Consider the following 139,600-nt stretch of genomic DNA (forward strand, 5'->3'; position numbering starts at 1 on the left):
GTTGACCTCGTCAGTGTGCTAGAGATTATGCACTTTACAGATAGGGAAACTGAGGCTCAGAGATGTAAGTGAACTTGCCCAAGATCACACAGCGAGGAAGTTGCTCCAAACTCCTATGTTCCATTTCCCCTCACTGAGAATTTGTCCAAGGAATGTTGACTGAGCACTGAAAAGTTGCTGGGGGGAGCATGAGGTGGTGGGGATATGGTGACAAAACAGGATCAAGGGTGAAACAGGAAATCAGGAGGGAAAGTAGAGGAGGAGGCAGAGGGGATGGGGGAGAAGTCAGAGCTGAAGAGGCCTGCAGGATGCCCTATCCTCTCCACCACCCCGCCCTTCGCCCTCCCAGTTCCTTTTTCTCTGCTGACTCGAGGAACAGGTCAACCCAGATAAAGCTGGGCTTCTTCCTCTTGGCACGGGGGCAGGAGCCAGTGCTCAACATGACTGCCCGTGCACAAGCCCCTCGATGGTTGCTGCTGCTGCTGCTGCTGCCGCTGCTCACCCTGCCAGCCACAGGTGAGCAGGTGAGGGCCCCAGCTGGACCCCAGGGGTGCTCAGGCCCACCCCATTCCTGACCATGCCTCACCCACCCACCTATCCCTGCCCGCATTACAGGTTCAGACCCCGTGCTCTGCTTCACCCAGTATGAGGAATCCTCTGGCAAGTGCAAGGGCCTCCTGGGAAGTGTCAAGGTGGAAGACTGCTGTCTCAACGCTGCCTTTGCCTTCCAGAAAGATGGCAGCAAGATCTGTCACACATGCAGGTTAGGGGAAACTTGGGGTGGGGGGGGAGGCAAAAATGACTGACCGTGGGATGACCCAGAACTGGCCGTTTTCCTTCTCTGGGATTTCCAAGGGCGGCCCTGAGGCCCTGATCATGACCATAGCTCAGGGTTTCTCAACCTTGGCCCTATTAACATTTGGGGCTGGAAAATTCTTTTTTGAGTTAGGGGCATGCTGACCTATGTATTGTGGGACATTTTATAACATTCCTGGCCTTCCACTAGCTGCCAGTAACGACTCCACTCATCAACTGTGACAACCAAAAATGTCTCCAGACATTGCCAAATGTCCCCTGGGGGATGAAATCACCCCTGGTTGAGAACCACTGCCGTAGCTCACATATGTTGACCACTTCCTGCACTCTGGAAGTGTCGCGGGCAGGCTGCAGCTCAGGTACTTCTGAAGGTAACTCTAGTGTCCTAATTGTGACGACAGCTCATATTTATTGAGTGCTTACTATATACGGACACACTGCTGGAGTGGAAGAGTTTAGGGAATTCTGAGGGCAGCTCCAAGCCCCTAATTATGATGATACTCCACATCCATTGAGCACTTCCTCCATACCAGATGCATTGCAGAGGGGAGGGCTCAGCTTGAGAATTTCTGAGGGTAGCTCTAGTCTCCTAATTGTGATTTCCAGCTTGCATGTATCGAGCCCTTACTGTATTCCAGATCTATTTTCTAATTGCTTATGGTACATTCTGGATATGCTGTGGGGATGGGGAGCTTGGAGATTTTTGAGGGCAGCTCTGGACTCCTAGTCATGTCACCAGTTCGCGTCTATTAACAGCATACCTGGTGCTAGGCAGGGGGTAAGGGTAGATCTGGGGGATTTCTCAGGAGGCCTCTGAGCTTGTTGGGATGATGGCTCCTGTTTGTTAAGCACTTCCTGTTTGCCTGCTACTGTGCAGGGTGGTGACCTGGTGAGTTTGTCACAGCAGCTCCAGGCCCCTAGTCCTTACATTTGCTTACTGTGTCCCTGCTTGTCCTTGGGGGCCTTCTAACTCCAGGTCCCTGGTCATGAAGGTAAATGACATTTGTCAAGCCCTTACTGTATGCCCACCTCTTCCCATTCAATCCCCCAACATCCCTAAGAGGTTGGTACTCATCAGTCCATCCCACACACATTTAGCCAGCACCCCCTTGTATGCCTACTTATACTCCAGAGTCCTGAAATGCCATCCTTGACAGCTCGCAGCAGGATGGGACACATGTGCTCTTCTCTACAGGTTCCCACGGTGGTCACCATGGTCCACATGGGCCCCCTGCTCAGTGAAGTGCTCTGAGGGATCCCAGCTGCGGCATCGGCGCTGCGTGGGCCGGGATGGGAGCTGCTCTGAGAAGGCAGTGCCTGGGACCCTCGAGTGGCAGCTACAGGCCTGTGAGGAGCAGTCGTGCTGTCCTGGTGAGGAGGACAGGAAGGCGGGCAAATAATCCCTGCTAACCAGCACTGGGATAATCAATGCAGGGGCACTGAGGGCAGGCCTATGCCTGATGTTTGTGAAGACAGAAGGGACAGAGTGGTGAGAGGCGAGGTTAGAAAGGTGAGGGGAGCCTGATTCTTAGGGGCCATGATGAGGACATTGCCTTTTAGTCTGAGTGATCTGGATTGTGGGCAGGGGAGAAATGTGATCTGACTTGGGTTGGGAGGAGGACAGACTGTATGTGGTGAGGGACCAATGTGAAGGCTGCTGTGGTCATCCAGGGGAGCAGTGATGGTGGGTCAAGTGTGGTGGCAGAGAATACGAGGACAGGATTAGCTGATGTGGGGCACACAAGGAAGCAAGGAGCCCTGAATGACACCCTACCTCCATCCCGTCCCCCTCTCTTCTCTCCCACAGTGATGGGTGGCTGGTCTGACTGGGGACCCTGGAAGCCTTGCTCTGTCACCTGTTCCAAAGGGATCCAGATCCGTGAGCGAGCTTGTAATCGCCCTGCCCCCAAGTGTGGAGGCCACTGCCCAGGAGAGGCACAGGAATCACAAGACTGTGACACCAAGCAAGTCTGCCCCAGTGAGTGAGGGCAGCCACAGGACACCAATGGGGACACCCAGGGTGGGTCTGTGGGGTTACAGCAGGGAACTGCCAGGGTGAGAAGACTTCAGCACATATAACCACACTTGCATCCCCCTACCCCCACCCCACCACAGCACATGGGGCCTGGGCCGCCTGGGGCTCCTGGAGCTCCTGCTCAGGCTCCTGCCACGGGGGACCCCACGCACCTATGGAAAGGCGAAGCCGCACGTGTTCTGCACCTGAGCCCTCCCAGCAACCTCCTGGGAAGCCCTGCCCAGGGCCAGCCTATGAGCAGCGGGGCTGCACTGGCCTGCCGCCCTGCCCAGGTATGCAGATATGAGGCCTCTGACACTCTGCCGGTGGGGCTCTTGATTCAGGGTACAGATGCTCTGCCATTTCAGCGGGTAGAGTTCCTATACGATGTGACGATGGAGCCCTTCGTCTGGGGACAGTCTGCCTCAAGGGTCTAGGGGCAGAGGGGAGGGATTAAGGTGGCCTTTGTGCTCACTCCCTTTCCTCCTCCAACAGTGGCTGGGGGCTGGGGGCCATGGGGCCCTATGATCCCCTGCCCTGTGACCTGTGGCCTGGGCCAGACCATGGAACAACGGACATGTGATCACCCTGTGCCCCAGCACGGGGGCCCCTTCTGTGCTGGTGATGCCACCCGGACCCACATCTGCAACACGGCCGTGCCCTGCCCTGGTCAGCACCTCAGGATGCACCATTTCCATGCCTAAGCCCCCTGCCCATCTCTGTTGCCCAGTTCCTGCTGCTTAGGCCTTGTTCCTGTCTCTAATTCCTCCTTTCCTGGCCCTAATGCCTTAGTTCCACCTCTGATCCCCCATCCCCGCATCTGATTGCCCCCACTCCCTCCCACAGTCCTCATTTCTTCCTCTGAGCCCCCTTGCTGGTTCCCAGCTTTGGTCTGCTCCCCTGTTGCCCTGTCTCTGCAGTGGATGGAGAGTGGGAAGCCTGGGGGCAGTGGAACACCTGCACCCGCCTGAACATAAAGTCCATCAGCTGTAATGAAATCCCAGGCCAGCAGACACGCTTACGGACCTGCAAGGGCCGCAAGTTTAACGGACAGCGATGTGCCGGCCCATACCAGGATATCCGGCACTGCTACAACATCCAGGGCTGCGTCTGTGAGTGCCCCACAGATTACGCTGTGAGGGTGGGGCAGCCCATGCAAGGACAAGGGTTTTCCAACTCTGCTATGGACCCCATGTCCCTGCAGTCTGTCTCTCACCTTCCCACTGAGACCTCCAATTCTGACTCTGTGATCTCCACCCCTATTGCAGTGAAAGGCTCATGGTCAGAGTGGAGTACCTGGGGGCTGTGCATGCCTCCGTGTGGACCCAAGCCCACCCGTGCCCGCCGTCGCCTCTGCACAGCCTTGCTCCCCAAGTACCCGTGAGTGAGGGGGCAGAGTGCCTGGGAGGGGTTCAGGATATCAAAGGTGTGAGAATCGGCTACCCCAGGCAACCAGGGCTTCCACCACCGGGTCTAAGGTGTCTGCCTTGCCAGGTGCCATCTCCCAGCTGCAGGAAGTGGGGCAAAACTAAAGGAGATGAGGAAGAAGCTATTGGGGGAGATTTCTTAGCCTCTGTGCCCCTCAGTCACTTGCTCAGTCACTCAGCCATTCTCCCATTCCCTCAGTCCTTCAAGTGTCATTGACTCTGACCTCTCAGTTGCCCATGCTTTGAGTTGCTCAGTCACTCAGGCCTCCATTCACTTACTCACCCCTGCAGTTGCCTACACCTCCATTCACTCACTTGCCATCTCATTGTCCCAAGGCACTCCAAGGTCTTTTCAGCAACAGTTGTAGACATAAAGAACCCAGATCCCATGAATCCCCCAAGGGACCTAGCAAGGACCTGACACAAGACATGTGAAGAGCAACTGGTGCATGGAAAAGAGACTGCCACCTCAGCCTAGGTCCAGGAAGCTGATCAGGACTCCCAGGGCATGTAGGGGTCAGGAAAGGAATCCCTGGCATCAAGACTTTGATCAGAATCCTGGACACAAGTTATTGGCCACCAAAAGTGTTTCCCAGTGACAGAGTGGCCTAGGTTTAGAGGGGGTTCAAATACTCACCCCTTATTTCATTCCACATACATCAAGCTACCAGATTAAGTGCACTGTCCCCAGATCGTGGAAGGCCTGCCATCTGGGAAGGGATCTCTCAGCTATAGGGTTTAGAGTAGGTCCTGAAGATGAGTTAGAGGTGTTGAATGGAGGCGCAAAGGACTTGAATGAGTGAGAGAGTGAATGGGGAAGGACTAATTGAGAGAATTGGGGTGAGAGTGAATGGAGGGCTTGCCTAGTGGGAGAAAGAACCCAGGCAAAGACCTTTCTGGACATGAGACTGAGTTTGGATAAAGTAAAGGAGAGAGAGAGAGCTTGGCATGGGGCAGGGATTGGGCCCAACAATAAGGCCTTGAATGTCAGGACAAGGCACTTGAGTTTTTTGCTGGGGGCAGTGGGGAGAGATATAAAGGGTTTAGGAGGTAAGAAAAGGTAGCTCGTGTCAACAAGAAACAATCACCAGCATTTATTGAGCACTTACTATATGTCAGGCACTGCTCTGAGCACTTTACCTGAATTAACTTATTTATCCTCACTCATCCCCATGAGGTGGGTATTAATAGTATTGCTATTATTCTCATTTTGCAGACAAGGGGAACAGGCTTGGGGAAGATAAATTGCCCAATATCTCACAGCTAAAAAGAGCACAAGTAGGCACCCAAGAGTCTGTCGAATGCATTCTTGCCTTCCCTAAGTTTCTCCCCTTCATTTCCCCAATGCCCCAGGCCCACCGTTTCCGTGGTAGAAGGTCAGGGTGAGAAGAACGTGACCTTCTGGGGGACACCACGGACACTGTGCGACGCGCTGCAGGGGCAGAGACTGGTGGTGGAGGAGAATCGGCCATGCCTACACGTGCCTGCCTGCAAAGACCCTGAGGATGAGAAGCTCTAACACCTCTCCCTTCCACTCTGACCCTCTGAACTCCCAAACCTCAATAAACCAGCCTCTTCGGGCTCTTCTAAGATTCCTTAAAGGGGGAAAAGCAACCTATCCCCTTCCCAAGAAGTGGGGGCAATAGCATCCTCTCGGGCAAAGGGCACAGCACAGGCAAAGTCGCAGCGGCCTGTGTGGAAAAACAGTATTTCCGCTGTGGCCGCAGTTTGGCAGGAGGGGAGGTAAGTGTCCAGCCTCAGCCTCCCTTCGCCGCCGCTTCTGTGACCCCAATGTCTGGGCCCCCGACCCCGCTAGTGCCCTGGGGCCGCCCAGCACATCCCTCTGCAGAGCTCCGCGGTACGGGTTTCCTGATTGGCTGCTCGTCCCGGCAGGCACTTCTTGATTGGCTAGCGTGCTTGTTGCCATCTCCCCGCCTCCTGAAGCTCCCTAGGTTCCCACCCGCCCGAGCCTCTCTGCTGGCGGATTCCGCGTCAGTTGCCCGTGAAAGGCAGCAGAGGCGTGGCCGGGCTTGGCGCCCTGCCGCGCGAGCACCTGCACCCACCCACTCCCCAGCAGCCTGGCTCCAACGCCGCAATTACCGGCGACAAATAGCTCGGCGAGGCGGGGGGCGGGTAGAGGAAGTGCCTATGATGTGCTCTGAGCTGGGGCTGGGGCTGGGGCAAAAAGAAGCATCTGCCCGGAGGAGCCCCCAAGACAAACCCAGACATATATTCCTCTAGCACTTGTTCATTCATTCAACACTTATTAGCGTTTACTGGATACTAAAGCTAAGTCTGGGCATCTGGGGTGGAGGAGGGCTGGTAGAAGGAGAGGACATCTGACCGAGGGAACAGACTCAGAATAGTTATTCCTTTCGTTTGAACATCTATTCGACACTTAACGCCTACTGTATACTAACAATAGTGTTGGACATCATGGGGGATAGGGAAGAAGAGGAATCAGAATGGTATGTGTCTCCACAGTGAAGGGGACAAACCCAGATACCAGTGCTCTTAGCATTTGCTCATTCATTTACCACTTACTGAATGCCAGGCCCCTTGTAAGGAGACACATTATACGAATCATCATCATAATTGTGGTAATAGCTAATACTTAGAAAAAACTGCGTGCCTAGAAGTGTCTTAAGGCTTTCCATAGCATGAACTCCTTTAATCCGCAACCAACCTATTTGGGTCAGTATTATTATCCCGATTTTACAAAGGAGGAAACAGGCACAGAAAGGTAGGAGGCTGGACATTTTTGAAGCACCATGGATTATGGGTGAGGCAGAAGCAGAGTTCAGGACTTCGCGCTTTGATGTAGGGGACCCCTCTGTGTGGGAAGGTTTGGGTGGGAGGTTTGTGACACCTGAAGTCGGCTGACACACTCACTTGACTTCTCTGGGTCGCTTTCCCTTTATGTAAAATGGGCCAGTTGATGGGTGGATAAGTACTTGGTCATCTTGGGAGGACTGAGTAGCACGGGGTTCTAGTTGCTACTACAGGGTATAAGAGGTATGTGTTTACAAGAAAGTACAGCTATGTGTGTGCATTATGAAGTGCATACATACCCTTGTGTGTGTGATATGCAGACCTGTGGGGCTGTGCAAGAATTAAGGATGTATTAAATGTATGTGGAGTGTGTGTGAGGTTACGACTGTGTGTGTGCCACAACAGTGTGTGAGTCATATGTGTGTCTGTGTACATGCACATTAAGGTGGCATGGATATGTATGTATGTGTTATAGGCATGGGTACAATACTGAATGTGAGTGTGTATGTGTGGGTGAGAGTTGTTGCTCACCAGTGCACAACAAAATCATTCTTGGAGGCTCTTTTGTACACCCATTCCTGGTGAAGAAGATGGAGACAGTGTGGAGGAGTCTTACCTCTGCCTAGGCGAGTTGAGACACTCCTAGAAGAAATCTTCATTCCCCTATAAAACAATCCACAAAAAATTTAATTTCTGCAAATTGAGCCACCTGGAAAAGGGGAATGGTGCTGGAAACCACAAGTACTAGGAGCCTGGGAAAAGAAAGAGGCACAGTCTGGATCAGATTCCTGAGGAACATGAATTCAGGCCCAGAGTAGCCAGAAAAACCTGCAGCTGCTCCTGTCCCCCAGAGAGGGTACCACGCTCTGCACAGCTTGTTTACTTCTGTTAATGAGCAAAAAACTAAAGAGCACATACTTCAAAATGTTGGAAAATATCTCATTTGTGGGGAGTCCCCATTTGGAACGCCAGAGAAGGCATCCTGGAGGGAGGGGAAGGAATAGCCAAGACAAAAGCCTGGAGGTAGGACAGAAGCTGGCTGGGTTGGAGGAGGGAGAGAGGATGGTTGGGGAAGTTTTTAACTTGGGGATTATGGGAGCCTAGGGGAAGAGGAGATGGAATATGAGACCTGGAGATGGGGGGCTTCCTAGATACAGTGGCCAAAGAGAGGGAGGGAGAGGCCATCCCTGGCAGAAGTTACAGCATATGCAAAGATACAGAGGTTGCCCCTCCACAAGCTCTCTCCTTAGAGGTGAGTCAGAGGTATATACCCTTTTTACATATGAGGAAACCAAATCTCAGAGGGATTAAGTCACTTTCCCAAGGGTATGGTGGAGGCCTGATTTGAACCTAGTCACTGTGACTCCAGACCCCACACTATTACTGCCTCCTTTAAACTAGCCAATGATCTCATGAATTAAGAATGAATAAGTGGATGATTCACCTGAAAATCCTGCAGGCAAAAGAGACCCTCTACTTCTTGCTAATCTTCTGCCACTTCACCTGGTCCACCAACATCACTCACTATGGCCAGTGTCTTACCCAATCTGGCTCCTGCTAACCTCTGACCCCATCTCCTACACAAGCCCCTCACTTTGTTCCAGCCACACTGGCATTGGCTGTTCTCTCTTCCTGGCACATTCTTAAAAGAAAAAAAGTATGTATGGATCACAAAGTGAACATAACCCTTTGGGAATGAATTGGAGTTCTCAGATTCCCTCATCTGTAAAATGGAAATTATATTATCCACCCTATAGGATTGTTGTGAAGGTTGGATGCAATGATGCATGTAAACAGCTTAGCTAAATGTTGGTTACAATCAGTCAACAAATGATTTTATGAGTTTGTGCTTTTATTGTTGTCAGGATCTTATAGGTTTAACAGGATGGCTTCCTCATCCCACCTTTGCCTGGACTACCTCATTTGCTCATGTGTAAACACTATTTGACACCTACTGTATATGCACCCTGCGATGAGCCTGCCTCTGTCTGTGGAAAGTTCTAAGGTGCAGGGGGAGAAATCTATGGGCATTGATGACACCAGGTGGTTGTTGTGGGTTTTGGCTATGTCCAGAGCAAAGGAATGGGGGCATATACACGAAGCGTGTTGTGCTTAGTAGGGGGGATAGACATGCATCAGGGTTAGAGCTGCAGGGAATGTGTATTGCAGATCTGTGTTTTTCCATGATCATCTGTCAGTACGTGTTTTGTCTGGGTGTGCATGTTCATGTGAGTTTCCCTGGATCTGTGTGTGTCAGTGTGTTGTCTCTGTGTGTGTCTGTATAAGTGTATGCATGCCCGTATGTGTTACCCTGGACTTGCATGTCTGTATATACACCTAGACTGTTGTCTGTTTTCTGTCTGTACATGTCCCTATGTGTTTCCTTACTTTTGTGTGCGTGTGTGTATATGTATCTCCGTGTGTGTCATTCCCTGTGTGCCTCCAGGCGCCCCCCCGCCCGACACCCTGGGCAAGAGTGTGTACACTGCTCAAGTGTCCACCTCCGCTCGTCTGATGCTGTCTATGCCGCCCCCACTCTCTGCCTAGCTGAGCCTGTGTGGACGTAGGAGACTGATTTCCCCGCGGGGCACTGCGTGTGACCCCACCCCTCGCTGCGAGGAGGTTACTTCTCTAGTTTTGTGTCTCTGAGTGTGCTTCCACCCCCAACCCCACCTCCAAACGCCTTCTGCAGTGAATATCAACACTGGAGAGCGAGCGTCTGCGGAGGGCCCTGTGTATGGGTGCGAGTGGGTATGACGACCTGGATGAGGCGGGCTGGTAGCCTGCCTGACTACCGACCCTGACCCTCCAGAAAAGCACCCCACCCCCACTCCCCAAATTGCGCATCCCCTATCGGAGGGGGGGAGGGGAACCAGGATGCGGCGTGGCGCGTGCGCACTTCCAGCTTCAGCACCGCGGACAGCGCCTTCGCCCCCGCCTGCCGGCGCGCGCCACCGCCGCCCCAGCACTGAAGGCGCGCTGACGTCACTGACCGTTCCTCCGCAAACTCCCCTTCCTGGCCGCCTTGGTCGCGTCCGCGCTGCCGCCGGCCCAGCCGGACTGCACCACGCGAGGCGCGAGATAGGGGGGTACGGGCGCGACCATCCGCGCTGCGGCGGCGGCGACCAAGCGCTGCCTCAGTCTGCGGCGGGCAGCGGAGGAGTCGCGTCGTGCCTGAGAGCGCGGCTGTGCTCCTGGGCCCCGCGCGGTCCGCCCCCGCGGCTCTGGCCAGACTGCCCCTAGGACCCCCTGCCCCAAGCCGCAGCCATGAACTACCTGCGGCGCCGCCTGTCAGACAGCAACTTTATGGCCAATCTGCCGAATGGGTACATGACAGACCTGCAGCGCCCGCAGCCGCCCCCGCCGCCGCCCGCTGCCCCCAGTCCCGGAGCCACGCCCGGTCCCGCGACCGCCACTGCCGACAGGTCCTCTGCGGCCGCCCCCGTGGCCTCTCCAGCTGCCCCTAGCCCCGGATCCTCAGGGGGCGGTGGCTTCTTCTCGTCTCTGTCCAACGCGGTCAAGCAGACGACGGCGGCCGCGGCCGCCACCTTCAGCGAGCAGGTGGGCGGCGGCTCTGGGGGCGCAGGCCGCGGGGGCGCCGCCGCCAGGGTGCTGCTGGTCATCGACGAACCGCACACCGACTGGTAAGCCACTGCCGCGGACGTCTCCCCGCGGGCCTGGGCCCCCAGATCGTTTGGCGGCGAATGAGCAATTATCGAGCGCCGTTTGTGTGCCTGGCACCTGGCCCTCTCACCCAAATCCTTTTCCTTTAAATTATTATGCTGGGCACTTCCTGTGTGCCCCACCCTTGTCCCCCCAACAAACCTTTTCGATGGATACAGGGAACGGTTATTGGGCATCTGCTGGGTGCCTCTTCCCCAGACCCCCTCTCCAAAAGCTTTTGGCTTCAATATATCCTGTGATCCGAATGTGCCCTGCCTACCCCCTCAACCCTCACCCCAAAGACCTGGTCCTCTGATGGATCTTGTGAGCACTTATTGAATACCTGCTGTATGCCACATCCAAGAGCCCTTCCCCAAGACCTTTGGCTTCAATGAGTTTTGTGCGCATTTTTTGACAGCCTGATGTGTGTCCTGTTCTCCTCAACCCTTGCCCTAAGGCCTTCTCTCTAATGGATCTCGTGAGCATGTATCCAGTCAGTGCTATGCGTCCCACTCCAGCCCCCTCCTCAAAGACCTTTTAAACTATTCAGTAAACATTGATTGAGTGCCGGCTGTGTATCCCACCCCAGCTTCTCGCCAAAAGCTTTGCCTTTAATGGATCTCGTGATTGAATGGATCCTTGATTGAATGCCTTCTGTGTGCCTCAACTCCAGGCCCTCTCTCCGAGGACCTTTTTCTCCAAAGGATCTAGGAAGCATTTATTAAGTGCCTGATATGTACCCCATCCCCAAGCCCCTTCTCAAGCAAATCATTTTCCGCCAGTGAGTTCCGTGAGCATTTTTGAGCCTTCTGTGTGTGACTCATCATCAGCAGCCTCTCCTCAAAGACCTTTTCCTACAATGGATCTAGAAAGCATTTATTAAATTCCTCCTGTATCCCCTGTTCTCAAGCTACTTCTTAAAAGACATTTCCTTTGGTGAATCTATCTAGCATTTATCAACTGCCTACAGTGTGAGCCTTCTCTAAAGGTTCTTTCCTCCAATATTTTCAGCAAGCATGTATTGAGTGCCTGCTGTATACCTCACCCCCAAACCCTTTTCTCAATGCCTTTTCCTCCAGTGGCTTCAGTCTGCATGTATTGAGCACTTTCTGCATGACCCAACCTTAGACCTCTCCACAAAGTCCTGTGCCTCCAGTTAGTCCAGTGCTCAAATATCTTAACACTTGCTGTGTGCACCATTTCACTCTTTCCAAAGAACTTTTCTTTTAAATACTCCTTGGAGTATTTATGGAGCCCCTACTGTGTGCCTGATTCTGTGCCTTCTCCACAAAAGCTTTTCCTCCCATGGATGAAGAATCAAGCTTACATAGATCAAGTATCTGCATCCTCATTTCCCCTGCCTGAAGGACTTTTCCTGCAAGCATCCAGTAAGCATTTATCAAGTGATTGTATGCCCATCCCTAGCCCCCCTCCCCAAAGGCCTTTTATTTTAACGAATCCAGTGAGCATTGTTCCTTGTCTGCCGAGTTGCTCCATTCTAATCACCTTCCCCTAAAGACCTTTCTCTCCAGTGGCTCCCATGAGCATTTATGGCATGCCTTCTGTGTGTTCCATGTATGCACACCTCCTCCCCGGAGTCCCTTTCTTCCAGCGGATGCAGTGAGCACATGTGCAGTGCCTGTTATATGCGAGGAGTACATTCCCCTTCATTGCTCCTAAGAGAACCTTCCCCAATCGCAATGCCACACCCCAAGATCCTTTCCTTTAATAAATCCAGAGCCCAATTTATAAGGGTTACCCTTTTCTCACACCCTTCAGTCCCCCTAGGATTCCTTCTCCCAACCTTAAGTCTATAATCCCAAAGGGCCTTTAGTCTATTTAAACTGGTAAACAACTTCCTCTTTCCATGTCTCTGGAAGTTCCTGCCCCTGCCTCAGGAGCTTTCTCTCCAGAGGTCTGCTTCAGCCTAAATTTGTCAGTACCAGCTGTTTCCTGCTTAGATTACCCGTTCCCCCCCACCCCGCCCCGCGCAGGGGCCCTTACCCAGCAGCCTTTTCTCTATTCGGAACCATTTATTCATTCTATAGATATTTATTGCATACTTTGTATGCGTCGGAGTGTGGGAGGCATTAATTAAACACCACTGTATACTAGGAAGAACCCTCCTTCAGCTTCCCTTCCTGCTAATCCCAACCACCAGCTGGCCTCACTATACCTTTTCCTCCATTCAACCCGACAATCATTTAATGAGCACTTATTGTATACTACTAAGAACCCTACATCCAATGCCTCTTCTCCCCATCGGTAGTCCTAATTCCCCCTTCACAGTCTCCATCCTGCCTTTCACACTACATAATCCCGAAAGCTCATAACGTGCACTGTTTTCCATTTATTCTGGGTAGGCCCCTTCCCCCACTTAGTAGCCTTCTTCCCAGCTGCCCTTTCCTCTCCCAATTAATCCAGAAAGCACTTATTAATCTCTTACTGTATTCTGTTCTCATCCCTGCAGCAGGCTTCTCTGCTCTTTTCTCCATCAATCCATAAAGCACTTATTGAGTACGTGCTATAATTCCTTCACCAACGTCCACTCACCAAGGTGCTATATCTTCCTGGCTAAATTTGCTCCATTGAAGTCAACAAACGTGAATGAGGCCCCTGCTGGATATTGGTAACCACCCTCCTTTACACTTCCCTTCTCCACTCTGACCCTCCAGGCAGATTCTTTGCTGCTTTTTCCTTCGTTCCATCAAGAATTTATTATCTACTCAATACTGACAAGTCCCTTCCCCTCCCCATAACTGCAACTCCAGTGTTTTCCATTTTTCTTCTCATCTGTACAGCAAGCATTTATTGAGCACCTGCTGAATTCAGTGAAAGATCCATCCCTTCTGCACCCCAGAAACTCCCCTTTATCCCAGCAGCCAGTCCAGTCTTTTCCTCCAGTCAATCTAGCAAGTATTTATTTAGTGTCTACTACATGTGGGGTGGGGTGGACAAAAGGAGAGAGCCTGTGTACACCACGCGCAGCATGAGGAGCAGAGACCTGCTTCACCAACTTGCAGACCTTCAGAACCACGCAGGCTTTAGGGATTTCAGCCTGGAATGGAGGAGGAGTTGTGCAAAGTCTGTAATGCAACCTACACCTAAGTACGGCCTGACACCTTGCCAAGCAAACCTCACCACTCTCATTCCTTCTTAGATCTCAATCCCTCCATGGTTTAAAGTTGTAAACTCTGAGTTGAGACTCATCTCCCCTTTTAGAGCTAATTTAGTCTGGTGTTTTTCAAACTGTGGGTCACGTATTGGCTTGTGACCGGCATTTCACTTTCTTCATGAAGTTGGATAAATAAAAATATAAAATAGCAATATTTGCACATAGTAAGTGGAGTCATTGTTTAACAACTGTTATTCCAATAAAATATACGATCTGTAATGTATATTATACATGGCATATACTATATAATACATGTGTTCTGTTATGGCTTTATAGTATATAATATATCTATATGTATATGTTTTTCTTCATGAAATGGAATAAAATAGAATAGGAAATATCAGACTACATTGCACATAGTAAAGGTAATTATTTACTGAAATTTTCTTTCCAATATGTATGTATACATTCTAGATATATACACACATAATATGTAATATACAACATTTTATATGTTACATATTATATAAGACATTCTATATTCTCTTATATTTGTTGTATAACGTCTTATATAATACATATTACATACATAGGATGGGTTATATACATATGTATATAGTGGGTTATATAAACTATATTTCTTATTGTGGCTTCTTTTTTTAGATAGATTTCCCTGGAAGCAGACCCTGAGACTGAGATTTGCGTGCAGGAGATTTATTGGGGAGAGTTCTTGGAAACAACACCTGTTGGGGAGGTGGTGTGGAAAGGAGGATTGGGCAGAGGGAAAAGTTGAGCTGTGATGCAACCACAGCAGAGGCCTCATCCAGTCCTTTTGGAAGTTCTGGTGCTGGGATGCCCCTTTAGGGTTGTCCCAGTTGAGGAGGCCGCCAGGCTTTGGTATTTCTGCATCAGTCATTGGCTGTCGGCTGGTCCCTGGGAGGAGGCATAGCCGGCTGAGAGGCTGTGAGGCAAATCCAGGCTGCAGAGGCCAATGCCCAGGGAGGGACATGCCTGTGAGGTGTGAGCGGCAGATATCCTAGAAGCTGGGGGCTAGATGTAAAGGCCTGAAGTGGCGAGGTAAGGATCTGGGGGGAGCATACAGTCCACCCTTCGTACTGCTCAGATCCACTTGCTTCTCATAGCAAGTTCACCCCTTCAAAGAACAGCATTTCCAGAAGTCTAACATCTTGTTTTCTGGGGGCAACTTGAAAGGGCAGAGTAGTGGAATGAAGCAGAGCCTGTTGCTGCAGTTGATTTCAAGGCCATAAATGACGTTCATTGTCTCCTTCCCCTGTCATACATTCCAGATTCCCCTCACCCCCAGCTAGCACCTCTGTTGGTCTCAGTGGCTCACCTCATCCTTGAGGGATCCTTGAGCCTTTAGTCCCCGTGCCCTTTTCAGGCTGTGGCTGCTGTGCAGACCCCCACACTGGCCACTTACTGTCAAAGGTGAGCAAGGAATACCAGCAGATGCCCAGGTGAATCACCCGGGTGCCAAACATGCTCCTCCCTGCCCTCACTGTGCGCCAGCAGCTCTACCTCCTCCTGATGACCCGGGTCAGCCATGTCCCCTGCCAAGACAGTGACTTCTCTTCATGTCCCTCAACATGAGAAACCTGAAGTGCCCAGGTGGCAATCATAGCTTAGTGTTTAATGGGATTCTTGCTGTGTCCCCTGGTAGCAGTGTTCCCCCTTGGAGAACCAGGACCTCTAACCTTGCAAAGCCCTGAGGGAACAGGAAGCACAAATTCCAAAAATGGATCACTGGGATTGCTGGTAAGCTGGGCCACTCCTACTTTAACCTCTGTGTCTCCAGACCCATGTATTCTACCTGTTAGAAACACGGCACCTGCAATGGTCATTGATTTAGGATTTGCACTGTGTTTTGAAGGATGGTGCCCATTCTTGCATGTTATCACCTCCAAGCTGTGGTCTTAGCTATGGCTGCAACAAATTCCCCCATCAGGCCAGCAGCTTCTGGGTGGTATGGTATGTAATGCCATCAGTCAATTCTATGGTCATGAGCCCACTTTCGCACCTCCTTTACTTTGCTGTGAAGTGCGTCTTCTGGTTTGAGGCAGTGTTATGCAGGGTTCCATGCTGGTGGATCAAACATTGCGTAAGCCCTTCGACAGCGATGATGGCTAAGGTCCTGCATTTAGAAAAGGCAAACACATATGTGGAATATTCTAGTCAAAATAGACCACTACTCTTTGCAGGGTGAAAGGGACCCAATGTAGTCAGCGTGCTACCAGGGGGTTGGTTGGTCTTCTTGAGGGATGGTGTCATATCAGGGATTCAGTGCTGATCTCTGTTGCTGACAGGTTGGACATTCAGTAATGTCCAGCTTCTCTCTCTGCTGCAATTGCCACTTCATTCATGTGCCCATCTGCTAGCACTGTAGCACTGTGGTGGCTGGTCAGAGAGTCTGGCTGACATCATCCGGCTGACTCATCCTGTCTACCTGGTTGCCTGTGCCATTTCCATGGTGAATAATGTCTGGTCGGTGTTAACACACAATACAGAGACCTTCACTCCTCACTTTTTGCCCACTCCTGTATGTCCACCTCCATTTCTGTATCCCAGCCTTTCCCATCCTCCTCTTCCAATCTTCTAGGCCCCTGACCACCCAGCCAAGCCATTCACCACTGCCCATAAGTGAAAAATATATATATACATATATATTTTAATCTTAAACCACTCCTTTCGACACAAAGTAGATGACCAGGTACACAGTCCGAAGCTCTGCCCACCAGGAGCTCTGCCACAGTCTTTCAGGGTCATCCCGAGTGGGGCTATAGTGCAGCCAGTGGCCACCTTTTGGCTTCCATCCACATAGCACCACCTATTTGTTAACCAAGCTTAGGCTTTTTCCTCTTTCACCAGCTCGTTGTAACGAGCCCCCTTAGCTGAGTGACAGGCACTAAGTAGCACGACAGTGGTGGATGACATGGGGATCTGCGTTAGCTGCTCGTGCACCTTGCTCAGTTCTACTTGGGCTCAATCCTGTCTGCTGGGCCTGTCTGACTTTATTGCTTGGTGGGTCTGGCAGGACCCAGCTCATAATGAGAGGTTCTGGATGTGTGGTCACTTGGTGCCCCATGGTCAAACATTCTGTCTCTGTCAGGCCCCAGTACTTCAGTGGAATTTGTTTCTCAAAAGGCGTATGACTCTCTGCTGCAAATGGCATGGCCTTGCTCCAGAACCCTGAGGGCCTCCCACTCAGGCTTCCCATAAGCTCCACATGGCATCTTTCCCCACTGCTGACACCTCTAGTATCATAGGATCTGCCGGATCATATGGCCTAAGTGGCAGGACTGCTTGTACCACACAGAATGGACCTGCTACTGAGCCCTTTTCTGCTCTGGCCCCCACTCAAAGCTGGTAGCTTTACATGTCACCTAGAATTTGGGTTAGAGCAGCATCTCCAGGTGTGGAATATGCTGCCGCCAGAATGTGAAAAGGCCTACCGGGTGGTGTGCTTTCTCTTCACGGCGGAAGGTGTGAGATGCAGCACTGTGCCCTATTCTTTGGAGGGGCTGTCGTGGCATATCCTGGACCACTGGATTCCTAAAAATGTTGCTAATGTGGCAGGCCCCTGAGTCTTTGTAGGGTTTATCTCCCACCCTCTGGAATGCGTGTGTCTTCTCAAGGCAATGTGTTAATCATCTCTGGCTCGTCTTGCACAATCAGTCTGATGTAATCAATACAGTCGTCCAGCGTGATATTCCGTGGGATGTCCAGATGGCCCAGGTTCCTTTAGATTATATGATGACGCAGACTGAGAGAGTTAACGTAACCCTATGGCAAGACCATCGACAAATATTATTGTCAGTCCCATGTGAGTGTGAACTGTTTCTAATTCCCTTTTCTAATCAGAATAGAAAAGAATGCATTCGCCAAATCAGTGGCCGCCTGCCATACCTGAGGTCGTAGTAATCTGCTCTGGCAATGATGATAGCATGTCTAGCATGGCAGGAGCAGTCAAGGGTACTACTTGGATGTGCTTGCAGGGGTTTATGAGCATTCTCTAGGATCCGCCCAGCCTCTGCAGGGCCCAAACTGCTTAATTCAGTGGAGATAAGGTGGGACCTATATCCTTGCATCCTTTAGATCTTGCCACCATTCCTCCTAGGATGCACACGATATTGGTTTTGATTTACTGTTTGGATTGGGGCACAGGGGTGTATGCCGTTTCAGACACTTCCATTTGGACTTCCCTACTACAATGGCTCTTATTCCACAGGCTAAGGAAGCCATGCAGGGGTTCTGACAACTACCAAGTATGTCCCTCCAATTATGCATTTGCAAACTGGGGAAGTGACAACTGGATGGGTCTCTGAACCCAGTGGACATACTGTGAGCGGGACCTGGGCCAGGATTTCATTTATTACCTTTCTGCTACTGTGCTTCTCAACATGGCTGGTGTCACCGTCACCTGCAGATTTCTTGTTGATTTCATAAGTTGGGTGTATCCTGTGCACTCTCTCATGGAACATAGGCAGCTGGTGAGTTTTTCAGACTTAAGTAGTGTATCTATTTTAACATGTCTGCTTTGAGCCCTTTGATCTTTCCTTCCACTGTCTGTCGTGGAAGTTCTGGCATTTCTGCTTCGCTTAGTGTGGGCTGTTGTTTTCTCCAAGCTTCCAAGAGTCATGCTAGCAGTGTGTTAGTAACATCTCCTACGATCCCTGCCAGGCTTTTAATTTCTGCATCCTGAAAGAGTGCTCCAGCCTCCTGTTCCACTCCCTTGAACCGTTGTCCTCAGGATCCAGCCCCATGAGTACTTCCCCAGCTCCTGCAGATACAGATTAGCCAGATTCTTCAGCTTCTACCTACCATTTCTCTCCTTCCTTTGCAAGCCTAGACTCTCTCCAGTAAGGTTGCTCTGGGATTTGGCCCGAATTTCTGGTCTGGTTTCCAGGAGGGGAGGTGGGGGTAGATTCTGAGAGGGTCAGGCATCGTCTTATAAGGCACCTGCTTCATTCGAGGCCTCTGCTGTATCTTCAAGGAGAGAGAAAGTCGATATTCTTCTAACAAGGGAGAGTGGTCTACTTCTGCAGCCCCAGTGGGTTCAGGTGAGTCTGTAAGTTCAAGGTGTTTAACTGCATCTGTCCAGATATCCCCATCCCAAGCCTCAGGGTCCCACTCCTGTCCTATTAGGGCCCTGAGCATGGCACAGGAAACGTGCTGGGCCTGGAAATTCAACTTTCTCTGAAGCTCCACCGCACTTACAATTCATCCTGAGCCTGGTCCTCCTCGCTGTCTGCCCTCTGGCTGCAGATCAGGGTTTTCTTAAATGCAGCCGGGGAGCTCCTCTGCCTTTCACAGTTTGCCTTGAATTGATAATCATTCACCCTGAGTGTGTCACATCTTTCTTCAGCTACTCAATGGCATTTAGGGACTAGTCATCCAAGTCTGGTTACCATTTCCCTCACACCTGTCAAGTGCCAGGGACATTTCATCAGCCAGTACTTTCCCTTCGACCAGAAACCCATCACAGCCACCATCAGGAAAAGACACTGCTGCTCCCAAACCTCAGGGGCCTGCGCTATACTCTCCCATGGGAGAGGAGAAGCTGCACACGGCATCTTTTCCCACTGCTGACACCTCTAATGTCGTAGGATCTGCCAGCTCATACATATGGCCCAAGTGGCATCCTGCTTGCACCACAGCCTGGGCCTGCCGCAGAGCCCTTTGCGTTGCTCCCGAACGTCAGGGGCTGGCTGTGCCCCGCCTCTCACCACCGGAGGATCCTCACTGCCGTCTGGCTACTGGGTGACCCAGCTCCAGAGTTGCATTAGCATCTTTGTAGGCTGACTTCTGGGGCCCACTGTTTCAGGTTGGGTTCCCTGGAAACAGACTTTGAGGCAGAGATTTGCATGCAGGAGGCGTACTGGGGATGCCTTTGGGCTCAACACCTGTGAGCAGGGTATGGGCGAGCAGAGGGAGAGGCTGGTCCACCGTGTGATTGCATCAGAGGCCTCAGCTGATTCTCGGGGGAGCTCTGGAACTGAGACGGTCCTTCAGAGCTGGCCAGGATTGAGGCAAGCAGGCCTTTCTGCCCCCTCAGAGACCAGGTATAAGCCATGGGCTGCCCTCATAAAGTGGGTGTGACCTTGGCCAAGGCAGTTCCCTGTGACAGAAGACAGTTCTCAGTGGGGGGACAACCATGAGCTGTCAGCAGCTGATATTTAAGGTACCTTGGCCCTGAAGAGGAGGCCTGAGCAGAACACCACAGTATCCACCACACTTATGGCCAGAAAAAATTTAAAAACAGTGATATGCACTTATCATCCTCACTCATCAGTTTATAGATGAAAAATGTACGGGTCAGTGAGAGATTCTCTTCCGACACTTGTGAGGGGACAGTGTCAGTGACGGGGTATGCGTGTGTGTGTGTGTGTGTGTGTTTGTATGTGTGTGTGTGTGTGTGTGTGTGTGAGAGAGAGAGAGAGACAGACAGACAGACAGACAGAGACAGAGAGGAAAAGGAAATAGCTGAACTTGGGGTCTCTTGCATATGTCAGTCAAGTCACCATTTGCATGGTGTGGATGTGTCAGAGCCCCCCAGTTGTGTGCATATCAGTGACCAGTGGTGCTGGGAGTGTCTCATCCCCTCATCCCCCTTCCATGAGAAACGTGACTGGGGATGAGATTCCATCTGTGGAGAAGCCTGTCTGGTAGAAATCCCGGGCCTGGAGGAGGAGGCCACCGGAAACCAAGCCCAGTTGGGGATGAGCCTGGGGACAATGACATAGCAGTTCGTGAGCAGTTCGTGATGTGCCTACTGCTGCTCCTACTCCTCTTCCCTCTGTGGCTTCCCCTCATCCTCAGCTGCACACCTTCCCACCCCCCATCATTGCCAGCGACTCTGGCTTCTTTAGAACCTCCCCAGCCTGCACCCCTCAATCCGCTCCTCCTTTTAGGATGCAGCCGCCCACCCTCGGCTATGTCCCTCACAGCTCTCAACCACGCGTGGTGATGAATGTGCTCCTCCTTGGGGAAGGGCCAAAGAGCGGAGAGATGCTTCAGGCCACACAAACAGACACAAGCACTGAGACAGACACGGGAACACCTCGTAGACACGTATTTTCCAAAGTTCTTTGCCACTTACGGACCTCCTTGCAATTTCAAAGTATGTTCTAATTTGCATAGCACTACTCATTTTGCAAAGCTTTTCAAAAACATTTACAACAGCAGTGTGAGAAGCAAACTATACTTTGGGAAATGCCTGCTCTCTGTGGTTCAAGGACATTTTATGGTTTGCAATGTCCTGTAACATTTATGCACCTCCATGAGGATTACAACAGACTTTATTGTTCACAAAACACTGCTGATTTTTTCAAAGTATTGCAACACCTCTAAAGCACTTTATGGTTTCTCTAGTAGCACTAAAAGGGCAAAGAGGTCAAGGGACTGGCCTGGGTTTTGTCTTCTGTTCTGAGATTTGAGCATTAACATATGTGCTGTTTTTCCTCTCCAGGGCAAAATACTTCAAAGGGAAAAAGATCCATGGAGAAATTGACATTAAAGTAGAACAAGTAAGTTGGGGCAGGTGGACCTGGAAGCCAACTGTCCAGACTGCAAACTGAGTGATCCTTTTTGTTGATGTGGGTGAATCACCAATTTTCTTTCCTTCCCAGGCTGAATTCTCTGATCTCAACCTCGTGGCTCACGCCAATGGTGGATTCTCTGTGGACATGGAAGTTCTTCGGAATGGGGTGAAGGTCGTGCGGTGAGTGTGAAAAGAGTACCTGGGTGTTGTGGGAGAGGCATGAGGACTCCCTGAGAGCTGGGGGAGAGTCCCCACCTCCCCACCCATCCTTCTGTGAGCAAGAACTTAAATGCAGAATATGGAGAGGTAGCTTTTCTGAAGAAGAGCCAAGGACTCCAGCAGACCACAAGCCAAACTTTTCAATTATTAATTAAACAAACATTTTTTTAAGCATCTTACTGCATGCCAGGTGCTGCTTTCAGCACTTTCCATCCAACAAATATTTATTGAGCACCTACTCTGTGCCGGGAGCTATTCTACATGCTGAAAGACAAGAAAACCTTGGCTTTATGAAGCTTACATTCTCCATGGGATACACACATAAACAAATAAATTTAAAAAATGCAAAAGAGCTAAGAAAAATATAGTGGTAAAGCCGATGTAGCAATTGTTGGATGGTGGTGGGGTCTTCAGTTTGGATAGGGTGGCCCAGTAGCATGAGCGACATTTGAGGAAAGACCTGAAGGAGGTGAAGGAGTGATCCATGCAGACATATAGCAGGGGGTGGGATGTGTTAGGCTGAAAGAACAGCCCTTGTAGAGGCCCTGAGGTTAGAATTTATTCTGAGCAGCACACTTTGAAGACAGCTGGTAGTCTGAGAGATTGTGACCAGGGAGCTGTCAGAGCTGAGTGGGTAAGCTGCAGGCTGACCGTGGTGAGGAGGGGAGCAGGTAGGAAAGGCTTAAAGGGGGTGACCTGGTGGAGAAAGGGTAGAAGGGGTGCATGAGGCAGAGGGAACAGCTTGAGCATGTGCACAGAGGTTAAGAAGCCATTTTGCAATTTCTAAGAGCTGTGGATATTTAGAAACTTGCTCTTTGCTCCAAGGGTGGTGGGGAGCTTCTTGCCGGGGGCGGAGAGGGGACCTTCAACACTCCTACCCCTGCCACCCCAGGTCTCTGAAGCCAGACTTCGTGCTGATCCGCCAGCATGCCTTCAGCATGGCACGCAACGGAGACTACCGCAGTTTGGTCATCGGGCTGCAATATGCTGGAATCCCCAGTGTTAACTCCTTACATTCTGTCTACAACTTCTGTGACAAGCCCTGGGTGGTAAGTGACAGAAAGGGTGCCACTGGCAGAGGGAATAGCTTGTGCATGCATGTGGGAGCCTGAAAGCGCTCTGATTTGGGGGAAGTGAGGACATCCAGATGCTTAGAGTCCTTCCAGGTGAAGGACTCACTGGCCTGTCTCTCCTGGTTCTCATAGTTTGCCCAGATGGTTCGACTGCACAAGAAGCTGGGGACAGAGGAATTCCCTCTAATCGATCAGACCTTCTACCCCAATCACAAAGAAATGGTGAGTTTGGAGGAAATAGAGTGGGAAGGAGGGAAAGGAGTTGTAAGTACTGCAATAACATTACCAATGTGTGTGTTACCAATGGTACGATATTGGGGAGCGCAGCCGCTGTGCGAATGTGGAGACATAAAGTTGTTTTGTGATAGGGTCTATTAATACCATGAATTTCCCTACAGTGACAAGTGTGAATTAAATCATCAATCCCAATATTTATCAGATCCTGTTGCTTATATTATATATTTTTGCCAGTATTAAAAATCAATTTCTAAATTAACAGAATTAATGTAATGAATCAGCTTATATAACCTATAGAAGAAATCAAATCATTGTTACTAAGAGTATCAAATATTCCTCCTGATAGAAATTTTACCCATATTTCTAGGCAGGCATGGTGGCATACACCTGTAGTCCCAGCTACTCAGAGGCTGAGGCAGGAGGATCGCTTGAGCCCAGGAGTTTGAGGCTGCAGTGAGCTATGATCACACCACTGCACTCTAGCCTGGGCAACAGATTGAGACCCTGTCTCAAAAAAAAAAGAAAATAAAAAAATTTATTCAAAAAAGAAATCTTACCTGTATTTCAAATTAGGATTACCAATAAAAATTATCAGTAGAAGTGTTATAAATTAAGTTGTTCACAAATGGAAATTAAATTGTTAGTTACTATATCATAAAATATAACCACTAATATTACAAATTGTTACCAATACTGCAATCATTATTACTGATGTAAATTATGAATACCTGTTATGAATTAATTATAGTTCCTAATAGAAATCAAATAATCATTACTAGTATCATGAAAGATTATAGATATTATTACAAATGATTATTGACATTACAAATTATGCTCTAATATAAATTGTAAGTGCCTGTTTTGAATTATAGTATACTTAATAATAGAAATTGAACTATTACTAATATCATCAAATGTAACAACTAATATTACAATTAACAGTGTTACAAATTAAGTTTATCAGTATAATTAGTACCTATGTTGTGAATTGTTATAATTACTAAAAGAAATTAAACTATTAGTACAAACAGTGTAAAATATTGTTACAGATATAAATTATTACCAATTATACAAATTAAGATTACTAATATAAATTATGAATAGTACAGTTATTAATCAGATTTTAGTTACAAATAGAAATTGAATCATTGTTGTTGATGCCATCAAATCTTACAACTAATTTTGCAAATTTTTACTAACGTGACAAATTATGTTTATTTATGCAAATAAGCACCAATTTTATAACTAAAATTATAATTAAATATCAATACTGACCCAACATTACCAACTTCATTAAATAAACATTGATATTAATATTAGAAACTTTTACCAGTATTACAAATTTTGGTCACTGATATGTTAACAGTATTATGAATTAGGTTTACTTACAGATAAAAATTGCATCATTAGTTCTAAGGGAACCCAATTTGTTTTTTTTGTTTTTTGTTTTTTGGGTTTTTTTCTTGAGACAGAGTCTCACTCTGTTGCCCAGGCTAAAGTGCCGTGGCATCAGCCTAGCTCACAGCAACCTCAGACTCTTGGGCTTAAGTGATCCTCCTGCCTCAGCCTCCCAAGTAGCTGGGACTACAGGCATGCGCCACCATGCCCGGCTAATGTTTTTTCTATATATTTTTAGTTGTCTGGTTAATTTCTTTCTATTTTTTAGTAGAGACGGGGTCTTGCTCTTGCTCAGGCTGGTCTGGAACTCCTGACCTCGAGCTATCCTCCTGCCTCGGCCTCCCAGAGTGCTAGGATTACAGGCGAGAGCCGCCTTGTCCAGCCAAACCCAATTTGTTTATCATTATTATTATTCCACATTCTTTGAGAGACAGTAGAGCAGAATGTGAATAAGAGCGTGGACTCCGTAGCCAGAATTTCTGTATAGGAATCCTAGCCCCACAACTTATTAGCTGCCTAACATAAGAAAAGTTACTAAACACTGTACATACTTCCATAGAGCTGGTGTAACAATGAGATTACTTAATAAATGTAAAGTGGTTAGAACACTGCATCTCACATACATTAACTGCTACCTAAGTGTTGGTGAAGTTCTCCTTCTATTCCTAGTTGGTTGAGTGTTTTTGTCATGAAAGGATGTTAGATGTTGTCAAATGCTGCTTTTGTGTTTATTGACATGATCATGTGGGTTTTGTGCTTTATACTATGAATATGGTGTATTACATTAATTGAGTTTTATGCAAGTTGATAAGTTCATAAGTTTGTTTATGATACATCTAGGTGTCGACACTTGCATTCTTTTTTTTTGAGACAGGGTTTTGCTCGGTCACCTAGGCTACAGTGCAGTGGCATCATCATAGCTCACTGCAACCTCAAACTCCTAGGTTCAAGCAATCCTCCTGCCTCAGCCTCCCAAGTAGCTGGGGCTACAGGCATGTGCCACCATGCCCGGCTAACTTTTTTATTTTTTCGTAGAGACAGGCTCTTGATTTTGCTCAGGCTGGTCTCGAACTCCTGACCTCAAGCAATCCTCCTGCTTCAGCCTCCCAAAGTGCTAGGAGTACAGGCATGAGCAACTGCACCCAGTGCCACTTGCATTCTTGGGCTAAATTTCACTTGGTCATGGTGTAAATCCTTTTTATATGTTGTGGGATTTGGTTTGTTAGTATTTTTTTGAGGATTCTTGTATCTGTATTCATAAGGGACATTGGTACATAGTTTTCTTTTCTTATGATTTTGTTTGGTTTGGGTATCAGGGTAACACTGGCCTCATAGAATGAGTTGGACAATGTTTCCTCCTCATCTATTTTTGGGAAAATTTTGTGAAGATTGATGTTAAATCTTTTTAAACATTGGTGTTAAATCTCTTGAACATGAATTCACCAGTGAGGACATCTGGTCCTGGGAATTTCTTTGTAAGGGTTTATATTTTTATTCCTAATTCAATCTCTTCACTTGTTACAGGTCTATGCAGATATTCCATTTCTTCTTTTTATTTATTTATTTATTTATTTTTATTTATTTATTTTGAGACAGAGTCTCACTCTGTTGTCCAGGCTAGAGTGCCGTGGCGTCAGCCTAGCTCACAGCAACCTCAAACTCCTGGGCTCCGGCAATCCTGCTGCCTCAGTCTCCCGAGTAGCTGGGACTATAGGCGTTCACCACAATGTCCGCCTAACTTTTTGTTTCTATTTTTAGTTGCCCGGCTAATTTTTTCTATTTTTAGTAGAGATGGGGGATCTCGCTCTTGCTCAGGCTGGTCTCGAACTCCTGACCTCAAGCGATCCACCCGCCTCAGCCTCCCAGAGTGCTAGGATTACAAGCTTGAGCTGCCATGCCCGGCCAAAATTTACTGATTCTTTATTCTGTCAGCTCAAAGCTACTATTGCAACCCCTGTAGTGAATTTTTTATTTCAGTTATGATGCTTTTATCTCCAGAATTTCTTTTCTACATAATTTCTCTTTATTGATAGTCTCTATTTATTAGGACAACATTTTCATGCTTTCCTTTAGTTCTTTAGACATGATTTCCTTTAGTTCTTTGAAAATATTAAAAATCACTGATTTATAATCTTTGTCTATTAAGTGTAAAATCTGGGCTCCCTTGGGGACAGTGTTTGCTTTTTTCCTTGTTTTTGGGCCACACTTTTTGTTTCTTTGCATCTCTCATAAATTTTTGTTGAAAACTGAACATTTTGATAATATAATGTGGCAACTCTAGAAATCAGATCCTTCCCCCTCTCCGGGGTTTGTTTTTGTTGCTTTTTGTTTGTTTTTTAGGGACTTTCTTGAACTAATTCTGTAAAGTCTGTACTCTTTGTCATGTGTGGCCACTGAAATCTCTGCTCCATTTAGCTTAGTGGTCAGCTAATGATTGGACAGATATTTCTTTAAACACCTGGAGCCAGTAGGTCTTCCAGCCTTTGCTGATGGGCTGTGTGTACATGTTGGAGTGCACCTTTAACTCTCAGGCAGACTGTTTACAACTTGGCCTTAGCCTTCACTTCCTGCTTGTGCAGAGCTTCGAGGTCAGCCAGAGATCTTAGCCGTGCACACAGCCCATGCATATTTGTGGCTTTCTAGATTCCTAGAATATGTCAGAGCTTTTCAAGGCTCCTATTGACATCTCATTACCTAGATTTTCATTTTAAGTTTTTTGGTCAGCTTGTTATTTGTCCTAAATGTTATTTGTTTTATGAAAGGGCCGTGTATGCAAAGTGACCCCCAGACATAGAAGGAGCTGAGAAACCAAAGAACGAGGCAGACAAATCCAGTTTGTCAGTGGAGGGTGATTTATTGGGGAACTTGTGGACAGATGCATTGTCTTGGGCTGCAGCAAGACAGCTAGATCTTTGCTCTGTTAACCCAGAGACCCAGGGCTTAGATATTATAGGAAAAGGGCATACACGCTCTATAGGGAAGGTACAGGACAATTAAAGTCAACCTTCCAGGAAAAGACAAGAATGAAAACAAACAAAGAGCAACAAAACAAACCCTGGGGAGGGGGAAGAGTCTGATTTCTAGAGTTGCCACTTTATATTATCAAAATGTTCAGTTTTCAACAAAAATGTATGAGAGATGCAAAGAAACAAAAAGTGTGGCCCAAACACAGGGAAAAAAGCAAACACTGTCCCTGAGGAAGCCCAGATTTATGTATGTCATAGCCTGTAATTTGTGCGATAACATCAAGGTTGTTTTGACCTACAGGCAGGAGTTACGATAAACATGTACCCTTACACAAGGAAAAGCAGATAAAGTGGCAATCTTAGGGGAATTCCTGGATCCGGGAGTTATCCAGAAGTCAACATAGCAGATTAGCGTCTAAGATGGAGTTACTTTAGCCTCCACGTTATCACTGCCTCAGGCAACTGCTATGTTAAATAATTGTTGCTGGTTGTTTCTGAAAGTCACCCCCAGAGAAAGCTGTTTGTTCGAGATGAGCCCTGTGGGGATTTTCCAGAAAAGTGCCACACAGGTCAGATAAAGATAGTTCTTTGGGAATGGGGTTTTGGAGGAACTCCAACGCCGTTCTGCCTCCTCCAGTGGTAGCAAGGCTGCTGGTTTTCACTGGGATTGCAGAGCTGTTGGTTTTCAAGGCTCTTGCAGAGGTGGGGAGAAGGGGGTGGGTACAGGGAAAACTCAAATGCCACAAAGCTTACTATTCTTCCCAAGATTCAGCCATTTTTCTTGAGTAAATGCTTCCTGAATCGTAAACTTTGGTCAATTTCCAGAGTTCTGACAAAGTTGGTTTAGACATTTTTTGCCAGTGTTCTCACTGTTTTTACGGAGGAAAGGATGTTCCTAGGCTCTTACTCTGACATTTCCGCTGATGTTACCTCCAGACATAGCTTGCTCTTTCCCAGCTCCAGCCCTAAGTAATAGTATTTTAAGCCAACATCTGGCAGCTAGATGTACTCATAGCTACTGGAATAACCTTGTTTCTAGGCCCTCTCATTGTACAGAGCTAGGAAATTTCACTTCTCTCTTTCTCTCTCTATGTGTATATATGTACACACACACACACACACACACACACACACACACACACACACATATAGGTTGTCCTCTAATTCAGTTCAATTCTGACATAATCTACCTGGAGGTAGTGTCAGATCACACAGGTTAAGGATGCAGACCCACAAGACTAAGCCATCCTTCCAATGCCAGTTGCAAGCTGCAGGTTGTTTTACTTGTGCTTTTGACCAGCTGGCTATAAATCAGTGTCCACAACCCCCTCCTGGGGCGTCACAATGTGTATATATATGTAATGTCATATATGTATGTGTGTATATATATAATTTCATGTATATACTTTTATATCTATATAATGTGTTCATATCAATACCTTCAGTTCTAATAGAACACATTGCAGAGTTCATTCTAGCATTCCCCATTCAATATTTATATTTCCCTTTGCTAACAGCGAGAACCCTAACCTCCACCACCATCAACGTATTCAGTCATTTGGTCAATCCTACAATACACAGAAAAATTTTTAGAATGGCAACACCTATATCACTGGGGAAAACAAACCCACTAAGCTAAAGCTTGAGATTTGTTTGTCCTTTTTATGTCTTTAGACTGAGGGCATGCAGTCAAAATGCTGGATTCACAAGTAACTTGTAACTTGGTTTAGTTCACTTTATTTCTCATTCAGCATGGTTATGTTATTCATTTTATTTCAGATACAGTTTGTTTCTCTTAGTATTAGATTTGAGTTTTTTCCCTATCCATGCTGATTTATATCTTTTAATGTAAGACATTAGCATGGTTCTAAACGTCAAAATATAAAAAGGCACAAACAGATAAAATTGAAAACCTCGATGAAAATGCATAATTTCCTAGAGAAACACAATTTACCAAAATTTACCCCATTAGAACTTCACAGCCCAGTTTCCATGAAAGAAAGAGAATGTTATTAAGGAACTATCCCCTAAAAAAGGATCAAGCCCAGATGATTTCACAGGGGAATTCTACTGAACTGTTAGAGACCAGTTAATCTCAATACCACATGAATTATTCCAGAGAATAGAAAATGAAGAGAAACTTCCCCATTATTTTTTCTTAAGCAATTATAACATTAATAGCACAAAAACAGGCTGGACACAGTGGCTAACATCTATAATCTCAGCACTTTGGGAGACCGAGGCAAGAGGATCACTTGAGGCCAGGAGTCCGAGACCGGCAACATTAGTGAGACCCTGTCTCTACAAAAAAAAAAAAAAATTTTTTAACCCAGGCATGATGATGCTCACCTGTAGTCCCAGCTACTCAGGAGGCTGAGGCAGGAGGATCGCTTGATCCCACGAGTTTGACGTTGCAGTGAGCTATGATGATGCCATTGCACTCTAGCCTGGGTAACGGAGCAAGACTTTGCCTCCAAAAAAAAAAAAAAATTGGGGAAAATAAATATGTCTGTACCAAACATGCACAGAACATTGGATTAGGTATTATAACTAATCTAGAGGTGATTTAAAGTATACAGGAGGATGTGTGTAGGTTATATGCAAATACTACACTGTTTCTTATCAGGGACTTGAGCGTCTGGGGAGTTTGGTATCCATAGGAGGTCCTGGAACCAAGCCCCCCAGAGATACTGAGGGACAACTGTATAGCATGACCAAATGAATTTCCTTCTGAGAATGTAAGACTGTCTCATTCTAAGTAATGTATTAATATAATATAATGTATTAATAGCCTAAGGAGAAAATGATATGATTATTTCCAGATATTTAGAAAGCCTTTGACAAAACTCAACACCCATTCTGATAAAGGCATCCAAAAATAGAAATCAGTTGATACCTCCTTACCATGATAAAAATGTGTATACCTCAATCCTTAAGTTATCATCTTAATGGGACAACGCTGAAGGCATGGCCGCTAAGATCAGGAACAAGGCAAAGTGTGCACCATCTGCACTTCTTTTCAACATTGTACTGGAGGTATTGAACCAATGCAATTAGACTAACAAAAATAGTTGTAGGCCGGGCATGGTGGCTCATGCCTGTAATCCTAGCACTTTGGGAGGCCAAGGCAGGAGGATCACTCGAGGTCAGGAGTTCGAGACCAGCCTGAGCAATAGCGAGACCTTGTCTCTACTAAAAATAGAAAGAAATGATGTGGACAGCTAAAAATATATATAGAAAAAATTAGCCGGGGATAGTGGCTCATGCCTGTAGTCCCAGCTACTTGGGAGGCTGAGGCAGAAGGATTGCTGGAGCCTGGGAGTTTGAGGTTGCTGTGAGCTGGGCTGACGCCACGGCACTCTAGCCTGGGCAACAGAGCGAGACTCTGTCTCAAAAAAATAAAAATAAAAATAAAAATAATTGTAGGTGTAAGAATGGGTAAAGAAGATGTAAAAACATCTCTATTTATAGATGATATGACAGTATACCTGGAAATTCCCCCAGAGAACCAATAATAAATCTAATTCAAACAATAAAAGAATTCAGTAACAGGAAAATATAAAATCAACATACAGAAATCAGTAGTTTTCATATATACAAATAACCAGATAGAAGATATAATGGAAGAGAAAACATCATTTACAAAAACAACAAAAGAAGATAAAATACTGTGGGATAAAGTCAACCAGGGATGTGTAAACTTGTATGAAGAAAAGTTTAGAATACTCCTGAAAGACACAAAGGTAGACTTAGGCAAATGGAAAGACAGTCCTTGTTCTTGGATAGAATGAATCAACAGCTTAAAGATGTCAGTTCACCTCAGGTCTTTAATTTATAAATTTAGGGCTGGGCAAGGTGGCTCATGCCTGTAATCCTAGCATTCTGGGAGGCCAAGGTAGGAGGATTGCTTGAGGTCAGGAGTTCGAGATCAGCCTAAGTAAGAGCGAGACCCCATCTCTACTAAAAATAGAAAAAAGTTAGCCAGGTGTGGTGGCACATGCCTGTAGTCCCAGGCTGAGGCAAGAGGATCACTTGAGCCCAGGAGTTTGAGGTTTCTGTGAGCTAGGCTGATGCCATGTCACTCTAGCCCAGGTGACAAGCGAGACTCTGTCTCAAAAAAAAATTATAAATTTAATGCAATCACCCAAAATATACCTACAAACTCATATCTGGAAATGGACAAGTTGATAAGTAAAGTTCATATGGAAAAGCAAACATGCAAGAAAAACCAGGAAAACCCTGAAAAATAAGAGCAAAGAGAGGGGACTGACCCTCCCAGACCGCAGGGAGTCTGACACCTCTGCCACCAAGCATATTATGAAGCTTTTATCATTTAAACAGTCTGATGCTGACTCATGAACAGACACACTGACAGATTAAAGGAAGAAAAATTAAAAGTCCAGATATAAATCCATGTACATATGGAATTTTCGTATATGATAAAAATAGTGACTCAAGTCACTAGGGCTAAAAGGGACATTTTATTAATATTAAATCTTTGTTTTTGACACTTAAATTCTTCATTCATCTGAAATTGATTTTCATATACAATGTGAGGTAGGTAGGGATCTAGGTCATCTTTTTCCTTATAGGTCACCCTTTCTCCCCACTGAGCTGGTAGGCCACCTCTGTCGTACACTAAAATTTCACAGATGCGTGGGGGCAGCTTCTGGACTCTCTGTTCTATTCTATTAGCCACTTTATCTCTGCCTGTACCAATGCCACACTATCTTTTCTTTTCTTTTCTTTTTTTTTTTTTTTTTTTGAGACAGAGTCTCGCTCTGTTGCCCGTGCTAGACTGAGTGCCGTGGCGTCGGCCTAGCTCACAGCAACCCCAAACCCCTGGGCTCAAGGAATCCTTCTGCCTCAGCCTCCCGAGTAGCTGGGACTATAGGCATGTGCCACCATGCCTGGCTAATTTTTTTCTATATATATTTTTAGCTATCCACATCATTTCTTTCTATTTTTAGTAGAGACGAGGTCTCACTCTTACTCAGGCTGGTCTCGAACTCCTGACCTCGAGTGATTCTCCTGCCTCGGCCTCCCAGAGTGCTAGGATTACAGGCATGAGCCATCGTGCCCGGCCCACACTATCTTAATAACTACATTTTCTCATTAATTCCTGATGCCTGGAATTAATGTTGCACCTCCTGGCTATTCTGTAGCTGTGTAGAGGCTATTTTTGTCAGGGACGGATGGAACAGGACTTCAGAGGCCAGGAAGAAGGAGGAGTTAATGGTGGGTAATGGGGGCGCAGGTGGCAGAGGCCTTGGACTCCCCGCAGGCCAGCTTGCCAGCACTTTTTCCCCTTTTGTCCTCTGCCTCACTTTGCGGCACAGGGGCAAAAGTGAGGCTTGGATTAGCAGGGGCTGCACTGTGAAGCCCTGTTGGGAAGGTTGCCCAGCTTCCGTCGTGTGGCAGGAGACACATATCGGGACTCTGGCACCGATGCTCCAACTATTCCCATCTGGGTCGCAGGCTGCCTAGAATCCCCTCAGGGCTGCTCAGCTCAACTGCGTCTAGTCACCACTGGGCGTGGGGCAGATATGGAAGACCCTGCTCACCCCAGCTTGCCCAGCCTGGCGGTCCGCCCATGTCAACCTGCTCGTGCAGGCCTGGGAGAGGGCTGCCGTGGGAATAGGGAGTCACCCCTCCCAACACTTGCCACCTCCACTCAGGTGACTTATAGTGCAGCAGATATTTACGGAGGGCTCACGATGTGGCAGCTGGAGTCCAAGCCCAGGGCCTTCTCTGGGCCCAGGATTCATGGTCCTTGGGGAGTGGAGAAAGAAAGGGGGCTTTGGGGAGAGAGTGAGCAGGGGCAGGGCTGTGGGACTTGTGCAAAGGAGCGAGGGCAGGAGTGAGTGAGGAACTAAAGGGGGCGCAGGGCGGACGTTAACAGGGTAGGGCGTTTCTTTATTGAGATATAACAACTTCAGAAGAGGGGACAGAGCATGAATGTTCCCCTCATTGAGTTTTCACAAAGTGAACATATTCCTGTCGCCTGCACCCCCATTAAGAAACAGAGCGTGACCAGAACTTCAGCACGGTTAGCAGCTGAGGGTCTTTGGGAGGCTTGGGGCGGTGGCTAGGGGCTGTTGAGGAGCTTGGGGAGGTCTAGGAGTTTGAGGAAGGTGGACAGCCACCAGCTCACTGTAGCCAAGTAGAATTCTGGGTCCGGGGCAGGAGGCTGTTGCGTGTGAAGGTTCAATAGCAGACATCAGGTCGCCAGGGAAGGCAGCCAAGTTTGGGGCTTCATCTTTTTCTTGCCGGTGCTCAGAGAAACTCATGTCACCCCACGCACGGACATCATGCAAGGTTGGGATTCAGGGTATGTGGCTTTGCGGGAGGCAGGGAACTCCCGAAGGTGGTGGAGGTGCCACACCACTTCACGTGCTTCTGCCAGTTTCTGCTCCTAGAAGACAAGGGCAGTGGGGGCCAGGGGACAGTGACACTACACAGGGGACAGTAAAAGGGAGTCACAAATGGAGAGGGAATGGCGAGGAGCAGGGATGGAGAGTAGGGAACATGCAGAAGGAGCAGAGGATAGGAAGCAGGGACTCGGAAAGGAAGTGGGGAACAGGAAGAACGGGGACTCCTGGGGCTGCGGGAAACCTGGGGAGCCACTCAGTGCCCAGTTGCAGCCTTTTCTGTAGAGTCAGGAAGGCCCTTCTCTGCTCCTTCCTGAGCCCCCTCCAAGGACACACCCCTGCATCTCATGAACTATAGGTTCCCATCCCTCAAAGAGCCTGGGGCACAGAGGCCATGCCCTGCCCTGAGGGTCAGTAAAGTGTGACTGTATATCCCTTGACTAGGATATACTGTGATCCCCAGGGGGCCAGTCCCAAAGATTCAGGACATCATGGGCCGGGGACAGAATTTGCTGTGCTGGGCTAAAATTTTTTCCTGGGGTGGGGGCTCTTGCGGGGACATCTCCAGGGATGGGCACTCTTTGCTCCAGGGCAGAGGGAGGCCTGGGGGTGAAGAGTCATACTGGATGGGGACAGGTTGGCTGACTTTCGATGAGGAGCCTGAAGGGGAACCTGTCCTCATGGATGTCAGCACAGCCATTCTGGGTGGGCGTGTAAGTGGCTCTGACCACATCACTCTTTATTTTCGGGTGCTTCTATGACCCAGAGGTTCAGGACCCATTAGGAGCTCTGATTGTCTGTGAGGGGGAAAACGGAGAGGGACACTGGGACTGAGGAGCATTTATGGGGTGAGGGACTGGAGTCTTAATACCATATCAGTAGCTTTTGGGTCTCAGAAATGTACCCCACTCTTTCAGCCAGAGCAGGGTGAGGGGCTTATATTATGGTGAGGAGACAGGTGTTGGGGGGAAAGTGGGCATTAGATTGCTGCTACTAATCTTATACATTATCTCTAATATTGTATGTTATCTTTCCTAATATCAAACATTATTTGCAATGTTGTAAATAATCATTACTGATAAGAATGATCACTACTAAAGTTATAAATTAAATTATAGTTATCATAACTACTACTAACTAATATCTATAAGTGTATATGCCTAGAACTGTTGCAAGCACTTCACATATAGGACCGCATTTAATATGTACATTGTCCCTTTGAGTTAGGCATTCTTTTCATCCCTATTTTACAGAGGAACTGAGGCTCAGAAAGGCAATATGATTTCCCCAAGGACACAGAGCTAGGACCTGGAAGGGGCAGGGTTTGAATTCAGATGACCTGGCTCCAGGGTTCATGCTCTTAATGACTACGCAACACTGCCTGTCTAGAAATTAACTCGCTCTTGGTAACGTGCCACGTTATTATTATGAGAGTTTCATGTGTTTTGCCCCCCAAAAAAAATACAAGGGGCAAAGACACCCCATAATCATCCTCCAACCCCAGCACAGACCTCTGGAGGATTCTGGGTAGGGGCTGTGATGCCCATTTTTAGGGAGAATGACTGAGGCTCAGGTGAGGGAATGGCCGGTCCCCAGGTTACCCACTGAGCTGGGCCTCATGCCGCACACCTCAAACAATTGTGACCTCTACGTGCTTCCTCTTGGCTGTCAGAGTGTCCCAAACAGAGGTTCACAAACAGACACACCGAATGCTGGGGATGCGGGGGTACTTACTTTACTTGCTTTAATAGATTTTCTAGAAGAGTGATGGGGGATATGGGGGCCCCGAACTACAGATCCTGCCAGGAGCTCATGGCAGGTCTCTGGGGAGGAGGCCTTGTATGCTGTTCTGGACTCCATGCTGCATGGGTCTTGATACAGGACCCACTTGCATGCAGGTGGACGGGTCGGCAGGAGAATGGCCTCCACATTGGGTTCCATCCTTGGACTGCCACCTGATACTTCACCTTCCTCTCAGGACTTAGAATGGCTGAGGGCTCAGAGATTGCACCCTGAGGTCAGGGAACAGCTCAAGAGTGCAGGGAGCTGATACTTGTGAATTGCCAGCAGCTGCCCCACTCTTGCAGGCAGCTGAGGGAATAGTGACAAGGTCACTGGGGTCAAACCAGGGCCCAGCCCTTTCCCCCTGCAGTTGTGCCCATCAGCAAAGGCTGTCACTTGCCCCTTTTGGTAGACAGGGTTCAGACTCTCTGGGGGCATAACCAAGTGTAGATGTTGACGTAGAGATTGTTGCTGAAATGCGCATTCCCTGCTCAGGTGGATAAGTACTGGGTGTTCCAGATGTGCCCATTCTGATGCAGGAGATAATTTGGGCCCTGGGAAAACCTCCTAGGAGTGCAAAAGGCTCTGGGATAGGACCACAGAGGACCCAGGGGACTGCACTTGGTGACCTAGAATGCCCTAGAGACGTGGATTCTTATTGGTAGGAGTAGTGGGTAGTCTGATGAAAGGGAATTTAGGTAGTTCTTTTCTTCACCAAAAAGATGTATTGGGGCCTTTTTAAAACAGGTTCAGGTGAACAGGAGCACTTGAATGCTCCACTGAATGTACCAGTCTGAAATTCTGATTACCAGGGGCCTCACTTGAGTCAGGACCTTTGGAGTGAGCAGGGGCCAGGGACTGGGCCCAGCCATGGGAGCAGGAGGGCCTCTCACTCAGCTTTTATGGAGGAAGATGAGCCAGAAAGGTGAGGGTCAGGTCTAGAGACCCCAGGTTGGGTGAGAAGACAGCTGGGTGAGGGTGTGTATAGAGGGTACAGGCTGGCGGACCTGGCTTGTCCTGATTTTGAACCCTCCTACATTTCTTTGCTATCATTATTTCCTTCAGAGTTGGCCAGAGAACTGAGGGAAGGCGAGGCAGGGAAGGGGGGAGGAGGGCAGGGCTTGGGGACCGTGAGGTCACATCTTCTCCCCATCCCACTTCTCCTATGCTCCAAACAACCCCTTCCAAGGAATCTCCTGCAGGCCATGGGTGGGGAGCCACTGCTACCCCATCTTCTGGAGTTCCCAGTGGGGTTATGGGGGACTTTGGGTCCCCTGGGGGTTTCCCTTTCACACAAGTCAGACTCATGATACAAAAACCTAAGGGTGGGGACAGTTAATACCCTCAGATTTGGATGGAGCATCCTCACTAGACAACATCAGCATAATGCTTGAGGCAGTAAGAGCCATTTGCCAATCGATAGGGCATCTGTCAATGAGTTTGTCCGCTGGCAGTATTTGTGAATGGAGAATTCCAGTAAAGCCATGACTTGTCAGCAGAGGAAAATTTATTAACTAGAGAGCCCTGGGCAAACAGCAATTATAAATTAGTATAGAAAAATGTTTTAAAGTATTGACTAGAGCAATTGATTCAACAAGTTATAGTTGATAATGCAGGTTAAGCGACCATCAGATCTCCAATGCTAATGCTAGTGTTGAGAATTACTACCAACACATCAGATTTTATGTAAAATATAACAACCCAACATTTGCCATTTCTCAACCCCTTGGCGTTGGTCCCAGGGAGCTTCCACCAGGTCATCTGAGACATGGGTTTGTTCCCAGGCACTACACAGAGACAGTGTCTGCTGGTGGCAGTTCTTTATTTCATTGTCTGGAAGAATGATGGGAGAGGGAAGGGGGCAGACACTCTGCAGGCTTCAGCGTCCACCGGGGGCAGGATTCAAGCCATCCGGGGCCGCAGGGACTGCCAAGTGCACATCCCTGGCTCCCGTGGCAGGCAGGCGAGGTGGCGGCTCTGGAAGCCCTTCTCAGAGCCTTGGAGGAGCTGGTCTGTCCACAAGCAATGAGTGTCACTCTCCAGTTTGCAGGGGATGGATGAACAGGGAAACACCTGGAAGGGAGGAAGGAGGCACATCTCTGAGGGCTTCTCCTCCAGCTCCTACCTCTCCTCCGCTATCACCCTGAGCTGCTGGGGAGCCTTGGTGTCATCCCACCTGAGTACATACCCAAGAACAGCCCCTCCCACCGGGGGGGGGAGTAAACCAGCAAAAGGATCAGTGTCCTGGAATGGTGGCTGGGGAACAGTCGTTGGGGGTTAGTCAGCCAGGTCTCCTGGGGAATTGTCCCATAGAACAGGGAACAAGCGGCAGTAGTAGGGAATGGTGGGTGGGTGAGGATCTTAAGCACAGGAATAGCCAGTGGGGCTCTGAGACAGTCACTGGGTTCAGAGGACATTCGAGGCCATCAGAGAATGGTCTTGGAACAGCCAGAAGTTCAATATAAGACCCCTGGTGTCTGCACGGTCAGAGCTGCAGAGCAACACTCAGATGTGGTGAAGAAGAGTCAGTGGGTTTGGAGAAAAGCACTTTGGCTTCTTGGAGAACATTCCAGGAAAGCGAGAAACAATCCCAGAGGCTCAGGAATGGACAGTGGGATTACAGAATAGTCACAAGGGAGAGTTAGAGGGACAGGGAACAGCAGAAGATCCAGGGATCAGGCAATCTCAAGGTATGAGACACAGGGCAAGGGAATAACCAGAATTTCCAAGGAAGCAGTCTCAGGTTTGGGGGAATAGCAAGAGAGACGAGGGACGGCCCCAGGGTTTGGGAGCAGCCACAGGAACAAGGCATAGCTGCAGGGAGCAAGAAGCCAGGCTCCGGTCTGGGGAGGAGCCCCAGGAACGACGTCTAGGTGGCGGGCGGGGCCGGGCGCTCACCGTGCATTCCTCACAGCCGGCAGCGTAGGTCTTGGTGAAGCCTCGGCGCTGAGCGTGGCTCAGACCGTGCCAGGGAGCCAGGAAACTGCAGGTGTTGATGTGCAGGAGCCCGTCCCGCAGTTTTCCTGGGAGGAAGGGGGAAAGCCACAAGCAGCTTCTGATTGGCTCGGCCGGGGGGCTGCGCGGCGCCCGATTGGCGTCTTTGGCGCACAGACCCCACTGGGCAGAGGCCCGGCCTTCTGATAGGCTGAAATCGGGCTGGTCCCCGTTTCAGCAGGGACTGTTCCCATCAGAGCCTCGCCCCCTGACGGCTGCTAGGCCGCGCCCAAGGGACGGGTTGGCGTGGCACAGGGCGGGGGACGGGGCCTCACCAGCGATGAGAAACTCCTCGCTGCGGTTCTGGGACTTGTGAAAGTATCCGCAGACGCTCTCCATGGCGGGGGTGTAGACGAACCGGATGTCAGCTGCATCTCCCAAGGCCTGGAAGCCTTTGTACATCTGTTGATGGATGGGGGGAAGTGTCTCTTTTACTGACATAATCCTCCCACTCCACGTTCTTCCCTGAAGTCATATAACCTCGCCAAGCCGTGGCCAGAGGCTTCTACTTTGAAGAGGAGGCAGCTGTAAGGAACCGCTGGGGAAGGGGCGGGGAATACCTTGGTCATCTTGATCTCATAACGCTGGTGTAAGGAGGTGTGGTTGACTTCTGCGGTCCCCACAAACTTGGCCCTGATGACTGAAGGGAAGAAAACGAGTCAAATGGGCCCATAAAAAGAAAATAATTATAATGATACCAGCAGAGTACATACGTAAATGGGGATTTGGGGGTACCAGACAGCTTACTAAGCGATTTACGTTTGTTAATTGATTCATCCATATATGGAGTCTCTCTACTCCTTGCCACACACTGCTTTAAGCCCTTTTTCGTATATTCCTTTGTTCATTCCCTCAACAAATATTTTAGAGCTCCCACTGTGTGCCAGGCACTGTTCTGGGTGTTAGGGACACAACAGGGAGCAAATCACAGAAATCCCTTCCCTTGTGGAGCTCACATTCTAGCCAGGAGGAGACAGACTACAAACAAACAAAATAAATAAGTATATGGAATGTTAGGAGATATTAAACGTCATGAGGAATTACAGAGCTAGGTAAGGGAGTGACAAAGATTCTCCACTTGACCAAAGTTTAGTCAGGCTCCTGAACCTTCTCCCAGGCCCATCTGTGTGTGCACATCCTTGTAAAATTCAGTTAGCAAAGAATTTGCTAACTCAGTTTAGCAAGAAAGCCCCCATCTTCCATATCTGATCATCCTCCATATCTGATCCCACTCGGTATCTAATCAGGTTCCGCACCCTGTACCACCCCCCAGGTGATGTCTGATCCCTCTGACCCGTCTTCAGCCAGAGTCCTGTTAGGTCAGTTTAGCCAGAATCCCCCTTACCCCTGATGTTTCCTCTCAGTGATTTTCTCTCCACTGACCCCCACCCTGCTCCCACTGGCCCATGCTGTATTCGGAGTTGAGCCCAATCTCTCTCCCCCACTGCAAGGCAGTGATCCCTATCTATACCTATCGCGATGGTCCTGGACAAAGTCTGCTTTACCATGCTATTAACAATCACTGCTGATAGAGGATCAGGGGTACTAATGGGCAGGGGGTAAGATTTTAAACAGGTTGGTCAGGGAAGGCCACCCTGAGAAGGTGACGTTTGAGGCAGCCAGCCACGTGGATACCTGGGGGAAGGGTGTACCTACCAGGCAGAAGGAGCGGCCAGCACAAAGGCCCTGTGGTGGGCTTGGGCCTGGCATACTCAGGGAAGTGTGAGGATGCTAGTGTGGCTAAAGTAAAGTGCAGGGCTGAGTGGGCTCATCCCAGAGGTAAGTGCCATCGTGAGCCCTGTCTGGCTGAGAGAGGGGGAGAAAAGCAGCGTGTGGGGGCAAGGTGGGGTCCAGACTCACCAAGGTCAGAGCTGCAGAAGGCCGTCTGCGGGTGGGGTGGGGCGCAGGTGCAGGCTCGGCTAGGGGATGTCAGCCACAGCAGCAGCAGGATGCCGGGGACCAGGGACGCAACGGGGGCCATGGCAGGTTCTGTGCGGGGAGGGGATGTCAGGTAGCCCCAGCCCAGCTGCTCTGCCTGTCCCATCCTACCCCAGAGCAGCAGGGGTGGGGGCATTAGGGGACTGGATTTGGGCTTGAGGAGTTGAGGAGTTTGGGGATTTTAAGGGGGTTGGGGAGCCCAGAGGGGTTTAAGGGTTTAGAGAGTTGAGAGAATTTAGGAGTTTGTGGAATTTAAATGATTGAGGGACTGAGTGAGCTGGGGGCTTTTGGGGGTTGTGGCATTGGGGGAATAAGAGGGTTGGGAAAGTCTGAGGATTTAAAGTGGTTGGGGAAGTCTGGAGGTTGAGGAATTTGGGGTTTGGGGGCTGGCAGAGTTTAGGGGAGGTTGGGAGTTTAGGGCTTGTGTATATTAAGAGATATAGGGGGCTGTGGGAATTTAGGGAGGTTGAGGAATTTGGAGGAGATTGGGGCTTTAGGGACCTGGGGGAGTTTGGGGGTTCAAGGGGTTGGGGATTTGGAGGCTCAAGGCGATGGGGGTTCTTGAGGGATTTGGGGGCAGAGGAAGTTTTGAGGCTTAGGGAGTTGGGGATGGAGGAGTTTGCGGGATTTAGGAGCTGGGAGAGTTTAGGGAGCTGCAGAGGCTTGAGGTGGGGATTTAGGGGGCAATGAGGAAATTTGGGGGGTCGGAGGCAGTAGTGGTATTAGGGGGTCGTGGGTTTGGGAGAGTCGAGGATGGATGTCAGGGGTTCGAGGAAGTGTGGAGTTTCGGGGTTGGGGAAGCACTTCCAGCCCCAGGCCCCCTTCCCCCTTGACCAGCCCCCGGGGTCCTGGTACTCGCAGGCCTGGCCAAGAAGATGGGCATCTGGCCCCAGCGTGCAAGCTCCAGCCCAACCCAAGTCCCTGCTGGGCCACCCAGGGCCCTGCTTACCTCTGGTGTCTCTCTCGGCACTGGATCTGCGGCGATGGCGGCAGGGCTTGAGCGCTAGAGGATAAATGTCCACGCGAGGGGCGGGGGTGGCAGCGGTGCGGAAACCACAGGCCTCCAGGCTTCCTGGATGCATTACTCATCCGCCCACCATCAGCGCAGAAGCCAAGGGGCGGGCCGAGGGCTGCGAGAGGAGATACACCCTCCTCCTCTCCCTCCCCCTGAACCTCCCCCTGGCCAGCCCCCTCCCCCATCTCCGCATCGGCCTGGTCCTTCAGGCGGCCTCAGTGGAGAGCGTAGAGGCAGGAGTCCCCCAGTTTGGTCCCCTAAAATCTCCATAGCCTACCAGTGACCCACATCCCCCAGGTCCCCATGGCTGAAGCCCAAATTAGTTCATCTCTTCAACATTTATTGTGCATCTACTGTGGGCCAAGCACACAAAAATCCCTTTCTTGCTGTGTCTGACACTCTGATGAGGGGTGGCAGAAGGGAAACATTAAGTAGACATAGTGGAGGGAGATGAGGCGGGTGAATGAGGAGGAATACAAGGAGGGGAAACTGAGGCACCGAGAGATTAAGTGACTTATTGAAGATCACAGAGTTAATATGTGGCAGCACTGAGACTGGAACTCAGGTGGCGTGAAGCCAGAGCCTGGGTCTCAACTCTTCTCAAAACACACAGGCAAACAGCCAGCATTTATATAGCACTGACTGTGTACCAGGCACTCAACATAATTTATCTTATTTAAAGCTCACGACAAGCATCTGCGGTGGGGACCGGTATTATTCCCATTTTACGGATGAGGAAATATGAGGCGTAGAGGGATGGAAGAACTTTCCCAGGACCACAGGGTGTGGCTGGGATTCGAGCCTCCGCTAACTGGCCCCGGGATCCTAACCCAGGAATGGCACAGAGCTAACAAGGCGGGAATGGTGTAGGTGAATTAACGAGCATTGGGAGGGGGGGTGAGTGGTGGTGAAAGCAGCAAGTGAGTCAGTAGAAAACCGGTCCGCACCCCATCCTGCCCTGCCCCTTCCCCACCACTGTCCCACGCCCCTGGTGGGGGGTGGTGTGAGGCAATCCCCACTCACCAGCTTCCTGGTGATGCTGGAATCTTCCCTGGGTTCCTGATTAACATCCTTGGTTAATTCGAGGGAGGATAGACCAGTAATAATGATGATGATAGTGATGATGGCAGCCATTTATTGAGCACTTACTGTGTACTGTATGCTGAAATCTTCGTATAAATTGTCTCACTCACTCTCCTGTTACCTCTTTTCTAATTAATAACTTGATTAACTCAGTGAGGTTAGCTCAATAATAACAGCAACACAACGGAAACTACCACCAGCACTTACGATGTATCAAGCACTGTTCTAAAGTCTTTGTATACGCGCATTACATCATGGTGCATTAATGCTGGTTAAGGAAGGGATGTTAGTTAAGGAAGGGATGGATGGTAAAGCAATAGTAATAGTAGTGCGCAGCGCTCTTTGAGGATTGAGGCTTACTGTGTGCCAGATATTGTGCTAAGCGTTTTTCCAGAGAGAACTAATTGATTCCACAACATCCCTGTGAGTTAGACACAGCTCATATTCTCGTTAAACAGATGAGGAAACTGAGACAAAAAGGGGTCGAGTGACCAGCCCAGGAATGAGAATGAAGAAATGACTCTGTTGGAGGGACCAAAAAAGGAGGAAGAGAAGTAAACCAAAAAATGTGAAGCAGCAAATTGTGAAAGTGAGAGTGGATGAGACAGGGGGCTGAGTAACATGGGCCGGGGAGAAGTGAGGGCAGGGAAAGTCCTGCCTCAGCCCCTCGCTGACCCTGGTTCTGACTCCAGCTCTCTAATTCTGAAACCTGAGTCAGCACAGAGTTTTGCCGACTGTTTACATGTGAGGAGTTGTGTGTATCTGGGTTATTGTGCAGATTTAAAACAGGCGGTAGGGGGTGGCATGAAAGGACGTCCGGGTGTGTGACCACCTGGGAGCCAGATGGGTGGGGGGCCGTGGAGGCCAGCTGGCACCTGACGACCCCCACAGCATACCAGATGCTTGGGCCTGATTGTGCCCTTTGTATAGATCCAGAAACTGAGGCCCAGAGAGGGGTCAAGTGACCTGCCTGGGGTCCCACATGGCCTTAGGAATAGGAGAGGCCAGATTCAAACCCGAGGCTTTCCAGAGGATCCCGGAGTCAGAGTCCAAAGCTCCCTGCAGGCACACATGTGTGGGCACACACTTACACACATGCACAGCACTGTGTTCAGGCTCAGGTCCAAAAGAAACAAGGACAGTTCATGAAAAGAGAGACCTAGAAACCCCGGGGCGTGGGGGGAGGTATGTGTGTGTATGCACAGCTCTCTCGTGTGTTGTATGTCCATTCCTGAGAGGCAGGTGTGTGTCTGTGTTTTGTGTGTTGCTTCTGGAATTCTGTATCTGCCTCAGTCAGGCGGGTCTAGGTTACATAAGTGACCGTGAATGCCTTGCTCCCTTCTGTGCTGTGTGCATGCCTGAGGGGCACCGCACAGGCCCGCCTTGGCATTGTTTCCCTGGCACGCTGCCCAGAGGACCCCCCCCATCCCCTCATCCTATCGTCATGCCTCTCAGCCCCCACCATGATGACGCCAGTCATTTGGGAAATGAGGAAGGGGGGGTGGTGCAAAAGGAGGGCAAGGCCTGAAGGTCAATCGGTCACCCTGAGTCTGCGGGCTTCCTGTGCCTGTCGGGAACTGGGAACCACCACCGCCCCAGCAGCCCCTCCGGGAATGCCATCTAGCTACCTTGTCAGCGGGAGGGAGGGCCAGAGGCACCCTGCGCGTGCAGATGTGCTATGGTGGGGCTGGGGTCGTCCCACCCAGTTCCCCCTACCCCACCCAGGGTCAGGGGAGATTTGATATATCCTCCTCCTCCTCCTGAATGTGTGTGTGGGGGGCAGTGACCAACAATGTTCTCTGCACACTTAGGAGAGTTGAGTCTCTGGCTGTGTTGTGTGTATGTCTCTGTGTTGTATATGTGGCACGGCATGTTGTGTGAGTGTGTCTACATACACTCTTTGTGTGCCTTGGCATGTGGTGTGGGTCTGTTATGGGTCTCCGTGGTGATGTGGATACTTGAAAGTGCACACCTCTGTCTGTCGTGTAGGTCCTTCTGTTTGTTGTGCGTGTGTCTAGGAGTGTTGCATGTGTGCTTGTGTTGAGTAAGGGTCCAGCCGTGTGTGCCTCGGTATTGCACATAATCGAGTAATCCTCTGTGTTGTGTAGGGACCGTGACTGGTGTGTGGGTCTGGGCGAGAGGAGGGAGCCTGTGTGTGTGCTCGAAAGTGTTGATCGTATGTCTAAGTGTTGAATGTGTGCTGCCCAGGAGTGCTGGCTGCTGTCCCCTGCTGTGAGCACCCGGCTGGCTGAATGGCTGCTAGGGTCTCTGTGCAGTCCCAAAGCTAGGTGTTCTTTGAGCCTGTGTTGGTTGTCAGTCTCAACATGATGGGCATCTCTGGGTTTAGCGGTGTAGATCTGAGTTCCGAGGGTTCCCATGTCCCTAATTGTTTATTTGTGTGGACGGGGCTGACATGCAAGGCTTGGCTGAGGGGTCCAGTTGCTACATGCTCACCACCACACCCCCATACATACAGTAACACTCACCTCGTTATCATCCATTCACTGTAAAAACAAACTTTCTCTTTTCCGGAAAACTCCCCCACCCTCAACCCGTGCCTCTGCCCAGGAAAGCAGGGGCGGGAAGTCTGGGACTCGGGGTGGGGGTGGGGGGATGCAGGGAGGAACAGACAGGCAGGGCTCTGGGTTTGATTCTGGGCTCAGAGGTGCTGTGTGACCCCTAGCTGCTGTCTGCCCATCTCTGACCCACCTCTTCTGGGAAATGGTTTTGTAATGTGGCTCCCACTGGATGGGGTCCCCTCAGCATCACTCCCGGCCCTGGAGGTCAGCCCTCCTGCTCTAACCATGCCTCTTCTGCCTTTGCCCCCACCAGCTCAGCAGCACAACGTACCCTGTGGTTGTGAAGATGGGGCACGCACACTCGGGGATGGGCAAGGTGAGTCTGTGGCTGGGGTGTGTGCGTGCATGTTTGTACAGTGCATGCTCCTGGCACTGCATGTGAGGTAGATGTGCATTTGCGGGACACACACCAGTAATTCTGTATAATTGTGTGTCCTGGGGTGTTTTTATCTGTTTGGATTTTTGTTTTCTCACATTCGGCTGAGTTTGTCAGGCCATTTTTCTATGGTGCATTCAGGCAATTTTGTGCATCCTGTTATTTTGCTAGTGTATCCAGCACTGGGTTTGTGTGTTACACGCATGCCTGTGTTGAACACACACAATATGGCCTTTTATATTCCAGGGTCTTGGGGTCCTGCATGTTTCCCATCCCACAGATTTTGTCTCTGTGTGTACATAGAAAGCAGACTTGTAATTTGTTTGAAAGTGTCTAAGCTTCTGTGTGTTTGCATATTGTGTGTACAACTGATTTTGTGTCTGGGTACCCATATTTGTATACTGTATACACAGTTTTTTCACAGCTTTATTGAGATATAATTCACACACCATACAACTCGCCCATTTAAATGGACAATTCAGTGGTTTTTAGTATGCTCAGAGCTGTACACACTCAACTTTGTGTCCTTGTGTACATGTACAAAACAGGAGACCCATAATCTTGCATGCTTGAGTGCCTTGGCATGTCCACCTAAATTTTGTGTACTCACTTCACCTGTGTGTCATGTGTACTGGCCCCCACTGCTGCCCCATCCAACCAGGCCCTGATCCCCACCCCCACCCCCACAGGTCAAGGTGGACAACCAGCATGACTTCCAGGACATTGCAAGTGTTGTGGCACTGACCAAGACCTATGCCACTGCCGAGCCCTTCATTGATGCCAAATATGATGTGCGTGTCCAGAAGATTGGGCAGAACTACAAGGCCTACATGTGAGTGGAGAGACCAAGGCCCAGGGAGGGGTCCCCTGTCCTGCCCCGTGCAGCCAAGGCCCCCCTGAGCCTCTGCCCCCTTGTTCCCCAGGAGGACGTCAGTGTCAGGGAACTGGAAGACCAACACTGGCTCTGCGATGCTTGAGCAGATTGCCATGTCTGACAGGTGGGTGGCCCGCACCCAGGTGGGGGAGGGAAGGGAGGTGGGAGCCTGGCTGCCCGGGCAAGGCACTGACAGGCTTCCCTGCCCCTCTTCTTGGCAGGTACAAGCTGTGGGTGGATACATGCTCGGAGATTTTTGGAGGACTGGATATCTGCGCAGTGGAAGCGCTACATGGCAAGGATGGAAGGGATCACATCATTGAGGTGGGAGCACCTGGGGATCAGTGGGACACAGAGGGAGGAATGGGTGTGAGGCAGCAACATGGCAAACTGTGAAGCTCTCTGTGACTTGAAAGGTCCTCAGCAAACGGCCATGTGCTTAGTAAGCTGTAAAGTACCTTGTGAACGTTACAAGGGGACATCTATGGCAAATGGTAAAACACTTGGTAAACTCTAAACTGCTCTGTGATCTTGGACCTCCTTGGTGAATATCAAAACGCTTGTTAGACTATAAAGCGCTCTGTGAATGGAGACATCTTGGCGAATGGCAAAGCGCTTAGTAACCTTTAAAGTGTTCTGTAAACTGGGCCAACAGCAAAGTACTTTGTAAAGGACAAAGCACCTAGCAAAGTATAAAGTGGGGATCAGCAAATATTTTCTGTAAAGGACAAAACAATACATATATTAGGTTTTGTGAGCCGCACAGCCTCTGTTGCACTACTCAACTCTGCAAAAGCAGCAATAGACAATATGTAAAAAAATTAAGTGTAGCTGTGTTCCGATAAAACTTATTTTATGGACACCAAAATTTCAATTTCAGATCGTTTTCACATGTCATGAAACCTTTGATTTTTTTTGACTGTTACGAAATAAAAACCCCATCCTCAGCTCATGGTCCATACAAAACCAGCCGGTGGTTGGCCAGGCGCGGTGGCTCATGCCTGTAATCCTAGCACTCTGGGAAGCCGAGGTGGGAGAATTGTTTGAGGTCAGGAGTTCAAGACCAGCCTGAGCAAGGGCGAGACCCCCCCCATCTCTACTAAAAATAGAAAAAATTAGCCGGACATGGTGGCGCATGCCTGTAGTCCCAGCTACTCGGGAGGCTGAGGCAGGAGGATCCATTAGCCCAGGAGTTTGAGGTTGCTGTGAGCTAGGCTGACGCCATGGCACTCTAACCCAGGTAACATAAGTGAGACTCTGTCTCAAAAAAAAAAAAAAAAAAAAAAAAACAGGTGGCGGGCTGGATTTGACCTGTGGGCCCAAATTTGCAGACCTCTGCTTTGAAGCACCTTCTAAGCTGTAAGGTATCCTGGAAAAGACAAACCTTCCTCACGGTGCACAATTAGTGCCTCTCATAAACTGGAGCTTATTTCCACATTGTTACTGTCCACCCACTCACACGTCCTGCCTCTCCTCACTGATCCCTCTCCCTCCCCCAGGTGGTGGGCTCCTCTATGCCACTCATCGGTGACCACCAGGACGAAGACAAGCAGCTCATCGTAGAGCTTGTGGTCAACAAGATGGCTCAGGTCCTGCCCCGGCAGCGACAGCGGGATGCTTCCCCTGGCAGGGGTGCCCACAGCCAGGTCAGGCCCCTTGGTCATGCTGTGCCATGGAGCAGATAACCAGTAGGCTAACAGCATCGCCCTTATGCACACGCAGCTGTGACTTATGCACATGGGGCTGCGATTGCCAGTTGTTTAGAAACTTGATAAACAGCTGCTGCCCAGACTTCCCTGAATGCCTTCCTATCCCTCCCCTGGGAGCAAGTCCCCCACCCCACAACCCGACATCCCCTCTGCTCTGCCACAAATAGGGCACACCCAGCACACAGGGAACCTGTGTCATTATGACTGGCTGATGCTCCACTGGCTGGTAACTATTTTTAACCTCTCCTGCTCCATTCCTCTGCCGCAGACTCCGTCCCCAGGGGCCCTGCCCTTGGGCCGCCAGACCTCCCAGCAGCCCTCGGGGCCCCCAGCTCAGCAACGACCCCCGCCACAGGGTAAGTGAGGGGCCGGCTTTCTCCGGGCCCCTTGGCCCGCCACCTCTCACTTGCTCACTCTCATGTGTGCTCTCTCTGTCTCTGTCCACCAGGCGGCCCTCCACAGCCGGGCCCAGGCCCCCAGCGCCAGGGACCCCCACTGCAGCAGCGCCCGCCCCCGCAGGGCCAGCAGCACCTTTCAGGCCTTGGACCCCCAGCTGGCAGCCCCCTGCCCCAGCGCCTACCAAGTCCCACATCAACGCCCCAGCAGCCCGTGTCCCAGGCCCAGGGTCAAGGCCGCCAATCCCGGCCAGTGGCGGGAGGTCCCGCGGCGCCTCCAGCAGCCCGCCCGCCCGCCTCCGTGTCTCCCCAGCGCCAGGCGGGCCCCCCGCAGGCTACCCGCCAGACATCTGTCTCCGGTCCGGCTCCGCCAAAGGCCTCTGGGGCCCCACCGGGTGGGCAGCAGCGCCAGGGCCCGCCCCAGAAACCCCCCGGCCCCGCTGGCCCCACACGCCAGGCCAGCCAGGCGGGTCCCATGCCCCGCACTGGGCCACCCACCACGCAGCAGCCTCGGCCCAGCGGCCCGGGCCCCGCCGGACGTCCTGCCAAGCCACAGCTGGCCCAGAAACCCAGCCAGGACGTGCCGCCACCCGCCACCGCTGCTGCCGGGGGACCCCCGCACCCCCAGCTCAAGTAAGAGGATCCCTACGGCAGCCCTCGAGTTGCTGCTCACAGAGCAGGCCCCTGCCCAGTAGGGCGGCCCTAGCTCCGGTGCTCCTCAAATCCAGGTCCCATCCGGCTCCCAAGAACTCTGCAGCCTGAGCCAAGCCGCTCCCCCAAGCTTTCACTCCGCCCGTCCAGCCCGGGCGTTCGGTGCCAGAATCCCAGAGAGACTCCGCTTTGGGTTTGGGTTCCTCCCCACAGGCCCTAGGAAAGTCTCCTCCTGTCGGCCCACCCCAGGCACCTCGCTGACCCACCTTCAGTACCTCCCAGCCCATTCCTGAACTCCTGTCATTTCACTCCTCCCAGTCCGTCCTCATACTTTCCCTAACAGTCTGGGGGCTCTTTTCCGGTCCATCCCAGATCTTTCTGGCCCATTCCAGTCTCCCCCCACAAATCATCCACCATTCTCTTCCTCGCCTCTTCTGGTCCATTCCAACTCCCACCTCCCAGCTCTGAAGTCCTCCCTGCCCCACCCAGCTGCTCCCACTTAGGTTGACTTGCCCCCACCAGCCTGTCCTTGGTCCATGCCCCTCCGCCGCCCTCCTAGACTCCTCACCCTTAGACTGGAAACCTCCCTGCTCCTCTTCCCCTTTGTATCAAACTAGAACGCATGAAGATTCTGCCTAGGACTCTTCCCATTAATCCCACACTCCACCTTGGATCTAAATTCCCCCAGCCTGTCCCAGATCCCACCTCCCTGGCCCAGGGCTCCACCCACTCTGAGTCCTCCCAGCCCTGAGAACCTGTCAGGGTCTGGACCCACGGTGGCGGGTGGGAAGGTCACAGGCACAGCCCCAGGATCAGAGGGGCAGGGCTGGGGCTGGGCCTGGGGTAACATTGTGTTTCTCTCCCCTTCCTCCCCTTCCTCTTCCCCCCTTCCTCCCATGCCTCCACCTTGTCTCTCTCTAGCAAATCCCAGTCTCTGACCAATGCCTTCAACCTTCCAGAGCCAGCCCCGCCCAGGCCCAGCCTTAGCCAGGACGAGGTGAAAGCTGAGACCATCCGCAGCCTGAGGAAGTCTTTCGCCAGCCTCTTCTCCGACTGACACCCCACCCTGAGAACCCCCAAATCCCTGGGCAACCCCTCTCTGGGCCCTGAGTCCACTTCTCACTTTTGGAATCTCCAGATCCCTTGAGAACCCCTCTACTGGTTCTCTGAGATCCCACTTCTCAATCCTCAAGACCCCCAAGACCCTTGAGAAACCTCACTCCTGGTCCTAAATCCAATTCTCACATTTGGAATCCTCAAGTCCTTTTAGAACCCCACTCCTGGTCACCTCGAGATCTACTTCTCAGTTTTAGAACCTCTAAATTCCTGAAGACCTCTGCTCCTGGTCCCCTCTGAGGGCGCTTTCCTTCCTGGAAGTGCCCAAATACCAGGCAACCCATTTGTGGCCCCTAATACCAATAAATCCCCTCCTGGAACCCTGAAGTTCCTGGAGAACCCTGTTCCTGAATCTCTCCAGCACACCTTGGTCCCCATGAAAATTTTCCAAATCCTCAAGAAATTCCTACCTTTGAGCCCCTTCCACAGATCTCCCACTCTCTGGAGATCCACATCTCAAATTCCACCCACCACCCAGTCCCACAAGGATTTCCCTTCACCCACTCCCCTCAAACCCACTCAAAACCTTGGGAGCTCTTCCCACTTCCAGGACCCCTCGGTTCCCCCAGGGACCCCCTCCCTAGTTTCCTGCCTCTGACAGCTGTCTTTAAATATGCAAACTCCAAACATCCTCCCAGAATCCTTTGCACATGGAAGGCCAGTGGTCTCCCAACTTCCCCACCTTTTGCCGTGATGTCTGTGTCTGTGACTGACGTGGCCTCCTCTTGTGCCGTGCTTGGCATATGTGGTCCTCGTTCATCGTGCCGCCTGTGGTGATGCGTGCAGTGACGCTGTTTGTGTGGTCCACACCTCCCCCCCCACCTCCACTCCTTGCCTGGACTCACCCCCACCCCTCAGCGGCTCTGAACCCCAAGAGAAGAGTCGGGAAACAAAATAAACAAGCAAAGGCCCAGCAGAATTCTGTGCTTCTTGGTGAAGAAAGGGGGGAGTCTTTGAATGGCGGGGGGAAACACAATGGGGACCCCCAAATCCACATGGGGTGCTGGGAACCCCAAAATCCAGTGGAAGGCACATCAGGCACAAATTCCAGAGAGGTTCTGAGTGGAATCCCTGCCACAAATCCCAGCCATTGGAGATGGAGGAGCTCCCAAAATTTAGAAGTATCTCCAAAGCCAAGAGGAAACCAAATTATGGAGGAGGCAGGAGTCTCGGTCTTTGGGGGTCTCCCAATTCCAGAGGAACTGAAAAAGCACATGGGGACCCCCTCATCTCCCAGGGTGGGGGATGGGGGATCCTGAGGCAGTATCAGGGCAGAGACGGAACATTGGTTGGTGGGCAAGGCTCCTTGGCGTGGCGGGCTGAGACTGGCTCCCTGGTGGCTGGGGGTGGGGCCTAAGGCACAAGGCGGGCTGCGCTGAGTAGGCAGGCAGGCAACTCATCGGCCTGGGTGCGGTGCAAGGAGGGTTCAGAGGCACTCCGCTCAATCTTGGGGAGTGACCGTTGCAGCAGCTCAATTGTGGCCAGGATCTGGGGGCAGATGGGTGTAAGGAGGGGTGTCTTGAGCCACATGGGCAACCCAACACCCCGAGACCCCAGCCTAATGGGGAAACACAAATACACGCGCACACACACACACACATAGTACACCTCTGAGCTCTGAACACTGTTCACATTCACAGCTGCCACCATCTCAGTCTTCCTCCATCTCAGAGTCCCCCACCCAAGGTATCCGCCCCTTCTACCCAGCCCACCTGGGGGAAGAGGGGTCGCTCGTCCCGCTGAAACTTGAGGCAGTCAGACAGCAGGCGCCGCATGGCCTTGGGGCAGTTGCTGGAGATTTTGCTGAGGTCCGGGGACAGATAGCCACGGCCCACCATAAAGATAATCTGTCAGGGGAGGAAGGGGGTGATCTGGCGTCTGGGGCTGGGAGGCCCAGGGAATTCAGTCTTGAGGGACGTAGAAGGCTCATTTTTGAGGAATTGGGGTGCTCTGGGTATTGGGACTCAGAGGATTCTGGGTCTCTGAGGACTTGGGAGGATTCTCTGCTTACAGAACAGATGGATTTAAGTTTGGGGTTATTAAGGATTGTAGGTGTCTGGGGCCCAGAGGATTATGGGTCCACAGGTTTCTAGGGGGCTTAGGGACCTGGAAAGTACTGAGTCTCAGGGAAACATGGAGTTCTGGATCTAGGGGGAGCTTACATTTCTGTGGGGGTCTGGGACCTAGAGGTCCATGGGTCCATGTGGCCTGTAGGACTGTGAATGTTCAGGGCCCAAAGACTTGGTATCTAGAGAATCCAGAGTTTCTGAGGATCTGGGAAGTTCTGGGCCTTGAACTGGGAGAACTGTTGAGAGTCTGGGGCCTAGAGTATTATAGGTACCAGGGCCCTGAAGCCTGCTGGATACCCAAGGCCTGCGTGATTGTGGGTATCTGTGAATATTCTGGAAGCACAAAGGGATTCTGTTTCTGGGAAAAATGAGATTCTGGGCTTTGGGGGATTTTGAGTACGCAGAGGACTGTAGGTGTCTAGGGGTCTAGAGGGCTTCTGGATATTTGCAGGCCTAGGGGCATTCAGGGGATTCTGGACTTTGTGGAGGCCTGAGGGGATCCCTCAGGCTGGGGAACCGTGGGTAAGGTGTGTGGCTCACCTGGTCACGGCTGCCAATGTGGCTGTAAGGCAGTGAGCCGGTCATGAGCTCATAGAGCACAACCCCATAGGCATAGACGTCCGACTGGAAGCTGTAGGGGTTCGGGTCCTGCATACGGATCACCTCAGCAGCCTATGATAAGCCAGACCGGGCATGGGGACCACAGGGGTCAGCAGTTGGCTGGCCCACAGTCCCAGATCCCACTGGCCACACTGGGCACAACTTGGAGCCACCCACACCTGGCACAGGCATCCCTGTCCCTACCCAGCCCCACATGTCCTAATCCAGGAAGGAGCCCATGTCCTCATGTGACCTCTGTCCTGCTCGGCCCAACTCACCATCCATAGCACAGAACCTGAGGGCTGTTCCAAGGGCTGGGCCCCACTCCACCGCGTCTTCACCGTGGCCAGGCCGAAGTCACCGATCTTCACTGTGAGCCCCTCGTGTAAGAAGATGTCCACCAAGGTCAAGGACCACTACAGGGACTCCTAATAGCCATGCCTCCCACCTTGACTGAGAGGTTCCCATTAATACCCCCACACCAGTCACGCCTCTCACCCTGACCAGGAGCTCCCCAATGTCATGCAAACTCTCCATAACCTTGACTTGGGTGGGGAGCTCCAACTAATGCCCTCCACACTTGACCCCACTGTGACTGCTGACCAGGAAGCCCCTCTAATGGCACCCAAACTCACCATGCTTCTGATACTGATCAGGAACCCCAATAATGCCACTCCACAACTGCCACACCTCAGACCCCTGAACCAGCCACACCTCTGACTCCTAACCAAGAGACCCCCATTAAAGCCCCCCACCAGCCATAGCTCTGCTACCTGGCAAGGAGCCATGTGACAAATACCCCTCCCTCTTCATCCCCAGAACCCCCCATAGGTGCCACCTCTCTAAGCCCTCACCCTGTTTGATGCTCCCACCCCAATCCCAGCCCAGGGACAGGCAGATACTGTTAGACTTCAGATCTCGGTGGATGATGTTCTTGGCATGGAGGTAGCTGTGGGGAGGAGGCAGTGGCAAATTGGCTGGGGGCTACCTCACCTCCCCCACCCTTTTCCCCCTCCCACTGCCCTGGATGGGAGGCTCACTCCATGCCCTGGGCAGTCTGCCGAGCCACGTCGATGAGCTGGACCATGTCGAAGCGTGTGTCGGCCACGTGCAGGTGGTGGTAGAGGCTGGAGCCTTCACACCACTGTGTGATGATGGCGAATCCCGGCCGGGTCATGAAGCCCATAAACAGCAAGATGTTGACGTGTCGTGTCTTCCTGCAGGCAGAAAGGGCAGTGTCAGGGGTAGGGAGGAAAACCAGCAACTGTCATTGACTTACTGAGCATCAGGAATGGCGCTGTTCACTGCCTTCTGCCATTCATTTCACCCTGTCTTTGGGGGCACTCAGGACCAGATCGTTGCCAGATTCCATGAATTTGTGATATGTTTGCTGGGCTATGATTCTCTGCTGATGGCTTATGTATGGAGCTTCCTCATCTGAATCTCCCAACAAAAGCAGGAGAGAAAGATTGCCGCCTCCACCCTCTCTGCCTACCAGTAGCACCTCTAATCATTACCACCACCCCCACCTCTGACTCCGAACATTACCAGGGCCTGTGACCATTTTACAGATGAGAAAGCAGAATGTCAACCTTCTTCATTCATGTATCAATATAATATTGATAAATGCAGGGTAAAAACATTGATGGCATGTGAAGATTATAGCTTGTTAATCACCACAAGAAACTCAGAAGTAGACAGCTTGGAGTCTGGACTCATGTTATATCCTGTGTTCAAATCCAGGCTTCACCAGTTACTCACTGTGCAACCTTTGGTTAAGACATTTAGCCTCTCTGGGCCTCATGTTTCTCAAAGTAAAACTGTGATAATTACATTAGCTACATTATAGGGATGTTAAGAGGAGTAAGTATCTGTAAGGTGCTTAGAACAGTGCTGAACACATAAAAAGCGCTCAGAAAATTTGCTGTTATTGCTCCTGGGTACCTGGGTCTATCTCATGGAAACTCTGTCATGTAGGAATCGTTTTCCCCTAGTTTATGAGAAAACCTTCATTCCTTATGCAAGTATTAACCACAGGTACAATGGTAACACAAATGCAAATAACATCAAGGATGCTCTGCAATTGTACTCATATCAGAGAGGATAACAGAGCACATGAGGACTTTCAATAGTGGTTAGAATATGGTTAAAATACTAACAGGGTGGAAAAATAATGCGCTCAAATCATTGCCATTTCACAGACAGAAATTAGGAATCAAAGTTTTCTTACATGACATCCATTATGAGGATAAATATTAAAGCTCAAGTAACGGTGATGACATCGACTCTGATAATTGTGCCCAGTTAACAGAGGGCAAAAGCCCAAGCTGACATCCCCAGGAGCGGTAGAAACTGTACCTATGTAGTATGTAGGGCTAGAGTACTACGTCACATGGTAACTACAGTCCCAAAAACGGAACACCTGGGCTTCTCAGCGTGAATTAATATACTATTAATTACATAATTACAGCAGTTATAATAATTAAACAATGATTACATTATGGTGATGATTATAATGATACTGTTCTTTAAATTAAGGCATTATTATAATTAATGAATAACAGGACCGCAACACAATAAACATAACATTAACGATGCAGCACAAACAGAAGGGAAGGAAGGACACAAGCCTTCCTGGCGACAAGGTCCACTAACATTATGCTCTTCATGCAAGTGCACATGAGAACGTGAATGACGGCCTACCCCCAGCCCAGTTCACAGCACGCAAATGAGAGGACTCACAATTTGGAGGCAGAGCCATTAGTTAATCTCGATACTAACCCAACACAAACAATAGCATCATCAGAGGTCCTCTAAACATACCCATTTCCTAGAGGGGAAAGCGACATTCCTGAGAGACAAACGACTTTGGATTATGGCTAACACCACAAACGCAGATGACACTCAAGAAGCGCTCTGAGCATGGCCTGTTCTCAGAGAGGCGCCCAGGCCCTGCCTGCCACCCTCCCACCCAGGCACACGTGCGACCTCACCTGAGCACCTGCATCTCGTTCTTGAAGGCCTGGGCCTGCTCAGCTGTGGGTTGGGCCACCTTGAGCACCTTCACGGCCACATCGCCATGCCACCGCCCGCGAAACACGGTGCCAAACGAGCCCGTCCCGATCCTCTTCAGCAGCTGCACCTCAGTGGGTGGTACCTCCCAGTAATAGCCTGAGTCCCGGTACCCCAGGTTCTTCTGCGGGCCAGACGGGTGGCATCTGAGGGGCCTGCCCACATCCCTCATCCCACCTCACTCAGCCTGTGGTGCCCCCTAAAGGCTCCCCCTTGAGCGTACCACTTTCTTCTTCTCATCAGCTAAGGACTTCCGTTCCCGCTGCTCCGATGGTGACTTGGAATGTGGGGACTTCCTCCCCGAGGACACACTGGCTGGGCTGGGGCTCCCCCGGGGGGCTCCATCGCTGCCACCTTTACTACCAGCAGCTGCGGTTGTGGAGAGGATGTGAGTGAAGGCGAGTGGGGGGGCAGGGGTTGGCGGGGGACAAGGTGTAGGCATGGGGGTCTCACCATCAGTGCTGAAATTCTGGGCAGTAAGCTAGAAGAAGAGGGACAGGAGTCAAAGAGAGGATGTGGAGGCCAACAGGAATGCTCTCCCCTCTGCCCAGTGGTCCCCTTCATTGCCCCCCACGGCACCAACCTGGATGAGGTTGGAGTCCATGGGGGCTGTGGTGCTGACCATATGGACGTTGGGAGTGGATGTGGAGCGGATGCGCTGGAGGGGGGCGTTGGCTGGGGCAGGGAAGGGGAAGTGCTTCGGGTCGCGGTGCTGGGTGCGGGGGCTGACGGGGGAAAGACTGTGAAATCACTGTTGAATGAATCAGAGAACCAAGAAAGCCCCCCAACCCAACCTCCAGCCATGAGCGGGCATTTAGCTCACATAGAGCAAATGTCCACTGGTAGTACTATTATTCATTACTTTAAGAAACATTTATTGAGTGCCTGCTGTGTGCCACATACCATTCCAGATGGTAGAGATAAAACTGTAGACAAAACAACAGTTCAAGCCCTTGTGGGGCTGATATTCCAACAGAGGGTGAGAGTGAAAAAAAAGAAATATATAATATGCCTGATGGTGACGGTGCAATAAAAAAAATAATAAGGTAAAATAAGGAGACAGAAAGTATTCCTGAGGGTGTCAAGAAGGGCTTTTCTGAGGAAGTGACAACGGAGCAAAGGCCTAAAGGAGGGACAGCAAGTCACACAGATAGTAGGGAAAGGGCAATATGTAGTGTTTTATAATTATATATTATAAAAACATGTACTATTCAAATACATTATAATATGCATGATCTATATTAAAACGGCAATGTTTTAAAATATACGTATTATATGTTATACATACACATTATACATATGATATGTTATACATATTATAGTGTTACAAAAATATTTCTTAACGTGCCTTCACTATCCTGAAATGAAATTCAGAGGTAATTAATCCACATACACCCATAATTAAAAATAATATAATACCCTAACCTTACCTTTTTATATATTATATAAATATGTATATTCTGTATATTATTAATATAATACATGATACAATAACATAAATACACAACATAAATATGCACATTATAAAATATACAATGTATATTAGAGAAATATTTTAATATAGATATATTATTGTGTTATAATATTTAACATATAAGAAATAAAAGGGAAGTAATTTATTATAAAATAATATGCATTTCAAAATGGAAAGGCTTGAGTATAGTTATACTGGAAGAATTAACAAAGTAGTTAGATACTTTTATATATACATATGTATATATATATATTTATAATTTATAAGATGAATTGATTATTTACTGTATACCAGATCCTATTCTAAGCACCCGACATGTCTTAACTCATTTAATCCCTACCAGAACTCTATGTGGTAGAAAGTGTTATTATCCCCTCTTCACAGATGAGAAAACTGAGGCCTAGAGAGATTAGGTGATTTGCCCAAGGTCCCACAGCTCCATGCCCTTACTCACACTGGTAGGTGCTCAATAAATGTTTGTCAAATAAATAAATGAATAAAGTATGGCTTGTGGTCTACAAGGGCCCCCAGATCTTTTTCTATCCCAGTAGCCCTTTGTGTAAGTCATCCCTACCTGGGACCCAGGGGGGTTAGCGGCTCATTCAGGGGGCGGTTCGAGGGAGCCTCATGCTGTCTGGACCCTCCGGACAAATCCTGGACACTGTGGGAGAACCTTGAGGACATTAAGGGTATAAAGGAAGGGGACATGGGTCAGCTGTCTATGAGGGCCTCATAGCTGGGCCTCTGTCTTCCTCCTCCCCCCACCCACCCCAGGCTGAGCTCACTGTCGGCGGTTGGTACTCATGTCGACACAGACTGTGGGGACCTTGGAGGAACAATGCTGGTGGAACTTGTAGCCACAGGTTTGGCAGCGGAAGCCATTGAACAGAAACTTAAGGCAGAAGTCACAGAACGCCAGGCTGAAGAAGGTCTTCCGTACCTGCTGCCACAGAGCAAGGAAGGTTGAGGCCTGGTCAAAGACCCTCCCCTCACACACAGTGTGCCCCCACTGTCCACCCTGCACTCACAAAATTGTGCATGGTCAGTGGGACGTCTTCAAGGACCTCGACAATGAGTTCCTCGCCATCCAGGGGGGCAATGGCCGTGTCCCAGGCAGTGACTGTCTTTCGCCTGCAGAGGGCATGGAAGGGAATGAGCAGAAGGATGGACAGAGGCCAGGAAGAGACAGGGAGCCCCCAAAAGTCCCTCCAAGCCTGCCATCCACAGAGTAATATTTGGCATGTTTAATTCTCATCACAGCAACTCTAGGCATTAGTCACTCTCCTTGCCCCCTACTTTACAGATGGGAAAACAGGCTCAGAGGGATTAAGTGACTTGCCCAAGGCCACAAGGGTAATGAGTGGCAGGACAGTGTGAAGAGGCCATGCTCTTCCACAAGGTGAAAAGCAAACCAAGCCAAACAACTAAATCTTAGAAGTGATAAGTGAGCTCCTAAAAAGAGGCTGATGAGGCACTGAAACAACAAATAAAAGGCAACGTGTGAATTGAAGAAAAAATTAAGAACCCCAGAACAGAGGAATAAATGGAAGGGCACCAAGGCCCAACTCAGCAGACAGAGAATGGGGACTCTGAGGAAGGAGAGAGGTGATGAATTAATCAAATAGTGAAAGAACAAAATAGATGAACTCTGGAAGGATGTGATGGAGCATGGTGAGGACTTGGGGGCCAAAGAGAAAATGAGTTGCTGACCTTATAGGCCAAGAAACTAATGTAGTGACTGACCAAAAGATGGATGGACTCATAGATTAACTGAAGTACAAAAATCCCCCCTTATCTGTGCTTTCACTTTCCACAGTTTCAGGTTACCCATGGTCAACGGTGGTCTGGAAATATTAAATGGAAAATCCCAGAAATAAACAATTCGTAAGTTTTAAATTGCACACCATTCTGAGTAGCGTGATGAAATCTTGTGCAGTCCCACCCGGGATGTGCATCAGCCCTTTGTCCAGCAGATCCAAGCTATCTACACTGCCTGCTGTTAGTCACTTGGGAGCTGTCTCCGTTATCAGATGACTGTCTCAGTATTGCAGGGCTTATGTTCAAGTCATCCTTATTTTACTAAATAATGGTCCCAAAGTGCAAGAGTAGTGATGGTGGCAATTCAGATATGACAAACAGAAGCCATATAAAGTGATTCCTTTAAGCAAAAAGCTGAAAGTTCTTGACTTAAGGAAAGAAAAAAAAAATCATATGCTGAGGTTGCTGAGATCTATGATAAGGATGAATCTTCTATCCTTAAAATTGGGAAGAAGGGAAAAGAAATTCGTGTTGATTTTGCTGCCACACCTCAAAATGCAAAAGTTGGCCGGGCGCGGTGGCTCACACCTGTAATCCTAGCACTCTGGGAGGCTGAGGCGGGTGGATCGCTCGAGTTCAGGAGTTCGAGACCAGCCTGAGCGAGACCCCGTCTCTACTAAAAAAACAGAAATAAATTATCTGGACAACTAAAAATATATATAGAAAAAATCAGCCGGGCATGGTGGCGCATGCCTGTAGTCCCAGCTACTTGGGAGGCTGAGGCAGGAGGATTGCTTAAGCCCAGGAGTTTGAGGTTGCTGTGAGCTAGGCTGACGCCATGGCACTCACTCTAGCCTGGGCAAGAAAGTGAGACTCCGTTTCAAAAAAAAAAAAATGCAAAAGTTATGGCCACAAGGTGTGATAAGTACTTAGTTAAGAAGGAAAAGGTATTACATTGGTGGGTGAAAGACATGAACAGAAATGTGTTCCCAATGACAGTAATAGAGTTAGGTACTATCTGCAGTTTCAGGCATCCACTGGGAGTCTTGGAGCATACCCAGATAAGGAGAGGACTAGAGACTAAGGGAAGACGAATGGAAGACTTCACGATGACCCTGAGGAGGGGATGGGAGGTAAGGCACTCAGTAGGTAGGCATGGGGCTGCCACACTCACCCCTTGATGAGTCGGTAGACCACGCAGCAATCTTGATTGAGACCCCGCACCTTGAGGGCCTTGTCTAGAGAGTCATAGACACTCATGCCATCCCGGACAGTCACCTGTGTGTGTGCAGATTTAAAGGTTCTCAGGCCCTAACAGAGGCCCCAGCTGACACTCCCATCCCTCTGCAAAGGCCTTCCCCCAGCCCTTGTCACCCTTCTATTCCCAGTTACAACTGGGTCCATCCACAATTCCTGACAGTTTTGCCCATAGGACTCACCACTGTGCGTTGCTTATTGGGCAGGTACACTTTGACGGTGCCCACTGCCCGGGATGGCTCAGCCCCATTGGCAGGGGGACCCCTTGGTGGCTCCATAGAGCCTAAGACTTTGTCAAGATGGGTTGAGGTGGGGCTGGGCAGGTGCCATGGGGCTCCTAGGAGAAGACAGACAGAGGAAGAATTCAGAGGTCCAATAATGATAGTCTGGAAGCAAAGTGGCAGGGGACAAAATAAAATTCAAAATCCAGCCATCCATGAATGAACAGATAAAGGAAATGTGGTACACATACACAATCGAATATTACTCAGCCATAAAAAAGAATGAAATCCTGTTATTTGCATCAACGTGGATGGAACTGGAGGACATTATGTTAAGTGAAGTAAGCCAGTCACAAACAGACAAATATCACAGGTTCTCATACACACGTGGGAGCTAAAAAAAAAAAAATGAACTCCTGGAGATAGAGTAGAATGATGGTTACCAGAGGCTGGAAAGGGTAGCAGGGAAGGGGGATGATGAGGAGACGGTTAATGGGTACAAAAATATAGTTAGATAGAAGGAATAAGATCTAGTGTTCAGTAGCACAATAGGGCGACTATAGTGAACAATAATTTATTGTATATTTCAAAATAACTGAAAGAGTGGAATTAGAATGTTCCTAACATAAAGAAATGATAAATGTTTGAGGTGATGGATATCCAGTTATCCTGATTTTATCATTATACATTGTATGCTTGTATCACATGTACCCCATGAATATGCACAATTATTTTGTAGCCTTAATAATTTAAAAAATTGTAAAAAATTCTATCTCCAGGCTCCCATCGCCCCGCACAGCCTAATTTCCACACAACAGCCCAAAAGATATTCACACCTGAGGTCCACTCAGTCCCTCCTCTGCTCAGACCTTCCTGTTGTTTGTCTCACTCTTGAGTGCCCAGGTCTCAGATTCACCACCCAGGCTGGGAAGGGAGGGCAAGGGGGACACAGTGGGAGGCAGCACACACTGTCCTGGAGGGTACAGGTGCACACAAGACTCTGCTGGGGCCCCATGGGGAAGTCAGCACACAGTGCACTGAGGTGTCAGGTACATCAAGGGCAAGAATGGAATGTCCTGGCTTTTTAATGGAGAAGGGGCGTGGTTACGAAACACTGTGGTGAGCAAGGAGTCACAGACAGGGTGGTGGGAAACAGGATCATCAGATATTGCCCTCAGTTTGGAGAAAATGGAGGTTGCACCAAACATGTTCTCAAAGGGCACTGTGGGCATCCCTAAGCCTCGGGGTGTAATGTTGATGGCAGGACCACAATCACTGTGTTAGGTGGCTAATGGAAATTACAAGACTGTGATGACGGACTCATGGGGGTCACCAAACACTATGCTTAAGGGAAATGTAATAGGGGTCACTAGGGAGTATTATGGGGAGAATGGAAGATAATGGGGGTCTCCAGACCTTGAACCAAACGGAGGTGGTAAGAGTGGATCACTAGACGTTGTCATGGGGAAAGGAAAAGGAAGTTAATGGTGTTGAGGTGAGAAAAATGGAGGTAAAGAAGAGACTCCAAAATTCTCCCTGACAACCAGTGAAGGGTCACAGACGTATTACTGGTGTAAACTGAATGAGGGCTCATGGAAGAGGGTTGGGGAGGGCTGAGAAGGATTAACAGGGGAATCCTCAGACATTCCCCTCGCGGGTCAGACATTGATCCATAATAAGGAAACCAGAGAGAAACCCGCGTCTGCATGCGCTCCCGGAGTTGATAAGGAAGGGTCATCAAACACTTTAAGGGGGTTAAGACGGAATCCGGGCAGCACACACCCCAGCCCAAGCCCCAAACGGCGGGGTCCAGCCCACCGAAGGGCTCGCGGCCCTGCGCAGGCGCGCTGCCGCTCGCGGCGGGCGAAACCATCACCCGCAGCCTATTCCTGCCTAGCCACCCCACCCCCGCTGTCGACGATGGTCTCGCCCCGGGTCAAACCACTCCTCCGGTTCCGGGCGGGAGGCGCCGGAGCCTAGGCGCAGCCATCCCGGAGCTGAGCTTTCGGTTCGGGCTCCCTGCCCGTGCCCAGCGGCCGCTCCAGAAACCGAGCCCTACCAAGCCCGCCCTCACCTGTCACGCTGCTACAGCCACCGCCGCCTCCATCTTGGGCCTGTCTTCTTGTTGCCCCACAGGGTCCGCCTCCACCGCCCCTCGGACTATCACCGTTGGCTTTATGGGACCCAGCCCTCCATCCTTATTGGATGAAGGTCACGCCTGTCAAGGCAAGACCGGCGGAATGCGGGTCCTGTTCCGGATTAGGAGGGGCTGCCTGAAACGTCAGGATCTGAGGCAAGTTCGCACGTCTTGACTCGCGCAGGCGCAGTCGGGGCGAGACCTGCGTGCCAAGGGCTTTAACTCCAACCGTGCCGTGGAGGAATAAAGCAGAACTTTTTGGTTATTTGGGGCTGACCTTAGAAGTTGAGGAACCTGGGTGGGGAAATCCTTAACTGCCCTTTTTGAGCCAATGCCCTAAGCACCCTTTTAGGATTTTTTCCTGTCTCAGTTTTACCATCTTTGAAATGGGTTGGAATCAGACCAAATGATCTGCAATGTTTACTATCTCTAGGAGACTGTAGTCACAGTTTTTAGTGACAGCGGGTTTCTGATGTGTCAAGGCTCGGGCTCTGGCCCTAGAAGGGGTGGCCTGCTGTTCTGGAAGGGTTCCTTTAGGAACGGGGTTGATGAGGATTTTGAAAGACTAGTCTAGGTAGCTAGGCGAAGAGGGAAGTGTGGACCTGGAATGGAGCAGAGTGCCGGTCAACGTGTGGAGGTATTGTAGGGTAAACACGAATTTTTAAAAATTGAATTTTCTCTGCTGTCAAAAAAGAGACTTTCCCGTTTCCTTTTTCTTAGAGCATTTCCTTTAAGAAACTTGTCATTGCAAGTTTTTTCTCTGTCCCATTGAGATATGTGTAATTTAGTTTTTCTCACTCTCGCCCAGGTTGGAGTGCAGTGGCATGAACATAGCTCACTGCAGCCTGGAACTTTTGGGCTCAAGCGAGCCTCCTGCCATTACAGGCACGCGCCGCCACATCCGGCTGATTTTTTTTTAATTATCATTATTTTTTGTAGAGACAGATCTCGCTATGTTTTGTTGCCATGTTGCCCAGGCTGGTTTCAAACTCCTGGTCTCAACGGATCCGCCCGCCTCCCAAAGTGCTAGAATTACAGGCGTGAGCCACCAAACCTGGCAGTAAATCTTTTTAAAAGCCAAATAGGTCTCTTGCCAGTTTTACAACCCTGGACCGTTTTTCGTTTTTTTTTTATTTTTTATTTTTTGGTTGTTGTTGTTGTTTGTTTGTTTTGTTTTGTTTTTCTTAAGAACCTTGGAGCCATCTCCTTGAAAGATAAACATCAATGGAAACAGAACCTCTGTCTCCTGTCTCCATGGGAATTTGATCTAGGTACCTGATTCCAAGTTGTTACCTGCTTGTCATAGAGATATGAGTTTTAGTTTTCCTTTGGATAAAGGTAATTAACTAACACATATGGCCACCCCCAATTACCAGGTGAATTTGGGATGAACTATGTGTACCAAATGGTGCTGTCATGTTCTCTTACTTGAGCACAAGTTTATTTTGAGAATATGTATGTAATGTGTTGTATCTGCCTGCTATATATAAAAGGATTAGATTTCTTTCTGACTTCAGATTTTCTTTAGTGGATTGCTTGTGATGCACATCCCAGTCTGTTTTGGTGCTTATTCAGTAATGAAACTTTTTCATTCTTTTATAGTTTGTGGAGAGAATTCACTGGGTTGGCATGAGATTTTTCTTTTCAATTATTTCCCCAACACTATGAATGGCCTGTTGTGTTTGAAGTGACCGCATTCTCCTGTTTGGAAATTCAGCATCCCTCTGCAATGAAATGGGAACGATCAGAGGAAGGTCACTAGGTGAGGGGGCCTCAAAATGCTTCAACATGTATTTATTGAGTGCTTTCTCTGCCTATGAGTAGAGAGACAGAAGTTATGTTTACTGTGCTCTCATATAACCTCCATTTCCCATCTCCCCGATTCTATTTGGATCTTCACCATTCAATGGCTAAAATTAAAAAGACTGACAATACCATGTATTGATGAGAATGTGGAACAACTGGAACCTTCATACATTTGTATTGGAAATGTAAAATTGTACAAGCACTCTAGAAACAGTTTGGCAGTTTCATATAAAGTTAAACATAGACCTACCATGCAATCCAGCAATCTCATGCCCAGGTATTTACTCCAAAGAAATGAAAAATGTATGTCCAATAGTGTGCTGGTGTTTAACAACCAGCTCTCCTGGAAGAAAAAAGCTTTAATTTGTAGCATTTGCCAAGTGTGGTGTAAATACGCCCACCATGGCTTATTTCAAGCTACCAGTGTGACGCCACTGAACCAGATTTGAGAAGAGATCACAAAATATGCTGTGGTGAACCGGCCACATCATGCTACTGTTAATATGTCCACACAAAAAATTGTATGCAATGTTCAGATTAGCTTTATTCATAATAACAAAAAACTGGAAACAGCCCAGATGTCCAACAACAGAATTGACACAACAACAGGGTAACGGAATACTACACAGCAATGACAGAGGACAAACTACTGATACATAGGAACAGCAGAGGTGAATCTCGCAGACATAAGGCTGAGTGAAAGAAGCCAGACACAAAAGAGAAATACCTTATTATTCCATTTGTATGAAATTCTAACCAGGCAAAACTAATCTATAGTGAAGGAAATCAGATTAGTTGTCTTGGGGGAGAATAAATAGGGAAGGGCATGAAGGAACTTTTGCAGGTGACTGTAACGTTCTGTGTGCATTTGTGAAAACTCTTTGAACTCTATACTGAAAATAGGTATATTTTATTTTATGTAAAATATACCTCAATAAAAAAATGCACAGCAAAAAATGGCTTCAAACATTATTCTTTTTTTTTTTTTTTTGACAGAGTCTCGCTCGTTTGCCCTGTCTAGAGTGCTGTGGCGTCAGCCTAGCTCACAGCAACCTCAAACTCCTGGGCTTAAGCAATCCTTCTGCCTAAGCCTCCCGAGTAGCTGGGACTACAGGCATGCGCCACTATGCCCGGCTAATTTTTTTCTATATATATTTTTAGCTGTCCAGATCATTTCTTTCTATTTTTTAGTAAAGATGGGGGTCTCGCTGTTGCTCAGGCTGGTCAAACATAATTCTAAACATGTTTTTTTTTTTTTTTGACCGGGCACTGTGGCTCATGCCTGTAATCCTAGCACTCTGGGAGGCCGAGGCGGGAGGATCGCTTGGGGTCAGGAGTTCGAGACCAGCCTGAGCAAGAGTGAGACCTCCATCTCTACTAAAAATAGAAAGAAATGATCTGGACAGCTAAAATATATATACAGAAAAAAATTAGCCAAGCATGGTGGCACATGCCTGTAGTCCCAGCTAGTCGGGAGGCTGAGGCAGAAGGATTGCTTAAGCCCAGGAGTTTGAGGTTGCTAAGAGCTAGGCTGACTCCACAGCACTCTAACCCGGGCAACAGAGCAAGACTCTGTCTAAAAAAAAAAAAAAAAAAAAAAAAAAAAAACATTTTTTTTTTTTTTCTTTTAGAGACAGGATCTCACTCTGTCACCCAGGCCAGAATACAGTGGCACGATCTAGCTCACTGCAGGCTTGAACTTCTGGGCTCAAGTGATCCTCCCACCTCAACCTCCTGAGTAGCTGGGACAACAGGCGCACCAGAACGCCTAGCAAATTTTTAAATTTTTTTGTAGAGATGGGGTCTCACTATGTTGTCCAGGCTGGTCTGGAACTCATTGCCTCAAGCGATCCTCCTGCTTCAGCCTCCCAAAGTGCTGGGATTACCCAGGTGAGCCACCATGCCTGGCCTAAACATTTTTATTCTTATAAATTCTTACTGATCAGAGACATTATTTTTTTTTAATTTTCTTTTCTGAAATTGAGTTCCTAGGCCTAGAATCCCCATCGCCCGGTACAGGTGACCTGGTGGCCACCTCAGTGCCAGTGAGGTCAGGGAACAACTCCTGTTGGAGCTCAATGAGGAGCTCCAAAATTCTTTGAGAGAGGGGCTGGGGGAGTGCACTGGACATTTCAATTCACTTAAATATTCTTTAATTTGATTTAAAACTTTAATTTCTAGGCAGTATTTAAAAACAGACTTTTGACTCTCTTTGCTCAGCCTTTACAAAAAGACAAGCAAAATTCCAGTACAAGCTCACTGCACACATGCTAAGTGGGGGTGGGGTGAGCAGTCCACTCCAAAGCAATCCTTTCTCTCCCAAGGACTCATAGATTCACCCAAACCCAACCCAACTGGCACAACCAACTTCAGCCAAGTACCTCGCAGGTACCTGATAAGACATGAAGGCCTTTAAAGTGATTTGGGTTGTTATCATCATCATCACATTAAAACCATTAGAAACACCATGTATAAAAACAAAAATTAAAACCGGAGCTAGTTGATTATAGTTTTCTGACATCCCCCTTGTAATTATCCACCTGGAAATTTTTTAGGATTTTAAAGCATTATATTTGTTGATTTTTGTCATTGTTAATTTAAAATTCTCAGAAACATGTCTAAAAAAAAATTTTAAATCTAAAGTGTTCACCGACTGCTATTGTAATGCTACCCATTTTACAGCTGAGGAAATTGAGGTTCAGGCTGCCCTAACCAAAAGGACAGAGGAGAGTGCTCCAAGAATTTAAGTTTAATAAAAAGTGTTTATCACAGCGGGATGCGGTGGCTTGTGCCTGTAAACCCAGCACTTTGGTAGGCCAAAAAGAGAGGATTGTTTGAGGCTGGGAGTTCGAGACCAGCCAGGGCAACATAGCGAGACCCGTCTCTACAAATAATAATAACAAAAAAAAAAATAGCCAGGCATGGTGGCCGCTCCTGTAGTCCCAGCTACATGGGAGGCTAAGGCAGGAGGATCGCTTGAGCCAAAGAGTTCGAGGCTGCAGTGAGATATGATCTCGCCACGGTACTCTAGCCTGGGTGACAGGGTAAGACCTTGTCTCAAAAAGACAAAAAAGTGCTCAACCAGGGTACGGGCCAGGGGCACCTCCTTACGGAAGCTCAGATCCATCCCAGCAGTCTTGTGTGCCTAAGGACCTCCTCAAAAACATGCCACTCTCATTCCCAATGGCGCGGACCTCGCTGGCCCCTGCTTCGGCCTGGAGAGCACCATCTCTGAGACCCCCATCGCACCGCCTCCCTCTCAGCTACTCATTTCTGGGGAGATGACCCGGGTGCGTACACATCTGCCTGAGGCACAGACCTCAGGCCTGACAGGGACCTCAACAACTGGCTAATCCGCTCCCCTCGCCCAACGCGGCGGTCTGCCGGAGCCTCTGTCCGCTCTGGGCCCCCAACAGACATCGAGATTAGCCAATGGTAGTGCAGTGGAAGGCAGGCTTTGGGATGGCACGGGCATTGATAGGCTCTATGACACTCCGGAGCCACTGACAGGCCAATAGCTATGCACAAGAGGTGGGCTTTGGACCATCCCAGCCAATGGGAGGTGATGTGGGCCTGAGACCGGCTATAAACCAGCAACTTTATGTTACTGGTAAATTAGTGGTAATGCAGCTGTAGTGCTATCTATAGCCTTAAAAACGCAGAGTATGGAAGTTTCCACTTCTGGATATTCCTTGGAGGGATTTTTAATATACATCCCTGGGGTCAGAAGTGTACGAAATTTACAAGTGAACCTAATTATTACTTTTAACTTTAATTTTCCTTATTAAAAAGACTTTCTTAACAAAATGCATTGAGTAGGAATTTGAATTTGCTATCCCTATATTCCAAATTGATGAAAAACACACCATTAAACCAACAGACAGGGTTCTTTTGTTTTAAATTAATTTTTAAAAGTTCATTGTATGTTATATACAGTACCTCCATATTTTCATAAAATTAAACAAAAGTGCAGGTTTATATATTTCCAATTTCCAAACCCAAGGATCAGATGCGTGGAAAAAAATAATTAAACCAAATAACAGTCCTATAATTTTATTATTAAAGATTTACTCTGATGAGGACATCTTGTGGTATCATTATTTCTTATAAATAAAATAAAACTCAAATATTAAAATATCTAATAGTCAAGTAAAAAGATCACACACTGAGCAGTGGAGGCCACATTTAAAATGCCATGGACAGTGACAGACACCTCTGACCCTCCCTGGCAGCTTCCACTAGTAGGGATTGCAATTCAGTATGTTTAGCAATTATTTTTATTTTTTTTAATTTTTATTGATTGAGACAGAGTATCGCTCTGTTGCCCCAGCTAGAGTGCAGTGGCAACATCATAGCTCACTGCAACCTCCAACTCCTGGGCTCAAGTGATCCTCCTGCTTCAGCCTCCCAAGTAGCTGGGACTACAGGCATGCGCCACCATGCCCAGCTAGTTTTTTCCATTTTTGGTAGAGACGGGGTCTCACTTTTGCTCAGGCTGGTCTCAAACTTCTGACCTCAAGTGATCCTCCCGCCTCAGCCTCCCAGAGTGCTAGGATTACAGGTGTGAGTCACCGCACCCAGGCCCAGCAATTATTTTTAAATTAAATTAATTAATTAAACAAAGAAACAAAAAGCAATTACCCCAAAGCAAGCAATTCTGAAATGTCTACTTTTGGTTTTGATCAGAAATGCATTTTGTAAAACTTTTCTCAAGGTTAACACATTTATTCCAAGCACATACACACCAACCCCTCAGTGGATTTTACCACCCATCCTAAGTGAAGAAAAAAGTTTAGTATCTGTTGCTTTATATCACACAGACCTAATAAATTTTTATTCAATTTATAAAATGATTATAAATGAAATTTCAAACATACTCCAAATAATCCTCATTGTTTCTGTATAAATGAACCACATGTTGTGTTTGCTATATCATTATTGATATGATATACATATGTAGTCCTTTCTATATGCCATAAAAAATAATTTCTAATAGTTTTTGTGCCACCCATGTAAATGTTGTGTACCATCAGGTGATATGAGAAACTGAATTCTAAAGTTACCCAGAGGCCAGGCTCAGTGGCTCCTGTCTGTAACCCCAGCACTTTGGGAGGCTGAGGTAGGAGGATTGGTTGAGGCCAGGAGTTTGAGACTAGCCTGAGCAACATAGCAAGATCCCATCTCTATGAAAAATTAAAAAATTACCTGGGCAGTAGTGGCATGCACCTGTAGTCCCAGCTACTCAAGAGGCTGAGGCAGGAGGATCACTTGAGCCCAGGAATTCAAGGCTACAATCAGCTATGATGACACCACTGCACTCCAGCCTGGGTGAATTGATTTTCTCATACTACATGATGGGTGACAGAGCAAGACCCTGTCTCTAAAAAATAAAATAAAATGGAAGTTACCCAGAATGCCTTAGTACTTAACCACTTGTCTAGACAGAATATGCGAATATCCCCATGTCCTGCTATATAACTGTGTGACCTTGGACAAGTTGTTTCTACTCTTGTTGTCTCAGTTTCCTCATCTTTAGTATTTTTTAAAGTATTTCCACCATACGGTTCTTGTAAGATTCTGAGAACTAATCTGTATCAAACTTCACACAATGCCTGCTGCATAATGACTGTGTAGTAATTGTTAGTTATTCCTGTTATCACTGTCATCACAACTGATATTGTTAGTATCAAAACAGAGATCTATGTCCCTTGGCAGAACTTGTTGAATGATCCAAGGTCAAGGACACCGACAGGACAGAATTACAACAGATTAAACACACCAAAGAATCCAATATGAAGGTTAGCTTCATTTCAGAAATCTCTGTCCCATCACTGACAGATGTTTTAGCAATCCTGGTGGCCTGCAGATACCCAGGTCAGCCAGTGCTGGTCATTAGTGTTTGTTACAGACTGAATTGTTTTCCCCCCAAAATCATACACTGAAGTCCTAACCCCCAATGTGACTGTATTTGGAGATAGGGCTTTCAAAAGAGATAATTAAAGTTAAATGAGGTCATAATGGTGGGTCCCTAATCCAATAGGACTGGTGTCCTCATAAGAAGAGGAAAAGACACCAGGGGTGTGAATGTACACAGACAAGCCATGTAAGGGCACAGGAAGAAAGCTGCCATCTGTAAGCCCAGGAGAGAAGCCTCAGGAGAAACCAAAGCTACTGACACCTTGATCTTGGACTTCCAGCTTTCAGAACTGTGAGAAAATACATTTCCATTGTTTGAGACATCCAGTCTGTGGTATTTCGTTATGGTAGCCCTAGCAATCTAATACAGTGTTGTTCATGTCTACTACATCTTTGTTGATTTTTTTGCTTACTTGCTCTATCAGCTTTTGAAAGAGAATTGAAATCTGTATTTCTCCTTGCAGTTCTATCAGCTTTTGTTTCATGTAATTTGAAGTTCTGTTAGGCACATAAGTGTTCAGCATTGTTATGTTCTCTTAAATAATTGATTTATCATTATGAAATTACCTTCTTTTTCTGTGATATACTCTTTGCTCTGAAATCTGCATTGCATGATATTTATACAGTCACCTCAGCTTTCTTTTCACTAGTGTCCACATAATGTATTTTTCCCATTCTTTTACTTTTAACCTATTTCTGTTAGTTTATTTATTTGTTTATTTATTTATTGACAGGGTCTCACTCTGTTGCCCAGGCTGGAGTGCTCACTGTAGACTCAAACTCCTAGGCTCAAGAGATCCTCCTGCCTTGGCCTCCCAAGTGGCTGGGACTACAGGCATGTGCCACCATGCCTGGCTAATTTTTCTTAATTTTTTTTTTAAAGATGGGGTCTCACTATGTTGCCCAGGCTGGTCTTGAACTCCAGGCTTCAAGTGATCCTCCCACCTAAGCCTGGCAAAGTGCTAGGATTACAGGTGTGAGCCACCATGCCCGGCCTGTCTTTATATTTAAAGTATGTTTCTTGTAGGCATTTAATTGTGTTTTGCTTTTTTAACCTAATCTGACAATCTGTACTTTTTAATTTGAGTGTTTAGACCATTTACATTGAATTTAATTATCCATATGGTTAGGTTTGAGTCTATCATTTTGCTATTCAGTTTCTATTTGTCCCAGAGCTGTTCTTTGTGCCTCTTCTCTTTTTCTGCCATCTTTTTGATGATTCCATCTTTTTATGATGATTCCGTGTAATCTTCTTTGTTGACCTGTGAGCTTTGTTATTTTAGGGGTTGCTTTAGGCTTTATAGTAAACATACTTAATTTATCATAGTCTACCTTCAAGTAAAATTATACCACTTCATGTATTGTATAAGAACCTACAATAGTATACTTCCGTTTCTCCCCACCTGAGATTTGTGCTATTGTTATCATACATTTTATTTTACATATATTATAAACTCCATAGTGCATTATTATTAAACAGGGAATTATCTCTTAAAGAGATTAAATAAGGAACAAAATCTTGTGTATTTCCCTACGCAGTTACCATTTCCAGTGCTCTTCATTCCTTCGTGTAGACCCCAATTTCTAGCTGATGTTGTTTACCTTCTGCCTGAAGAAATTTTTGTAACATTTCTTGTAGTGCAGGTCTACTGGTGATGAATATTTTCAGCTTTTGTATATCTGAAAGCATCTCTATTTCTCCTTTTTAAAAAGTTAAGTTTTTTAAATTAAACTTTTCACTTTGAGATCATTATAGATTCACGTGCAGTTTTAAGAAATAATAGAGAGCTTCGTAAACCCTTTTTCAAAATTTCCCCAATAATAACATCTCGCAAAACTATAATACAATCTTACAACAAGACCTCAACTCAAGGAGTCTACCAGGCTTTATCTTGGCTCTCCCTCTCTGTGCTGCAGCCTGGAGACTATCAAAGCAGTAAGCTGGGGTGATCGTGGGGTTCACATTGTTTATTTCCCATTTCTCAGGGATCACTTGCCTGATGTCCAGTGTCTTTCATTTATGTTGTCCAGGATTTTTTGTTTCGGATGGGGAATTACATATGGTCTCTGTTACTTCATCTTGGTTGGAAGCAGCAATGCCTGTTTCTTTTCTTGACTCCACAAGATCACCAGAACCAATACTCTGTGTGCCTTTTTCCAAAATAATGATGTAACTCTGGTCAAAGTCTCCTTAAAAGCTGCTGTTTTCCAGAAAACTTTATTGTTTTTTTTCACACTGGCAGAATCATCTCGACACAGAACATATTTCCTCTTGAGAAGGCCTATCTGTCCTTCCCGAGTTTAAGTAATTCTAGGCTAGCAGTTTCAATGCTTGGTGTAGAAAAAGTCTAGGTACACAACATACTTCAGCACAATATTTGTGTCAATCAACTATTTTATATGAAACATAAATATCCATAATTTCAGGCATAGAGAGAATATTCTCTGAGCCTTTTGAAGAATGTATACTATACTGTAGAATTTCATCCTCAGCTTTAATAGTTAAAGCAATTTTACCAATATGTTTATGGGAAACAAGTGCATCTAGTACATTGAGCTTGTTATTCATGATAGAGAATGAAGGCACCTTAACCGTATGTTTTGGGCTGAATGCTTGTGTTCCCCCAAAACTCATATGTGGAAATTCTAACCACCAGTGTGGCTGTATGTGGAGATGGGGCCTCTACAGAAGCAATTAAGGTTTAATGAGGTCATAAGGCTGGGGTGCTGATCTGACAGATTAGTGTCCTCATAAAGAAAGACACCGGGGAGCTCACCCCAGCCCCCATATGCACAAAGAAAAGGTCACATGAGCACACAGTGAGATGGTGGCCACCTACCAGCCAAGAGAAGAGGACTCAATAAAACCTACCTTGCCTGCACCTTAATCTTGGGCTTCCAGCCTCCAGAACTGTGAGAAAATAACGGTCTGCTGTTTAAGCCACCCAGTCTGTGTATTTCCTCATGGCAGCCCAAGCAGACTAATATACCATATTTCTCATCCAAGGACAGGATCTGGGCACATTTCATTCCTCTAGATTATACATCATTTTTGTTTTAGATTCACATTCTCAATAACTCCATGATCAAAGATGATGTTAGCAAGGGGCATGGAAAGAAAATATTTGAAATGTCTTTTTTTTAAGCATTCCCTTAGGAAATCACTAAAAATCAACAAGTTCTTGATATCCACAAATGCGCACTCACCCGAAACACTTTACAATTTTATAGATGATACCTAATTTTTAAGTCTAAATATTATTCTACCTCATGGGCACCCTTTTTCAATACAGAAGGAAAAAGAGATATCTTGTGGCATTAATGTAGAGTGAGGTGTCCAACGCTGGCATCAGATCAGGCAGAAGCTGCAAAGATGAGGTTGACCAAAGTGGGGAGATGGAAACTCTCTTTTCTCCCTCCCTGGCCCCAAGGATGAGGAGGTAGAACTTGCCAGGGACAGAATGAGGGGACCTAGACCTGCCTTTCCCAGCAGGACCTACCCTAGCTCTCTAAAGTCTGTGTCCACTCTTTTATTCCTAACACTGTTCCTAAAGCAATGTAATTTATGTTATAATATTAGAATCTAATTTTGATTGATGTTAAAAAACATGTGGTGCTGAAGCTACTAAGAATGCCACTAAGAATGTGATACCAGGCCGGGTGCGGTGGCTCACGCCTGTAATCCTAGCACTCTGGGAGGCCAAGGCAGGAGGATCCCTCGAGGTCAGGAGTTCGAGACCAGCCTGAGCAAGAGGGAGACCCCGTCTCTACTAAAAATAGAAAGAAATGATTTGGACAGCTAAAAATATATATAGAAAAAAATTAGCCAGGCATGGTGGCGCATGCCTGTAGTCCCAGCTACTCGGGAGGCTGAGGCAGTAGGATCGCTTAAGCCCAGGAGTTTGAGGTTGCTGTGAGCGAGGCAGATGCCATGGCACTCTAGCCAGGTCAAAAGAGTGAGACTCTGTCTCAAAAAAAAAAAAAAAAGAGTGATACCAGCACTGCTCGGCCTTTGAACACTGAAGATCTTTCTTGTGAGCCATCATCACCTAATACTTTATTGTGACTGTCTACCCCCCATCTTTCTTTTTCACTTTCTTATTTTCCTCATGCAAGTTATTGTCTATCTTACAATTTTTAAGGCTCTTAAAACCAGTAATTGCTAAACCTCGAAGCCTTTACTGTACCAAGGGTTTCCTAAAGTGCGGCCCTCTAGTGGCACTATTGAAATATTTCAATGGACACATTCATATTGCACCAAAAATTTCTATTTCGAAAGATGCAAATATTTCACTCTGGTATCAAATGTTTCCATTTGGATTAATCTTTTTTTTTTTTTAAGTCAGAGTCTCGCTCTGCCTGGGCTAGAGTGCCGTGGCGTCAGCCTAGCTCACAGCAACCTCAAACTCCTGGGCTCAAGCAATTCTCCTGCCTCAGCCTCCCGAGTAGCTGGGACTACAGGCATGTGCCACCATGCCTGGCTAATTTTTTTCTATATAGATTTTTAGTTGTCCAGCTAATTTCTTTCTATTTTTAGTAGAGCTGGGGTCTCGCTCTTGCTCAGGCTGGTCTCCAACTCCTGAGCTCAAATGATCCTTCCGCCTCGGCCTCCCAGAGTGCTAGGATTACAGGCGTGAGCCACCACACCTGGCCTATACCCCATCATTGATCAATGATGGGTGTGGCCTGCCCTGGGTAGGGCATGCCCTTGCACAAGGAGGCTTTCTGCAGCAGAGGTCCCCCAGAAGGGGCTGACAGGTGAGGGCTGTCTGCTCACAGCACTATCAGCACTGGAGCAACAAGTCCTTGCTTGAAAAGGGGTCTAGGCAGCACAACAGAGTGTCCGCCATAGGTGAGTTGGTCTTAATTGACACCCAAAGACAATGAGTCCTTCTAATTGAGAATTCCCACACCATGGACAGTGTGCTAGGCTTTGATCAGAAAGGCCTCACTCCTACTACTCGGTTGTTCATCTGACATTACCTCTGATCAACACTCGAGGCTTAGCTAATTTGCATGATGAGTATTTTAAATGACTTTTCATTTGTGAAATTAGTGCTTGTTATTAGCTTGTTTATTAGAAATGGGTTCCCACTTGTCAAATTACTGGGGTTCAAGATATGTGCACCAACTGAAATATTTGGAGAAGTCCCACACTGGCATAAGCCACATGGCAAAGGGACGCCTCCCTGGGCTCAGCTGGACATGTGTTTGCATCTGTGGGTCATAGAGAGTGCATATCCTTTGTAGGGGTGAAGGGCACCCTTTGACTTGGAAAGTTCGCTGAAAAATTAACTCATAAAAGAAAGATTAACTGGAGAAAAGGCACGCAGCAGCCTTCAGAATGAAGACCCAAAGATACAGGGGAAATCATCCATTTTTATGCTTAGGTCCAACAAAGTATGGACAGCTGTGTAGAAATATGATTGGACAAAAAGGGTATGATCTAATGCTAATAGAATGAGGGAATCCAACAAGGCCTGTCTGTCTAGATTCTTCTTGGCTTCTCTGAGCACACATTCCTTCCTTGCTGGGATGGGGCAGGACCCTCTCTGAAATGGGGGTCTTATGACGTACAGTCAAACGAGGTAGGTCAGATAATTTCCTTATGGCTAGTTTTTACATAGATATGGCTGGAGGTAAAGTTAGAGTAGTATTTTTAGGTTTTATGGCTGGCTTTGGGGAAAAGCCGTTCTGGCTTCTATAATATGACCCACCTTGGGGAAAAGGGATTCTAGGTTCTATGGGTAGCCTCTGGGGAGAATGGGACTGAGAGGTAGGACAGGAGAAGGTCAAAGAAAAACTTATGCTTCAGAGGTCTTCATTTTGGGATATTGTTTTGTGAATCCCAACACCTTAAAGTTATTAGATAATGCCAAGCTGTTTCCAATGATGATGCACCCCATTTACAGTTCCATCAGACTTTTAAATGTTTCACAATCATATTGTGGTTTTAATTGGTAATTTCCCTATTTCTAGTGGGATAGAGCCCTTTTTCATGTTTAGATGCCATCTGAACTACCTCCATTAAGAGTTGCCTATATTGCCCCTTTTTAATTGGGCTTCTTGTTTTTATATTGATTTGCAAAAGCTCTTCTTACATTCGGGATAAGAGGACTTTTATTTTCTCCCATTCTGTGGCTTGTCTCTTTATTTCAAGTATAGTACAATTTTTTTTGTTTGGTTGTTTTTGTTTTGTTTTGTTTTGTTTTTGAGACAGGGTCTCACCGTGTCTCCCAGGCTAGAATGCAGTGGCGTCATCATAGCTCACGACAACCTTAAACTCCTGGGCTCAAGTGTTCCTCCTGCCTCAACCTCCCAGGTAGCTGGGGCTATAGACGAGCACCATGATGCCCGGCTAATTTTTCTATTTTTTGTAGAGATAGAGTCTCGCTCTTGCTCAGGCTGGTCTTGAACTCTTGGCCTCAAGTGATCCTCCCACCTCGGCCTCCCAGAGTCCTGGGATTACAGGCATAAACCACTGCACCTGGCGAGATTATAGTATCATTTGATGACCAAAAATCTCTTAACATAGTAAAATACATCACACTTTTATTTAAGATTCGTGATGTTGGGTTTTTGTTTAAGAAGAAATTCCTAACTACCAAGTCATGAAGCTATTACCTTAGCTTACTAAAGGCTTTATAGTTCAGCCTTTTATATTCCAATGTATAATGCCCTGTGTGTTGATGTTTAGTGTATGGTGTGAAATAAGGAACCAATTTTAGATTTTTCCATATAGATAAACAGTTGGCCCAGAACCATTTTTTGAAAAGTCTTACCCTTCCCCATTGCTCTGTTATAACACCTTGATCATGGACCAAGGGTCTATGTTGGGCATACTTCTGTGCTCTCCGTTCAATTTCATTTATCTCTGTGTCTACCCCTGAGTCATTAATTACGACACTGCCCTAATTTATATACATTCTGACATCTGGTAGAACAAGTCTTCCAAACTTACTTTTCTTTAAGAAGAACATCTACACAATTCTAAGCCCACCCCTAGCAGTAAGAATGCAAATAGAGGCCACATACCATATATATCAATATTTAAAAGTTATAAATAAAACTAAAAATCTTAAGCCAGGTTTGGTGGCTCAAGCCTGTAATCCCAGCTACTTGGGAGGCTAAGGTGGGAGGATCGCTTGAGCCCAGGAGTTTGAGACTAGCCTGGGCAACATAGTTAGACTCCATCTCTAAAAAATAAAATAAAATAAAAATTTTAAAATTTCCATTCCTTCCCCTGAATCCCAGGCAACCACTGATCTTTTTATTGCCTCTTAATTTTGCCTTTTCCAAAATGACTTTTGAAAATGTCTGGGAATCATAGCACGTAGCCTTTATGGCTGGCTTCTTTCACTTAGCAATATTCATTTAAAAGTCTTTTCATAGCTTAATAGTTCATTTCTGGCCAGGCACAGTGGCTCACACATGTAATCCTAGGTGTGAGGCAGGAGGATCACTTGAGATCAGGAGTTCAAAACCAGCCTGAGCAGCATAGTGAGATCCCATCTCTATTTAAAAAACTATTAATAGAAAAATTAGGCCTGTAGTCCCAGCTACTTGGAAGGCTAAGGCAGGAGGATCTCTTGAGCCCAGGAGTTTGAGATTGCAGTGGGCTATGTTGATGCCACTGCGCTTTAGCCCAGATGACAGAGTGAGACCCTGTCTCAGAATAGCTCATTTCTTCTTATCACTGAATAACATTTCATTGTATGAATGTACCACAGTTTGTTTACCTATTCACTATAGCAGGACAATTTGGTTCATTTTAGTTTTTGGCAATTATGAATGAAGATGTTAAAAACATCCATGAGCAGGTTTTGTGTGGACATTAGTTTTCTACTCAATTGGGTAGTTCGGTAAGACTGTTTAGCTTTGTGAGAAGTTGCCAAGCTGTTTTCCAAAGTGGTTGTACCATTTTGCATTCCCACCAGCAACGAACAAGCAGTCCTGTTGCTCTGCATCCTTGCTAGCATTTGATATTGTCAGTTTGTTTGGATTTTAGCCATTCTAATATGCGTGTAGTGGTATCTCATTGTTATTTTAACTTACAGATCCCAGATAACATATGATGTTGAATATCTTTTCATATACTTATTTGCCATCTACATATCTTCTTCTTTGGTGAGGTTCACTTCAGATATTTTGCCCATTTTACATTGAGGTATTTGTTTTCTTATTGTTGTGTTTTAAAAATTCTTTGTATATTTTGGATACAAGTCCTTTCTCAGATATGTGTCTTGCAAATATTTTTTCTGAGCTTGTGACTTGTTTCTTCATTCTCTTAATGGTGTCTTTTTCAAAGCAAAAGCTTTTTTTTTAATTTCAGTGAAGTCCAGTATCATTATTTTTTCTTTCATGCATCAGGTATTATATTTAAAAACTCTTCACCAAAACCAAGGTCACCTAGATTTTCTTCTAGGTTATCTTCCAGAAGTTTTATAGTTTTGCATTTTACACTTAGGTCCAAGATTCATTTTGAGTTAATTTTTGGGAAAGGTGTAATGGCTGTGTGTAGATTTTTTGTTTTGCACATGATGTCCAATTATTCCAGTACCATTTGTTAAAAAGGACGTTAAAACTTATGGGAAACCATTGTTATGGACTGAGCTACTGCACCAGGCCCCAGCAGACCAGACCAAACCAAAATGGAGTCAACTCCTGCTAAATGCCACATAATCAAAATGAAATTTTAAGGAAGCAGATAGATCCCCAAACAGACCAATTTTCCTGAAAACAGGAGATTCCAATCTACCTGAGTAAGCGTAATAAGGAAGTCCCCACTGCTTTAACCCTTATAAAACACTAACCTCTACAATGCAAATGAAATAAAAATGAAAAAAAAATAACCTGATATTAACCAATCAACTATTTTCTATTGTTCCCACTGTTCCCACCTAAAAAACCCATTGTTCTGCCATTGCTCAGTGGGAGCTGTCATTCTGTTTTATAGAATAGAGCCTGCCACATTTGTGAATCACAAACGTAAGCCAATTAAATCTATAACTAAATTTGTCATATTTTTTTTTTTGAGACAGGGTCTTACTCTGTCATCCAGGCTAGAGTGCAGTGGCATCATCATAGCTCACAGCAACCTCAAACTCCTGGGCTCAAGCAATCCTCCTGCCTCAGCCTCCCAAGTAGCTGGGACTACAGGCGAGTACCACCATACTTGGCTAATTTTTTCAATTTTTAGTAGAGACGGGGAGGCTCTTGCTCAGGCTGGTCTCAAACTCCTGACCTCGAGTGATCTTCCTGCCTTGGCCTCCCAGAGTGCTAGGATTACAGGCGTGAGCCACCATGCCCGACCTGGTGCAGTTTTCTCATTTGTTTCTGGAAAAAAGATCTGTGCCCTCTGGACATAGATACTTCCACTTTTTAGCTGAAAGGGTTAAAATGACCATTTAGATAGAGGCTAAATAAATCATTTCCTGGCCGGGCGCGGTGGCTCACGCCTGTAATCCTAGCACTCTGGGAGGCCGAGGCGGGTGGATCGCTCGAGGTCAGGAGTTCGAGACCAGCCTGAGCAAGAGCGTGGCCCCGTCTCTACTAAAAAATAGAAATTATCTGGCCAACTAAAAATATATATAGAAAAAATTAGCCAGGCATGGTGGTGCATGCCTGTAGTCCAAGCTACTCGGGAGGCTGAGGCAGTAGGATCGCTTAAGCCCAGGAGTTTGAGGTTGCTGTGAGCTAGGCTGACACCACGGCACTCACTCTAGCCCGGGCAACAAAGTGACACTCTGTCTCAAAAAAATAAATAAATAAATAAATAAAATACATAAATAAATAAATCATTTTCCTGTTTATTATTTTATACTGTTCTAAAAATTCTTTTTTTTTCTCACTCTGTTGCTCAGGCTGGAGTGCAGTGGCATCATCATAGCTCACTGCAGCCTCAAACTCCTGGACTCAAGTGATCCTCCTGCCTCAGCCTCTCCAGTAACTTTTTTGGTTTTTGTAGAGACAGAATCTCACTATGTTGCCCAGGCTGGTCTCAAACTCCTAGCCTCAAGTGATCCTTCTGCCTTGGTCTCCTAAAGTACTGGGATTACAGGCCTGAGCCACTGCACCTGGCTAAAAATTCTTTTAATAAATGTTTAAAAATTGCTCCAATTGTTTTGAATCCTTTTTTTATAATTCTCCAAACTGCTTCAGACTGAATCTTTTTTATAAACATATATATATACTTCCTGTCTCTTGCTTTTTCAAACTTCTATATTTTCTCTTTTTGAAAATGGAATATTCAAAACAAAAGAACTAGGCTGGGAACAGTGGCTTGCACCTATAATCCTAGCACTTTGGACAGCCGAGGCAGGAGGATTCCTTGAGGCCAGAAATTTGAGACCATACTGAGCAAGAGTGAGACCCCTGTCTCTACGAAAAAAAAAAAAAAAACAGAAAAATTAGCTGAGCATGATGGCTTGCATCTGTAGACCCAGCTACTCCAGAGGCTGAGGCAGGAGAATCACTTGAGCCAGGAGTTTTAGGTTGCAGTGAGCTATGATGACACCACAGCACTCTAGCCCGGGTAACAGAGTGATACCCTGTCTCAAAAAAAAAAAAAAGGACCACGTTAATGGTGTAAAATCTGGAAAATAATGTAGCTAAATCAGCCATAATCTTTTCAGTAACAGCCATGATTTACTATTGTGATGTATTCCTTTTTAATGTGTTTTTCATAAGCATTTATGTCTCTATATCTGTTAAATACATTTTTAAATGAGAATAGGAATCCTAGGGGGAAATGAGCGGTAATATAAAATACTTGCGTGCTAATTCACACAATGGGAATCTTTTCCAGAGCCACTGGCTATTCTTAGAAACCATTGCTACTGTCTCCTAGCTAAAAGGAAGTGCAGACGCCATCAGTTGTTAGCTGACCAGCTGGAACTGGAACCTGAGCCCCGTGGGTGGAGTGTGGGAGAAAAGGAGTCCTCGTTCCTGATTTGCTAATTGCTGTCTGCAGTGTCTTCTGTGTATGCCTGATTGCGGCTCAGAATGCAGGGCCCTCTGCTGGGCCCTGTGCAAAATTGCGCCCAGGGAATTTTCTGGAAAGAACCAAGCCATGGAGAATGTAGGGGAAATATTCTGAGAACCAAAGAAAACAACTAAGTATTCATTTGATTTGACACAAGTTGGAAACTGCTTGGAAGATACAATATTTAGGTGGTCAAATTGGAAAGCTCATGCCCCTCCTTTTTTGGTTAGCAGCACCTGAGATGTATTGATGTGTTAAGTTTATTTTTAAAAGTTAATAACTAAAATGGGGCATTTTAATGATCACTCTGGAAAGCAAAACTACGTAATTTTCTATATGAATAATTGTATTGTCTTCAGAATCTTAATGAACTTTTGTGGGTTTGTTTTTAATACTAAACTTCCTAACACTTGGGGAATGTAAAATATGTCTGTGACTCAGCAGTTTTCTTCTCAGAATCACTTGTTTGCAGCCACAGCAGAGGATTTCAGGAAACCATTAGTAATAGGAGCTTGCAATCCTTTGGTTAGAATCTTTACATATTATTAGTCTTAGTGTAGGCTCATTCTTTACTCCTCATGTAACTTAGTTAAGCTATTAACAAAAGAGGGTAATATCTAAATACATTATAGAAGTCCATATAATGAGATACTAATACATCCATTAAAACAAATGTGCTCCTTTGGAAAGGTGCCATTATTTCATTGCCAAGTGAATAAAAATAACTTGAAGAGCAATAAGTACTCACTGATCTCATTTTCCTTAAAAAACTTATCTTGGTATAAGAACAGCAAAATGCTCAGAAGCACATTCAAACAATTAAAATTTCAGGGGGCCTCATTCATCAATTTTATTTTCATTCATGACTGCTAATTTGTCAATTATAAAAATATTTGCCCTTGTTTTAATACTTCTAAGTTGGTTTTTTGTTGTTTAGATTTTGTTTTTTGTTTTACATTTAAAGTTTCTATCCAGATGAAATGGCTTTTGATGTGAGGAGTAAAATAGATATTGAGGGTTTTTTTTTCCTCCAAGTAACTACTAGGGCACCCTAGAAATATTTGGAAGTTATTTGAATTTCTCAGGAAAATAACACATAGGGAAAGTAGTGGAAACTTTTAATGGAAGAAAATTTTCAGAACCCTTTAAATATCTACAGTTTTATAAGTAGTGAGATGTAGAGGAAGAAAATGCCATAGAACAGACAATTAATCTAATCATTGCCCAAAATAGAACCATGTCAGGACATTACTTGAATAGGGAAAAGCCACAGCACCTTGAACTTCTGGTACATGCTATTTTGGCATCAAAAACTCCAAGTTGGTAAGGCAGAAAAAGGCTTTCATTTCCTTCATGTTAAATTTGTAAGAGATGAGTCATTCAAAATAATTAACAGGGGCCTGTTAAGGCTCAATCACTTGAGGCAAGGAGTTCAAGACCAGCCTGGAAACATAGTGAGACCCCATCTCTACAAAAAATTTCAGGACCCGCTAAATTTATTATGCCAAAGGAGAAGTTAAGCCCTGGAGACTCAGTCATCTAGCATATTTACAATTCTGCTTCTAGATTATAGATTAATTCTCTTCCTCATTGCTCTTGTTCTGTAAATGACTAGAAGAGTCCAGAGACCAGACATCCCTGCCTTCCAATCACTGATATTTGTTACAGATTAACTGCCTCCTTTATTGTCCTTTATTGTCCTGTGCCTACCTCAGACCATAAGGTGCAAAAGACCCCATGGCTGTTACATCTTCAGGGTGGAATTTTTTTTTTTTTTGAGATAGGGTCTCACTCTGTCGCCCAGGCTGGAGTGCAGTAGCGTGACCACAGCTCACTGCAGCCTTGAACTCCTGGGCTCAGGTGATTCTCCCACCTCAGCCTCCCAAAGTGTTGGGACTATAGGCGTGAGCTATCATGCCGGTCTGGTATATTAAATATACCTTTCCTGAAAGAAAAAGACCATCTCAACTAATCAGGTTATTGTAACTATTGTAACTATGCATTAAGCCTTATATAGAAAGATGTTGAAATTCTGTTAAGCTCCCTAAACTTTGTTTATTTATATAAGTGATCCCAAACTTCCTACACTTTAGAACACTGACTTCCATTCTTTGGAATCTATGCTTCCCAGACGGCCATCCTTAATCCTCATGCTTTAATAAACTATCTTTCAACTAGATTCTGACCCTTTTGACTATTTTACATTGACAGGATCACAGCCGACACCCCTATAACAGACAAGTTAACAAGAGAAAAGCATGACAAATTTATTTGATCATAGTTTTACATGACATGGGAGCCTTCAGATTGAAGACCCAAAGATGAAGGGGAAAGTATCCATTTTTATGCTTAGGTTCAATGAATGGACAGCTGTGTAGAACTGTGATTGAACAAAAAGGGTATGATCTAATGGTGTCATAGACTGAGTGGGGAAACCCAGCAAGGTTTGTGTGTTCAGATTGTCCTTGGCCTCTCTGTGCAGCATTCCTTCCTCCCCGGTATGGGGCAGGACCCCCTCTGGAGTGGGGGTCTTGTGACCTAGAACCAGACAAGGTAGGTCAGAGCTTTGTGGCCAGTTCTTAACACAGAAAGGTGAGGGAAGGTTAGAGTAATATTTTTGGTTTTATGGCTGGATTTGGGGAAAGGGATTCTGGGTTCTACAACCCACTATGGGGAAGAGGGATTCTAGTTTCTATGGCTTCCCTGGAAGGGGGAGAGGATGAGGAGTGAGAGACACAAGAGGGCAGGAGAAAGAAGGTCAGAGAGAAACTTTGCTTCTGAGGCTGCTTCTGATGCCTTCACTTTGGGGTACGGTTTTCTGAGCCCCAACAGTTTCACAGGTTTCATAGTATTGAAAAATCTCTAGTATTGGACTAACTGCATAGTGACTACCACACTTGGTATTCATGAGGTTTTATTAGTGAGGCTGAGCATCTTTTATATGATTATTTGCCTCTTTTGTCAATTGCTTCTTTAAATTTCTTGCACGTTTTTCTATGTAGTTTTCCATCTTTTTTTAAATGTGATTTTATATTCTGGATACTAATCCTTTGTCCATTATATGCCTAGAAAATATCTTCTCCGAATCTGTGGCTTTTCTTTTCCCTTTTTGATGGTGAGTTTTGATGAATAGATTTTGTTTTGTTTTAATAGTTTTTACTTAATAGTATTAATTTTATTTTATTTACAGAAAAGCTGCAAGTATAATAAAAATGCCTTTTTTCTTCTTTTTTTCCTGAACCATTTGAAAGTAAGTTGCCAACCTGATGTTCCATCATCCCTGAATACTTCAGTGCTTTCTGCAGATGAGAATCACGTAACCTTCTCTCTGATCAGCTCTTAGTAGGAGAAAAAAATACCACATAACCACAAGACAACCAGCAAAATCAGGAAACTCACACAACTACCTCAGACCCTATTCAAGTTTCACCTATTATCCCAATAATGTCTATTTCAGCAAAAGGATCCAATTTAGGATTGTGTTTAGCATTTAGTTGTCATTGCTTTAGTGTTCTTTAATCGGGAAGAGTTCTTCAGTCTTTCTTTGTCTTTCATAACCTATTGAAGATTACGGGGCAGTATTTTGCAGAATGTCCTTCGATTTGGATATGTCTAGTGTTTCCTCATGATTAGATTCAGGTTATATATCTTTGTCAGAGATGTCACAGAAGTGATGCTGTGTCCTGAGTGTGTCCAGTCAGGTGGCCCGTGATATCAGTTTGGCCCACTACCAGTGACAGTCCCCATGATTACTTGATGAAAGTGGGTCTAGCAGGCTTCTCCACCATAAAGTTACTCTTTTCCCAGCTGGGCGTGATGGCTCACACCTGTAATCCCAGCACTTTGGGAGGCCAAGGTGGGAGGGTTGCTTGAGGCCAGGAGTTCACCCCAGCCTGGTCAACATAGCAAGACCCCCATCTCTACAATTAAAAAGAACTTACTGTTTTCCCCTTTTTAATTAACAAGTAGTTTGTGGAGAGGCACTTTGAGATCATGTATTAATAAATATCCTGTTCCTCATCAAATTTTTAATTTATTCATTTATTTATGTCAGTATGGACTCATGGGTCCCTATTTTATTCCTTGGGTTATAATATGTTATTGTTATTTTTTATTTTTAATAATGCATATTTTGTTGTTGTTGTTGTTGTTTTTTGAGACAGAGTCTCACTCTGTTGCCCAGGCTAGAGTGCCGTGGCATCAGCCTCGCTCACAGCAACCTCAAACTCCTGGACTCAAGTGATCCTTCTGCCTCAGCCTCCCAAGTAGCTGGGACTACAGGCATGCGCCACCATGCCCGGCTAATTGATTACTGTAGTTCTATAGTAAGCCTTAATAGTGAGTACAGTGATTTCTCCCACTTTATTCTTTTTTCAAGATTGTTTTAGCTATTACAGGACCTGTGCCTTTCCATATAAGTTTTAGAATAAGCTGATCTGCAAAAAATCTCACTGGCATTTTGATAAGAACTGCATTAAACCTATTAAACCTATTATAGATCAATTTGGGGAAGAACTGACATCTTTCCTGTGTCTTCCAATCCACAAACACAGTATACTGCTCCATTTATTTAGGTCTTCTTTGATTTCTTTAATCAGCATTTAAAATTTTCAGCATACAGATGCTGTTTGTATTTTGTTAAATTCTTGTTATCTGTTCTCAAGTTCACAGATTCTATCCTCTAGCCTCTCACTCAACTATTGAGCCCATCCAGCAAGATTTTGATTTCAGCTATTGTATTTTTCAGTCCTGTAATTTCCTTTGGGTTCTTTTTTGTAACTTCTATTTCTTTGCTGGGATTTTTTATTTTTTCATTTGTTTTGAGAACATCTGTAATTACTTGTTGAAGCATTTTATGGTGGCTATTTAAAAATCCTTAACAGATCATTCCAACACATGACTTATGTCAGTGCTGGTATCCGTTGATTATCTTTGCTCATTCAAGTTGTGGATTTTCCTGGTTCTTGATATGACAACTGATTTTGGATTGTACCCAGAATACTAGATATCATATTACAATTTAATCTTTTGGGGGGATATTATATTGTGAAATTTAATCCTTTTTTTTTGGCCAGTGGTCCCCCTGTTGAGGTGTAGTGTGAGGAGGGCCAGGCAGCCATGCATGTTCAACTTCCCCGTAGGCCTTTGGACACCAGCCAAGCAAAGGTGGAGCGCTTACACTGCCTCATTGTAGATGGATGGGGTGGAAATTCATCTGCCCCCTCAGTCTGCTGACAATTTCCCAGCAAAATAGACTGGCACCATCTCCTTACTGGCACCCCTCTGTGTGGGGGTGTAAGCTCACTTCCCCCGAGCCCTGCTGACATCAGAGGCAAGGGGAACGTGGAATCCCGATTAGATCTGACTCATACTGCCTTGTTTAGTCTGTTGATGCCCGCTGGGGTGGAGCCCGGGTTCACAGACTCTGGGTGTGGGGTGGTGTAGAATATCAGCTCCCTGCTCCCCTGATGAAACTGTGGGAGTAGGGCAGGTGGGCTTTGGTTTTTCTATTGGTGTTTGGCTAGCGAAGGGCTGGTATTATGCAAAAGGTTTTCTGTTGTTAGGCTACCCCTTTTTCCAGACCTTTGACTAAGGGCTTTTCTTGGACCTTTATTTTGGTCTGTGCCTGTTGGCAGTTTTGGATCAGAGGCTCCTGCAGGATATATGGGAGGCAATAAGGGAGGTGAGGTAACTCACTTCCATGTGGTTCCTCAAGCTCTGAAGTCCCCAGGCAGTCCACCTTCTTCTTTCCACCCCTCAGAGTCTTCCTATGCTTGTTTGTTGTGCTGTGTACATGGATTTTCAGCTGTAAGAGGGAAGACTCGGGAGGAATGGGACTTCTCCACTCCGGCCGGGACTGGAAGTCCTGTTATTACTTATTTTGGTGCTCAAATTGTTCAGATTTGGCCCAGTGAGAGCCTCTTCCAGCTGCCTCCTGTACCATTTTGACATGGCCTCATCGTTCTTTGAGCACTTCCTTACTTTCTGGCCCAAAATGTTCCATGTTCATCTTGTCTTTCCCTGCCCTAGCCCTGGAATCAGCCTGTATCCTTTAGTGGTATTTAGAATCCATGATGGGGCTAGCAGATACCCTCCTCATGCTCCTCCAGCTGCAAAACTCAGCTTTTCCTAAGAGAAGGCGTGTGAAAGACAAGGTTAGATGTGACTCTAGTCACAGCAAAGGCACCTCTTTGCAGCACCTGAGGCCCCCACCAGGCTGACTTTGGTTGCTGAGAAAGTGTGGGCTTGCCTTTGGGGGTGAGCTTACACTTGGCCAACTGCAGACATAGCTGGAAGGTTCCTGAACCAATGCACACCTTAGTTTGCTCTGTGGACGAGCAAGTAGCCTGCTTGCACCATTGGGGCGTTCCTGCTGCGCCCAGTCACGTGCTTGCACTCTGTCAAAGTCACTGCCGGTGTTGGGCCCTAAGGGGTGTGGCGTGGAACAGCAGAGACAGCCCCCTCTTCCCGCATCTGCACCCTACTCCAGCCCTGGGCCCCAGGCTTGCCCCTTCCAGCACCTCCCGTCTCACTGCTCTGCCACCCTCTCTCTCTCAGCCTCGAGGTCTCCTCTCGAGTCTTGGCTGGCTGTTTATCAATCACCCGAGTCCCTCCTTTCCAGGACACCCCATTCCCTCCCTGACTCCTTGTCCCATGGAGGCAGGGCCCCCCTCTTTGGGGCCACCTGCAGCTCCAAGGGGCCTAGGGCTGTGTTCTTGGAACTTTTGCCCTTGGCAACAGGGGCGTGTCAGTCAGTCCTTATCCCTTAGTTCATAAATGGGAAAGTACTGAAGGCTTCGAAAGTGCCAGCCACCATCTAGACACCGGATACAGTGTCTGCGTTTTGGGAATGAGGACACCGGCTGGAGATCTGCAGTTCTTGGCAAAACCTGGATCAGGAGAACTTCCCACCAGGCACGCTGGGTGTGCAGAGGGTGCCCCTGACAAACATTCTTCGCTTGACCAAACTTTAGTCAGGCTCCTGAACCTTCTGCTAGGCCCATCCATGCACTTCTTTGTGAAATCCAGTTTTGGCAAAGAACACTGCTAAGTCGGTTCGACCAGAACCCCCTGTCCTCCATACCTGATCATCCTCCATATCTGACCCCACTAGCTATCTGATCAGGTTCCTCACCCTGCACCCCCCACCCCCAGGTGATGTCTGTGTTCAGTGAGAATCCTGTTAGGTCAGTTTAGCCAGAATCCCCCTTACCCCTGATGTTTCCTCTGAGTGATTTTCCATCCACTGACCCCCACCCTGCTCCTTGGCTATAGATTCTCACTGGGGTCTACACTGAGGTCTCTTTCCTCCTATTGCAATAGCTATGAATAAAATCTGTTTTGTTTTTGTTTTTTACCACTTTAACTACTGTCCAGCTCTGGTTTTTCTTTGACACACGGAAGATGCAACAGGTAGATGGAGAGAGGATGGGGGAAGACGGGAAGGAGCAAAGCACCTGCTGAAGTCACTGAGGCCTCTGCCCCCAACAAGGTCAATGTGACTCCACATCTTCCCTGGGCCCCCCGCCTCCCCCGCCCCCCCGACCACCAGTGATGGTGGTCGCCAGGGATGGAGGTTTTCGAGTATCTGACTCAGAGGAGAACCCTAGACACCTGTCCTGGATGTCTGCCTGGGGTGGGGGGGACACAATCCAAGGAACGGACTTCCCTGACATAGTTGTTTTTCTACATTCCTTTTCTTTTTTACACTTTTACTAAATTTGTACGAATCCCCGAACTTAGTATTTCCGCAAGCATTTAAACTTTATATAAATGGTGTTGGTGCATGTATTCTCATGCAGTGTGCCTTATTCCTCTCAACACATTTCCTGGACATCAATCCTTTCTTGGTTTCATTGAAATAACACTCCATGGGTGGTATTTTTCACTTTTAAAAAATGGTATGTTTTGATTAACAAACATTTTAAACTTGAATATAGAAGAATCAAATGATTCTTTCCTAGTTGTATGTAATTTAAGGAATTCTTTTCCACCCTGAGTTTATAAAGCTATTCTCTTGCAATTTCTTCTATTTTTTTAAGTTTTGGGTTTCACATTTACACTTCAATCCCCCTAGACCTGATTTGTATGTAAAGTGTGAAGTAGGAATCTGATTATATTTTTTCTTCATATACATGCTTTGTTGTCCCAGCCGTTTATGAAAATATCCATCCTTTCCCACTGATGGGCTGTCCACCTCTGTCATAAGTCCAGTGGCTCCGACAGGTCTGTTTCTAGGCACCATTCTTTTTCTTTCTTTGAGATGTTTGTATTTCCTTTCAACAATATCACACTGCCTTGGTTACTACATCTTTATAATAAATCTTGAGCTGGGCGTGGTGGCTCACACCTGTAATCCTAGAACTCTGGGAGGTCGAGGTGGGAGGATTGCTTGAGCTCAGGAGTTCGAGACCAGATTGAGCAAGAGGAAGATTCTTGCTCAGTCTCTACAAAAAATAAGAAAAATGGTGGCGTGCACCTGTAGTCCCAACTATTTGGGAGGCTGAGGCAGGAGGATCACTTGAGCCCAGGAGTTTGCGGTTGCTATGAGCTATGATGACGCCACTGCACTCTAGCCTGGGTGACAGAGTAAGACCCTGTCTCAAAAAAAAAAAAAAAGAAAAGAAAAGAAAAGAAACTTGAACTCTTGTAGGCAATTTCCCCCATTTCATCCTTTTTAAAGACTGTCTTAGGCCATTACATTTCTCAATAATTTTTTAAAGTCAGCTTGTGAAGTTCCTCAGGAAACCTTTGTAAAAGACTTTGCCTGAAATTGCACTGAATTTAAGATTCATTTAGTGAGACTCGACATCTTACCTGATAGTGATTCTTCCAGTGGATGAATGTGGTGTAACTCTGAATTTCTTTAGGGATAATTTGGTCTGGAGATAAAAATAAAAGTTGACTCTGGAGACAACTGCATGAGTCCAAAGCCTGGCTCTGCTCTAGTGTTTGACCATGGGAAAGTCACTTCACCTCAGTGCCACAGTATACTCATCTGCCAATTGGGGATAATAATAGTACTTATTTCATAGGACTGCTTTGAGGAGTAGACATGTACATAATGTACTTGGAGTAGTGCAGGCCACAGCAATGATTATTATTATTTCATAGTTTTTCCCAGATTTATTTATAGATCCTCATATTTTTGGCTGTTATTGCAGATGCTATCTATTTTTTTTTTTTTTTTTGAGACAGAGTGTCGCTTTGTTGCCCTGGCTAGAGTGAGTGCCGTGGCGTCAGCCTAGCTCACAGCAACCTCAAACTCCTGGGCTCAAGCGATCCTCCTGCCTCAGCCTCCCGAGTAGCTGGGACTACAGGCATGCGCCATCATGCCCGGCTAATTTTTTCTATGTATATTTTAGTTGGCCAGATAATTTCTTTCTATTTTTAGTAGAGACGGGGTCTCACTCTTGCTCAGGCTGGTCTCGAACTCCTGACCTCGAGCGATCCACCCTCCTCAGCCTCCCAGAGTGCTAGGATTACAGGCGTGAGCCACCGCGCCTGGCCGATGCTATCTATTTTTAAAATAGAATTTACTTCTTAGTGTAGTTTTAGGTTCACAGCAAAATTGAGAGGAATGTACAGAGATTTCCCATATACCCCTCCCCCACACATGCACAGCCTCCCCCACCATCAACATCCCCCCACAAGAATGGTACATTTGTTACAACCGATGAACCTACATTGACACTTCATTGTCACCCAAAGTGCATAGTATACGTTAGATTCACTCTTGGTTTTGTACATTCTATGGGTTTGGACAAATGTATGACATGTGTCCACCACTATGGTATCATACAGAGTAGTTGCACTGCCCTGAAAACCCTCTGTGCTCTGCCTATTCATCCATCCCTTCCCCAAACCCCTGGCAACCAATGATCTTTGTAATGTTCCCATAGTTTTGCCTTTTCCAGAATGTTATTTAGTTGGTATCATACGGTATGTAGCCTTTTAAGATTGGTTTCTTTCAGCAGGGCACAGTGGCTCATGCCTGTAATCCTAGCACCTTGAAAGACTGAGGTGGGAGGATCACTTGAGTCCAGGAGTTCAAGACGAGACTTCGAAACATGGCAAGACTCCAACTCTACAAAAAAAAATCCAGTGGTGGTGGTATGCACCTGTAGTCCCAGCTACTTGGTAGGTTGAGGCAGGAGGGTTGCTTGAGCCCAGAAGTTTGAGATTGCGGTGAGCTATGATTGCACCATTGTACTCCAGCCTGGGCAACTGAGAGAGACCCTGTCTCAAAAGAAAAAAAAAAAAGGCTGCTGTGAACATTTATCTACAAATGGTATGCAGTAGTTTTATTTCTCTGATCGTTCTTTTGAGTTAATATGTGAGACTTTGCGTTTGAAGAACAATATCTAGTTGATTTATAACATCTGTTCCAACACCATGCACAAATATGTTTTGTTGAAGTTTTTTATGATGATGTTGCAAACCAAGTTTAAAAACCTTTTAGAAATAGCTCGTTTTTTAAAGTTACTGAAGTCAATAACACAGGAGAATGATATTTTTGTGGGGTTTTTTTGTTTGTTTTTGTTTTTTTTATTTTTTATTTTTTTTGAGAATGATATTTTTGAAGCGAGGCACGGTAGAAGTGAAGGAATCAATCCCATGGCCCTGGGACACTGAGCTCCTGATTTTTCATACACCTCTCTTTGAGTAGCTCATTCAACATTTTATTCATCAAAAAATTATAGAACAGCTACTCTGTGCCAGGCACTGTTCTAGGTAGTTGAGTACATAGCCACGAGCAATCAGACAGATGTAACATTTCCATGGAAGGTAGCTCCTCCTTGGAATTTTTAAAAAATGAACTTTTGATATTAAGCAGTCTTTATATCTGAGGGTTCCCTCACCTTCTGTTCTCGAACTTCTGTCTTCTCTCTGCCTGATTTCCTTGGGCAATTACCTCCTTGCTCACTGTTTTCAACTTCTACCTACATGCTTCTCAATACCAAATATGTCTCCAGGCTCTAATCTCCTCTCCTGCTTGACTTGTGGGAATGTCCCAGAGATATTTCAAGCTCAATATATATAGAATGTTCTTGTCACGTTGTAGTCCAATCCCCTCTACTCCCCTCCCCCGTCCTCCTCCTCTGGTACTAACACTCAAATAACTCTGAAATGGAGGTACCACAAACCTAGAAGTTGAACTCTCCTTTGCTCACATTTCATGAAATAGCAAGACTTTTGTGATTTTACATCCTCAAATGGATTTTGTTCTAGTCTCTCTTTTTTGTCTGCCCCACCATGGCTCTAGTTCAAGTCCTAGGCTCCTAATCTATTCTCCCTCTTTATTGTGGGTTGAATTTTGTCCCCCGCAAATTCATATGTTGAAATCCTAATTCCCAGTACCTCAGAATATGACCTTATTTAGAGATATGGTCATTACCGAGGTCATCAAGTTAACATGAGCTTAGTAGTGTGGGCTCTAAACTAATCTGACTGGTGTTTCCATACAAAGCAGAACTTTGGACACAGACATGCACACAGAGAGGATGCCATGGAAAGATGAAGCCAGATATCAGGGTGATGCTTTTACAAGCCAAGGAATGCCTAAGATTGCCAGCAAACCACCAGCAGCTGGCTGAGAGGCATGGAACAGATTCTCCCTCACAGCCCCCGGAAATAACTAACCCTGCTGACACCTGGATCTCGAACTTGCAGCCTCCAGAACTGGGAGACAATATATTTCTGTCGTTGAAGCCCCCAGTGTGTGGTACTTTGCTATGGCAGCCTGAGCAGACTAAGACGCCCTTCTGTTCAGGAATCCTCTCCTGTTCACTCTCAACACTGCAGCCCCGGGAATCCAATCTCAAGACAAATATCCCCATATCATTTTCCTGCTAAAACCCATTCAATTGCTCTTCCTCATCTCCAAAAAGTGGCCCAAACTCCTTCAACTAGAGTTCAAGGATGTTCCTATTCTGGCCCCTCCTAACCATCCTATCTTCCCCTCCCCTCCCATTCCAGCGTTTTCATTGATCTGCCTGTGGTCTCCTTACTGCCTGGATGCAGGTCCCTGTCCCCAGGCCTTGATTCCTGCTGCTCTTTCTGTCTGTAAAATTCCTCTGTGTTTTCTTCTATGGGTTCATTCTTATTCTTTCAATGCTGATTTCGTTTAGAAATAATGATACTCAGTGCTGAAGACGGGCTGTACTGCAGGTCGGGAGTATAAAACAACTCACTAGGAAAGAAATCTGGCAGCTGAATAAAAAACCTTAAAGAGGGGCCAGGTGCAGTGGCTCACGCCTGTAATCCTAGCACTCTGGGAGGCCGAGGTGGGAGGATCGCTCAAGATCAGGAGTTTGAGACCAGCCTGAGCGAGAGCCAGACCCCGTCTCTACTAAAAAAATAGAAAGAAATTATCTGGACAACTAAAAATATATAGAAAAAATTAGCTGGGCATGGTGGCACATGCCTGTAGTCCCAGCTACTTGGGAGGCTGAGGCAGGAGGATTGCTTGAGCCCAGGAGTTTGAGGTTGCTGTGAGCTAGGCTGATGCCACGGCACTCTAGCCCCGGGTAACAGAGTGAAATTCTGTCTCAAAAAAAAAAAAAAAAAAACTTAAGGAGGGTTATGCCCTGGAGCCCAGTAATACTTCTTCTGTGGCCACGTAGCTAAAGGGAAAAATGGAAAACCGGAAATTTTTCAAAATGAAAAGTGATGAGCTCTTACTCCGACTGCAGCAGGAGTGTTCATGTCCTGGCCTGACCCTGGGCCATCCTGACATGGGATCCTCAGGCACAGAGAAGTCTGCTGTTCCCTCCTTGTCATTCCAGAGCCCCAGAAGACAGACTCAGGACTGAGGCCTGGGACAGCAGGACCCCGGACCTGGGGGCAAAGGATCAGCAGGAGCTCAGAGTGACTATTGCAGAGCTGATAGTGTGGCACCAGCTCAGGGCAGGGAGGGACTGTCATGTCTGCAAGCTATGAGAGTGCCTGGAGCTGGGATCACATCACATGTTACTGCATCCTTCTCCATTGGACAGTGACGCAGGGAACCTATGTGGGGTGGGGTCAGGGGGACCTTTCTTTTTGGTTGGGGGGATAGTGAGAAGAGAAGAACCAAGGAGAAAGGATAAGGAGGCAGCTCATGCTGCCACACTGGCCCAACTTCAGGCTGACTCTCCACAAATGAGAGCAAGGGCAAGGCCCCAAGTAGCAGCCTGTGTCCAGGCTGTGGCTACTCACGCTGAGGTCAGGAAGGCCCTGAGCAGTTACAACAGAGGAGCCCAGACAGGCAAGTGGGGTCGGACAATCCTGTCTCCTCCAAGGAACCTGGACCAGGCCTTCATCCTGGCTTATCCCCACAGAGAACAGCCATGCACCTGCTTTCTGACAGAGCTTGCCTCAGAGAGGGGAGGGTGGCAACCTAGCACTTATTTGACGCCTATGTGCCTGGCGCCATGTTGGCTGCTTCTCTGTGGCTTAACTAACTGAAAATTCTCCAGAAGCTTGTCAGGGAGTGTGTGGCAGCTGCCTCTCCACACTTCCTGACTTCATTCAAGTCTTCGTCTCCTGTCACCTGGATTGTGATTCTCATTTCCTAACTGTTCTCTTTGCTTCCAGACTTTCATCTTTATGGACAAAGTTACAGCATTTCCAACTTTAGTCAAGTACACAAATGGTAGGAAAGGTCACCGACAGGTGACAGGCATGGCACCTAATAGTTGGGTCAAAGACCATGAGGGAGGTCTTGGGTGGCTTTAGTCCTGCCATTCCTCCCTCCTCTACACCTTGCCGTCCGCCTTCAGATCGGTTAAACACATGTAGGATTGAAGTCACTTTTAAGGAGGTTGGGCTCTACCTCATTACAAGAAGCATTAATACCTCAGATTCGGAGGGAACGCAGAAACACTCGAGGTGCCAACCTGCTCCTTGGGCCTGTCCTGCTCCAGCCCCGGCCCCTCGGTTACCCAGGTCCTGCCTGAGACCCGAGACAGGAGAAAAGACAGACACTCTCCACTCGGCCATAATGTCAAGCTGGAGAGATTGTGAGTCACTGTTCAAACGAGGCCCCCAAACCGACAGGCAGAACACTGGGTAGTCATCAACCTCTCCTGGGAGAAGAAATCTCTAAAGAAAGAATACCAACTTGACTCACAAATGGTTTGGGTCAAATACTTCCGCAGAAATCCTAACGAGTGACTCATCCTCAGATTCCCGGAGCATTGGAGTATTTTTAAATTGTCATTGGGTTGCACTGAGGGGGGGAAACTTGGTGAAAACCAGTCCTCTGAAGGAAGAAAGAGCATCAGTGTCTATTTCAGGGCCCCCACAGCAGGCTGATCTCACCCCTTAACCCAACCCTTATCTTGTCCCCCCTCCCCGCGAGGTGCCCTCTCTGCACTGCCAGTGGTCAACCTTCCCAAACACCAGTCTGACTAAACATTTCCTCTACTCCTTGTGCTGTGGCCACACTCCGGATACTGCCCCCTCGCCCACCCTCCCTGCTCCTAGGCAGCCTTGGCCGTGACAGCTGGAACACAGCCTGGGGCCGCTGCACACCTGCTTTCCTTGCCAAGAAAGCCCAGCCCTTTCCCCATCTACTGGGCAAATCCCTTCTCACCTCCCACAGTTAATTCTAAGGTGACTTGGCAGCAGCGTTTTCCGGCTCCCTCTTGCCTCACTGATGGAACTGAGCAGCCCTCTCCAGCGCCCACAGCTTCCCTGCACATGCCCCCCACAGGCCCCTCCAGGTCCCTTACTGTACTTGGCTGTAATGTCAGCTTCCTTCCTGCCTCAAGCACCTTTTTTTTTTTTTTTTTTTTTTTGAGACAGAGTCTCACTCTGTTGTCCAGGCTAGAGTGAGTGCCGTGGCGTCAGCCTAGCTCACAGCAACCTCAAACTCCTGGGCTCAAGCAATCCTCCTGCCTCAGCCTCCTGAGTAGCTGGGACTACAGGCATGCACCACCATGCCCGGCTAATTTTTTCTATATATATCTTTAGCTGTCCAGATAATTTCTTTCTATTTTTAGTAGAGACGGGGCAGGGGGGCGGGTCTCGCTCTTGCTCAGGCTGGGCTCCAACTCCTGAGCTCAAACGATCCACCCGCCTCGGCCTCCCAGAGTGCTAGGATTACAGGCGTGAGCCACTGCGCCTGGCTACAAGGGCCTTTTTATTCCCGGGAGAGCTCTACATACAGCTAGCCCTGCTTCCCCATCCACAGGTTCAACCAACAGAGGATCAGAAATATTCGGGGGGAAAACAACAATAAAAAATAACAATACAATAATAAAAAATAATACAAATAAAATAATACAGCATAACAACTATTTACATAGCTATTACATTGTATCAGGTACTATATGTACCCTAGATTCGATTTGGAGTATAAGGGGGGATGTGTGTTGGCTATATGCAAATGCTATGCCATTTTATATCAGGGGCTTGAGCATCGGCAGATTTTGGTATCCATGGAGGTCCTGGAACCAATGCTCCACGGATACCGAGGGGGTGACTGTACTTGGTGAATGTATGGCTAGGAGAATAAATGGAAAAATATGCATGGATCCTGAGACTTCGTCAGTTTCAGTTACCTGTCTAAACTGCAAGATCTAAGCTTTGTGAATGAATCAGTGGCCTGGCTGAAATCGCTGGGCTCCGGTGTTCACTCTCCTCCTCCTCCAGGCAGCCCTCTCAGGGAACTGGCTCTGCTTGGGAAGTCTGTGGGGTCCCTGGGGCAGGAGCTGGCTGGGTTCTGGAATCACCCCTCATGTCTCGCTGCTGGGAGGTGGGGGTCATCTTCTGTCGGGAAACTATTCCTGGAGACTTGGGTCAGTGATCCAGTCCCTGGTCTGGGACTGTGGGGTAGATAGCATGGTCCAAGCAAACAGAGGCACGCAGAAGCACGCTAAGTGGCAATTCCAGGTGAGACAGAATGCTAATTGGATCCCACTTCGGGTGACTTGATATAGGGTTTGTGGAGGGTCACCGAGATCCCTCCTGGCCCTGCGTGGATACACTCAGCCTGGTAGTTGGACCAAGAGAAGGCCCTACTGCCAGGAGCCTGGTTTGGATTTGAGGTTATTCTGAAGACGGGGAAGGTGGGTAAGTGGGGGTTCAATCCCTGGCAGCCCGAGCTCTGGAGACCCGCAAAGGGTACAAAGGACGCAGGGAGGTGGCTGCCTCCTGTCCCCCACAGGCCCCTCCACCCACTCCTGAACAGTTATCCCGTTGTCTCAAGGTGCCACCCTTGGACATTTTCAGGGTCCTGGGCCAGGGAGTGGCAGGTCCCCAGGCCCGGTAGACCCGAGGCCTCTGGCCCTCATGTCCCTCTGCCTCTGCCCCCAGGAGGGGACTGGGGGCCGCCGATGTGCGGTTCCCCAGTTGCACCCAGGTTCAGTCGTTTCTGGCACCTCCTCCCGGGACCACAGAGAGAGAGAGACCCAGAACCGCAACGAGGAGCTCTGGGCCCAGGTGGGTCCCGGCGGCGGCTCAAGATTAGCCCCTTCTGTCGCAGCGCCGGGAGGAGCCTGGATCCCGGGCCCCTCCGCTTGCTGATTGCCCCGGGGCCTAACGACGGCAGCTGCTGCCGCAAGGGACTCTTCAGGCTCGGACCCCTAAATTAACACGCGGAGGAGTGGAGAGGAGCAGGGGATGGAGGGGTGAGGCAAAATGGAGGAGGAGGCGGAGAAGGGAGAGGGGACTGAGGAGGAGCCGGCTCGGCCCAGCTTTGCGGTGTGAACGGCAGGGGGCGCCAGAGACCGCCTGAGGCCGACGCCAAGCGCCACTGCGGCAACTCGCAGTCCGCAGTGTGAGGGCGGGGCCGCCGCCGCAGCCCGCGGGCAGACTCGCGCCGCCGCCGGGACCGGTTTGCCACGGGAAGGAGCAGCCCCCTCCCTTCCTCGCCGCCCCCCCGACTGCGCCCCTGCCGCCTCCATCTTCCTCCTCCGTCTCCTCCATCTTCTCTTCCATCCTCACCTTCTCCTGATAGATGATAGATTGACAGATAGATAGGGGCGTGTGTGCATTATCCGTAAAAAGGAAAAAACGTTTGAAACCATACTTAGAGAATAAGTAATTAAGGAAACCCGGGTAAAAAAATCTCCCGAAAAACGTAAAACTATTTAAAAAAATTATTTATCAAGACTACATAACATCATGGGAAAATGATTTTCATATACTACTCAAGTGAAAAATTTTAAGATACACACGGATTTGCATGTAAAAATGTCAACTACACACAGAAAAGGAATAACAATCAAAACTCCCTCCAAACACGAACAATGGTTTTCTACAGGTACGGTGATGCTTTTCGAGATCTTTCAAATTTGGAAAGTGTGGATAAATTCATAGTAAAATAAAGTGAAGCTTTCCTTTTTTTTTTTTTTTTTGAGACAGAGTCTCGCTCTGTTGCCCGGGCTAGAGTGAGTGCCGTGGCATCAGCCTAGCTCACAGCAACCTCAAACTCCTGGGCTCAAGCGATCCTCCTGCCTCAGCCTCCCGAGTAGCTGGGACTACAGTTGCGTGCACCACCATGCCCGGCTAATTTTTCTATTTTTAGTAGAGACAGGGTCTCGCTCTTGCTCAGGCTGGTCTGGAACTCCTGAGTTCAAGCAATCCTTTTGCCTGGGCCTCCCAGAGTGCTAGGTTTATAGGCTTGAGCCACTGCACCTGGCCAAGACTTCATCTCTAAAAAAAAATAATAATAAAATTTTTAAAAAAAGGATGGATCTCACAAATTTCCTTCCTAAATGCATTTACCAATTACGTTTCCTCCACGAGGGAATCAGAGGGACTATTTCCTGACACCCTTGTCAATGTTGTATAATATCAATTTGTCCTAATGGGAAAATGAAAAAATGACATTTTATTTTTCTATATTGTATTTAAGAAAAAAACCCAAATCATTATTGAGTTTGCACATGTTGTCAGGTGGAGTCAGCTCTACAGCAGGTTGGGCAAAGGGACTGCTGGTGGTTGGGGGCAGGGAATGGTGGGTGAGCTTAGTGCAGAGAGGTTGCTGTGGTCCTGTCTCCGGGGCCACAGGAAACCAAACTCATTGAAATTCAGGTAAGGATCTGGGGCGACTGAGAAACTCCTGGACATGCCCCTGCTCCTTAGTGTATCATCCGACCTGAGGATGGGCCCAGAGGGGCGATAGCATCTCTGCTCTCACTGCAGAACTACCCCCATTGTGCCTCTACGGTGAGCATATGCCATGCTGCAAGCATGACAGTCTCTACACAGGGCAGGAATTTACTGCTGTCATCAAATGAAAGTGACTTTATTGGAGTGGGGAGTGCTATAGAGTGTTGAGTTTCCATATACATCTTTCATGTGTACTGCACACATCCAAACCAAATTTCTGTTTTAAAAAAAACCTTGTTTAGGAGGAGTGAAGAAAGACTTCTTAAAGAAAACCACAAATATACAATCTATAAGGCAGAAATTTGATAAATATCATGACATTACAGAAGGATTTCTGCTCAATTAAGGAAAATAGACAAAGTTAATAGACATACAAAAAATTAGGAGAAGATATTTTAAATATCTAACACCAACCAAGAACATTATCTACTATACACAAGGAACGCCTGCAAATCAGCAACCACAACAAAAAAAAAGGTGGTAACTCCATTAGAAAAATAGACACAGCATATGACAGCCAGTTCACAGGAGAGCTGCTAAGAAACATATGGAGAGATGTTGGAATTCATTACTATTTACAGAAATAAACAACTATGATATATTATTAGTACCCACCAAATTGTCACAAATTGGAGAGCTGCATCATGACAGGTTTTGGCAGGGATGAGGGGACAGAGGAACTCCATGCCCAGTGGGTGACAGCAGCTCAGACTCCAGCAGTTCATCAGTTACAGTTTAACTTTTCCTACTGGTTTCTGGCTCCAGTGGCTTCTGCTCCTGGTAAACTGTGACGCTCTGTATTTGTCTGTCTTTCCAGTTTTCAGGGCATTGGTTTGCACTTGGACCTCAGTGCTCTGATAAATCTTGAAAGAGCTGTTGTTTTTTGGTTTGCTCAGCTTTTTTTCTTGTTGTGAGGATGGGAGTAACAACTTCCAAGCTGCAAGGCATTGACTGGGGGGGTGTCTGGGACGCGGATGCTCTAGGGGTCAGTGGTTAGGGGCCACATGACCAGTGACTGTGGGGTGGCTTTTGTTCCGTGTGGTCTGGGTGAGGCCTTAGTCTTATGAAATCTATGCCTCTTAGTGATTAAAGGTTAGTAATTAAGAAGCTTGGGGATCAAGCAATTGGGTTTCCTGGGGACAGTAGATAGAGGTGATTCTGGATCAGTATTTGGTGATCAACGCCAGATTGTGGGGTCAGTGTTGCTAAGCATAGGATGCAGTGATCAGGAACCTTTGGAAGTCAGCAAAGGGAACATTCTGTGGAGGTCATTTATTGACTGTGTAGTAGGTCAGTGATTCACAGACCAACAATGTCAGTGATGGCACCTCTAGTTGAGAAATAGTATCTATAACCCCTGAACATCTAAATCAGCTTCTTTGTTGTGGGGGGAAGACTGCATTGTCAGATGTTTAGCAGCATCCCTGGCCTCTACCGACTAGATGCCAGCAACACCACCGCTCCCTTGCTGTAAAAACCAAAATCATGTCTACAGCCATTGCCGAATGTCTCTTAGGGGGCAAAATTGCCCCCATGTTAAGACTCACTGCTCTAGAAATAAGACCAAAGAATCACTGAATATAAACAATCAACCTCATCTAATAATGATAGAGAATCTCAGGTTGGATATACAGATGATATACGGCTACATCCAATTTAGAATGGAAATACTTAAAATTAAATGGAAAGGTTGAAAATGATAAAGTGGAAGCTATTTTTTGCAAGTATATTAAGTCTAGTTGTGCAGGTCATTGTTGCCCTACATATTCCAATTTGGAGAAGTGACTGGATTTCTAGAGGTTAAAGGTCCTGGGAATTCATTCAGTTCTGGAATATAGAGGAAGATGATGGTGGGGTGTAGTTGCATTCAGGGAGAGTGTGCGGTTGATGAGAAAGTATGGTCTTAACCATGCTGCGAGCAGGCAGTAGATGTTTCGTGTTGAGGATGTCTGTGAACAGACAAGCACCCTGCCCTCGTGCACTGTTTTGATTTTAAAATGAGGTTTGGAGCTGGTGGCAGGTATGCTGCTTTCTTCTGCTCTTTTTGCTTGTATAAACCATAAGGCAGACTCTGCTCCTGGCATGAGGGAGTAAGGAGGCTGGCAAACCCTCTCCCCAAAAGGAAGCTCTAAAAGCTGGAAGAAAAAGTGTCAAAAGCAACTGTTTCAGTACTCTGGAATTCAAGCACATGCATACTACAAACTCAGAGGTGTTTTATTCATCAAAATGACTCAATGTTGGCTCAGAACAGTGCAGTCTGTGGTGGGGTTTTTTTCCCAGTGTGACTCCTGTCCTTCTGGCTCTTTGGTGCCATGGTTTAACCAGGGCAGGGCAGGCCAAGCCATGAAAACAACACATTTCCCTGCTGCTATTGCTGGAGATGGCTAACAGCATTCGGAATGAGGTCAGTTTAATTGACTATCTCGATAGCAAGCAAACGGAGAGGCCCAGCAGACCGTTAGCTTCACTCTACAGCCCGTGCAGGACAAGCAACGTACTGGTCTGCTGGAACTGAATGTGGAGATACGGGAAGCAAAATATCCATGTAGGACTTGACAAAGTCTCCCCTTATCTTGGACAGACTGGAGACCACGCACATGGGTAACAGATCAGAGCAAACCCAAACCACCCACATATCCCTGACCTACTGAACCTGCGGGTGCACAGAGGAGACTCGAGCAAGCCCAGTAGAAAGTAAAAGCCAGGGCTTGTAAAAGGCCTGAAGTTTGAATGCGATTCCTGGCAGGAAAGCAAGTCAAATATGGCTTGACATGTTTGAGCACAACCTCTGATCTATCTTTGGCTGGGCACAAAGCTGTACAGACATGGCATGACCCCTAGAGAGCCAGCCTGAGATATACAAAACCAAAAAAAAATCTGAGCAAAGACATCAAGGCTGTACCTTGCAGGGGAGACAGACTTCACAGATTTCGTTCAGCTGTGAAATCTGGGCAACATGCATGGACCAGTTATTTGAAGGCTCTTAAAAGTAAGCAGTAACAGGATGCCTGGGGAAGAAGACCAGAATCTGCAGTACCACCGAAATGGTGCTGTTCACTATTTTTTCCTCCAGGATTCTCCAGCCTGAACTGAATGCAAGTCAAAGCCCAGAAGTGAGCATTGTGGTGCAGACACAGAGATCCAGAAGAAGCCCTTTAACTCTGGCTTGAGAAATAGGAAAAATGGAAAAAAGAACTCCTAATACTCAGAGATGAGTGTTGAAATCCCCCACTATTTTATTTTTATTTTCTCTGGTCTCCTGTGCCCAGGTCCCTAAGCAACCCCATGGTAGCAGTGGCAGTGGCTGAAAAGACCTCATAGGAGCCAAAACTCTAAAGAAGAGGAACCTTCCTCTGCAGTGCGTGGAGCTGTAGTCCCAGGAGGGTGAGGTCTACCTCCCTCCCTGAAGGGAAGAACTTGGCAGAGCAACCTCATAAAATTGTTTGTGAACTCCAGGGCTCATCCTCTAGCAGAACGTGCATGAGACTATTCCTGATTAAACTACCAAAGTCTTTGAGAAATGAACTAGGACAGATCACCACATAGGTCCCAGACTGACCAATGGGTGGTGCACACCAGGGATAGATCTGAAGGACATTGCAAAGGTTTTGAAAACTGAACTGACATTGGACCCACTGCTCACAGAAGGTGGGTTGGAACTGGAAACCTGAACCTAACCAGAGTGACTGTCTGCTAACGCAAAAATATCAACAGCCTCCAAAGGATTTAAACAAGACTCAGAGTCTCATAATATCATGTCCAAAATGTCCAGGATAGAATCCAAATTACTCAGCATAGAAGAACCATGGAAATCTAAACTTGAAATGGAAAACACAATCAACAGATGCCAATAACAGGTACAGAGGTTGGAATTATCTGATAAACACCTTTAAAGCAACTATTTTTAAAGTACTTGAACAAACTGGGTGCTGTGGCTCACACCTATAATCTGAGCACTTACGGAGACTGAGGTGAGAGAATTGCTTGAGGCCAGGAGCTCAAGACTGGTCTGGGCAACATAATGAGACCCCATCTGTATAAAAAATATATGTTTTAAATAAAGTACTTAAACAAGAAACAGGAAACACTCTTGCAACAAATGACAGAAAGTCTCCACAAAGAAATAGAAGATATGAATAAGAACCAAATGGAAGTTTTAGAACTGAAAAATACAATAACCAAAATAAAAAATCCAGTTGGTGGACTCCATAGCAGAATGGAGAAGACAGAGGAGACAGTGAACGCAAAGATACATAAATATAAATTATCCAATTAAAAAACACAAAGAGGAAAAAAGTATATTTATTTGTTCATAGATGACATGAGTGTCTATGTACAAAATCCCAAAGAATTGACGAGAGCTCCTGGAACTAATAAGCAATTATAGCAAGGTTGTAGGTTACAAGGTTAGTATACAAAAGGAATTGCTTTCCTATATCCCGGCAATGAACAATTGGAATTTGAAATTAAAAACATAACACCATTTATGCTAGCACCATAAAATGAAATACTTAGGTATAAATCTAACAAGATATGTACAAGGCCTATGTAGGGAAAATTACAAAACTCAAATGAAAGAAATCAAAGGAGGACTAAATAAGTGGAGAGATATTCCATGTTCATAGGAAGACTCAATGTTGTTAACATGTCAGTTTTTCCCAACGTGATCTATAGATTCAATGTAATCTCAGTTGAAATCCCAGAAAGTTATTCTGTGGATATCAAAAAATTAATTCTAACTTATATATGGAGAAGCAAAAGATCCAGAATAGCCAACACAATATTGAAGAACAAGGGGAACTGACACTACATGTCTTCAAGACTATACTTTAAAGCTAAAGTGATCAAGACAATATGGTGTTGGTGAGAGAGACAAATAAATCAGTAGAACAGAATAGAGAGCCCAGAAATAGGCCGATACAAACATAGTCACTGGACCATAAATTTTAAATTATATATAAATTATAACTTTATAAATGATAAATTATAAATGATAAATTTAAATTATTTAAAACAATTTTAGTAAATCCTACTGGTATCAAACACTGTGATAGGTTCTGGTTTTAGTTCATATGTAGGAAACACACTCTGTCTCTCCCACTGAATGCAGCTAAAATCTCTGGACAGAATGTCTGGAGTAGTAGTTCTCTAAGGATTCTAAAAAGTAAATGGTAGTGTAGTGGGGAAAGAGGAAAAAAATCACAAAATAAGACCAAATCAGCAGTGAGGTTCCATTTTTATTTTCCTCTAGACTCTCTTGCCTGGAAATACACACCTTCTTTGGTACAGAAAGAAAGGGCTCCATGAGAGATCCTCTATTTGCAGCTTAAGGAGCAGGAAAGGCGCCCTTGTGGGTGATAGAAAATGGGTGAAATCCCCAGGGATTTTTGTTGTTGTTGTTGTTTCCATCCAGACAATCCTACAGCAGTGCGGTAGCAGCAGCAGCTGGAGAGGTGCATAAAATTGAGAGGAAGGGGAACCCTTCTGTATAATCAGAGGAACTGGGGTCCCAAGAACATGGTGGTGGGGGAGAGTCCCTGTTACTTTTCTTTCCCTCTATTCTCCTGCTGCTTGGCTAAAAGGTGAACAAAGTTGTGGGAAGTGGATGACAGAGTAGGGAAACCAAAGTTATGGCTTCCTAGTCGGAAGGAAAGATGGGATGCCACTAGAGGCAGAAAAGTGTCAGGGACATTGTAGAGATGAGAGAATTCAAGAAAATGATCACATCGAGTTGTGTATAACCTCCTGGGTATACCTACAAGCTGCATCTGCATGGATCCAACACTAAAGACTGTATCAACGGATGTGTGTGAGATGTGAACTATGGGATAGGCCACCACCTGAAGTCCTGAACTGGCCACTGGGTGGTGCATTCACAGGACAAATCTGAATAGGACTGCAAAGCCTTTGATGACTGAACTGACACTGGAACCACAGTCCATAGGCGGTAGGTAGGAACTTGCAGCCCGAACCTAACTTGGATTATTGCCTGCTAAAATGAAATGGTTAGCATCTTACATAACATGTAAACAAGACCCAGAGTCCCACAGTATTCAAAATGTAGGGGATACAACTCAAAATTACTTAACACTTGAAGTAATCATTGGAAATCAGGGAAGTCTCTAAATCATGCATGGGAAAACACAATCAACAGATGCCAACCCCAAGATGACACAGATGTTGGATTTGTCAGACAAAGACTGTAAAGCAGCTACTATGACTGTGCTCCAGAAAGGAAGGAGCGATATTTTTTAAATGAATGGCAAGATAGAAAATATCAGCAGAGAATAGAAGCTACTACAATGGAAGTTGTAACAAGTGAAAAACACAATAACCATAATTTTAAAATTCACTGGATGAGCTCAATAGTAAAACGGAAATGACAGAAGAAAGAGAGAATTTGAAGTTAAATCAATAGAAATTATCCAATCTAAACAACAAAGAGAAAAAAATTGGAAAAAAATTAGGACAGCCTCAGGGACGTGTGAGACAATACCACAAGGGCTAATATTAGTGTACTAGACTGAATAATATCCATCTAAGATAGCAGGACCTAATCCCTGGAACCAGAGCATGTTACCTTATGACTGGGGTAGGTGTGATTACATTTAGTGATCTTGGGAATGGGAAGATTATCCTGGATTATTTGGGTGGGCCCCAAATGCAATTACAAGTGTCCTCATAAGTGAGAGACAGAGGAATATCTGACACAGAAGAAATGAAGGCAAAGTGATCATGGAGACAGAGATCGGAGTGATGAGACCATAAGTAAGGAAGGTCAGCAGCCACCAGAAGCTAGAAGATTCCAGAAATGTATTCTCCCCTAGAGCCCCCAAAGGAAGCGTGGCCCTGCCAACATCTTGATTTCAGCCCAGTGATGCTGATTTCAGACTTCTGGCCTCCATAACTGCGAGAAAATAAATTCATCTTGTTTTAAGCCACCAAGTTTATGGTAGTTTTTAAATAGCAGCTACAGGAAACTAAGGCACAGCTAAGTTGTGATTAGCGGGGAAAAAATGTTTTGAAGAGAGAGGCTGTCACTCTGTTGCCGAGGCTGGAGTGCAGCGGCTGTTCACAGGTGTAGTCGTAGCCACCACAGCCTCAAACTCCTTCATTCAAACGATCCTCCTGTTCCAAACTCCTGAGTAGCTGGGGCCACCGCATCAGGCAGTGGAAATTTTATAGCACTAAATACTTGTATTAAAAAAGAATAAAAGTCTCAAGTCAATAACATAAGCTTCCACTTAAAAAAATTAGAACAAAGAAGCCTGGTGCAGTGCCTCATGCCTGTAATTGTAGCACTTTGGGAGGCTGAGATGGGAGGATCGCTTGAGGCCAGGAATTGAAGACCAGCCTGGGCAACATAGTGAGACCCTGTCACTACAAAAAATAGAATACAAAGTTAGCCAGGTATGGTAGCACACCTGTAGTCCTAGCTCCCTGGGAGGCTGAGGCAGAATGATCACTTGAGCCCAGGAGGTTGAGGTTACAGTGAACTTTGTAGCACTGCACTCTAGCCTGGGCAACAGAGTGAGAAAAACCTGTCTCTTAAGAAAAAAAATGAAGAAAAAAGAGAAGCAAAATAAACACAAAACAAGCAGAAGGAAGGAAATAATAAAGGTAAAAGCAGAAATAATGAAACTGAAAATAGAAAAACAACATAAAAAATCAACAAAACTAAAACGTGGTTCTTTGAAAGGATCAAAAAAATTGATAAACATCTAGACAAACTGAGAAATCTAAAAGAGAGAAGACACAAATTATTAATATCAGGAAAAAAGAAGGGATGTCACTTCACATCCCACAAAAATCTAAAGGATAATAAAGCAATACTAAGATAAAGTCTATGCACATATATTTGATAACTGGCTTGAAATGGACAAATTATTTGAAATTCACAAATTACCAAAATTCACCCAAGGTAAAATAGATAACCTGAATATTCCTATATCAAGTCTAATGCAAAGAAATTAAACTTGTGATTAAATACCTTCCCAAGAAAGATAACCACAGGTCCACATGGTTTCATTGGCAAACTGTGCCAAACATTTAAAGGAGAATGAGCACCAGTTCTACACAATCTCTTCCAGAAAATAGTGGAGGAGGGAACATTTCCCAATTCATTTTATGATGCCAGCATTACCATGATATCAAAACTAAACACACATTTTAAAAAATTATATACCATTGTATACATATACCAAATTTTAGTAATCCACTCATGAATTGACGGGCACAAACCTTGCTTGGGTGAGGCAAAGACATAAAATGTAACCAGAAGATATTTACACTTCAGTGTTTATTGCAGCATTATTTACAATGGCTAAAATATGGAATCAGCTTAAGGGTTAATCAAGGGACAAATGGATGGAGAAGATGTGGTGTATGTACACAAGGGAATATTATTTAGCCATGAAAAAGAAGGAAATTTTGTCATTTGCAGAAACAAGGATAGATCTGGAGGACATTATTTTAAGTGAAATAAACCAGGCATAGAAAGACAAACATTTCATTTTCACACTCATATATGGAAACTAAAAAAAATTGATCTCAAGGATGTAGTGAATAGAATGGTGGCTACTAGAGATTGGTTAAGGGTGATGGGAAGGAGTAATGCAGAGGTGTTGGTGAAGGGGTAATTCTGTTAAACAGAAGGAAGAAGTTCTAATGTTCAGTGGTACAATGGGGCAACTATAGTTGACAATAGCTTATTGTATTTCAGAATAGCTAGAAGTTTTCAAATGCTCCCAACATAAAGCAATGATGAATATTTCAGGTGAGTCATGTCCCAGTTACCCTGATTTGATCATTGTATGCTGTGTGCTTGTATTAAGATGTAACATGTACTCCATGAACATGTACAATTATTATGTATCAATAAAATATTAAAAATTAAAATAAATAAATAATTATATACCAATATTTCTCATGAACATAGAAGTAAAAATTCTCAACAAAATTTTAGCAAATTAAATCTAGCAATATATAAAAGAATACTAAACCACAACCATGTGTGGTTTAACCCAGGACTGCAAGGTTGATGCAATGTTTGAAAATTGGCCAGGTGGGATTGCTCATGCCTATAATCCTAGCACTTTGGGAGGCCAACGTGGGAGGATCGCTTGAGGCCAGGAGTCTGAGACCAGCCTAAGCAAGAGCAAGACCCCATCTCTACAAAAAATAGAAAAATTAGCCAGGCATGGTGGAGCAAGCCTGTAGTCCCAGCTACTCGGGAGGCTGAGGCAGGAGGATCACTTGAGCCCAGGAGTTTGAGGTTGCAGTGAGCTATGATGACACCACTGCACTATATGATGACACCACTGCACTATAACCTGGGCAAAAAAAAAAAATCTTGAAATCTTATGGGCAATTTTCAAAAAAAAAAAAATAGAAAATCTGTCCATGTAATCCATCATGTTAACACATCAAAGAAGAAAAACAGATTGTCATGTCAATTGATACAGAAAATGCCTTTGGCAAAATCAACATCTTATTCATGAAAAAAAAAAAAACTCTTAGTAAACTAGCAGTAGAACGAAACTTCACAAACCTGATAAAGGGCATTGTGGTAGGCAGAATAATGGCCCCTGAAATATGTCCATGTCCTAATCCCTGGAACCAGTGGTACGTTAGGTTATATAGCAAAAGAAAATTAAGGCCGGGCATGGTGGCTCACGCCTGTAATCCTAGCACTCTGGGAGGCCGAGGCGGGCGGATTGCTCGAGGTCAGGAGTTCGAGACTAGCCTCAGCAAGAGCAAGACCCCATCTCTACTAAAAATAGAAAGAAATTATCTGGACAACTAAAAAATATATATATAGAAAAAATTAGCCGGGCATGGTGGCACATGCCTGTAGTCCCAGCTACTGGGGAGGCTGAGGCAGGAGGATCGCTTAAGCCCAGGAGTTTGAGGTTGCTGTGAGCTAGGCTGACGCCACGCCACTCACTCTACCCAGGGCAACACAGCCAGACTCTGTCTCAAAAATAAATAAATAAAATTAAGGTTGGCCAGGTGTGGTGGCTCATGCCTATAATCCCAGCACTCTGGGAAGCCGAGGAGGGAGGATTGCTTGAGGTCGGGAGTTCGAGACCGGCCTGAGCAAGACCCTGTCTCTACTAAAAATAGAAAAATTATCCGGGCCTTGTGGTGCGTGCGTGTAGTTCCAGCTACTCAGGAGGATCGCTTGAGCCCAGGAGTTTGAGGATGCAGTGAGCTATGATGATGCCATTGCATTTTACCCAGGGCAACAGAGTGAGACTCTGTCTCAAAAAAAAAAAAAATAAGGTTACAAATAGAATTAAGGTTGCTAATCAGCTGACTTTAAAAAGGGGAAATTATCCTGGATTATCTGGATAGGCCCAATGTAATCATAAGGGTCCTGATAAGTAGAAGAGGGAAGCAGAAGAGAGAGAACCAGAGGGATGACAGAGTGGGGAGGACTCAATCTTCTGTTGCGGATTTGAAAATGGAGGCAGAGGACCGGAAGCCAAGGAACGTGTGTGACCTCTCGAAGCTGAAAAAAGCAATGACATAGACTTCCCCTTAGAGCCTCCAGAAGGAATGCAGCCCTTCTGACACATTGATTTTATCTCAGGGAGACCCATTTTAGATTTCTGACCTCCAGAACTCTAATATAATAATAAACTTGTTTTGTTTTAAGCTACTAATTTTGTGGTAATTTCTTATAGCAGAATAAAAAATACATATTTTGGTGCCAGACATAAGATGCTGCTGTAATGAACACCTAAAAACATACAGATGGCTTTAGATTTGGGCAGTGGACAGAGGCCGAAAAAATTTTGAGGAGTATGATAGAAAAAAACCTAGATTGCCTTGAACATACTGTCACTGGAAATGTGGATGTTAGAGACGCTGTCAGCGAGGGCTCGGGGAAACGTGAGGAGCATGGTAAGGGAAAACATACTGCCTTAGAGAACATCGAAACCGTCATGAAAAGACTGTTGGTAGAGATGTGAACATTGAAGGTGCTGCAGGTGACAGCTTAGAAGGAAATAAGGCACATGTCATTGGAAACTGGGGGAAAGAAGATCGTTACATAGCAGCAAAAAGCTGAGCAGAATTGTGTCCTGCAGTTATGTGGAAAGCAGAACTTGTGAATGATGAAATTGTACATTTAGCTGAGGAGCTTTTGAAGCAGGGTGTTGAAGGTGTATCTTGGTTTCTTCCTGCTGCTTATATTAATAGTAAAATGCAAAATGAAAGAGAGAAATTGAGGGGAGAATTATAAAGGAAAAAGGAACCAGACTTAATGATTTGAGATATTCTCAGCCTACCAGGGGTGGGGAACCTGTGGCCTCAAGGCAACATGTGGTCCTCCAGATCCCCAAGTGTGGCTTCTTGACCGAATCCAAACGTCCCAGGACAAATCGCTTTATTAAAAGGATTTCTTCTGTAAAATTTGGATTCAGTCAAAAGGCCACACTGAAGGATCAATGCCATTGCTAACTATACTAAAATTAAAAGGTTCATTGTGAGGAAATCATGCTCTAAAAACAGGTGTAACTGGACAACCTTTTGCTAATACGTCAAAAAGATAAAAATGTCACAGTATTCACTCATACAAAAGACTTTTCAAAAGATTAAACATGTGATATATAGATGTCCTCGGCCATCACAGCAGAAGCCGAAAATAGAAGTGGGATTATCTAGGAAACCCCTCAGCATCATAAAGGCGAGTTATAAAAAACCCACAGGATGGGTGTGGTGGTTCACACCTGTAATACCAGCACTTTGGGAGGTTGAAGCGAGTAGATCACTGGAGGCCAGGAGTTCGAGGCCAGCCTGGGCAACATAGCAAGACCCCATCTCTATAAAAAAGTTAAAAAATAGCCAGGTGTGGTGGCATGTGCCTGTAGTCCCAGCTATACCAGGAAGCTGAGGCAGGAGGCTTGCCTGAGCCCAGGAGTTCAAGGCTGCAGTGAGCTATGATCAAACCATGGCACTCTAGTCTGGGACAGAGGGAGATCCTGTCTCTAAAAATAAATAAATACATACATACCCCAGCTAACATTACATCATTCTCAATTGTTAAAGACTGAAGGCTTTCCTCCTAAGATTAGGAACAAGACAAGGATGCTCACTTTCACTACTGCTATTCAATATTGTACTGGAAGTTCTAGCCAGAGAAATTAGGTAAGAAAAAGAAATAAAAGTCATCCAACATGGAAATGAAGTTGTAAAACTATCTCCACTCAGAAATGAAATGATTCTGTATATAGAAAATCCCAAAGAATTCATTAAAAAAAACTACGAGAGCTAATAAATTCAATAAAGTTGCAGGGTACAAGATACCAGCAGTAAACAATCTGAAAAGGAAATTAAGAAAACAATTCTGGGCCGGGTGCAGTGGCTCATGCCTGTAATCCTAGCACTCTAGGAGGCTGAGTCCGGTGGATTGTTTGAGCTCAGGAGTTCGAGACCAGCCTGAGCAAGAGCAAGATCCTGTCTCTACTAAAAATAGAAAGAAATTATATAGACAGCTAAAAATATATATATATAGAAAAATTAGCCGGGCATGGTGGCACATGCCTGTAGTCCCAGCTACTCGGGAGGCTGAGGCAGGAGGCTCACTTGAGCCCAGGAGTTTGAGGTTGCTGTGAGCTAGGCTGACACCACGGCACTCTAGCCTGGGCAACATAGCGAGACTCTGTCTCAAAAAAAGAAAAGAAAAGAAAAGAAAACAATTCTGGCTGGGTGTGGTGGCTCACGCCTGTAATCCTAACACTCTGGGAGGCCGAGGCGGGAGGATCGCTCGAGGTCAGGAGTTCTAGACCAACCTGAGCAAGAGCGAGACCCCGTCTCTACTAAAAAAAATAGAAAGAAATTATCTGGACAGCTAAAAATATATATAGAAAAAAAAAATAGCCGGGCATGGTGGCGCATGCCTGTAGTCCCAGCTACTGGGGAGGCTGAGGCAGAAGGATTGCTTGAGCCCAGGAGTTTGAGGTTGCTGTGAGCTAGGCTTATGCCATGGCACTCACTCTAGCTGGGCAACAGAGCAAGACTCTGTCTCAAAAAAAAAAAAAAAAGAAGAAGAAAACAATTCTATTCACAGTAGCATCTGAATTAATTCGTTAGGACTGCCACAACAAAGTACCACAGACTGGGTGGCTTAAACAATAGAAATGTATTTTCTCACAGTTCTGGAGGCTGGAAGTCCAAGATCAAAACTTCAGCAGGGTTGATTTCCTCTGAGGCCTCTTTCCTTGGTTTATAGGATGGCTGCCTCCTCCCTCTGTCTTCACATGGTCTTTCCTCCTGCCTCAGCCTCCCGAGTAGCTGGGACTACAGGCATGCACCACCATGCCCGGCTAATTTTTTCTATATATATTTTTAGTTATCTATATAATTTCTTTCTATTTTTAGTAGAGACGGGGTCTCGCTCTTGCTCAGGCTGGTCTCGAACTCCTGAGCTCAAACAATCCACCCACCTCAGCCTCCCAGAGTGCTAGGATTACAGGCGTGAGCCACCGTGCCCGGCCCAAGGAATTATTGTTAACTTTATTAGGTATGATAATGGTTTTCTGGCCATGTTAAAACAAATAGTATATTTATCTATTAAAGATATATAATGAAGTATTTATGGGTGAAATAATATGTCTGGGATATTCCTTACAAATACTCTAGCAAGGGTAAAGTGTACTGCTGTCTGCAACTTACTTTGAAATGCATCAATAGATAAGATGGATTGGTGGATAAAGGGATGGGGAGGGGAACAGATGTAAGCAAATGTAGCAAATGTTACACAGATAAAGCAAAATGTAGATAAAGCAAATATATCAAAATGTTAATCATAGAATCTAGTTGATAGGTACATGAGTATTCACTGAACAATTCTTTCAACTTTTCTGTATGCTTGAACATTTTTATAATAAAATGTTGGGGAAAAACCCTAAAAAAATTAATTCACAGAATATATGAAACAAAAATGGCAAATGGATAATAATTGTTAGCGCTGGGTAATAGTTCCTAGAGGTTCATTATATCCCTCTCTTATTTTGTGTATGTTTGAAATTTTCCAAATAATAAGGATTTTTAAAAATTTTACTGGGACAAGCCTTAAGGATAATATGCTAAGAGAAATAAACCAGTCACAGAAAGCCAACTACTGTATGATTCCACTTACGTGAGGTACCTGGAGTAGCCAAATTCAAAGACAAGAAGTAGAATGGTGCTTGCCAGGGGCTAGAGAAAGGGAGAAGTGGGAAGTTATTATTTAATGGGTACAGAGTTTCATTTTTGCAAGATGAGAAAATTCTTGAGACTGGTTGCACAGCAATGTGAATATAATTAATACTATACTACTGAACTGGACACTTAAAAATGGTTAAGATGGGCCGGTCGCAATGGTTTGGTACACCTATAATCCCAACATTTTGGGAGGCTGAGGTGGGAGGATCACTTGAGGCCCAGAGTTCCAGACCAGCCTGGGCAACATAACAACACCTTGTCTCTACAAAATAATAATTTTTAAAAAATGAGCTGAGTGCGGTGGCACATGCCTGTAATCCCAGTTACTCGGGAGGCTGAGGCAGGACAATTGCTTGAGCCCAGGAGTTTGAGATTGCAGCAAGCTATGATTGTACGACTGCACTCCAGACTGAGCAACAGAGTGAGACCCTGTCTCTAAAATATTTTTTTTTTTTGAGACCGAGTCTCGCTCTGTTGGCCGGGCTAGAGTGCCGTGGCATCAACCTAGCTCACAGCAACCTCAAACTCCTGGGCTCAAGCAATCCTCCTGCCTCAGCCTCCAGAGTAGCTGGGACTACAGGCATGCGCCACCATGCCCGGCTAATTTTTTTCTATATATATTTTTAACTGTCCAGCTAATTTCTTTCTGTTTTTAGTAGAGACGGGGGTCTCGCTCTTGCTCAGGCTGGTCTCGAACTCCTGATCTCGAGCGATCCTCCTGCCTCGGCCTCCCAGAGTGCTAGGATTTAAAATATATTTTTTAAATCATTTAGATGGTAAATTTTATGTTGTGTATATTTTGCCACAATTAGAACTTTGAAATTTTTCAAAATTTACCAGGCAAATATATCTTGGGAACATTTGATATAGGCCACTGTGTTAGATACAATACAGTATAAAAAGTTCAGTGAGAATCAACTCTAGATTTCATCACATCATGATGAAATACTGGAAATACCAATGAAATTCTGGGTAAAACAAATGATGGTTTCAATTTCAGCTTGTCCTCTTTTTAGACATGAGAATATAAAAAAGTTACTTCATTTTCACTTACTTCATCTTAAAGATAAGTATGAAAATTCTTGACAGTCAGTACAAAGATATTTTTTGACAAAAAAAAGACTGTATAGAGAATTGACCACCAACAATCTTAATGTGAGGCAAATATTCAACAAAGTTCTCTAAATTAAGAACAGAAATCTCAAACTAGGAGGAAAACAGTATGGAGCAATGACTCTTAAAGCATATGCATAAAATTCAATCTAAATGGATGATGACTGGGCATTAAAATATTAATAAATATTCTCTCTTATAAAGGGAAAACCAATACTATCTCAGGACTTTAATATTTCATTAAAGGAAAATAAAATATAGCTATAGAAAGCCATATAACACCAAAGCATAGCTTAATGGGCTTTCATAAGTCAAACACTCTTGTAACAACCACCGAATTCAAGAAAGAACTTTGCCAGCCACCCGAGAAGCCCTATCCCATTCAACCCACCCACCATTACCTTGACTTTATGGTAATTGCTTCCTTGCATTTCTTTTACTTATAGCACCCAAGTGTAGATCTCCAAAAATTATTGGTTAATCTTGCCCATTTAAAAAAATGGTTATTTTTCAAATCACTTTTACTTTGAAGGTTCTCACTCAAGTCTAGATTTTTCACAGCCTGGATTTGGGTGATTGCATGCACATGGTACAGGGCAACATATTTCTGTGTACTCTGTGTTTCCTGCAAATCGGCAGCTAGATGCAGAGGCCAGGTCTGGTTCAGGCTTGATCCCATTAGCAAGACTACAGGTGGTGGCACGTTGTCTCATCAGAGGGCACAGAATGTCTGCTTGTCACTCATTTTGTGATGTTAGAAGCTGAGATGCGCAGTGCCTAAAAGATCCATTAAATTCATTGACAGTTGCAAAATGATAACAGAAATTCTAACAATTATTTTTCATTTATTAATTGCAACACTTTTATAGACATGCTTTTGTTCATTTATTGTTTGGTTGCCAATGCTACCGTTCATTTAGGAAAGGCAGGATAAATGCTTCATTTTTTTCCCTTTATTTATCAGCCTTCAAGAAAATGATTTGGTTCCCTACCATCCTCCAAAGGTAACTATTAATACTTTTTAAAAGATCATTGTGAACTAATAGACAGTTTGTCTAAGAGATCTCCCCACGAAGAAAAATAGACCAAATAAGAAAAAAAGAATAAAAAAAGAGTTTAAATTTTTTAAAAAAAATTAAAAAATAAGCATATCAGACCAGTCTCAGTCAAATTGCAATAACCTTCTTGAAGCCCAAATTGTCTCATCTGTGGCCAGTGATAGACTCCCAGAGTTGGCTCCCAGGTCCTTTAGACATGACCATAGTAGGCTTTGACAGCTTCCTCACTATCTGCTATTATGACAGCATTCCAGGATCATCTTGTACATGTCCAGTCCCCAATCTGGAATCAACCAGTTCTCTAAGAAATGCTGGTTCCTTTTCACGGGAAATGAAATTTCAAGCCCACAATGTAGGTGCCAGAGTTACTCATTACTACTGTGTTGGTCATTGTTTCTAGGCCTCTTCAGCACACAGAGAGATAAAGTGCATGCATGCATGCACACACACACACACACACACACACACACACACGCACATGTCCTTTTCAAAAATAAACTACTTTATGAAGTCATATTGATATTTTCGACTCAAATTCAGGAATACAGGGTTTTGTTTCTTTGTTTGTTAAGAGACAGGGTCTCACTTTGTCACCCGGGCTGGTGTGATCATAGTTCACTGCAGCCTCAAACTCCTCGAACTCCTGGCCTCAAGCAATCCTCCTGCCTCGACCTCCCAAAGTGCTGGGATTACAGGTGTGAGCCACCTCGCCCCACCTTTTAGGGATTTTTTTTTAACTTAATCCCTTCTATGTTGTATCTGTGTTTCCTTTCTTCCACACCAAATACAAGTTCTCAAAGATGCAAGGATGACAGAATTGGAATATCTCATAATTATTCATTTACTTTATCCCATGGTGTTGGGGGCTCCCAAACCACCTTACATTCAGTGACTCACTAGAAGGAGCTAGAAGGACTCACAGCACTGAGCATATAGTTGTACTTTCAGCTAAGGTTTATTACAGCAAAAGGATATGCATCGTGTCATCAAGGGAAAAAGACACAGGCAGAGTCTGAAGGATGCTGTGCACAGGCTTCCTCATGTGTGTCCGTCCCAGGAGGCTCGCCCAGAGCGCACTCTTCTCCTAGCAACAAAAATGCAGCAATACATTTGCGATGCTTCTGCCCAGGGAAGCCCATTAGAGACCCAGTATCCAAGGGTTTCATGGGGGCTGGTCACTAGGCACCCTACACCTAGTGCTTACCAAAATTCCAGACTCCCAGAATGAAAGCCCATACTCAGCAGAAACCACTGTTTGCCCCATCAGTGTAGGCATAGTAAGCCATCTTTGTCATTTAAAGAACATTAGGAACACTCCTGAAATCGAAGTTCCCAGCTTCCAGCCAAGGGCCAACCTTGTGAGCAGGCCTTTCAAAGGATAGCATTACCTGCTGTGTTAACCCCTCTCTGCAGAAGCCACCCCTTGGCCCTTGGCCATGGCATCTTTACAGCAAAATCATCTGTAGGAACCCCTGCAGCAGGGTCAGACCAACCTGCAGTATTGACCTCACTTGTTGCCCTCCGGGGGTCCTGAATTTAGCAAGCTAAAACAAATTCCATTAGCCACAAAATTCTTTCTTAGAAAGCCAGGTGGCTTCCTCCTGAAATTTCTGTATTAGCCCTTTTTTCGCCTGGCCCACAGCATCAATTCAGGGTCAGCACAACTCTGGCCAGCAAGCTGAATTCCTTCCAGGGCTGAGGCAGTGTCAGGATAGCCAGAGGGTACAAGTGCAAGTACAATCCCAAAAGGCACATGCGATATCCCTGGAAACCAAGGGTTTACAGTTGTTAGGGTGCCCTGTGCAGGACATGTATTAGGCAGGCAGGACAGCTGGCCAGGGCCCCCAGTGTGGCCTCCCACAGTGGGACCTCCCTCTCGGTTCAATCCAAATAATTCAGTTTAGTCCTTGCTTTCAGAGTGACTGCCGGGAGGTAGTCAGGCGCCATCAGTTCTGTTTATCTCATCAGTTTATCCCTCTCATGAGTGTGTGCAAAGTACAGGAGCAGGCGTCACCCCTGGGGTCTCATAGTCAGTGCCGTCAGGTGGGACGGGGGCTCAGTAGCCAGTTTAAATTCAAAGTGCTCGCAGCAGCTTGGCAATGAAACGTGGGGCATTTTTCTACAGGAAGAGGGGAAAGCTTCCAGGAGCAGTTCTGAAAAAACAACGATCATTACTGCCCTCTCTACCCGCCTGCCCTTCCCCGGGTTTTTCTTCTCCCCCATTGTTACAAAATCAGAGTGTCTCATTCAGTAATCGTAATTTCACATTTCCCAATCACTTTCCTCTCATCCGGACCGTTTGTCTGGAAGGGTTGCACGCAAGAAAGAGACATTTGCACGAAAATATTTTTCCCAGGAAAACATTCTCATGCAATTTAACCATAAAAACACATCATGTTCAGGAATTTGTCAGGAAGAATCCTGAACATTCAAACTTTTTTCAGAATGAGTTTCCATAACCTCTCATTCCTTTCATCCTGATCATTTTACCCAGGGAGCAACCTAGAAAAAAAGTCAATGCCTTACTGGGGACAGCTGCATTGAATAATCAAACTGCTTTACTAAGTGTGTGCATGAGGAAAAAGATGGGGGAAGCAGAGTCAGGCTACCGGTCCATTGGTACAAACTGCAACTAATCTGGAAAGCCAAACACAAGTCAACAACAATGAGACATCTCCAAGAGGGGGCATGAGTCCCACCTGTGGGAAGCGGGGGAAGGGGTCACACTTCCTGTGAGGTGTCCTTCCCCAACCCACAGTTTTCAAGAGGAACCCTAAGATAGGAATGCAATTAGTCTCTGTATCAGAAATCTAGATCGGTTCAGCAGCGTAATTTTAGATGGTCTCATGAGAACACACCCTTTCCTGTTGGCATTTGTATGTGACCCAGACAGTCCAGTCAGTATGCACATTTTCGTCATTTATGGCCCCTCAGAGGCTGTCTTAAATGGTCAGCTATTCAGAGTCTGAGTCCTGTTCTTTGAGACGAGCTTTCAGTTCTGCCCAGCTCACCTTGAGGCTGAAATAGCTGCAGAAAACAGCATCAGGTTTCAACTCAGAGTCAGACAAAGGCCATTAGGATCTATGCATCTGGGATTTAAAAAAAAACAAAAACAACAGTGGTTTTCCTTCGGTAGCGGCAAAGCCAAGACAAGGAAGGGCCAGATAGCTGTGTTCTAAGCCCAAGTGACAAACAAGGCTGTTCTAAAAGTCCTTTTTATCGTGTCCAAACAGACCCACTCAAATGTATGCATAGAAGGCTGGAACACCAGCAGCCTCCATGGGCAGGCATTTCATGTCAGCAAGAGCACATTAGCAAACTAAAAGCTGTTTTTAAAAACTCCAAAAGTGCGTTTCTACCTGGAGACTGCCTCCCTTTTCATGCTGCCTCCCTTTCTCCAGAGGCTCCAATAGGCGAAAATCATTGGTTATGAAGACTTGTTCTAATACTCAAGGAGTCTAAATTGCAAACCATCCACAGGCAGCAAAAAGCAAGGGAGCGCTGATCCACCAACACTTTTTTTTTTTTTTTTTTTTGCTGCTTTCCCTATCAGGATGATCCGTCTAACACTGATGAAATGAAGCATATAACATTTTGCATCAATTTTTTCAGACACCTAGATGTGATAGCCACAAAATACAAAGCCTTTTTATTTTTTAATTCCCCTGTGTTTTCCTCAAACCCATAGCTGTACAGTAAAATCAGCAGGGATCCAGGCTGCAGCATTAGGAGAGGCTGGGTGTTGCAGAGGCAGCTACTAAGCCATAGAAAAGGCTGGAGTGGTGGTTTTTGTTTTGAAGTTCTTTTTTTTACCCTTTTGCTCCACTCTGATTTTTCTAAAGCCTTGCTCCAGCGCCAGGTACTGATTTAACTATTTTCTTTCCACTTGGAGGAGCAAGCAATGCAAATTTTTATCATTTTTGATCCACCTAAGGCCTGCCTTCAGGAATTTTGGGAACCTTTCCCCTCTCACCTGGAAGAGAAAGCAACTCCAAATGAATTTGTATTATCTTTAGTTCATAGGAATCTCATTTGGGGGGAATGTTTGGGCTCTTTCTCCTCCCACCTGGAGAAGAGAACAAAAACCAAAGTCATCATCAGAGCCGCACGTTTTCCTCCTTTTAGCCAGCGCAGCCAAAAGCAGCCAGGAGACCCAGCAAGTCAACTGTCCATGCTGGATTTATCATTTTCAAATTGCACAGGTAATTTTACCTGTCATACGATCTCAGTTGCTGTTCTATACCACAGGTAACTCCACAGCCACCCAGGCACTGGGATTTTCTCATCCCCCTTCCCTCTCCTCTCTGCACGTAGGCTCCCTCATGTTGTCTCCCTCCCTGGAGGGCTCACAGCTCACTCTTTCCCCCCTCCGCATCAAAAAGGCAGCAACAAGTATGTCATATTTCTGTCCAGAGAAGCCCATTAGAGACTGTGTCAAAGGTTTTTATTGGGAGTTAGTCACTAGGCACCCTCTGCCTTGCATGTGCTGTACCAATATTCCAGACCCCCAGCAAGAAAGCATATGGCCAGCATAAAGCACACTGTTGGCACAATCTAGGCACAGAGCCACCCTTATCAGTTAGGGAAGGGTGGGAACCCTCCAGAAATCCAAGTCCCCATGTTAGAGTCAGATTCCCTCGGCCCCGGGAACAGAATGACAGAGTCACTGAGGCTGTAAAAGGCAAAGGAGTTTATTGACTAGTTCGAACTAGGGTCCAAGCCCCGAGCACCAACGCAGTGGTCTCTTTTTATGGGCAGGGACCCCGCGCAGCGGGAGTACAGGTCTTTTATATATATATATATATTTTTTTTAGCTCTTTATCGCAACCAAGCGTTAAGCAAGCAAGCCTTGTATACAAAAGCAGACTTTGGCTGTTAGCTATAAGTTAGGCAAGCAGGCCTTGTATATAAAAGCGGACTTTGGCTATTAGCTATAAATTAAGCAAGCAAGCCTTGTATACAAAAGCGGACTTTGGCTATTAGCTATAAATTAAGCAAGCAGGCCTTGTATACAAAAGCGGACTTTGGCTATTAGCTATAAATTAAGCAAGCCATCACAGAATTAACTAAAATGTTGTTTCAGTCCTGTTCTACATTTTCCCCCCTTTTCTTTGTTTATACGAGCACTCCTGCTCGTATTTGGTTTATGGGCCTCTTATGTCTTTTATTTCTAAGTTCTGGTACTGCTGTCGCAAAACCATTAATTGTACAGTGTTAACCCGTTCTTTTACAAAGGCAACCAGCCTATTTAGGATACATGGCCCGAGAGTGAGAATGAGCAGGATTATAATTAGGGGTCCTAGTATAGTGGAAAGCAAAGTAGTTAGCCAAGGGGAGCTATTGAACCATGACTCAAACCATCTTTTTCTTTGTTCACGCTCACGCTTTTGCTTTGTTAGTCCCTCTCTGACTTTAGCCATAGTATCTCTAACTACTCCAGTGTGGTCAGCGTAAAAGTAGCACTCTTTTCCAAGGGCCGCACATAGCCCTCCTTGTTGGAGGAATATAAGGTCCAGTCCCCTCCGGTTTTGCAGCACCACCTCAGACAGTGAGCTTAGGGACTTTTTTAAAAGGGAGGTGGATTTTTTAATTTTGGTTATGTCTTTATCTACGGCAGCCCTTAGATGGTCAAATTTTTTATGTTGTATGGCTAAGGCTGAGATGTCTGTCCCTGCTCTTATTACACCCAGGCCAAAAAGGGTAGCCACGGTTATTGTTCTAAGGGGCTCTCTCCTTTTTCTAGCTAACCTGGCTCTGTCTGTGCCCTTTGTCTATGCATCGTATATTATATCTTTTTGATGGTAAATAACTTTAGGGAATATTAACACCTGGACACAGAATTTTTTAGACTCATTAAACACAGACAGGCTAAGACATGGAGTCAGGCCTACTTTAGAACAGAGCCACCACCCATTGAGTGCTGGAACGATCTATTTTGTCTTTACAGTCCAGTTTACCAAAGGGTGGATTTTGGCATAGAACTGTGTATGAGTGGGGGTTACCTTTCCTATACAGATTCCACTCTTGGCAACTACCTGAAGTGTTAGCCCGGGGCCCTTGTGGTCCCATATGCAAGATCCAGGGGCTTTTTCCTCTGAGTAGTTGAAGGGAGCAGTTAATTTAACTGCTTCATAGAAAGGGGGTCTAATATCATAGCATAACTAGCAAGCTGCCGTAGCATTGGGGTCGGAGCGATTTAAAGCCCCATATGTCGCAATCAGCATTTTCCATAAAGGGTCCTGTGGCTCTTGCACTTTTCATAGAAGGTTCTTTGCTACCGGAGCCTGTGTTTGGGGGGCCACCTGAGTTGCCTCTGAAGGTATAAGTGGGGTGCTGGTGGGTTTCTGGGTTGTCGGGCACTGGGTATATTGTTTTTCTGTCAGTACCCTATTGGGCCCTACAGCGCCTTGGATGGGAGAAACCCGCAGCTTAATTTGTATTACAGTGTCTCGCCCCCCTTTGCTGTGATCATAGAGGGTGAATCCCCAATATAATCCCGTGACTCACCGTCTGTCCTTCTTTCTTTCCTCCATAAACCTCACACGTACTAAGTTACAGTCAGAGGCATATCTGGTTCGTGAGCACGGCCGGACAAAAGACATTTTGATGAGAAGAGATTGGACCTGCCATTTCCACTCTCCATCACTGGTGGTCACACATCTCTAGGATGCACAGTAGAGGGACTTAATTTTCCCGCATGTGCGTCTCATTTCCCCTGTTCTAAATTCTGGACTTACAAAAAAACTCATTTTTACTTAACTCTATCTAGGCCTGGCGTTGAGTAAATTCACCATCTTGGCGCCACACCATCCCCCCCCCCCCCCCCGAGGTTCCTCCTATCCACCTGTTGTGCTTTGCAGGGTTATAGTCCATGTCAATGTCCGGTAATTGTTCTAAGTTGAAATATAGGTCCGGCCACCAAGTGTTTAGTGGGGTCATCCCTGAAGTCCTATTATAAACTTTATGGGTTTCTAAGTTAGTGATTTCCCAGGTGAGGTTATAAGGCACGTGGGGATTTGGATCAGTCACTAGCGTTTCCACAAGAGTCACAATTATAACAGTCACCACAAGCATCTTTGTTCCAGGCACTTCTATCACTGGGCCACACGAGTCAGTCTGGTCTTCAGGGGATTCTTTGGATCTGCTGAGGCCCTCCACTGATCTTGCTGCTGTTCTTGTTCACCCTCGCTGGCAGGTCTCACGTGAGAGTGGTGTATCCAGGTTGCCATATCATCAACCTTTAGGGCAGTGGGGGTGACAAGAATAATTTGAAAAGGTCCCTTCTACCTGGGCTCTAAGGTTTTGTTATTATGCCTTTTTATCCATATCCAGTCTCCCGGCTGGTAAAGGTGCCCAGTATTTTCTCTCTTTCCCTCTTGGGTTGTCTGGTAAAAAGCATGGAGCGCAGGCCAAATTTGGCCCTGGACTCGCTGTAGAGCCTGTACAGCCTGTAGCACCTCTTTTGGGGCTTCAGGCGCAGCCCCAAAAGTTATTTTTGGCACTACTGGTGGAGGAGCACCATACACAATCTCAAAGGGGGTTAGGCCTAAATGATAGGGGGTGTTTCGTGCTCGGAACAGGGCGAAGGGAAGGAGGGTCACCCAGTCTCCGCCAGTCTCTAGGACCAATTTAGTCAAAGTCTCCTTCAGGGTTCTGTTTATTTTTTTTACCTGCCCTGAGCTCTGGGGATTATATGCACAATGTAATTTCTAATCTGTCCCCAGTGTCCGGGCTAGTCCCTGACTAACTTGACTTGTGAAGGCTGGTCCATTGTCAGACCCTATGTTCTCTGGCAGCCCATACCTGGGAACTATTTCCTCTAATATTTTCTTTGCCACTATTAAAGCAGTTTCTCCTTTAGTAGGAAAGGCTTCTACCCACCCTGAGAAGGTATCTACCATGACCAGTAAGTATTTGTACCCATATTTCCCTGGTCTTACCTCTGTAAAATCTATTTCCCAAAACAACCCAGGTTGCCTCCCCCGTTCCCTGGTACCTGTATGGGTCCCTCTGACCTTCCCCGGCTGCATAACCTGGCAGACACGGCAGTTTTTGACAATGTCCTCTGCCCTCTTCTCTTGTGATTTGAATTTGAGTCGTGCCGTGGCCAGCAGCTGTAACATCTTCTTTTTGTCAAGATGCGTTGTCTGGTGCAAGTGCCCTAGTAGGTGATTCCCTAAGGCCTCAGGGACTATCAGGCGATGTTTTCCGTCTTGGAACTAGCCGTCCTTGTTTGGCGTCGCCAGTAGTTTTTTTGTGGCCCACCTTATGTCCGTGCTGGAATAGTCCGGTTGGGGGGGCATCTTTCCCATCCCAGGGGGCGGCAAGCTGTGTCCGTCCCGGACGAAGCTGCTCCCATCCGTGAACCAGATCAGGTCGCTGTTTGTGAGGGGGCGGTCTCGCAGATCACTCTGGGCCATCTGGATCTCAGCCAGGATCTCAAGGCAGCTGTGTTCAGGCATTGTTGGCACCGGATCTGGCAGAAGCGTGGCTGGGTTTAGGATGGCAGGAGTCCGGAATCCGATGCGAGGGGCGTCTAACAGAAGCCCCTGGTAGTGAGTCAGCCTCGTGTTTGTGATCTATTGTCCCAGCGGCTGCTTTAAGATCCCCTCTATGGCGTGAGGGGTGGTGATGTGCAGACGCTGGCCCAGGGTGAGCTTGTCGGCATCTTTGACCAGCAAAGCAGTAGCTGCAATGATTCGCAGGCACGTAGGCCACCCTGCTGCCACCGGGTCTAGCTTTTTGGACAGGTACGCTATTGGCCATTTTTAAGGTCCTAATGTCTGTGTAAGCACTCCCTTGGCTATTTCCTTTCTCTCATCTATAAACAGGTGGAACTCCTTTGTGAGGTCAGGGAGCGCCAAGGCCGGGGCCTCTAACATAGCTTTTTTTAGGGCCCGGAAGGCGTCTTTCATTTGCATAGTCCATTTCCATTTCTGGCCCACTTTACAGCCTTTATATAAGGGCCGAGCTTTTTTTGCAAAACCTGGGATCCAGAGACGGCAGTACCCTACTGACCCCAGGAATTTTCGCACTTCTTGACATGAAGTTGGGGTGGGAATCCCTAACACAGTCTGTTTCATTGCCTCAGTCAGCCATCGCTGACCTCCTTTTATTTTATATCCTAGATAAGTGACTTCTTCTTTGCAGATCTGGGCCTTTTTAGCACTGGCCCGATATCCCCGTTCACTTAGCACCCTAAGCAGGTCCTTAGTGCCTTTCAAGCAGGTCTGTGGGGTTGGGGCAGCTAGTAGCAGATCATCTATATACTGCAGCAAAGTCACTTTTGGGTGGTTGGCACGGTATTTACCCAAATCATCATGAAGGGCCTCATTGAACAAGGTGGGTGAGTTCTTAAACCCTTGAGGCAGCCTTGTCCAGGTCAGTTGCCCCTGAATTTCCCTTTCCTCATCTTGCCATTTAAAGGCAAATATTTCCTGGCTGCGCGGGGCTACTGCCAAACTGAAGAAAGCATCCTTTAAATCCAGGACAGTGTACCAGGTTTGTGTCGGGGGAAGGGTGCTTAGCAGGGTATAAGGGTTGGGAACCGTAGGGTGGATGTCTAGGACCCGCGCGTTGACCTCCCTGAGGTCCTGCACAGGCCGATAATCTTTCCCACCCGGTTTCCTCACTGGCAACAACGGAGTGTTCCAAGCTGACTGGCACTTTCGGAGGATTCCAGCATCTAGAAGCCTTCGAATGTGGGGCATTATGTCCATCTTGGCCTCCTGGGGCATAGGATATTGCCTGACCCGGGCTGGTTCAGCTCCTGGTTTCAGTTCAATATAGAGAGGCGGCCGATGCTTTGCCCATCCTGCTCCCCCTGTCTCAGCCCAGGCTTCAGGAAACTCGTGAAGCCAGTAGCTTATTTCCCCTTCCTGATTGATCTTTATGGGCTGATACAGTCGGTACTCGTCTGCCTGAGCCAAGGTCAAGATTTGAGTAACCCGGGGGCTACTGATAAGATTGCCTTTATTATCAGTTATTATTATTCCTTCTTCTTTAAAGTAGATACGGGCCTTTAATTTTGTGAGTATGTCCCTTCCTAATAATGGGGTGGGGCATTCTGGAATGACTATAAAAGCATGACTCACTTGCCCCGAGCTCAAATTTAACTTTCGTTGAGTGGTCCATTGGTAGGGCTTAATTCCAGTCGCCCCCTGTACCCAGTTAGTCTTATTGGATAGTTTTTCAGTAGTTTTGGTAATCACCGAGTATTTTGCCCCTGTGTCCACCAGGAAGTTAACTGGGTTCCCCTCCACTTGCAAAGTTACCTTGGGCTCGGGGAGGGGCACCGAACCCCGTCTTCCCTATTTACTATCTTCTCCTTGCCCTGCTAGTAAGACTCTCTTAGGCGATGCTCTGCTCCCTGGGCCCCCCTTTTTCTTGGGACATTCTCTAGCCCAATGTCCATGCTCCTTGCAGTGGGCGCACTGATCCTTGCCTAGTCTTTCCCTCCAGGGTCGTTTTTTGCCATCTGCCCCTGACTGTCCCCTTCCCATGGCTGCAAGTAGGATCTTAGCCATCTCCTTATTTGCCTTACGTGCCTCACCGGCCTGGAACTTCCTATCTTCCTGTCTCATTTTTTTTTTAACTTTTCTTCCGGCGTCTCCCTATAGTTATAGACTTTTTCCACCACTTCTAGCAGGTCTTTTAAAGTTTTTTCACTCAGCCTTTCTATTTTTGCACTTTACGCCTAATGTCCGGGGCTGTCTGGTTAACAAAAGCCATCATTACTGCCGCCTTGCTCTCTTCTGCAGTGGGATCTATGGGAGTGTACTGTCTGAAAGCCTCCATAATCTTTTCTAGATAAGCCGCTGGACTCTCCTCGGGCCCCTGCCGAACATCCCCTACCTTAGCCAAATTGGTCGGCTTTCGTGCCGCTGCCCGGAGACCGGCCATCAGAGTCTGGCGGTAGACCCGGAGACGCTCCCTACCTTCAGCCTCATTGTAGTCCCAGGGCGGCCGTTCAAGGGGAAAGGTCTGGTCGATGACCCGAGGGTTGACAGTAGGCCTGCCGTCCTCTCCAGGAACTAACTTTCGAGCCTCCCCCTGGATTCGCTCCCTCTCCTCCGTGGTAAAGAGAACCTTAAGTAACTGTTGGCAGTCGTCCCATGTGGGCTGATGAGTGAAAAGGACAGAATCTAAAAGGTTAATTAGATCTCTCGGATTATCAGAGAAATTTGCATTTTGAGATTTCTAATTATAAAGATCACTGGTGGAGAAGGGCCAGTACTGATGTGCCTGCTCCCCATCCACTCCCGGGGGTCCCACGGCCCTCAAGGGAAGCGCCCTCACTGGTTCAAGATCTGGAGTTTGTCCAGTCCGTTGTCTAGTGCCGTACGCCGGCCCCCCCCGTCGGAGGCCCCGTCTTCCCCTGGGCCGCAGGAGCCGCCTGGGCCCCCTGGGCCACCCTGGGATCATAAGGTGGGGGTGTATGACACTCTAGGTCTATTAAATCTGGATATAGATTAGAGTCTGGCAGCACAGGTGACCCTGTGGGCTGAGGATCCTGCACCCCACTCTTTTTTATCTCTTTGGTAACTAGGGCTTGTGTCCTCTTCCTTGATGCTGGCAGGAGGGCCCTTAGCCAAGGTGGCGGATCCTGGACCAAGTCTTGCCAGACTATAATATAGGGGGCTTGGTCCAGATGACCGTGATGACCAAAGACTATCCCTTTTATTTTTTCAATAAGCTCAGCATCAAATGTTCCTTCCTGTGGCCATCCTACCCCGAAGGCTGGCCACTCTGCCTCACACAAAGTGATAAATTTATTTTTCTTTATATCCAAGGAAAGACTGTGTGCCCTTTCCTTAACATTTTTGAAATGATCAATGAGGATAGATAGAGGCGTTGTCTGAGTCTGACCCATGCTCACAAGGGTATTGGGGAAGGGAGTCCACTCAGGTGTCCGCCTGGCTGCGTCCCTCGCGGGAACTTAGGTGCGTCTTGGCTAAGGTGTACCCGTATAAAGCCCGGGCCCGGTCACTCCTTTTTAGGGGAGTGAATCACCGTTATGCCGTACGACGTCGCCACAGAAACGCAGGTTAGGACCCACTCAGATTCCGTAGCTGTAGCCGTGGAACCTCATACAGTCACACTTCATTCACTCAGTCAGACAGACAGACTTTACCTCTTAGAAGGGAGGGTCGATCCGGAGCCACGCTAGGACTCCCACTACGACCCAGTAGAAGAATGTAAATGCACACTTCTGTGGAGTACTCCAAGACTGGGGTGTTACAGTGTATAGACCGACACCAAACACCAGGGCTAGTGAACAGAGGAGGAAGAGCTGCACCCAGAACACTGCACCTTCCAAGACCAGGCGCGTCATAGAAGCGAAAAACACAGACGAGACGACAAAGTAACGACAACGGGGGAACAAACAAAGACAGAATGACAAACAGCGGCCCCGGACTTATCCCCGCTCGGGGGTGCCTCCCGCAACACACAACTTAGCCGGCTACCGTTTGGATTCCTCGTCAAACGGATCCACCTGGTTTCGCCTTTCTAAACACCGTTTCCATCAAGTGGCCCCGGACTTATCTCCCCTCTCAGGAGTGCCTCCCACTGACTGCCGAGTGGCCCCGGACTTATCTCCCCTCTCGGGAGTGCCTCCCACTGACTGCCGAGTGGCCCCGGACTTATCTCCCCTCTCGGGAGTGCCTCCCACTGACTGGAAACCAAAAAAAAGCAAAACCATCTGTGGGGGTGACGGACGTCTCCTGTCACTCCCGACCAGCAACCCACCAGCGCGTCCGCCTAAGTCTTCTGCCGGTCTCTTTCCAGGGCCCAATCACCTACACCGTACGGATTTCAAGAGTTCCAACTCCTCCTCGGATCCGGATTCTGTTCCGGGGGATTTGGGATCCCGGGCGAGCCCCCAAAATGTTAGAGTCAGATTCCCTCGGCCCCGGGAACAGAATGACAGAGTCACTGAGGCTGTAAAAGGCAAAGGAGTTTATTGACTAGTTCGAACTAGGGTCCAAGCCCCGAGCACCAACGCAGTGGTCTCTTTTTATGGGCAGGGACCCCGCGCAGCGGGAGTACAGGTCTTTTATATATATTTTTTTTTTTTTTAGCTCTTTATCGCAACCAAGCGTTAAGCAAGCAAGCCTTGTATACAAAAGCAGACATTGGCTGTTAGCTATAAGTTAGGCAAGCAGGCCTTGTATATAAAAGCGGACTTTGGCTATTAGCTATAAATTAAGCAAGCAAGCCTTGTATACAAAAGCGGACTTTGGCTATTAGCTATAAATTAAGCAAGCAAGCCTTGTATACAAAAGCGGACTTTGGCTATTAGCTATAAATTAAGCAAGCCATCACAGAATTAACTAAAATGTTGTTTCAGTCCTGTTTTACACCCAGATGCCAGCCAATGGCAAACCTTGCAGCAGGCCTTTCTCAGGACAGTCTCAGGCTTGCTCTGTTAACCCCTTTCTGGGCACCCACATTATTCAGTCTCAGGATAACAATACAACAATACTAATACCACTGATATAATTATTGAGAACAGTTTGAAACTGTGAATATATTCTCCCCATTATCTCCCAATTTGTTTTTTTTTTTTTTTTGAGACAGAGTCTCGCCCTGAGTAGAGTGCAGTGGTGTGATCATAGCTCACTGCAACCTCAAACTCCTGGGCTCAAGCTATCCTCCTGCCTCAGCCTCCCGAGTAGCTGGGACTATAGGCATGCGCCACCATGCCAGGCTAAATTTTTTCTATATATATTTTTAGCTGTCCAGATCATTTCTTTCTATTTTTAGTAGAGATGGAGTCTCGCTCTTGCTCGGGCTGGTCTCGAACTCCTGACCTCAAGCGATCCTCCCTCCTCGGCCTCCCAGAGTGCTAGGATTACAGGCATGAGCCACCGCGCCCGGCCGATACTCTACCTCTTATTCTTTTATACAGCAATTTATATGGGATTTACCCTCCGTACATTTTTGTTGTTGTTGTTTTAGACAGAGTCTCACTCTGTTGCCCTGGGTAGAGTATAGTAGCATCATCACAGCTCACCACAACCTCAAACTCCTGGGCTCAAACTTCTGCCTCAGCCTCCCAAGGAGCTGGGACTACAGGCACATGCCATCACACCCAGCTAATTTTTCCTATTTTTGGTAGAGACAGGGTCTCACTCTTGCTCAGGCTGGTCTCGAACTCTGACCTCAAGCGATCCTCTTGCCTCAGCCTCCCAGAGTGCTAGGATTACAGGCGTGAGCCACCACCCATGACCAGCTTATTGCTCTTCTTTATATCAAATTGTTTTCCTGAACTTTTGGAATGAGGTGGGGTTCAGGGCAGCTTTTCAAATGTCAGAGCTCCCTCTTCTGCTGTTTTTGCATAGTGCTAAAAATTATGGAAGCTTGTTTCTGAGATTCTTGGTTCTGTTCCCCTACTTTTATCTGAACATTCTGTTCCCTTACTGAAGTAGGCTTAATAATGACCCCACAAAAGAAATCCATGTCATAATCCCTGGAACCTGTGAATGTTACCATATGGCAAAAGAACACTTTCCAGATGTGATTAAAAATTTTGAGATGGGAAGTTATCCTGGATTATCTGGGTGAGCCTTAAATGCAATCACAATTGTCTTCATAAAAGTGAGTCAGGGGCAGATGACACAAATATAATAGAAGAGGAGAAGAAAATGGGACTGCAGAGGCAGAGATTGGAGCAATGTGGTCACAAGCCAACCGAAGCTAGAAGAGGCAAGGAATGGAGGGAGCATGGCCCTGCCAATATCTTGGCCCAGTGATACTGATTTTGGACTTCTGGCCTCTAGAACTGAGAAAAAATAAATTTCTGTTATTTTAAGCCACCAAGCATGTGGTGATTTGTTTAAAAAGCAATAGAAAACTAATACAGAGTTTGGTACAAGAAGTGAGGTGTTTCTGTAACAAATACCTAAAAATGTGGAAGTGGCTTTGGAATAGGGTAATTGAATAATAGGTAGAGGCTGGAAGAATGTTGAGGAACATGATATAAAAAGCCTAGATTGCCTAAAACAGACTGTTGGTAGAAATATGGATGTTGAGGACACTGACTTCAACATACTCAGAGTCTCACCCATATCTGATTTACCTGATGAGATTTGAGATTTCTGAGTTGATGCACGGTGAGGGCTCAGAGGAAGTAAAGAATATGGTAGAGAAAGTCTATATTATCTTAGAGAATACATATATCATCATAAACAGAATATTAGTATAAATACGACCATTAAAGTTGCTGTTGGTGAGGGCTCAGAAGCAAATGAGGATAATATTATTAGAAACTGTAGGAATGGGGATCCTTGTTAATAAAGTAACAGAAAACTTAGCTTAATTGTGTCCTAAAGTTATGTGAAAAACAGACTTATAAGCAATAAACTTGGATAGTTAGCTAAGGAGATTTCCAAGCAAAATGTTGAAGTGGAGCCTTTTTTTCTTGCTGCTTTATAGTAAACTTTTAAAGGAAAGTGATAAACTAAGGGAAGAACTGCTAAGCAAAAAGGAACAAGGACTTGATGATTTGGGAAATTCTCAGCCTATCCAGATTCCCAAAGATGCTAAAATTAGGATATTTGCTGTTAGGAAAGCACGCTCTGGAGAGAAGGACAAAAGTGTGGCCAGACAAACTTTTGCTAGTACTGAAGACATTAGGCATGTGATTCATGGATTCCCTCAATCTTTACAGCAGAAGCCAGTAATAGAGATGGGATTAACAAGGAAAGATCTGTGGAGGACCCTCTTGCCTAATGGCATGAGTCCGTGTGATATACACAGGAGATCCACAAGGTTTTTCAGAATGTCATACCATCAGAAACACTGCCAGCTTGTACTAAAAGGGACAGAGATGAAATGAAATGAAGGAAGGCTGTCAGCCTCCAGAGATTCTGCAGGCAGGAAACAGGGTGATAAAACTACTGAGCTACCCTTCAAACATGGGCTATCCTTCAATAAAAAGCAAGAATGACTCCAAGGATGGAGTCTTGGGTCCATAGGGTCAATCTTTGGGCTACAAAGGATTATTCTCAGGCCTTGAAACCTAATGGAATCTGCCCTGCTGGATTTCAAAGTGGCTTCTTAATTCCTTCCATTTTCTCCATTTTGGGATGGAAATGTCTATAACTGTTATCCTATGCCTATACCACCACTGCATTTTGGGAACAGATAACTTACTTTGTTGTTTCACAGGTCCAGAAATGGAGAGGAATTTTGCCCGGGGTTGGCATACTCAGAGTCTTAACCATATTTGATTTACATGATGAGATCTAAGATTTCTGAGTTGATGGTATTTAGATGAGATTTTGGACTTGTGTTGATGGTGTAATGGGCTGACACTTTTGAGGGAGTTAGGACAGGGTGAATGTAGTTTATATGTGGGATGGACATCAATGTTTGGGAACCACAGGGTGGATTGTGGTAGGTTGAATAATAGCTCTCCAAAAGATATTTATGTGTTAATTCCTGGAACCTGTGAATGCTATATTAGTGGCAAAAAAAAAAGCACTTTGCAGATGTGATTAAGTATTTTGTGATGAGATCATCTGGATTACCCAGATGAGCCCTAAATACAATCATAATCATTCCTATAAGAGAAAGGTAGAGGGAGATGACACAAAAGAGAAGACAGTGTGACTACAAAGGCAGAGATGGGGGTGATGTGGCCACAAGCCAAGGAATCCTGGCAGCCACTGGTGGGAGTAGGGCTCTGCTGACACCTTTTTTCCTTTTTTGAGACAGAGTCTCGCTCTGTTTCCCGGGCTAGAGTGAGTGCCCTGGCGTCAGCCTAGCTCACAGCAACCTCAAACTCCTGGGCTTAAGCGATCCTACTGCCTCAGCCTCCCGGGTAGCTGGGACTACAGGCATGCGCCACCATGCCCGGCTAATTTTTTCTATATATATTTTTAGTTGGCCAGATAATTTCTTTCTATTTTTTAGTAGAGACGGGGTCTCACTCTTGCTGAGGCTGGTCTCGAACTCCTGACCTCGAGCGATCCACCCGCCTCGGCCTCCCAGAGTGCTAGGATTACAGGCATGAGCCACCGTGCCCGGCCACTTTTTTTTTTTTTTTTTTTTTGAGACAGAATCTTACCCTGTTGTCCAGGCTAGAGTGCCATGGTGTCAGCCTAGCTCATAGCAACCTCAAATTCCTGGGCTCAAGCAATCCTCCTGCCTCAGCCTCCTGAGTAGCTCAGACTACAGCCATGCACCACCACACCTGGCTAGTTTTTTCTATTTTTAGTAGAGATGGGGTCTCACTCTTGCTCAGGCTGGTCTTGAACTACTGACCTTAAGTGATCCTCCCGCCTCAGCCTCCCAGAGTGCTAGGATTACAGGTGTGAGCCACCGCACCTGGCTGCTGACACTTGATTTTGGCCCAGTGATACTGATTTCAGATATCTGGCCTCCATAACTGTGAGAGAAAGAATTTCTGTTGTTTTAGACTACCAAGTTGCTTTTGTTGTTGTTGTTGTTTAGAGACAGAGTCTTTCTCTGTCACTCAGGCTGGAGTACAGTGGCACAACCATAGCTCACTGTAACCTCGAATTCCTGGGCTCAAGTGATCCTCCTGTCTCAGCCTCCCAAGTAGCTGGGGTTACAGGTGCATGCCACCACACCTGGCTAATTTTTAATTTTTTTTAAAGATGGGATCTTGCTACATTGTCCAGGCTGGCCTCAAACTCATGGCCTCAAGCGATCCTCTTGCCTTGGCCTCCCAAACTGCTGGGATTACCAAGCCACCAAGTTTGAGGTAACTTGTTACAGCAGCCATAGGAAATGAATACTTAAGTTCAAGAGATCTATTATTATACAATATGGTGACTACATTTAATAACAAGGTATTGATTATATACTTCAAAATTGCTATGAGAGATTTTAAGTGTTTCCATCACAAATAAGTATTTGAAGTTTTGTATATGTTAATTAGTTTGATTTGGCCATTCCACAACAAATACATATTTCAAAACATCATGTTGCACACATGCAATATTGTGACTTATAATAAGATATATATGCATGTGTGCACCTAGCTCCAGCTTATTTTCACTCCCAGCAATTTCTCCTTAGTGTGGGTCCCTGTCATAGAAGAGAGCCCTGGTAGATCATCATATAACAAAGGATTAACTTAGGAAGTCTGGGTTGTCTAAACCTTGCACATGTCAAGGAAAGGTTTGGCCCTTGCCCACCTCCTGGGATATAACCTCAAAACCCTTGGAATATACTGCCTGTTAAGAACTCTTTGTTTACTTGAGTCCATGAGCCATGCCAGATAGTTTATTGTAAAACAATGATTTATGGTGGGGGTCTTGGGCCATGAAGCATTAGTCTGAACTTTGGAGGGGTTGAATAAGGTCAGCCCCACAGGTGGTCAGTCATGCCTATGAGACTGACTCCAAATAAAAACTATGGACACCAAGGCTCAGGTGAGCTTCCCTGGTTGGCAATACTTCATGTGCTGTTACCCCTCATCTTGCTGGGAGAATTGAGCACTGACCATATGACTCCTCTGGGAGAAGAGAACTGGAAGCTTGCTCCTCGTTTCTCCTAGACTCTGCCCTATGTGCCCTTTTCCATTGTGTTCACTTAAATGTCTACCCTTTTTGCTCTAACAAATTGTAGACATTAGTATAACATCTTTGCTGAGTTCTGAGTCCTTCTAGTGAATCACTGAACCTGAGGCTGGTCTTGGGGACCCCCAAGAGTTCATAGGAATTAGTCTGCTCCAGCCCCGTCCAACCTTACTGCAGACCCATTTGTTCCCAAATTGTGCAAAATGCCTCTCAGTTTCAGCTGCTGAATTCAAGTTGGCCTGCCATGCCTGTTGACTGTTTTGGTACTCTCCTGTTCTCAGGTCTGAAAAATGTCCCTTGCTTCCCTCTGCGTTTTCCTATACAGATAATTGGACCATGCAGTTCTTGTGGCTGTTGGTGACTTGTCCTCACCCATATGTATTTTTTTTTGGTGTTTCTGCCCATGTATTTTGATACTCATGGATATTTCAGCTATCTATTGCTGTGTAAATAAACCACACCAAAACTTAGTGGTTTAAGATAATAATGATGTTATTGTTCATGATTCTATGGGTCAGAAATCTGGGCAGGGCTCAGTGGGATGGCTTATTTCTTCTCCATGTGATGTCTGCGGCAGCTGGAAGGGAACTAGAGGATGCAAGATGATGTCATTACATGACTGGGACCTCGGTGCTAGTTGTCAGCTGGGGCTTCAGTTATGTACCTGGCCTTTTTGTCAATTTTAAGTAGTTTCCTTCTATGGTGTCTCATCCTCCAGGGCCTCTGTCTTTAGAAGGATAGCACAGACTTCTTTACAGGGTGTCTCGGTTTCCCTCTCACTAAAGCAGAAGTTCAATGCCGCTTAAGGCCTGTGCTCAGAAGTCTCCGAATGCCATTTCTACCATACTTTATTGGTCAAACAGGACATAAGGCCAGCCCAGACATAAAGAGTAGAAAAACAGACTCCCCTCATGGGAGGGGTGGCAAACACATACAGGGTTGGGAATACTGCTGGCAGCCATATCTGCAGAAAATCTACCATACTGGGGATACTGTGCCTGCTAGTTTCGTTGCAAATGTTGTCCGTGGGTTTTGACTTCACTATCTGGTTGCCCTGTATGTTTGTATGTTGGTATGAGGAGAGATTAAAAACTATGCTGCTGCCATCATGTTCCCAGCATCCCTTCAATTTCTTAAGAAATTATGTCAGAAGAGAATAGAAATTTGGGGTGAGGACACAAAAAGGCAGTAAAAACATTCTAAATGGTTCATTCTCCTGAGATAGTAGGAGTAAAGGCTAATAACGCATCTGTGTGTGTGTATGTGCCCATGTGTGTGCTTAATCTACCAACAGAGAAAATTTGAATTATGCTTATAAGGAATGGAAAGATACCACCAGAAGAACTGATAAGCAGAGTTGAACTTCCAAATTACTAAGGGAGGGAGAAAGGGAATAAACAGAAACTTGACAGGGCCAGCAAACATAAGAAAAGTCAAAAGGAGGAAACAACAAAGTAGAAAAAAGGAAACACAGTCCTACAGAAGACACAAAATCAGGCATATCATTGAGAAATTGAATGGACTGGGTTCTCCTATATAAGACCAGTTTATTTCCCAATTTATTTTATAAAAGAATAACCTTTATACCCAAAATGAAATATATTGCTTGAAAAAGAAGATAACTAGAGACAATCTTTCATGAATATGGATGAAAAAGTTCTAAATAAAATATCAGGAAATCAAATCCAGATATATCTCAAGAAAAAAATACCATAACCATTAAAATGATTCCAGGAGTACTACTATGGTTTAATATTTGTAAATCAATCAACATAATTCATTACACCAATACTTTAGAAAAGCTACATAATGCTATCAATTAACGTAAAAAAAGTATATGATATAATTCAGTAGCCATTGTATTAATAATAGAAATTCAAGATAAAACAGTAATAGAAGGAAACTACTCAAAATTGACAACATCACTTTCCGGAAATTACCAGACATCAATATGGTGACCTCTCGGGAGCAGGAGACGACCAGGTTACCTAAGGAGGGGTGAACTGGCCCAGGTCAGAAATGGAGCAGGTCAAATTCCCATGCTGATCAGCATTGGGATTGTGCCTGTGAATAGCCACTACACTCCAGACTGGGCAACAAAGCAAGACCCTAGCTTAAAAAAATTTTTTTTAATTGCCAGAAAACTTTATACTAAATGGTAAAAATGTTTAAATCATTTCCATTAACATTGGCAACAAGACAGGGATGTTCTCAGTCACATCTATCGCTCAACATTATTTTGAAGGCTCTATCTCAGCATTGTCCAATACAACTTCCTTCAATGATGGAAATGTTTTTATATTTATCACCATCCAATACAGTAGCCACTAACTGTGTATGGCTACTGAGCACTTGAAATGTGGCTAGGCGACTGAGAAACTAAATTTTATTTATTTATTCATTTATTTTAGAGACAGAGTCTCACTCCGTCACCCAGGCTGGAATGCAGTGGCTGGATCATAGCTCACTGCAGCCTCCAACTCCTGGGCTCAAGTGATCCTCCCACCTCAGCCTCTCAAATAGCTGGGATTACAGGTGTGTGCCATCATGCCTGGCTAATTTTTTTTTACTTTTTGTTGAGACAGGGTCTCACTATATTGCCCAGTGTGGTCTCAAACTCCTGGGCTCAGACAATCCTCCTGTTTTGGCCTCCCAAAGAACTGGGATTACAGGTGTAAGCCACTGAGCCCAGCCAGAAACTGAATTTTAAATTTTATTTAACTTAAATTTAAATAGCAGATGAGCCTAGTGGCTACTATTAGACAGCTAATAACAGTGAAAAAAAGAAGAAATAATCGTATCAAATGGTGGATAGAAAATATTATCTGGCCAGGCATGGTGACTCACACCTGTAATCCCAGGAATTTGGGAGGCCAAGTTGGGAGGATCCCTTGAGCCCAGGAATTCAAAGTTACAGTGAGCTATGATCCTGCATGCCAGCCTGGGCAACAAGGCAAGACCCTGTCTATTAAAGAAAAGAGAGAGAATATTATTTATATTTGATATGACTGTACAATTAGAAAACCTAAGAAACTATACTAAGATGCTACCAAAATTCGTAGGTAGTTTTGATAAGGAGCTGGATACAAAATAAAATTATAAACATATGTACTTTCTTCCTACATTAGCAGTAAGCACATGGAATTAGCAAAACTAAGTCTCTACAGCAACAAAAATATTATAAATATCTAAAAGTAAATTTAATCAGAAAAGATGATGAATTTACAAGATGAAACTACAAAATATCATTGCAGCATATAAGACAAAAGCAAACAGAGACATCAAATCCCTAGATACAAAGGCTTAATGTAATAAAAACATTAAATCTGCCCAAACTATTAAATTAATGTAAGTACAATTCCAATCAGAATCACAATTGTTTTTTTTTTTGTGGGGTTTTTTAGGGGGCAAGGGGTAGCATTAATTTTGAAACTTGACTAAATAATTTTAAACTAGAGAATTCCTAGAAAATAAATTTGCAAGAAGAAAAATCCTTTGAAATCAAATAGATTACAGAGACACAATAGAGTTCAGGTCAAGCTACATATATTTGTGACCTTGTATGGCAGAAGCAATATTTAATTCAGTAGGTACGGGGCAGAGTGTTCCATAAATGGTGCCAGCTGACAATGTGGAGTTTTACCTGATTCTAGTAAACAGTGAAGGCTAAGAAATCTCCTTATTCTTTTTAAGGGGAAAATGGCTTTTCTGGGAAATGGCTTACTGCAAAGAACCACCCTTCCCCTATGACTTACAACTCACAGATGCCCCCTTGTTTACCTATGACAAGGCCAGACACAGACTCTCCAAATTTCCATTCTTTGCCTCACAAGTGATAAGCTAAACTACTTGTCCCCACTGATCAGTCGGGGTGAAATGCATTTTAGCCAGACTTGAGCTAGGCTTCTCTCTTTCCTCAGGCTCCTGAACTCTGCTTTTCCCCAGGCCTGAACACTAAAAAAAGTGGACTGTCCCTCACATCCCCCTCTTAGCTTCTCCTGGGAATAGGCCGACCACAGTGAGATGCTTTCCTGGCAGACCCCATTGGCCATTTCCCCTCAATTGTGCAGCTTCCTCTCCACACATTCTGCTTATCTCTGCTTGCCTCCTCCTTACCCTAGACAAGAACAGCCTTTTTCTGTTTTGTTTCAAGACGCTTGCAGATTTCTGCGATGGCAGCATTCTCCCTATTGCAATAATCCTTCTCATGAAAGTCTCTCCCTATCTAAGTCCAGATTTGTTTTTATTTGACACAGCAGAAACAAAGCTTGATCTTGATATCATACCATACACCAGAGGAAATTCCAACTAGATTAAAGGTTTAAGTAGAAAAAAATTAAAACAATAAAAACATCAAAATAAATGTAGGCAGGGTGCAGTGGCTCACGCCTGTAATCCTAACACTCTGGGAGGCCGAGGCGGGAGGATCGCTCGAGGTCAGGAGATCGAGACTAGCCTGAGCAAGAGTGAGACCCCGTCTCTACTAAAAATAGAAAGAAATGATCTGGACAGCTAAAAATATATATAGAAAAAATTTAGCCTGGCATGGTGGCGCATGCCTGTAGTCCCAGCTACTCGGGAGGCTGAGGCAGGAGGATTGCTTGAGCCCAGGAGTTTGAGGTTGCTGTGAGCTAGGCTGACGCCACGGCACTCCAGCCCAGGCAACAGAGCGAGACCCTGTCTCAAAAAAGATAAATAAATAAATGTTAAGACTATCTTGTTAGAACTACCTAGAATAGGGAAGGGGAACCACAAGAGATGGAATATACAGAAGCCATAAAAGAAAGCTTAGACATTTCTGATCAGAGACTACATTTTTCTAATTACTGTCAATTATAACTTTAGGACTGTAGCCTAAATAAACTCTTAAATGTCAGATTACAAGTTTATCTCCACAGATGCAAACCAAGGAACAGATAGGATCACTCTTCGACCCACCATTGACTATTTCCTCTTCCTCCTTTTTAAATGTTCATCTTATGTGGATTTCCTGAGCACCAAATAGAGCACGAATACCATCAATTGCCTCACTGTTTAAATGCGAAGTTCTCAGCCTCTTCTACAGAGAGTCCAGTCCACAACAGACACTTTGTGGGCTATGCTTTTCCCTGGAGTGTCCTCACAATG

The 139,600-nt window shown here is 46.2% G+C and overlaps 4 protein-coding genes across 7 annotated transcripts; 2 read left to right on the forward strand and 2 right to left on the reverse strand.

Annotated features, from left to right (window-relative positions):
• The first annotated feature begins 279 nt into the window (after nucleotides 1-279).
• Nucleotides 280-5,839, forward strand: LOC123628634 (complement factor properdin). Its single transcript, XM_045538487.1, has 9 exons — nucleotides 280-516; nucleotides 616-763; nucleotides 2,012-2,187; nucleotides 2,624-2,794; nucleotides 2,932-3,123; nucleotides 3,326-3,499; nucleotides 3,751-3,942; nucleotides 4,099-4,210; nucleotides 5,611-5,839. The coding sequence occupies exons 1-9, from the start codon at nucleotides 309-311 to the stop codon at nucleotides 5,774-5,776; spliced, it is 1,539 nt and encodes a 512-aa protein (XP_045394443.1). The 5' UTR covers nucleotides 280-308; the 3' UTR covers nucleotides 5,777-5,839.
• Nucleotides 5,840-10,296: 4,457 nt separating this feature from the next.
• SYN1 (synapsin I) lies at nucleotides 10,297-51,057 on the forward strand. Of its 2 annotated transcripts, none has more exons than XM_045538488.1 (13): nucleotides 10,297-10,673; nucleotides 21,294-21,351; nucleotides 21,454-21,545; nucleotides 22,477-22,633; nucleotides 22,790-22,879; nucleotides 45,274-45,336; nucleotides 46,086-46,228; nucleotides 46,320-46,394; nucleotides 46,492-46,594; nucleotides 47,770-47,916; nucleotides 48,248-48,335; nucleotides 48,428-49,007; nucleotides 49,947-51,057. In XM_045538488.1, the coding sequence occupies exons 1-13, from the start codon at nucleotides 10,297-10,299 to the stop codon at nucleotides 50,080-50,082; spliced, it is 2,109 nt and encodes a 702-aa protein (XP_045394444.1). In that variant the 3' UTR covers nucleotides 50,083-51,057. The 2 variants fall into 2 exon arrangements, with proteins under 2 accessions (XP_045394444.1, XP_045394445.1); XM_045538489.1 differs by having other exon boundaries at nucleotides 49,985-51,057.
• TIMP1 (TIMP metallopeptidase inhibitor 1) lies at nucleotides 37,217-41,524 on the reverse strand. Its single transcript, XM_045538494.1, has 6 exons — nucleotides 41,293-41,524; nucleotides 40,266-40,394; nucleotides 38,966-39,045; nucleotides 38,681-38,807; nucleotides 38,310-38,434; nucleotides 37,217-37,484 (listed from the first exon to the last, which is right to left on the reverse strand). Exons 1-6 carry the CDS (start codon nucleotides 41,423-41,425, stop codon nucleotides 37,314-37,316), a joined length of 765 nt encoding a protein of 254 aa, XP_045394450.1. The 5' UTR covers nucleotides 41,426-41,524; the 3' UTR covers nucleotides 37,217-37,313.
• Nucleotides 51,051-62,762, reverse strand: ARAF (A-Raf proto-oncogene, serine/threonine kinase). Of its 3 annotated transcripts, none has more exons than XM_045538492.1 (16): nucleotides 62,667-62,762; nucleotides 60,554-60,708; nucleotides 60,289-60,392; nucleotides 58,385-58,487; nucleotides 58,142-58,296; nucleotides 57,931-58,029; nucleotides 56,466-56,622; nucleotides 56,336-56,363; nucleotides 56,106-56,251; nucleotides 55,804-56,006; nucleotides 53,851-54,027; nucleotides 53,713-53,759; nucleotides 53,089-53,207; nucleotides 52,751-52,882; nucleotides 51,854-51,988; nucleotides 51,051-51,629 (listed from the first exon to the last, which is right to left on the reverse strand). In XM_045538492.1, the coding sequence occupies exons 2-16, from the start codon at nucleotides 60,647-60,649 to the stop codon at nucleotides 51,495-51,497; spliced, it is 1,836 nt and encodes a 611-aa protein (XP_045394448.1). In that variant the 5' UTR covers nucleotides 60,650-60,708; nucleotides 62,667-62,762; the 3' UTR covers nucleotides 51,051-51,494. The 3 variants fall into 3 exon arrangements, with proteins under 3 accessions (XP_045394448.1, XP_045394446.1, XP_045394447.1); XM_045538490.1 differs by having other exon boundaries at nucleotides 57,931-58,017; nucleotides 62,667-62,738; XM_045538491.1 differs by having other exon boundaries at nucleotides 56,466-56,607; nucleotides 62,667-62,738.
• Between the last annotated feature and the right edge of the window lie 76,838 nt (nucleotides 62,763-139,600).

The sequence above is a fragment of the Lemur catta genome, chromosome X (genome assembly GCF_020740605.2).
Source record: "Lemur catta isolate mLemCat1 chromosome X, mLemCat1.pri, whole genome shotgun sequence".
In the NCBI taxonomy this organism is placed as follows: domain Eukaryota; kingdom Metazoa; phylum Chordata; class Mammalia; order Primates; family Lemuridae; genus Lemur; species Lemur catta.

What these genes read in the sequence shown, in the direction of transcription:
- ARAF (XM_045538492.1), bottom strand. Translation starts at nt 60,649, where the DNA reads ATGGAGCCACCAAGGGGTCCCCCTGCCAATGGGGCTGAGCCATCCCGG. An exon ending in CCAATAAGCAACGCACAGTG is followed by an intron (nt 60,393 to 60,553) that starts GTGAGTCCTATG and finishes GCACACACACAG; the next exon opens with GTGACTGTCCGGGATGGCAT. An exon ending in CACTGACCATGCACAATTTT is followed by an intron (nt 58,297 to 58,384) that starts GTGAGTGCAGGG and finishes CTGTGGCAGCAG; the next exon opens with GTACGGAAGACCTTCTTCAG.
- LOC123628634 (XM_045538487.1), top strand. Translation starts at nt 309, where the DNA reads ATGCCCTATCCTCTCCACCACCCCGCCCTTCGCCCTCCCAGTTCCTTT. An exon ending in GGAGCAGTCGTGCTGTCCTG is followed by an intron (nt 2,188 to 2,623) that starts GTGAGGAGGACA and finishes TCTCTCCCACAG; the next exon opens with TGATGGGTGGCTGGTCTGAC. An exon ending in CAACATCCAGGGCTGCGTCT is followed by an intron (nt 3,943 to 4,098) that starts GTGAGTGCCCCA and finishes CCCCTATTGCAG; the next exon opens with TGAAAGGCTCATGGTCAGAG.
- SYN1 (XM_045538488.1), top strand. Translation starts at nt 10,297, where the DNA reads ATGAACTACCTGCGGCGCCGCCTGTCAGACAGCAACTTTATGGCCAAT. An exon ending in TCTGTGACAAGCCCTGGGTG is followed by an intron (nt 22,634 to 22,789) that starts GTAAGTGACAGA and finishes TGGTTCTCATAG; the next exon opens with TTTGCCCAGATGGTTCGACT. An exon ending in CAGATTGCCATGTCTGACAG is followed by an intron (nt 46,395 to 46,491) that starts GTGGGTGGCCCG and finishes TCTTCTTGGCAG; the next exon opens with GTACAAGCTGTGGGTGGATA.
- TIMP1 (XM_045538494.1), bottom strand. Translation starts at nt 41,425, where the DNA reads ATGCATCCAGGAAGCCTGGAGGCCTGTGGTTTCCGCACCGCTGCCACC. An exon ending in TGCCGAGAGAGACACCAGAG is followed by an intron (nt 40,395 to 41,292) that starts GTAAGCAGGGCC and finishes CTCCCCGCACAG; the next exon opens with AACCTGCCATGGCCCCCGTT. An exon ending in CGAGGAGTTTCTCATCGCTG is followed by an intron (nt 38,435 to 38,680) that starts GTGAGGCCCCGT and finishes CCTTCCTCCCAG; the next exon opens with GAAAACTGCGGGACGGGCTC.